The sequence below is a fragment of the Trichosurus vulpecula genome, chromosome 5 (genome assembly GCF_011100635.1).
Source record: "Trichosurus vulpecula isolate mTriVul1 chromosome 5, mTriVul1.pri, whole genome shotgun sequence".
NCBI classification, from domain to species: Eukaryota; Metazoa; Chordata; class Mammalia; order Diprotodontia; family Phalangeridae; genus Trichosurus; species Trichosurus vulpecula.
The window spans coordinates 263,154,626-263,298,804 of NC_050577.1; the positions used below are offsets into that span (position 1 = coordinate 263,154,626).

Here is a 144,179-nt window from a genome sequence, read left to right on the forward strand (position 1 = left end):
GCTATTTGTTTGTAGACTTTTCTTTAAAATATCTATATTCTTTTTCCAAGGACCAAAGCAACACTTGCCAGACTTTTCAGAGAAAAAAGAACAAAAACAGAATAATTTTATAAATTAACTTGTGATCACAGACAAATCATTTAAGCATTCTCACACTTCCTCTTCTGTACCACAAAGGGGCTGTGTATAAGCAGCAATAGGAAAAAGGAGTACAAGTATGTATTTCTAGCAAAGTAGCATATTTTCATGAAAATTATTTCTTATCCCAATAAAAGACAAATTCTGAAGCTTGAAGTCAACATAGAGATAAGATGGTCCAGCCCCTTCAAAGTCATTAGGGTAACACAGTTATTGGAAATGATATCTCAGCTATGAGTATTTATGTTGGTGGTGACAACAGTATTCTATTGTATTCATACCCCATCGTTTCCCGCCTCCTCTCCACTCCCATGGGATCTATCCATCATAGGCAACTCATCTCCTCTTTTCTGTACAATTACAGAAGGCCTTCTAATTGTGTCAGTTTTTGCATTTCCTTGCAAATATCCCAGTTAAACTGTTACCTGGAGGGGTGGCTTGCAAATAGATTTATGCCAATGAATGGGGTTGGAGTGTCTTCACTAGATAACTTATCAAAGTAAAGCCCTAAGATTTTTATGGGATTGAGAAGTGTCTGAAACGTGTGTGTGTGTGTGTGTGTGTGTGTGTGTGTGTGTGTGTGTAAAAGATGGTCTCCTGAAAGAGGAAACATGATGATACTGGAACTTAGCAAAGGGCATTGAGGGAGTAAGTGGAGGTGGCACCTGTAAGGGTAGGGACATATTTAATTCTATAGTTTTTCTCAGTGACTGTTCTAGTAGTTAGTTATAAATGCCTCTTCCTGCTTACAAAGCCCTTTACATCTCATTTGAACCTTAGAACACCTTTGAGAAGCAGGTAGTAAAAGTATCATAATCCTGTAATAAAAGTATTACTATACTGTAAGCAGCTAGGTGGCCAGTAGACAAAAAGACATGAGTTCCAATGTGGCCTCAGATACTTACTAAACTGAATGACCTTAAATCACTTAACCCCTGTTTGCCTCAATTTCCTCAAGTGTAAAATGGGGATAATAGCATCTACCACCTAGGATCTAATGCAAGGGTGGGGAACCTTGCAGCCTCCAGGCCCCATATGGCCTTCAAGGTCCTCAAGTGAGGCCCTTAGTCACTTTAGGACCTATAAGATCACATGTGGCCTCAACCCCACAGGTTCCCCAACCCTAAATGAGATAATATTTGTAAAGTGCTTAGCACAGTGCCTACCACATAGTAGAGGCTATATAAATGTTAGCCATTATCATTATCATTATTATTATTAATCACATTTTACATATAATGAAGCTGAGACTCATAGAAACCTTGTAGTTAATAAGTAGTGTTCTTTCTATTGCCCAGAGGTGTCAAACCCATAGGTCACAGACTTGCCTACAAAATTCCCCCTTGCTGTTGTTTAGCCGTGCCTGACTCTTCATGACCACATTTGGGGTTTTCTTGGCAAAGCTACTAGAGTGGTTTGCTGTTTCCTTCTCCAGCTCATTTTACAGATGAGGAACTGGGGCAAACAGGATTAAGTGACTTGCCCTGGGTCACACAGCTGAGGCCAGATTTGCACTCAAGAGGATGAATCTTCCTGATTCCAGGCATGGCATTCTATCCACTAAACTGTCTAGCTGCCCCTAGTGCAGCCCTAATCATACTGAAATGTAATTGGGAAATCTTTAGCAAAATAAATAAAAAACATAATACAACACAGAAAATGTTAATTTGTGGTTTTCTAAGTCAATATTTCAGTCTTCAGAGATCCCTTTGTATTTGAGTTTGATAGTTCTGCGACTATATAAAAATAGAAATTTATATCCCCAGCATCTAGCCTACTGCTTGACAGATAGGCGGTACTTAAGAAATTCCTTATTAATTGATAGATAGAATAATTATCGTAAGGAGTTTACATTTCAATATTTAAAAAAAATATCAAGTTTTGCTTCTCTTTGAGTTAAGAAAAAACTGATGAATAATGGTAAAAATGAGTAAGAAAGGAAGAAACAGGAAAACCACAGAGAGGACTATATTAATTTTTTAATACACTCTCCAGTAGCTACTTCCCTTAATTTCCTCTACCCTCATTTGTACTTATAAGTTGTAGGTTGGGTCCTCATGAAGGACTTATCTTGAGTTCAAAAGTTCTCTGAGCTCTCATTTCTAAAACTACAATTCTCAAGCCTCTACCAGTGTACTTACCTTTAATAGTGAACTAGAAGGCACAGTAAGAACGACAGCTATAAAATACCTCCTCTTCCCTTCCACCCCATAAACCTGGGCACACACAACACATTCACACAGCCCAAGTGGGGACAGAAGGCACAGAGTACACTCCTAGTAAGATAAACCCATAAGAAAAACACGTAGCCAAGGCAATTCAGGTCTCTAATGTTGTATTTCTTACATTGCTCCAGAGTGCAGCATTTCTGCAAAGTAACTCCTATTGGTTCATTCTCTCTTGAATCCATAGTTGATTTTTCTTCTCTGTTGCCAGGGGTCACCCCCTCCAAAGCTACTTCCACTATGTGGTTCCTTGACTTCCTAGGTCTGCTCCCTGCTGGATTCAGTGTCTCCTACTGGACAGTATCTTCACTGCAAGACATCAGGGGCAAGAGAGTAAGGCATGAGAGAGAAATCATCTACCCCATCACTAACCTATAGCAGGGCTGCAAGGCAACGATTTAACATCCTCTTAAGAGCTAGGTTTTTCTTCCATAACCATTGGCTCTTCTCTAGACTGTTAGGGGTCACATTCCGCAAAAGCCTGCCTCAACTCTATCCAGAGCTGGCAAGATTTTTAAAGGTCATTAGGGACATGGCCAATCTTCATCTAGACAATAGCAAGTTGCCTTACAGTTAATTCAGAGAAAAAGTTGTCATACTTCATAAACTAATAACAGGGCATAGATTCATCTTTGTACCTTGTTTCCTTGTTTACAGCATTAACACCTTGTTATCCTTCTTAACTGCCTCATCTGTGATTTCATTATCTAGGCTGGGGAGAGAGACAGAGAGAGAGAGAGAGGGAGGGAGAGAGAGAGAGAGCGAGAGAGAGAGAGAGAGAGAGAGAGAGAGAGAGAGAGGGAGGGAGAGATACAGAAAGAGATACAGAGAGAGAGACAGAGACAGAGAGACAGAGACAGAGACAGACAGAGAGAGAGAGAGAGACAGAGAGACAGAGAGAGAGAGAGAGAGAGAGAGAGAGAGGGAGGGAGGGAGAGATACAGAAAGAGATACAGAGAGAGAGACAGAGAGAGACAGAAAGAGACAGAGACAGAGAGAGAGAGAGAGAGAGAGAGAGAGAGAGAGAGAGAGAGAGAGAGAGGGAGGGAGAGAGAGAATTTGTGTAAATCAATTGATCAGGGGTATACCAACCAATACTCCCACACTCTTATAAAAGATGTGAGGGAATGTGGGGTAGAAAAACTTAAAAGATGAAAAAAAAGTAATAATCAAGTCAACAACCTGTTGTTCATCTTTCATTTTCCAAGAGGGCCAATGACACCACGGGTGATGACTTGACAGCCAACAAGCATTTATTAAGTGCTTATTATGTGCCAGAGACGGTGCTAAGTGCTAGGAATACAAATACAAGAAAGATTGTTACTGGTCTCAAGGAGTTTATGTTCAAGACAATACATAAAAGGAAACAAAAAAGGGAGGGGATAGAAGGAGACAGTACTAACAAAAGGGGCTATTTGGAGAAATTCGAAGAGTGAGAAGCAGACCCCCAGAAAGGAATAAAGCTACAACTGGCCCGGGGAACTTTTCTTAAAATGAGGGTTCTAAGAAGAACCAATTAACCAAAGGAAGGAGCCCAGCAGGCAGAATGAACTTCTATGATGAAGAAAAGGAACAGAAGAGGAGGAATAATTAAATAACCAACGAATGAATTAATTAATAAAGGAGAAAAGGAACAAAAGAGAAGGAAACAGCAAGTGGCAAAAACTGTTTTGGACAAATTGAGCAAAAATACTTTTCAGACATAAAATGACTGGTTCCTGGGTCCTACTACTCCTGCCTTTCGAAAGACTAGAAAGTGAAAGTTTATGTAAAAATCATAAGGAAAAGAGAAAAAATGGAGATGAAATAAATGTTTTAAAAGCATGTTTTCTGCCTTTATTTTAATAGTAATCTCTTTAAGGAAATGGAAGTACATTTCTCCCTGCCTCTGAGTGTGTGGCTACAGCAACTTTTCTCCTAAGAGTTTTTTCCTCTAATTTAAAAACCGGGAATGATTCCAGCTTTTTCCATTGACTCAATATCCTTTTTCACAAAAGCTGTCTTCTCTAACTTTAAGTGAGATATAACTCCTTTATTTCACAGTCCTACATAAAAATACAAAACAGTGTCTACATTTCAACCTGTAAGTGAAGCTTGCCAAATGCATAGAAAGCATTTTTTGGGACTGCTTTTTTAGAGCACCCAAGGAGAGATCCCAAGAATTGTGACAAATAAAAAGATAAGTGAACGAGTGAATGAATAATGCTTTACATTAATGCCTCTCATCTAAGAATCTGCAGATGCTTTCCAAACATCAGCCTAATTCCTTCACTTGCTGCCTACCCCTGCTGAGCTGTTCTGAGAACTGGTCTTATTCAAAAATGAATGGGAGCACCATGTCTGGATTATCTCCAGGGGTTTCATACAAAGATAAGACAGTGGCCTATTAATTAGCAAAGGTCATGCTGGTGAGGGAAAAATGGTCTCCCCATTGCTTAGGCTCCTGCCTTCTCTCATCACATCATAAAAGCCTCTTAAAAATGAAAGTACATTCATTAATGAACTTTTAAATAGGATGGAGGGTGGGAGGGTGTTTTACGGATGTTGTGTGGAGAGTTCTTTCTCCCAATGTGAAATACATTTAGAATTAGAAGAATATAAGGCTGAAATTTCTTAAGAACAGCCTTCAAATGTTTAACTTAGAATGATAATGCCCAAGTATAAATTCCAGCTATGATGTCCACTAGACATAATAAGAAAAATATGACACAGGGTGAACTTTTAACACACTGATTGTATCTGATAAAATCTTCTTAAAAAGACATGGGTTTCCTCAACTGCTGAGCCATAATTTAAACCTATTTTGCCCATGTAATTGATTAAATCAGAATAACATCAGTCCTAATTGTTGCACTTTATTTATGTCTTGCCTTTGAGGGAACACTCGCTTATTCAGTGTGGTAGGCAATGAGCATTAAACATCAATAAAAATGGAATATGAAGATCCACAAGACTTCCAATGTTGGAAGCAAACACATTTCTTCCCTACTAATAGGCAGGTTTATCACCCAGAAAAGGAAAGCGGGAAGGGAAAACCTTGACAGGACTTAAATGCCTCTACTGAAACATCTTAATCTGTTTTACAAGCTGCCAGCCTTCCCAGTCAGTGTAAATAAGATTCTGATACTCTACAAGCTTTCTGAATCACCAATTTATTTGTCCCTTCAGTTCAAGCCCCTGGCACTCTCTAAAGAAGTCAAATTCATACCATGTGAATTGTATCCTGCTTGATTCAAAGGACATAAACTCCTCTCTTCTAAGACAACTTTAAAGATTTGATGTCGAATGAATTTTTTATTTGTCACTTTTAAATCTATACAACACTCACCAATCAGCATCTGAAATAAATAATAGATCATTTGCAAGGATTGGTTTGTTTAGCTTTGTTTTCTTAATACTTATGCATTACCTGGCACATTGGGTATTGCACCAGGCAGATGCTCAAGCTAGACAGGGATTTTAATTTTTTAAAAATCCTAATCTTCTTCACAAAAGGGATAATTACAAAATAATCTTCTTTGATACTGCTTTTTTGAAAATCACACTAAGGCAGGCTGGAACTGTAAGTATCCACACGTAAACACACATACAACATCTTCATTTATTCAGCAGCCAGCTAATCTCCCCTATGCATTTACCAAATCTTTTCACATGCATAAATAAGATCATCCTCAGCAAAAAGGAAATAATCTTTTCTACAAGGTCAAAATCGAGCAAAGTACATCTTTTTAAAAATTAAAGTGGAAAATCCACAAAAATTTCAAGGTCAAATAATTGTAATATTTGGAAGTCTGTGGGTTGTAAGAGAAAGAGGACTGGACAGTCAGAAAATCTGGGTTCTAATTCCATGTCTGCTTGAGGTAAGAAAATTAACTTATATGGACTAAAGTTTCCCCATTTGTAAAATGAAGAGATTTGGCTTAAACAAAAACTTGGTTTTCTCTGGACAACTTGGCATTCCTAACTTCCCTTTCTAGTACTGGTTCCTGCACAAATGTCCCCTGACACACTGGGTGAGGAAGCATAAATAGCTTTCCACATACATCGACCTCTCAAATAGGAGTCCCTGAAAAAAAATCATGCTAACCATCTTTAAAGGGTTGCAAGCTTGAAGTAATTCATGCTGCATATGGCCTCTTTCCACTCTCAGCTGTAACGAATTTATAGAGATGAGGTGGGGAAAAAGGGAGGCCAAAAAGGCAATTGGAGACCTGAGGGTTGTAGAAAGTATGAGGACAGCCTTAGCTGCCTGCCTCCATAGTCGTTCCCACTTAATAAATAATGACATTTATATAGCACTCAAGGGTTACAAAACAACTTGTCTTATTTAAGTCACGCAACCCTGTGAGGTGTGTATTAGAGAGATTACTATCTTCATTTGCAAAGATGAAGGAATTGAATCTCATAAAGGGAAAGTGATTTATCCCTGGTCTCATAGCAAGTGAGTGTCAGAGGCAGGATTTGAACCCAGAATTTCCCAAATCCAAGTGCTAGGCCACCTGACTTTCCTAACTCCTAGCTGACATGCTACATACCACCCCAGAATCTGGGATCAAACAGTACCCTCATTAAGGGAATCAAGACTCATGAAACCATTGGCCAAGTGACTTGGCATCAAGGTAGTTGGCTTTACTTTTGTTTTGGTATGAAATTATACTAGTAGCTAGCATGTATAAGTAGCAGGCTTTTACTCTGTGACTTGTCCCCAATCCTCCCAAATTGTGCTCCAGTAACCGGATCTCCCAGTTTGTTCATTCCCCTCCCCACCCCCAAGCTCCTTATGTTGAAGTCTTTGTCTTGTTGTGATGTGCCCTGTATCCCACCTCCCTGATTTGTTGTCTCCAGTCCTTCTCGAGACTGGAGCTCCAACCCTACTGCCAAATGTTCGACTGAGTCCTTGCTACTTGGCATCTGATCCTTCCACTGGTGGATGTCTGGACTTCTGTGTTGTGTTTGCCACAAGATTATCCAAATGCCATGTACTACTCATTGGGCTGGATAATCTCTGCTGCTGTCTCTATGATAACAAATGCCTGAATCTCTGCCTATTAGCTCGTTGCTGTGTTCTTTTCCACATGTCTAGCTAGACTCCTTCCTATCAATTACTTTTGGAATTTTCCTGGATGGCCTGTCATATCTACAGAGGTCTCTCTGGTTTAGGGGTCCCAGATCTGTCCATTGACCACAAAGCCCTGGTATTGACATAAGGGATGCATTGTTTACCAGTAGCCAATCGTAACCCCCCACCCCCACTTTACAACCATAGAACTATTTTTTATTACTATTTAGGGGAATACAAAGGCTATTTGCCCATATTTTGTTATGAAAACATTGCCTATTTTTATATATAATAATTGAGGCTAAAAATGGAATGTGGGCTAAGGTCAAGAACAGAGCTGAATGAATTTTGATGATAATCAAAATATAAACTAGTCTTCTGTTTACACTTAAATCCCTAAGGCTAATTTGTGGGTTTAGCTAAGTGATTGTGTCCTGATTATAAGTCATTTGTGGCCCTTAATAAATGAAATTGTGTTTAGAGTTCACATGTGTGTTTAAATTATACACATCCTGTATTTCACATCAGAAGCTAAACTCAGTCAGCATTTTCATATGGTTAAACTAAAAAACCTTTAGCTGTAACATATAAAGCCTCAAAACACTGAACAGCTGCTTTATAATAGTGCTGGGGGACAGGGCTAACACCTATATTATAGACTATCTTATACTTGGCTTTTGTAAAAAGCAGTTGTTATTTCAAAGACATTATTTGCCAGACTTTTACTGCCAATGGAACAACAAGCTACTTTATAAGAGGGTCCTAGTGTATCTGCCTGTTCACTAAAACTGGATAACAAACAGTTCTACCACCTCTTACAAAGCAAAAGAAATTAAATCAGCTCTCTATTCTCTAGTCATAGAAAATTACTCAATCTAGACTGCCAGACTAATAAAAATGCATTTTGATGGATGTGTATTGGAATGCCTGATATGATCTCCCTCCCCTCCAATGGGATTTTGAGGATTTTCCATCTAGATAGTTCTAATTAAAAGTGAAAACAGCAACTGTCTTCATCATAGCAAAATGAGCAATTGAGGGAAGCAATCTATTGGTGCCTATGACCACAGATGGCCCTTTGCTTGACAACACGGAAGCCTGTGCAATACTAAAAATATTTCATTAATATATTTCGAGTCACCATGTTATACTGTTCACTGTAACTTTTTTTTCCTCCTAGGTATTTTCAGAAATGGGTGGGTGAAGGGCCTAGGTATCTTACTTAACTTGGCAGAAATATCAACAGCTCACATGTGGCAGCTACAGTCTATGTAGTAGAGATAGTGCCAAGTCCCCAGCAGTAGCAATACTCAGTGCATGGTTTGGCACAGGTGGGCAGTGGCACTCTACTAGAAGACAAAAAAACACTGAAGGATGGAGCTCAGGTTCCAGCACAGGGAGGCAGTGGCAGTAGAAAGGTCCCAGAATAAGGGGACGATTCTTAAGGTCTGCCATATGAGGTAATGAGAAAGGCTATCACACTCACATTCTGTGGGGAAGGAGCAGTATGGCCCTGGCAAAGGGGGGTGGTGGGGAAGGGATGTGGCCACTGTGTATAGCCACACAGCAACATTGACCCCAGACCCTAGCAGAAGAAGAACAGGTAGCAGTTAGGCCCTCACTGCAGTAGAACAGTCAATGCAATAGGAATGAGCATTGAAGAGGGCCAAAGTAACAGTTCAATGGACAACAGGGCAAATTCCAATGGCAATGAACGGTGGCTAAGGAGCCGGCAGCAGTGGGCAGCAGAGTGGACAGGAATGCAGACCCCAGCAGAGTAGACACTGACAGGGACAGTGATAAAGGAGGCACCAGCATAACCCTTCATTTTTTTTTTATTAATTGGAACTGATGGGGCTGTTTTCCATTGCTACTAGTCATTGGAAAACTTCATTTTGAAGTCTCAAAAGATGCATTGTTGGGAGATGGCTTGCTTTCTGGAGACAAAGTGAGATGAAACTGTTTACCCAGCTCCCATGTAAGGACAAGGGTAGTTCCTCAGCATAGAACTTCAAAGGGATGGGACGAAGATCTTATATCATCTTTCCATAGGGCCCTCAGGGAAGAGGAAATCCTGGCTGGTGGGATGGGGACCACTGAGTGGTCAGTCATACAGAATATTTATCAGCACTGACCTTGACACTTCTACAGGTTACATGCAAGAATATGATGACCTTGCAGCTCCCTTAGAACAGATACCCCCAAACCATAATGAGAATAAGTGATGCTGAAAAAGTTATCATCTTCACTGTGGCCCTGAAAATCCTGCTGTTGTCCCTGTTCTTTGTCACTGTTTTACACAGGGGACTTACAGTATATTAAGGGTTGTTGTTAGCTTCCAGTGAGGTAATGAATATAAATCACTTGATAAAATTTAGAGAGCTCTCTAAATGCCAATTATAGTCATATCTCTTCTCATATCTCATATCTTCTAGCTCTAACTCTATGATGCTCAGGAAATATGACTTCTTACCTGCTGTCACATTGAAAATAGGAAAGACCATTCTAAATACGTTTGTAAGTTGATAAGAGTAGCTTGTTATCATTATTATTATTATTATCATCATTATTATTGGCAATGGCAGGTCTCTCCTTGAGAAAGACAGGAAAAATTTTAGGGTGTTTTTTCCTTGTTAATAAAAAAGAAGCAATATGGTTGTTAATATCCTTATTTTGTCTTAAAACATTACCGAATTTTATTCTTTTAGTAATTTTTTTTTGGTTAAAGCCCCAAGCTTAAAAATTCTAATTCTAAAGTCATCACATCAAATTAACTTCTGCATGCAATGTGATTAATAATTGAAAAGCAATATTTCACATTTCACCTTGAAAGGTGTATGTGTTTTTCTCTTTAGGCAATACATATTTAGGAAACGCTTAAGTAATTTTCCATCTCCATAGCTAAAATATGCCTTTACGGCTTTTACCACGAGGGCAGCTTAGCTGATGTGATAGGTAGAATGTTGGACCTGGAGTCAGGAAGATATGTGTTCAAATCCAGCCTCAGGCCCTTACAGGCTGTGTGACATTGGGGAAGGCTTTCTGCCTTGGTTTCATCATCTAGAAAATAGAAATGGTAATAATAGAACTTGCCTCACAGGGTTGTTTTGAGTATCAAATGAACTAATATAAATTTAAAGTTCTTTGCAAGCTTAATGGTGTTATATAAGTGTCAACTATTATCATTAAATTATAATGATGCTTTTAGGCTGAACCATTGAAAGCCTGACACTTGTACTAAGCAAAGAAGGATGATTCAGAAATTATTCATTCAATCCACCTGAATGGTTGGATTGTATCTAGATAGATTATCTATCTAGATCAGGGATTCTTAACCTGGGGTCCATGGATGGAAAGGGTCTGTGGATAGATTGCAAGCAATCTGTAAATCTGGATAAGAAAAGCAATTGTCATTGTGTCACTATAATTGGTTTATTTTGTAATCTAGTGTATTTTCCTTTATGCATTTGAAAACATTACTCTAAGAAGAGGAGTTCATAGGACTGACTAGTCTGCAAAAGGGAGGCACTACATACAAAAAATTATGAAACCCTCATCTGGATATACAAGACCGAGGGCCCAACCTTTCCACTCCCTCCTTCTCCCTTCATGGCAAAGGGTTTTTTGTTTGTTTTTTTATTTGTTTCTACTTCACTCTCTCTTTTAGATTCATCATCTGGTATCCTCTATCTAGGCATCCACTTTCCCACAGGAAAAGGGAAGCTTTTGAGACTTGAGACTCCCAACATTTAAATAGACATAAACCCCAGGTTTGGCTCTTTCCTCCCCTTGTCTGGGAGAAAAACAGATGTCCAGGAATGAGCTGTGTGCATTTGGACCTTTCTCTCTCCCTTTCTCCCCCTCTAATGATGTTCCTACAATGGGAGGAATGCTGGCCAAGGCAGTGTGAAATCTTAACTGGCTTAATGAAGTGTTCTCTCTTTTCAAATGGAAACTTAGAGAAAAAGCAAGCGGTGAGTACAATCTAAAGGTAATGAATGAGGGCCTCCGCTAACACTTCAGTGACAAAGGACAAAGAATATCAGGAACACAGAATGTCATTTGATTGATGGCCTATGTCTAAAAATACAACCAGATGACTAAGATGCCTTTTGCGAAAACAGCCCCATTTCCAGATGTATTTTCCTCCAGTGATCATGTCACTTGCTGCATTATGAGGAAAGAATGTGAATGTACTAGGGGTGATCCCTGGAGTTGGACAAGCCTCTCGTCCAGGGATGTAAGGCATGCTTTGCTGAGATGGTGCAAAAGTTCCTTACTGGTCCCTGTAACTGAGGATTGCATCAAAATGGACTCCTGTGGAGAAATGCCCTCTCCTCAAACCCCTTTGTTGGATGTCACTATAGTGTAGTAAATAGAGCAGTGGCCCTGTAGTTAAAGGAACTGTGTTCAAATCCTACCTCTGACACTTACTACCTAGGTGACCTTGGGCCTCAGTTTCCTTATCTATAAAAATGAGGGGAGGGTTGAATTAGATGACCTCTGAAGTCACAGCTCTAGACCTATTATAACACATTAATATTATCTGAATATATCTTATATAACATATCTAATACATGTAATCTATCTAATAATACCAAGTATATCATATATTGTATGCAATACATAATATGTATATATGTAATATAAATATATATATATATATATATAATATAGAATTATATTCTAAAGAAGAGTCATAAGGAGATCATCCCCAAAAGTACTGGTTCTCTTCAGATCCACCTATAGTCTGTGAAGAGGAAAGAATTCCTTCACCACAGTTCATCACCCATGACTCTCAGTGGCCAATCCTCTTTGACGTGACCTCCAGTCATGGAGACCACTAAAATGTTGCTATAAGATCTTAACAGAGAGGATTAGAACTCCAGTGATTACCAGTTGTGAAAACATTCCTGTAAGCTACATCATGAATTTCACTATTGGTAATCTAGTATAATTGTCTTTCTGATATGGAGGACTGGATGATCTACAAAATTCCTTTCAACTCTAAAAGCCTACACATCTACATGTAATTATTTTACATCTCTACATTAAGATATTTGTTCCAGACCACCTCAATATTCCCTTGAAATGGCTGCCATTTGGCATTTTTCCTCCATTATACTTTTTATTAGATTAATTAGAAGAACAGAAGATAGAATGTTTGGCTTCAAGTCAGAAAGAACCAAGTTCAAATGCTACCTGACACTTATTAGCTCAGGGTCCCTAAGCAAGTCCTTCATCATTTAAGTGTCTCTGAAACACCTTAAGATTTAGATCTATTAAGTCTCAAGTTGTGATCTGTCTTGCTTAGGCACTGCCAAACTCTTCAAGGATTAAATTAATCAATTTAGGCTTTCTGAAGAAAAAATTAGGTGAGTTCACTCACAAGGTATACTTGATAATGTTTACTTTTCTTCTCATACCTGGTTTGTTAAACATAGGACTGCAGGTAGAGAGCTGAATGATACCTTAGTAATTATCTACCTCAACCCCCTTGTTTTACAGAGGAAGAAACTGAGGCTGGCCAAGATAGAGGAATTAGCTGGTACAAATTCTTTTTTAAAAACTCTTTTTATTTATTTCATTAAGCATTTCCTAATTACATGTAAAACATTTTTTTAATTGGAGCTCCAAATTCTCTCTCTCCCTCCTGCCCCACCCACTTCCTTGATAAAGCAAGCAATTTGATATCGATTATAAATGTAAATATTGGACACATTGCAAAAGAAAACACAAACAAAATAAAACAATAACAATAAAGAGAGTGTAAAAAAGTATGCTTCAATCTTCATTCAGAGTTCATCAGTTCTCTCTCTGGAGGTAGATGCATTTTTTATTATGGGTCCTTTGGAATTGTCTTGGAACATTGTCTTAATGAGAGTAGCTAAGTCTTTCACAGTTGATCATCCTTACAATATTGCTATTACTGTGTACAGTATTCCCCTGGTTCTGCTCACTTCACTTTGTATGAGTTCACACAAGGCTTCCCAAGTTTTTCTGAAACTATTCTGCTCATTATTTCTTATAGCACAATAGTATTCCATCACAATCATATACCACAACCTGCTCAGCCATTTCACAACTGATATGAACCCCCTCGATTTCCAATTCTTTACCACCACAAAAAGAGCTGCTAAAATATTTGCATACAATTAGGTCCTTTCCTCTTTTCTCTGATCTCTTTGGGATGCAGACCTAAATAGTGGTATTTCTGGGTCAAACGGTATTCACCTTTGGACATAGCTGGTGCAAGTACTTACAGATATTAAATAACAGAACCAAAAAGCAACCCCATGTCCTCTGATGCCATACCTAGTGCTGTGTCTACACCATACTACCATGTGTTAAAGAAGTGACCTACATGGAAAGCATGAATTAATACAGTTTCTTCTGCCCTATTCCTTTCTTCTCCTTTATTTTCTGTCCCAAAATCCTTACTTCTCCGTCTTTGAAAGGTCACTCAGGTCTATCATTCTCCCAGCCATGATCTTCACCACCTTGTCCAACAGTCTCTTAATTGGCTTCTCTGATTCTAATCTTCCTCCTCTCATATTTTCCTGTATATCACAACCAGACTAATCTTTCCAAAAACACTCTTTTCATCACCCAGTTCCCCCTTTCCAGGAAGTTACAATGGCTCTCTTTTGAAACTGATCAGATTGGATTCAAACCACTTTCTCACTCATAACTCAGATAATCCACCCAACTCTGGAATAATAGAATCTTGGAGACAGAAGAAATGTTAAAAGTCACCAAGTACATCTCTTATCTGAATCACAGTTCCTCTTTACATTATCATCTTCACCACCACTGGTATAAAACTTTAAAGTGTTTTCTTCCCAAACATAGGCAGTACAAGTATTATAATCCAATTTTATGGATTAGGATTTGAGACTCAAAGAAATAAAGCTATCTGCTTATGTTCTTACTATACTACACCAGTAACAGCCACAACAAGAGGTTACCCTACCCCACTCCCTTTCTCTTAAAGCTTTGCCTATGGTATAGATTAAGAGACCAGAGGTTTGTTAACTCTGGTGACAATTTTTTCTTAAACTGTCTTAAATTTATTTCATTAAAATATTCCTTGCTTTACCAAGTCAGTTTCCAACACCAGAACAAAGGCTACTTCCTGAAACCTCTAGGGAGGTACATGAAAATATCCATGAAATCACTGGAAACTGGGTAGCCTTATAGCCTTGGGAACACAGCCAATTGCCAATTCCCAGAATTCTGCCTATAGAAAGGTGAGATTAAAATTAGGTATGGTCATTCAATCCATCCAAATTCACTTGACTCTAATCTAGTGACAGATTTTTCCATGTTTTTTTTCACAAGGATATTATGCAATGTTTTGCCAAATGCCTTGCTCAAAGTCTAGGTATGCTCTATTTATGGTATTCCTCTGTTCTAGTAACTTTATGTTACTTCTCCTTTACTTGCTCCTGGTGACTGCACTCTGGCTCATTGTGATCACCATACCCTTTCTAAATGGTTACAAACCATCCATTGAATAATGAATTTTAGAATTTTGCCAGGAATTGATGTTTAAAGACTTCACCATTTCCCTCATTTTGAAAAACTGAAACAATATTATTGTGTCCCTAGTCTTATGGTTCTCTCATTCTCCTGGACAGACAGTAACTAATTCACGTAAATTCAGTGAAGCCAGATAGAGAATCACTTAAAAATTCTTCTCGCTTATTTAAGATTTCATTTCCCTATTTGTTCTGTTTAGTTTAGATAGTGTGAAGAACTAGGAAGAGTGGTTGAATTAAAATAAAGAGACCTTATTACGAATCCTTGGTTCCAGGGGACGATAACAGTCATAAATGGCTTGATACGATGAAAAGGACATTGACTATGAAGTCAGTGAACCCATGTTCAAATCCCTCCTCATCACACTCTCTTTGTGATACTAGCTAGTTAGTTAATCCTTCTGGTCCTCAGTATTTCCTTGTCTGTATATAGTGGATTGATTAAAGCACTGTCATCATGACATGCAAAGGAAATGAAATGCCTTGGAGTGATGAGCATGTGTGGATATGTACTGGTTAATCTTGACTAACCATGTGGTTGAGACTTCTCTGATTGCCCCAACTGTTGCTATCTTCAAAAAAGTGTCAGAAAGCTTTAGCCTCCTCTGTGTTCCATTCACATCTGGGACAGTTCAGTGATTCTTTCTCTTAGAGAATACAGGGAGAGACCACGTAGTAAGTCAGAAAGGCCTTCCTTTTTCTTCTCAGGTCATACTGTCCTTGAGAAATGGTCCTTGGAGTTTTTGTTTGTTCTTTTCCACTTTAGGTTCAGGGAATGTAGTGGAATCTGAAAGTCACAATCCATGCTGGGTTTTGCAGCCAGCCTAGCCTCAAGGAGCAAGAAATGATCCTAGGGAATCACCTTTGGGATCATAGCCGAGCAAAAGGACTCATCCAAAAATTGTGCCACACATCTGGATACGAACTGCTATCTAGTAACTGTATTATATTTTGAGCCTACTCTCCCAAAGACCAGAGTGATGTAGGAGAGATGTTAGGTGGTTAAGTAGAACTAGGGTGTTAGTCCCCAGCCACCTGACAATAGGGGGGAGGCTCAAGCTAATGTTAGTAGAGGAAAAAACTTCACAAACCATTCAGGGTACTTGAACCCCTTAAGGATATGAAGCCTGCCTGGCTCTGGTAGTGAAAGTCAGAGCAGTACTATACAAAATCAGTGCTGGGGCTTGAGGAACCCACAGGGAGGAATGCTGGACTTCACATAAATGGAATTAGACTCTGAAGAGCATCTCTTTATAGAGAGTCAACATGGAACATGTCCCTTGCAGAGAAAGTCTCCTCGGCACATAGCTCTCATCTGAATGGCCCAGTCTGAGTCTAGTGTTGGTAATGATAGGAGTATGACTGACTCCAACCCACGAGTGACCTGAAAGTAAAAACTTATCTGAGTCATGCCTTTGACTCAGGCTATTTATCTTCAAAGAGTTAAAATCTGAAAGGACTGTGTGCCTATGCTTTTATTCTGAAGAATAAATTAACATTTTCTGGTTTTGATCTTTCCCTTATTTTAATATTTGAAGCCTTTTGTCATTTAAATGAAGCATATGCAGTTCTTTGGAGAGGCAACATGAGCCAGCAATGTAGAGCTGACCTCAGAGTGAGGAAGACCTGGGTTCTAGTTACATCTTATATACAGACTAGTAGTAGCAGTGTGACATGGACAATGTCCTTGGACAAGTCCATAAGTTGCTTTATGACACACTAGGACTGTAAGTTGCAAAATAGTTATTGATCTGCATTGGTACAGGGAGTTTCTTCTTTGAAATGTTTTTATACCAAAGAAATCACAGTTTTGTACACATGTCAAAAAAGGAATATTTTATTCTCCGATATTAAGCAAATCTAAATAATTGGAGGGGTTTGTTTCAAATATTATGAAATTCAAAAATCTCTAAGTTTGCTGGCTAATATCTAGATTGATATGATGAGATAATGATAAGAGGTAGCACGACATACTAAGTAGCAAATCGGCCAAGAATGGAGAAAGATGTGGTTCAAGACCCATATTTGTTGTGTGACCACACAACCACATGCAAGTGGCAAATCACCACTTGTCAGTATCCTAGATGGTTTTCTAACATTCCAAAATGCAGAATAGGTGCCCATCTGCCTTGGGAGAGACAGTTTCTTCACCAAGGAGTTCCCTATAATCCCTATTTTACACCTAGAGATGCAAGACTGAGGTTTTCATGTAGCTCTTTGTAGAATTATATCACTCTTTGTAGGCCACATTGTCCAAAATTTCAGGAAAACATCTATCATTAAAACTCATAGCTGTTTTAATTCCACATCAGTGACATCACTGGGAATAAGTGAAATGTTCTTCACATATGGGAAACAGTTGCTTATGTAAGTGAATTTATCAATTTTACGGCTCAAAGAAAAACTATAGCTAAAAAACTAAAGGGTTAGCTTTTAGCTATCACAAACACTTCATTTTTCTAAAACAAATTGAATAAGATTTTCAGATGCCAAAGTCCTCTTCCTTCACTAGCAGAAGACTGCTATTTTCTTGAGATATTTGGAAGACATAAACATTCTAAACAGACTAGTAAACCTCAGGGAGATTTCTTCAGCTATTGGCTAATTTTTTCCACTTATAAAATCCAATAGGTTTTGCTTCAATTTAATATTTTGCACTCTGGCAGTGAAGCAGGCAATAGTTAGGATCTAATTCAGTGCTCTCTGGGAATTCTGCAAGAAATCTGAAATTGGAGCTGGGAAAGGGTATAACAGTCACAGTCAAAAGCTGGCTCACTGGTGGAAGCAATTATACTCAGGTATTCAGAGGGGAAGAGGAGAGTAGAGATGGACATAGTGAGAAAAGTACAGAAGGGCCTAGTATATTCTGATAGCAATAACTTGAATATCTGAATATCATCATACACTGTATAATTCCTTTTGTCCAAATAAATTTTGTGATTTTTCAGCAGTATCTAATAAGTCAAATACCTCCTGCTGGTTAATGTATGCAGTCCAACTCCTTTCCTTCCTTCATCCATATAGCATCACAAAAATGAGAGAGATGGAAGAGACTATCACTAAGGTTCCTTCCAGACTTGAATCTTATACCTTTTTCCCAAGAAGTCTCTGATGAAGCCCATTCAGAGGTGCAGTGAGAGCTATGTCAGGACTCTAGCATGAAGGGAAAATGGATACAATTAGAAAATCATAGCTACTTCTTGACCTAGGAATTTGCTGCACCTTCTCACTTTAAAGGGTTCCCTCCAGTGTGCCCTTATCCTAAAAATAAAAATGCACTGGAGTCAGGTTGACAAATGGATCATCTTGTATTTAGTGTTTGTGCCATCTTTTCAATTTATGTAGACTGATTAGTTTTATAAGTTACCTTATATGGCAGCAACTGACTTGTCCTTCTCCCATAGACTTATACTTCAATTTCACAACCCAGTTTGGTGACATGGAAAGAGCGCTAGACTTGAAATCAGAAAATATGGATTTAAGTCCTAGTTTCGCTACTTCACAGCCTAAGAAAATCACTTGAAAATAAAATCACTTAAACATAACTGATTTTGTATTTTTGTTATTCAGTCATGTCAACTCTTCATGACCCCATTTTTTAGAAGAGATACTAGCATCATTTATCATTTCCTTCTCCAGCTCATTTTATAGACGAGGAACTGAGGCAAACAGGGTGAGGTGACTTGCACAGCTAGTTAAGTGTCTGAGGCCAGATTTGAACTCATTAAGATGAGTCTTTCTGATTCCAAGCCCCATGCTCTGGCCACTGTGCCACCTAGCTGCCCGATATTATATAGAGGGTGAATCACAGAATTTGAGAGGACCAAGATGCCTCCGTGGTCATCTATCCCAACCCATACATGAAAAGATTTCCCATTATAACATATTCATGGAGTCTCATGGCTAGGAATTGCCAGAGCCAAGATTCATACCCAAATCTTCTTTATTTCAAGTTCAAAACTCTATCCACTATATTATGTTGCTTCTCCTCTAAACCTCAATTTCCTCATCTCTAACCATCTCAATGATGTCTGTGTGTTTGTGCCATCCTTTCCAGCTTTGGTATTCTATGATTAAGGTTCAAGGATACAAGTTTTTTTTTTCCATTTTGATACTTCCTCCACTCTGTAGAAGCAAAGCTATAAGTATAATTTGGCAAATATAGCTTTACCTAAGGGCACTGATCTCTGGAAATACAATATATGACTAGAATCAAAACAATTGAACTTAGTACTTAGTAATAACAACTAGTTAAAATTAGAAATTATCAGTATTCATTAGTCCCATATTCTGACCTCTCACACATGAATTGATCTCAAGGTTGATTTTAGGGTTCATGGCATGCTACTTGACATTGTATTACAATTGCTAGTTAGGGTTTTGCTGGTATATATATTTTTAAGTTGAGTTCAAATGGATTTGTGGTCTTATTGAGCTGGGAATTCCAACCAACAGTACAGTTCACAACTCATTCATCCTTGCTTATCCTGTATAGCTCACAAGAGTTCTCCACAGAGAGTTACCCACTGTTCAGGAGGGCATCCTTGCTTTCTTCTAACATCATGAGAGTAATAATGGAGCACTCTGGCTATTCTCCATTTTTGCCACACAACCGGACCATCATCTCTTCCTGTCATACAATTCTTTGATTACTTGATTTACTACTATTCTTCTTTGCACCAGATCATTTCCAGTTTTCTTCTGTTTGTAGTACTCCTTCCACATTCACCCTTGAATGCCCTTTGAATAACTTTACTTACTTGAATATCTTGCCAGGCTGTCTTTAAACTGGTTCTCTCTGCTTTATGAGATGATAAAGCACATAACCATCCATCATACTTCTTTGTAAGCGTTTACAGATAAGCTAATATTCTAATCCAGCATTGCCTTTTATGAATTTATATTCTATATCATGAATTGCTATGACCAAAAAAAATCATCACATGATAATCAGACCTCTGGTGATAAGTTTCTACAAACTTAGTTTAGCTAGACTCCCAACAAAAGACCTACAGTCCATCAAATTATCCGTATTGCAAGTCTGTACAGTTTGTGAAGACTGTGTATCTAGGTAGTTATATACACACATATAATATGTATCTATACATATATCTACATGTACACATATATATATATGCATGCATATATGTATAAAATTATGTACACATATATAATATTTTCATCAAGAACCTAGTACCATCCTATTTCATGATATAGAGTAATATATTATACAAAATAAATTCAGACAATTGGCCACAGAGTTCCCGAAGATAGCTAAAAGTAGAAATCTTATTTTCTATGTTAATTCATGCAAAGATGTTGCTCCATTTTATAGGAATGGTTGTGTCAGAAAATAATAACTAATACATGTGGCACGCTTTTCGGTTTTGTTTCACATTCATCTTGATTCTTTGATCTAAAGGTCGGGTTACCCTAGATAGGCATATACTTCAGAAGGTTTACACACACACATACACACATACACACACATGCAAGCACACACACACACACACACACACACACACACTCACAGCACACATACAGGAAGGCTGGTAATCCCATTTCCTTCCACAGACCAACCATGTGACTAAGAGAAAACTTTTCTCTCTTCCATGATTCTAAAAAGAAGAAAAAATAAGCCTGGATTGTTCCACTTCATGGGATTATAGTAGATACCAACAAATAGAGTTGAATTCTATTTTGAAGATCTCCAGAATTTAATTTGCTCTCAGTCTTTGAACTTTCTGAGTTCTAAAGGCTGATTGTTCCCATTAACTTACTTCATAACTTAGACTTTTATGTAGAGGATGTTGTGAAGATGTTAGCAATAGTTACCAAATATGGATTGCCTGAGGATATTTAAGTTTATTTGTAATGGAGGTAAACATTCTGCATTTGAAAGATTTCTATAAAATTCGAGCATTTTTTCTGCCTTAGGCAAAACTTCAGTAAACTGTTTGTGTATCTGCAATCAACGTACTTAAATTATACATAATTTTGTTTCTATATTCTGGGTAATGGATCACAAGAAGCCAAGTATAATTAGTTTCAAAACAGGGAATTTGACATCCACCTTGGGATGTATACCATGTATTTGTTAACACACTAATTGAGACATCAAAAGATATCATGAGATTCTTTAAGTACATATTATTGCTTCTTGCAAATCTCCTGATATTAAAAACCTAAACTAAAATCCACTTTGGGCAGGAGAGAACAGAGAGGACTGACCCATTGATGGTGGATGTAATTATTAATGATTCCTTAAACTTGCTGAAGAGCATTTTCATTGAGTAAACTAGAAGTGTATCTTGAAGATACATGTTGGTTTTTAAAATATTTGTACTACATTAAATAATTAAGTAATGTTCTTAAGAAAACTGACCAGATAAGCTTTATTTATTTAATAATATGTTTAATATTTATAACTATAAAAATGAGTAAGGACTTTGATCTGAATCATTTATGCACATAGCATCTTATAATGAGAAATGGAAACACTTGGTATTGATGTTAGCATTGAGTGAAAACTAAATCCACAGGATTTCTAGTAAAGACAATGTTATGAATTATTCCAAACAAGCCCATTTCCCTCAGAAAACACCTCAATGAAGATTAAAAGGGGTTCCAGAAGAAGTAAAGATTCAATAAAATCAGATAGGAACTCCAGTAAGCTCATCCATCTGGTCCAGGACAGCAGAAAAAGAAGACCAGAAACTTTCAGGTATTCTCATCAGGTGTATGATAGGGAGGCCTGAAGTTGGCATGATCTTCAGTAAATAGAGACTTAGGCTATAAGGATTGTAATCACAGCCTGTTGGAGTTGCAGCTGGGTAAAAGTCAGATCTTAGTAGATGCCTGCTCAAGGAGAGGGATGTGAGGCAGAGGCACTTTTGCAGCATGCACCTTAAGGGCCCCTTGCCCTGAGGAGGTCTAAGATCACAGTGATTTCTGTTAGGGGTATATCAGGAAACAAAGCCAGATGCCAGGAAGGTGAATTGCAAGAAGGAGAAGATGATGGTGGGCAAAGGGTGACTGATGTGCCTCAGGACATTCCCAAGGAATAAGAAAATAGAAGAAAACTCCAAATATGGTTATAAAATACTATGGGTTAAGAGAAGCCTGTAACTTCACAATAAGCTACAGGAAAAGACTAAGAAAAAAAGAATGGTGTGCCCAAAAGTCCTTCAAGGGTAGGTGGAAGAAAAAAAAAGCAAGAGATAAAAAATAAAATTAAGAGTTCTTAGGAAAAAAATTTGGAATGAGGCTACTGCAGAACAGAAAGTAGAAAAACTTACACAGGTAGTGGCCACCGTGGGAAAAAAAACAGTATGAAATAGGGGGCGGAGCCAAGATGGCAGCTGGAAAGCAGGGACTTGCCTAAAGCTCTCCCCCAGGACCCATCAAACACCTATAAAAATGGCTCTGAATAAATTCTAGAACTGCAGAACCCACAAAATAGCAGAGGGAAGCAGGACTCCAGCCCAGGACAGCCTGGATGGTCACTGGGTAAGGTCTATTGCACAGAGCTGGGAGCGGGAGCAGAGCAGAGCCCAGCATGGGCTGCGCCCAGACCAACCAGATGAAGAACCGGGCTGAACAGGCCCTAGTGCCCTGAATCAGTGAGCTGCAGCAGTTACCAGACTTCTCAACCCACAAACAACAAAGACAACAGAGAAGGTTAGTGGGAAAAAACTGCGGGGGCAGAAGTGAAAGGCATTTGCTGTTTGGCCACCTCGCTGGGGTAATGGAGGTGGTGCAGCTACAGAACTATGGCTGCAGTTGCTTCAGGCCCCAGGCCCACCTGGTAGGAGGAATTAAGTGGCGGATCTGAGAGGGAGTGTAGAACCTCCTCAGATCTGAGTTGTGATCTGGGTTGGTGGTTCTGAGGGGAGGAGAAGCACTGGTGTGGCACAGCTTGCTGTGTAGAAAAAGCTCTGAAAACAACAGCGCAGCCCCTCAAGCTTGGGACAAAGTACTCTATACTCTAAAAGCAGTCATACCCCGACGAAAAACTCAAGGGTCAAACAGTTGGCTGGGAACATGGCCAGGCAGTGAAAATGAACTCAGATTCAGACTCAGACTTTGGAATCTTTCTTTGGTGACAAGGAAGACCAAAACATACAGCCAGAAGAAGTCAACAAAGTCAAAGAGCCTATATCAAAAGCCTCCAAGAAAAACATGAACTGGTGTCAGGCCATGAAAGAGCTCAAAAAGGATTTGGAAAAGCATGTTAGAGAAATAGAGGAAAAATTGGGAAGAGAAATGACAGTGATGCAGGAAAACCATGAAAAACAAGCCAATGACTTGTTAAAGGAGACCCAAAAATACTGAAGAAAATAACATGTTAAAAAATAGACTAACCCAAATGGCAAAAGAGCTCCAAAAAGCCAATGAGTAGAAGGATGCATTGAAAGGCAGAATTAGCCAAATGGAAAAGGAGGTCCAAAAGACCACTGAAGAAAATATTACCTTAAAAATTAGATTGGAGCAAGTGGACGCTAGTGACCTTATGAGAAATCAAGATATTATAAAACAGAGCCAAAGGAATGAAAAAATGGAAGAAAATATCAAATATCTCATTGAAAAAAACCACTCACCTGGAAAATAGATCAAGGAGAGATAATTTAAAAATTATTGGACTACCTGAAAGCCACGATCAAAAAAAGAGCCTAGATACCATCTTTCAGGAAATTATCAAGGAGAACTGCCCTGATATTCTAGAGCCACAGGGCAAAATAGAAATTGAAAGAATCCACAGATCACCTCCTGAAAAAGATCCCAAAAAGAAGACGCCTAGGAACATTGTTGCCAAATTCCAGGGCTCCCACATCAAGAAGAAAGTACTGCAAGCAGCCAAAAAGAAACAACTTGAGTATTGTGGAAACACAATCAGGATAACACAAGAACTAGCAGCTTCTACATTAAGAGATTGGAGGGCTTAGAATATGATATTCTGGAGGTCAATGAAGCTAGGATTAAAATCAAGAATTGCCTACCCAGCAAAACTGAGTATCATGTTCCAAGGCAAAATATTGATTTTCAATAAAGTAGAGGATTTTCAAGATTTCTCAGTGAAAAGACCAGAGCTGAATAGAAAATCTGACTTTCAAACACAAGAATCAAGAGAAGCATGAAAAGGTAATCAAGAAAAAGAAGGTGCAAGGGACTTACTAAAGTTGAACGTTTTGTTTACATTCCTACATGGAAAGATGATGTGTATAATTCATGAGACCTCAGTATTAGGGTAGCTGAAGGGAATACATATATATATGTATATATATATATATATGTGTGTGTGTGTGTGTGTGTATGTATATATGTATATGTATACATATACATACATGTATATATGTATACGTATGTATACATATATGTATACATATACATATACATACACATACACATACACATACACATACATATACATATACATATATAGACAGAGGGCACAGGGTAAGTTGAATATGAAGGGATGATATCTAAAAAAATAAAATCAAATTAAGGGATGAGAGAGGAATATATTGAGAGAGGGAAAAAGGGAGAGATAGAATGGGGTAAATTATCTCACATAAACATGGCAAGAAAAAGCAGTTCTGTTGGAAGGGAAGAGGGGGCACATGAGGGAGAATGAGTGAATCTTGCTCTCATTGGATTTGACCTGAGGAGGGAATAACATACACTCTCAATTGGGAATCTTACCCCACAGGAAAGAAGGAGGAAGAGGATAAAAAAGGAAGGACAATAGAAGGGAGGACAGATGGGGGAGGAGGTAATCAAAAGCAAACACTTTCGAAAAGGGACAGGGTCAAGGGAGAAAACTGAACAAAGGGGGATAGGATAGGAAGGAGCAAAATATAGTTAGTTTTTCACAACATGAGTACACATGTGGCCTATGTTGAATTGCTTACCTTCTTAGGGAGGGTGGGTGGGGAGGGAAGAGGGGAGATAATTTGGAACTCAAAGTTTTAAAAGCAGATGCTCAAGAAAAAGGTTTTGCATGCAACTAGAAAATAAGATACACAGGCAATGGGGCACAGAAATCTATCTTGCCCTACAACAAAGTAAGGGAAAAAGGGATGGGCAGGGGGAGTGGGGTGACAGAAGGGATGGCCGACTGAGGAATGGGGCAATCAGAATATATGCCATCTTGGAGTTGGGGGAAGGGTAGAAATGGGGAGAAAATTTGTAATTCAAACTCTTGTGAAAATCAATGCTGAAAACTAAAAATATTTAATAAACAAACAAATAAAGAAGAAAAAAAAGATTTGGAAAAAATAGTATAAAATAGAGTGCGATGGTTACATAAGATAATAAAAACATATTAGATCAAAGTCAAAAAGACTGAAAAAAATAAAGTATGTGTAGTATCTGCAATCCAAATCAATTGACCTGGTGAGTTCTGGTTAAGATAATAATAAAAAGGTCAAAACAGAGAAGAATTCCTCTACATAAACACAGCAAATACATGAAAAGGATCCCAGAAAGAACAATGACAAAGAAAAACAGAGAGAAGTAAATGTAAGCCTCTCCACACAGTCTAGAACTGCAAACAAAGAGGGCCCAAAGCTGAAAGAGGCTGATAGAGAGGTTACCACAGAAAAGCGCCTCCTGGACCAGGCAAATGAATCAGAAATTTGTGGAAGTGGGGAGAAAGGTTGTCCTATAGCAACAACATAAAATCGAAAAAATGAGGCAGAAGTCAGTGGAGGTGGGGGAGAAGAGATGCACCAGGGAAACCAGTTTTAGCTCCTGTGAACAGTAATTTGAGGCTTTAAGTCCGATCCCAGACACTGGTATGCCAGAAAAAACGTGACCCTATATATAGGTCATTGAGTAGACAGACAGAACCTGTCTGGGGAGCCCCAATGGGATACATGATCGACTCAGCACAGATGGAGGCCTAAGGCAATTGTGACGTCCAATATCCCACTGGTACTTTGCAGGACCATAGCAGGGAATGGAAGCAACTTCTAATTGGGGAACATGCAAGGAGGAGACAGAGATATCAGCCAAAGCTGTATCTTGCAGTGTACCATCAGGAGCCAGAGGCAAAAGCTAGGGATTGAGGCAGAAGGTGGGCTAGTACCAGCCACCCATTCAAAGTGGGAACAGCAGCAGCCAGACCACTGAAGGGAAAGGCTCAAATGAGGCCTATCCAACCCATTCAAGAGTACTTGAGGGGACTGGCTTAAATCTCAAATCTGAACCCAAGAATAGAAGATATTAGTAAACAGAAGAAAATGTCCAACACTATGAATAAAAACTATGGGCTAAGAGAAGCACAGAAAAGAATTCAACACAAGAGGCTGGAAGAAATTAGTTAAGGGAGAAATAATCTAATAATCAATAAAATGAGAATTTAGGAGGAAAAATGTTTTAAAAGAGCAAATAGCTTAGATTTGGATGTTAGAAAACCCAACCCAAGTAGTGTACTCAAGTAAAAAAAAAGAAAAAAAGGAATGGCACAAACAAAATTCAATGACAAAAGACAAGTTGCAGCAAAATCAAATGATTCTTTCCCCATTTACTTTTTCAAGGTTAAAATAAAGAGTTGGAGAAAAGGGAGGAAATATTCAGATGGGAAGGATGCTTCCCAGCTTTTGGCAGAGAGGTGATGGAATGCATGTGCAGAAATGGTAAACATTTTCAGATATAATGTGTGAATATTTTTCTTAGCAATTTGCTATAAAGGAAGGCTTTTACAAAGGAAGGGAACTGTAAAAGGAAAGTAGGGAGAGTGACAGTGATGAAAAATAAAAGAATATAAAATAAAAGAAAATACAAGAAAGAAAAGACTATCGATGAAACATTTACAGTTTTTAAAAAAATAAGCAAAAGAGAACAAAGGGATATTCAGAAAGGAGACACATGAATTGGGAATGAAATTAAAAAAAAAAACTTAAAAACTTAAGTTTGAAACTTAAAAAGGCATGAACAACAGTGAACACAGTGACAACAAAAATCATTAAAATGTAAATAAACCTAGGAGTTGAATTTTTAAAAAATCAATACAACAGCTAAACTGTTAGCTAATTTGTTTTAAGAGAGAAGACAATGAATCACCAAAACCAATAATTAAACAGAATTCAAAATAAAGATGCAATGAAATTGTTAGAAACTATCTTGCCCAATTTTATTCCAACAGACCACAAAATAGTCAATAAAATGAATGTAGACTTATGAAAACAATGTTCTAGACCAAGGGTAGGGAACCTGCAGCCTTGAGGCCACAGGTGGCCCTCTAGGTCCTCAAGCACAGCCTGTTGACTGCATCCAAACTTCACAGAACAAATCTCCTTAATAAAAGGATTTGTTCTGTAAAACTTGGACTCAAATTAATCTAAGAAGAAATAGGCAATTTAAATAAACCAATTTCAGAAAAAAGTGAACAATTAATAAATTAACTCGTAAAGGGAAGAAAAAAAATCCACAAGTCTAGATTGATTTAGACATGAATTTTAGCAAATGTTTAAAGAACAATGACTTTTAATATCATATAAATTGTTTGAAAAAAAATCAGTATCCTACCAAATTCCTTACATAAGACAAATATGATCTAGATAAAAAACATAGGAGAAGTAAACCAGAAAAATAAACTTCTTAGAAAATGCTATAATGATAATAATAATAATAATAATATTAGCCAACATTCATATAGAGCTTCCTGTGTGTCTGACACTGTGCTAAATTCTTTACAATTATTATCTTGTTTGATCCTCACAACATCTGTGGGAGGTAGATGCTATTATTTACATTTTACAACTGAGGAAACTGAGGCAGACAGAAGTTAAATTAACTGAATTACCCAGGGTCACACAGTTAGTAAGTGTCTGAGGCCAAATCTGAACTCAGGTCTTCCTGATTCTATGTCTAACACTCAATACATTTCGTAACCTAGTGGCCTCTATTAATATATCTTTTATGAAGAGTTATTATGGAGAATATAAATGATGACTATCTACTATCTCTTTCTTCCATTGGCCAGAGGAGTTCTGGGGGAAAATACCTTTAATTGAAAGAAGAGAAGAAAAGGATGCCTGTCAGTTGGGAAATGTGTAAACACACTATGGTGTGTGCTGTGATGGAATATTACTCTGCTATACTATAAGAAAAGATAAGCTCGATGATCTTAGAAAAACATGGACAGACTTGCATGAAAAAATGAATAACAAAATGAGTAGAACCAAGAAAACACTGTATACAGTAATAGCAATATGGTTTCAAGAACAACTTCAAGTGACCAAGTCATCCTATTATAAATACTCGAAGGTTATATTATATTACATTTATATATTCATATATAATATATAATATTTATGGTATAAATACCCTACAAAGGCCCAGTGAAGGAAGATGCTATTTTTATGCACACACACACACACACACACACACACACATGTAATTATTTGTATCTAATGGTAGCCATCTCTGGGGCAGGAGTGGGGGGAGAGAGGGAAATAAAAAGAAAATTGCATGCTAACTTTGTTGTATATTTAAAAGGAATAACAAGTTATACATAATAGATCTGCAGTTTCAGGTGCAATCATCTTTCTGTCTTTTCTATTTTGTTATGGAAATGCTTGTTTTATTTCTTAAGTTCAGAATAAAAATAAAGAAATAAATGAGATGACAAAAAAAAGAAAGAGGAGGAAGTTACTTTTGCCAATAGGGAAGTTTACCAGTGAAGAAATAAAATGCTAGATTGGAGAGTAGCTGTAGAAAGAGATGAAAATCAGTGCCTCCTCACTTTAAATGTTGCTTCTGTATGGGGATGAGGAAGGTGATCTTCCAAAGACTTCTTCTCTGCTCCCCCAAACCCCAAAGGAATGCTACTGAGTTTGAGTGGAAGACATTTGGGAAACTTGGTAAGAAACCAAGGATTCTAATTTTAAGAATGACTGCAATACATTCACTATGACAAAGTGGAAGTCTCACACTGAAAATGTTTCCATGCCTCCAAAAATCTTTTTTCATTTTCTATTTGTTTTTTCTAATGATAAGTCTGAAAAGCATAGCCTGGTAGCAGTCAGAAGATTTAGGAGTATGAGCAGAGTTGCTTACACAGTGAATCTGACCACAAGTATTTTACTAAATCAGCTACCTTACTAATTTGGTATTAAAATTCTACAACATGGAAAAATGTACATATGTATATATGTATGTATATATATATCATTAAATAGGACCCACACAATAGCAATAAATAACTTTGGGGCGGGGTTAGAAATACAAAATCGTTATTAGACAAGAGTTTTGCTCAACTGTTCATTCAAGAAGTCCAGAGAAAAACATTCCACTGGAAAGTCCTCAGCAGGGACATGATTCCCCTGGGTAAATAGGCCTGGTGATTCTTTTTGACCTCATGACATAAATCCTAACAGACTAAGCCACACTAGAGGTAATGTAATAAAAATTCCTTTAAAGAAATTTGAAGCAAGGATTATCATTGGAAATATATGTCATGGTGACATAATACTTAGATTTGAAAACTGTACTCACTTGTTTAAAATTTTGCTGAATTTTGTCTAAAATAGTAGTTCTACACTATAGCAAAAAAAATGTTATAAAACTGAGTAATCCTTGGTTAGATGTACAGAACAGTATTATAATACTATTGGTTCCTAACAAATAGGGATTGTTTTATTGATTGCATAGGCATCCCTAATGCCTAGCACAGTGCCGAGCACATGGTAGGTGCTTAATAAATGCTTAGTCATTGATTCATTTCATTTCCCTGAACAATGGAAAGAAAATAGCTTTCGTACAAACAGATGCTTATCATATAGAATTAGTATTTCTTTTTTTTTTTGAGGGGAGAAGGCAAGGCAATTGAGGTTAAGTAACTTGCCCAAGAACACACAGCTAGTAAGTGTGTCAAGTATCTGAGGCCGGATTTGAATTCAGGTCCTCCTGACTCCAGGGCCAGTACTCTACTCACTGAGACACCTAGCTGTCCCTAGAATTTGTATTTCTGCATTCCCCACAAAGTGATATGATTATTGAGGGCTTTATACTTAGGCAAAGAGGCACCATTAGTCCATTGGATAACCAGTAAATTCTATAATGAATCCATTGATGCTAACTGAAAAAAGGACATTTAGGGTATTGGAAGATCATTCTCAACAGCCATCAAAGGGTAGAAGAATTAGAGAAAGCTCAGGGAATCTGTAGCAAAGAAGCGTTAAAAAAGAAACAGATTGGCCCCTATCAAATAAATGAGTGTAAGGTACATTGCTCTATCACATTCCTGAAAAGCTTCTAGGCCATCCTGAGGACATCCCAGGCATCCTACTTTGGCCCAAGGTGCCATCTTCCTTAGGTGTATGCCCTTATGTGACTTAAGCATTGGGAGATGATAACTGACATTTATTAAGTGTTTTAAATTTTGCAAATCACCATTTCTATGTATCTATTTGTGTCTATATATATATGTATATGTATGTGTATATATCTATACATATAGGTATGTATATCTATATGCATACAGAGAGATGGAGCATAAAGAGGAGAGAGGAGGAGAGGAGAGAAAAGAGGAGAGGAGAGAAAAGAGGAGAGGAGAGAAAAGAGGAGAGGAGAGAAAAGAGAAGAGAAGAGGAGAGGAGAGGAGAGGAGAGGAGAGGAGAGGAGAGGAGAGGAGAGGAGAGGAGAGGAGAGGAGAGGAGATGAGGGGAGGGGAGTGGAGGGGAGTGGAGAGGAGAGAAGAGGAGACGAGAGGATAGATGCACAGAGAGAGAGAATCTAATCTGAATGTCACAATAACTGTGAGTCAGAGACTATAGCTCTTATTATCCCCAATTTATACACGAAGAAACTGTCAGAGATTTTGTGTGACTTGTTCATGGTCACACAGCTAGGTAAGAGCCAGCACCAGGATTTAAACCCAGATCTTCCCACTTAAATCTAGTAGTCTATTATGCCAAGATCACTATATGCTTAATTCATGTTTAAGTGAAAATTCAGATAACTGTGTTTGTTTTTCTTTCGAGTAATATCACAGTTGTACAGCTTCAAGAAAACAGAAGGATGGTTGTCTTAATCTATCTTTGCTTTCTTTATGTTGCTTACATTTTCTAATTTTCTGAAGACCAGTATTTTTCATGGCAAAAGTTTTGTATGGTGGTTTTCTCTTCTTTTTCCTACCTCCCTTTCTAACTCTGCTTTTTCCCCATGCAAGTATGTGCACACGCGCGCGCGTGCGCGCACACACACACACACACACAAATACTTTACATTGCAGTTCAGGGGGCTGTTTTGAAATGCTTTCATAAACCAGTAATGCTATGGTTAAGGTTACATGGTCCAGCAGCTTTGCAATTGGCAACATTATCTGGGGTTTTTTGTGCTTTTCTTCCTCTTGCCTTATCACCGTTTCCCTTTTCACAGTTCACACTTTATACAAACTATGGCATTTGTAGCAATGTTCTAATGACAAAAGCAAGTACTGAATGTTTTGCTTTATTCGTTTCCTTAGATGTTGAAACTGACAGCTTAACACTTCTATTACGTTTTATCTGTGAGTCATTGCCCTTGCCAACACTCAAGATAAGAAAGGATCACTCATGCCAGAAGAAAGAAAGGCAGACTAGACTGGGAAGGGCAACAGAGGCTGTATTAATGAAATTCTGTTTTGAAAATGAATGTGATATGTCACTCATGAAGCCAAAGATATAAGTGAGAAATGTCTTAGTTATCTGGGTTACTTCTATTGAAAATTAATATTTAACTTCTAGTTAACCATTGGAATGCTCAAAAAGATTCTGTGTAGATTGTGGAAATTGTCAAAGCACTCCTTCAATCCAATTGAATATATACATTTAGTAAGTGCCTACTGTCACTATGTCTGCCGTCACCCCTGTCTCACATGAAGAAGTGACCCTTGCACTTACCAAGGCAAACCCCTCTACATGCCCAAGTAATTCTATTCCATCCTGTATTCTCCAGCAGCTCATCCCCTCTATCATCCTCACTCTTTCACATACCTTCAATCTCTCCTTTTCTGCTGTTTCCTTACTGCCTACAAGTACTCCCATATTTCCTATGTCCTCAAAAATCCTCACTTGATCTGCCCATCCCTGCTACTTATCCTCCTGTATCTCTCCTCCCTTACATGCCTAAATTACCTGTGAAAGCCATCTAAAATTGATTCCTCTATTTCCTTTCCTTTTACTCTCTTCTGAACTCTGTGTAATCTGGCTTGTGACCTCATTGTTCAATTGAAACTACCCTTTCCAAGGTTACTAGTGATCTCTTAACTGCCAACTCTAATGGCCTCTTCTCAATCCCCAGCCTTATTCATCTTTCTGAAGCATTTGACCCAATAGATCATCTTAACACCCTCTTCTCTCTAGGTTTTTACATACTACTCTCTGTTGGTTTCCCTTCTATCTATATGGATGTTTCCTTTCAGTCTCCTTTACTAGATCTTCATCCAGATTATGCTCAGTAACAATGCCTCCATGGCTCTATCCTGGGCTCTCTTTTTTATCTCTCTATATTCCCTTTCTTCTTCATCTCATCACCTCCCATGTATTCAGTTATCATCTCCACATAGGTGTTTCTCTGATTTATTTATCCATCCCTAATCTATATCATGACCTGGCATCTCTAATTACCTACTGATATCTGGAGCTAATTGTCTTATAGATATCTTAAACTCAACAGATCCAAAATGGAAATTGTTGTCTTTCTGCCCAAACTCTCCCTTCTTCCTTATGTCCCTATTACTGTCAAGGATACCAAAATCCTCCATGTCACCCATGTTTGAAACCTAGATGTGATCCTCAGCTCTTTATTCACACTCACCACACATATACAATCTGTGGCAAGTGCTGTCATTTTGATTTTCTCATCTCTCATATATGTCCCTTTTTCTCCACTCATATAGTCACCAGCCTTCTGCAGGTTTTTACTATTTCACTATTATAATTGATTTCTGGTTGTTCTCCCTGCCCCAAATTTCTCCCCTCTCCAGTCAGTTTTCCATTCAGTTGCCAGAATGATCATCTTAAGGTGCAGGTCTGACTACACCATTCCCCTATTCAATAAATTCCCGTGGTTCCCAATTGCTTCCAAGATCAAATGTAAATTTCTCTGGCATTCAAAACCCATTATAACCTGCCCCCTATTTCTTTTCCAGTATTATATTTTTTTATGATTCACTATTTCCTTTATTTGTACAAAACAGTGAATAATCATACCCTGGCTAGGAAAAAATGGTGGTTTAGGGTTTAAACAAGTCCTTCTGTACTGAAGCATCTATTTCAAAGGCTTGGGACTAGCAGCTTTATCCCCAGCATCTTTGGGTTTGGACTCGGCAGCCTTAGGGTCAGTAGGCTTAGCAGCCTTGGAATCACTGGGCTTTGTGGCCTTAGAATCAGACTTGGCTACCTTGGGACTGGACTTGGAGGCCTTAGCGTCAGATTTGGTGGCCTTGGGGCCAGATTTGGTAGCCTTGGGATCAGACTTACTGACCTTGGCGGCAGACTTGGTGGCCTTGGGGTCAGTGAGAGAGAGAGAGCCTTTTCCAGTACTCTTAGATCATACTCCCCTCTTTACTATTGACTAAAGAGCAACAGTATCTCTCCTGACTCTGTCTTTTCACTTGCTGTCCCCCATGGCTAGAATGCTTTCCTTTCTCCAAATTCTGGCTTCTTTGTTTCTTTTCAAATCTCACCTTCTCCAAAAAGCCTTTCTCAGTCACCATTAATGGTAGTGTCTTCCCTCTACTTATTGTTTTCAGTTTATTATCTATCTTGTTTGTATATAGCTGCATTTATATTATCTTCCATATTAGACTGTGTGCTGTTTTAGAGCAGCGGTTGATTTTGCCTTTCTTTGTATCCTCAGTGCTTATTATGTCTGGCACATAGTAGGAGTTTAATAAATGCTGGTTGAGTTGACTTGACATCATTTCCTGAATGCCAGGCACTGGGCTAGTAGGTAACAATATAAAGACAAAAACAAAACTGCCCCTGCCCTTCAAAGAGTTTGCATTTGACTGAACATATTGCTTAATTTCAACCCATATATTAAAGTATATTCGGTTTAAAAATATGTCTATATGTATATCTATTATAGTAAATTGAGAAATTTGATGAGTTCACTTACCTTGGCAGCATACTTTTCAGCGATTCCCACATAGATGATCAGATAGATGCACAAATTGCCAGAACTAGCTCAGTGTTTAGAAGGCTCCAAAGGAAAGTGTGTGAGAGAAGAGACATTAGGCTGCCTACCAAACTGAAGGTCCACAGAGTCATTGAGCTGACCTCACTGTTGTATGCCTGTGAAGCCTGGACAGTGTACCAGAGCCATGCCAGAAAACGGAACTGCTTCCATTTGAATTGTCTTAGGAAGAGTCTTAGGTTCACCTGACAAGATAAGGTATCAGACACTGAGGTCCTTTTTTGAGCTGAACTGCCAAGCATTCAAACTCTACAGCAGAGAGTGTAACTTCAATGGGCTGGCCACGTTTTTCAAACGCCAAAAATATGTTTGCTTAAAAGACTTATGGAGAACTCACATGAGGCAAGTGCTCACACAGAGGTCAGAAGAGATACAAGGATCCTCTCAAGGTCTCTCTGAAGAACTTTGGAATTGATTGTGAGATGTGGGAGACACTGGAACAGGATGGTTCAGCATGGTGTGCCCACATTACGGAAGGTGCTATAAGAGCAACGCAGAATTATAGTAGTTCAAAACAAAAGTGAGATGCACACATTTAGATGTCTCCACTCCAAATATTCATATGGACTATTTGTGCCTGACCTGTGGTAGAGCCTTCTGAGCTCATATTGGTCTGATTAGCCCAGTCAGATACACCGTACATTGACCCGACATCGTGATGTTATTTTGGTCCTCTTCAAGCATGAAGGATAACAGCCAACTAACCAACTATGGCTGATTGGGAGGAGGTAAGAGAGAAATATACTCCCCACCCAACAGCTATCCTCTGAAAGAGGCACAAGGGGGATAACAAAAAGTAATCCCCTCCTCAAGAACTAGGTTCTTCTTCTGTTTGTGGCCCTCCTCTAGACTGTCAACAGTCATACTCCAAAGAGTTCTCCTACTCTTTGGCTATGTCTTAGACCTGGTAAGCTTGTTTTTTATAGGACACAATGGGTGTGGCTCATCTTTGACCAATCAATAGCAAGGTGTTCCTTTAATTTCACCAAAGAGAATTTCTTCAAACCTCCTAAAGAGGTTGTAAAGCAAAGCCCTTTGTCTCTGTGACCTAACCCTTGGCAGAGTTTGGAGGAAATAAATGGATTATAGGTATCCTGACCAACTTCCAACTATGCGTACATGAAATTCACCTAAAAGGAAATATCTCAGGACTAGAAATAGCCACAAGCACACTTACCTTCCATGGATGTAACTATCATTTCTACACACATGAGTTCCAGATCTATACATCTAGCCCAATTCTTGTTGCTACACTATAACCACACATCTCTAAATGCTTCTTGGACATAGCAATCTGGATGCCTCATACACACCTTAAATTCAACATGCTAAAAACAATCTCAATGAGTTGGCATTGAGATGTGGCAGCCAAAAAATCTGACAGATCTTGGGCTGTATTAAGAGGACTATAGCTTCCAGACACAGCCTCAATGTACTGCTCTCATCAGACTAAATCTGGAATACTTTGTTCAGTTTTGAGCACCAAGGCTTAAAGAAGATGTTGCACTGTCCAAAGGAGAGAAAAGAGGATGCACCCATGAAGGGCCTTGAATCTGTGACATGTGAGGATCATTGAGAAGAATAGGGCATGTTTCTCCTAGAGAAAACTCAAGAGGGACATGAGAGCTATCTTCAAGGATCTAAATGGCTTCCATAAGGGAGAGACATTAGACTTATTCTGTTTGCCCCTAGAGTAGAGCACGTAGAAATCGCAGAGATGCAAGTTTAGGCCTGATGCTAGAACAAACTTCCTAACAATTAGAACTGTCCAAAAAGGAAATGAACTCTCTCAAGAAGTGATTGGTTTTCCCTCCTTGGAGGTCCAAGAAGAGGCTGAATGACCATTTGATGGGAATTTTATATTGAAGATTGATTCCATTTTTGTATGGGTTGGAAAAGATGGACAGCTGAGGTTACTTTCCAACTTTCAAATTCTCTGATTCTGTGGTTCTGTGGTTAGATAATATCAATAAAGCAGGTCAAGCTAATTCCCATAGTGTCCAAGCATTACAGAAGGAAATTTCCAAAGGCAGCATATAATTACTGGTCCCTGACCCCTTTTCTCCATACAAATCTAGCAGTTCAAAGGATGAAGGGCACTGAACAAATGCCCTGTTTCCTTTTGGGGTATGTTGGAGTACTGAAAGTATGCCATCTTAACCCATAACAATAGTTGAGCTCACATCTGCTAACATCTATAATTGATTGTGAATAGGGGACTTTGGTAACTATAGCAAACAACATAGTTTAAATATAAGGCTTCCATTAAGTTCCTATCAGAGGATTAAAACTCTTCTCTACCACTCCAAGAATGAGCCATCATGCACTCCAGGGGGCCCTCTCTCCCCAATGTCAGCATTCATTACAGCTCTCTGAATGCTCTCCACCTCCCACCAACTTTGGACGCTATCCCTTGTCCCTCTCCAGGTTTCTTTGGATCTTTCTTCAACCAGAAATGCTAATATATCTATTTAAAATTTCCAATTATATGTAATTTTTCACAATTTTCTTTTAAAATTTGGGGTTCCAAACTATCTCCTTCCCTCCTACCCTTCCTCCTTTCCTGAGAAGGCAAGTAATTTGATACTGATTATACATATGAAGTCATATAAAGTATTTCCACATGAGCCACATTGCAAAAGAAAGCATAAACAAAAGAAAACAATAAAAGATAAGGAAAGTAAAAAGAAGTATGTTTCAATCTGCATTCAGAGTTTATCAGTTCTCTCTCTGGAGGTGGAGAGCACTTTTAATCATGTGTCCTTTGGAATTGTCTTGGATCATTGTCTTTATCAGAGTACCTAAGTCTTTAACAGTTGACCATCCTTATAATATTGCTGTTACTATGTACAATATTTTCTTGATTCTACTCACTTCACTTTGCATCAGTTCATGTAAGTCTTCTTAAGTTTTCTCAAATCGTTCTGTTCATTATTTCTTATAGCACAATAGTATCCAATCATAATCATATGACAAAACTTTCTCAGCCATTCCCCAATTGATGGGGATCCCCTTGATTTCCAATTCTTTGACACCATAAAAAGAACTGCTAGAACTAGTTTTCTACAAATAGGTCCTCTCCCCTTTTCTTTGATATCTTTGGGATACAGATCCAGTAGTGATATTGCTGGGTCAAAGGGTATGTACAGTTTTATAGCCCTCTGGACATAGTTCCAAATTGTTCTCCAGCAAGCTTGGACTAGTTCACAACTCCATCAACACTGCATTAATGTCCTGATTTTTCCATGTCCCCTCCAGCATTTGTCATTTTCCTTTTCTGTCATGATAGCCAATCTGAGAGGTGCCCGGGGAGTACTGACTTCATATGCTGGGCTTTTTACAGCTCAGGTGACCAGGAAAGCATGTCAGTAGCCAAAGAGCCAGTCTCCCTGAAGCCACAAAGGCATAAAAGATTGTTTCTGTACCCATTTTAGAAGCTAGACAAACCTATATTAAACAAAAGTTGTTCCTACCACATTCAACCCCTTCATGGCAAGGTCCTAAAAACCTATATGTGAGCTTCCATCACTTAATGGCCTTAAGGTCATTACAAAGTAATTCTGACCTCAGGGATATGTCTGTCTGACATAGACTATGCTGAAGGAGGAGCTTAGAGCAAATAACACGAAAAAATAGAGAATGGTAACGATCTAACAACATCATAAATAAAAGCAATATATTTCATGCACACTTCACAGTAGATATCATGACAAAAGAAGATAACAATGATGAGAAAAGCAGCAGGGCCGTTGTGCAAATGCTACCACCTCAGGTACAATAACCAATCCCTATTTTGCTTTGGGGTTATCTGGAGAAGGGCAGAGAAGAGGTCATAGCCCTCACGCACATGATCTATTCCAGCGTTTTAGTTGAAACCAAGAATCCACCCCATACTATCATTTATGTGGGCCTCCATCGACCTGACAAAGCCTCTTTCTCCCTACAATCACCATTTGAACATGACACAAAGTTTTTGCCCCTTTAGAGACCTTTGCTTCCTTTTTCTCCTGAGACACCTTTCTTCTATTGAGCAAAAGACCAAGGTAATCAATTTGCCAGTTGTGATGCCAATGAGTGATTAAAGATCCCCCCCACCCCCATTCAATAGGCCTCAGGTGGGGCTAGTTAAGGGAGGCTTGATTAGAGTCAGGTCTATACCCTTTACTTACTAAGTGTTAAGCCCCAAGGTCTGCACCCTTTCGCTGATTGGGCGTGAGGCCTTTGGGCCCTAAGAAGAGTGTATATACCCAGAAGGTAGCCATTAAGGTCAGAATTCAGCCCAAGGAGAAGTAAGAACTCTGAGACAACAGAGCTGAGAATCTGCAGACTAGTGAGCTACAGAACTCAGAGAGCTCTGGAGAGAAGAGAGAGAGCTGCAGAGAGAGTGTAGAGTAGAGAGTAGAGACCAGAGAGCTGTGGAGACCAGAGAACTGAGGGGGAGAGAATGCAGGTAAGCAGACAGAAGGGATTCATGAGTATCTATGGGAAGGCCCCAGTGGGGCCTTGTTGTTACATTGAGGTGGCCTTACAGCCTTTGGGATGCAACTGTTGCTCTGTTGGGTTGGAGCTATTGGTTTTGGGATTTAATCTTCTGGTATCTAAATAAATATTATACTTCTCTTGCCTCCTACCTAGAGAATCTCTTATACTTTGAGATTCCAAACTATATAGGCATGTTCATGGTCATCTTCAAGGTCATGAATCTCGCCTTACTGATATACCAGTCAAAAAGGCAGGTGGGAAACCATGTAGTATCATCCCGTATTTATCTTTCAAAGAGACTCCAAATGGCACAATAAGCACTTTTTTAACAAAAAAATCATTTGCTTGATTGTAAATTAAACTGATCATGCTATATCCCTTGTTCAATGAAACATGAGATCACAGAAGAGGGAACATTCAATAGAGGATGTAGGATGTTGCTGATATCTGATATGTTCCACAAACAACTGTATGGAATGAGAGCCATCAGAAAAGCTCCTCCATTGGTCCTGTAAACAAAGGGAAATGCCTTTAACTGCTTGTTCTTGTTCTCTTCAGGTGCCAGACCACTAAGCCAGACCTAGAGTCACTATTCAAGCTCTCTCATACATGTTACTTACAGGTCAGTCCATAGGGATGAATTACTAGGATCCCCATCAAGCAAGGCATTTCCTTTTAATAGATTAATGGTTTTTTAGGTCCAATTGCAAATGTTTCTCACCTAGTAGGAAAAATGGCATTCTCTAAGAGCCACATTACTATAGGCAGGGGTTTATTGGCTAGTAGGGAAGGCAAGGCAACAAGGCTGGGACTTGAGGTCTCAGATCTCAGTAAAACAGCAACTTCTTCATGAAGGGCACTTGGCCCCACTATTGTCTTGAAAGGGGACCATCTTTCCTACCATTACTCTGCAAGCTTCTTGGGCCCTCAAGTCCTATTTTAGCCATAAGCACAAATCCTCTTCATTATGTTTTCTCCCCCAGTTAGTAAATGGAGACCAGGACATTTATGTGGGGAACATGGATTCTCCATAATGATTCCATAAGCTTTCCAATTTACTCCTTTGACTTCAGTAGAATAATGTTAGTAGCTTATTAGGGACAATATTTACATCATCTGGATTCTCTCCATCCACTATATTCTCCCAAACTTGTCTGAGCGGGCTGAATCCTAGGTTTTTTTAGGGTTCATCTCACTTCTTTTATCTCTCATATGAACCACTATCTAAACTAGGGCCTTGGTCACCATAGCCTCATCTGGCTGGTCAACATTTTCTCATGAGTGCCATAGTAGTAGTTGTCAATGTCCTTAGGAAGTAGGGGACTCTCTCAGGTTGCTGCCCACCAATCTAGCAGTAGGAGGGAAAGTTCAAGATGGTTAAGACATCCTTAACTCCTCCCCAGGTGAGAACAAACTGTTCCTCACTAGTCTTAGCTACAGGAAAAGAGAAAGGTATTAATAAAATTGATAACCCCCTGCTATTCACTAAGGCCTCAGCTACCTGGCCCACAACATCAATGAGGTCAGGAAGGGATACAACAATCAGTCTAACAAATATATTTAGCTCCTTGTAATCCACTGTGAACTGCCAGGTACCATTAGCCTTCTTCACTCACTTAAGGAGGGTTAGCAGAGCTTAGTACTGCAGCCATCTTGCCATCATTAAGGAGGAAATAGTTTGATGGGATAGCCAAGGCACTTCTAACTGTTTCTAATTGGTCCTGATCACAATAGCCAGCACAGAGGTTGCTATTAAGTGCCCATACTCATTCTCAAGAGCTTATGCTGCTCATGCCCAATCTACATTTACTCTGATTAGCACTGATTATTGAAATTGTAATCCAGACAGAGGGGTCTTTCATTCAGCTCCACCTGACTAAAAGTTTCCCTTCCTTTGGTAGTTTGTTCCTCCAAATCCCCAATAGAAACTGGGGTGCCCCTATGGATCCATCGAGGGTTGATTGGTATAACAATATCCAGAAGGAGATATGTGCGTGTGTTTATACATACATATACATACATATTTACATATATATGCATAGGTATGTATGTATATGTCCTTCTGGATATATATGTGTGTGTATCCTTTCGGATATATGATGTATATATGTATACACACATGCACATACACACAGATCTGGTCAGGCCATCATGATTCCCTTCTATGGCCTGAGTTCCTTTCATGGGGCTACAATTAGGATAAATTGAGCCTTGGTGGAAAGTCATCCTTTTCCCCAGGGCAAGAATTCTTGTAACCTGGGTTCTGTGAATATATATGTTTATATATACACACATGTATGTATACATATATGTGTGTATATGTACGTATTGTATGTTATCAATATATATTGATAACTATACTTTGTTATAATTGATTTCCTTTGTAATCCTATGTATTTTATCTTAGGCCTTTAAAACATTCTGAACTCCCCATGGGCTACACTAGACTGCCAAGTAAATTTATATAATAATAAATAATTATATGCATGTTTGTTGTAAGGGGTCTATGGCACAAAAAAGTTAACAATCCCTGCCCTAGAGACGCTCATCTCATAAGTCTTCAGTGGCTTAGGACTGCATAGTGGGATCAGGGCTTTCTGGGATGCTCTAGGCCAAACTTAGGAGGGGCAGCAGGGCCCTTAATACTCTCTACTTTTCTATTCCCCCCCACCCCCCACAGAGAAAGCCTCAACAGGAGCCAAAAGCTAAGCTTTTTAAAGTATTTTACCCAGGCCTCCAGGGTGTGTCATGCAAAGTCAAAATGCCAGAGTGTGGGAGGCCAGGTTCCCCTAAGACTGAATCTAGTCCAAGCCGGAACATGGGGTCCAGAGAAGATAGAAGGCTTGGTGGAGAGGGAGACGCTGCAGTGGACCATTCCCTGTGAGCCCAGCACCAGTTTACTGTTACACGTTACTTTATTGTTACATAGAATACATTTACTGTGTGAAAACTAACCTCGAATTTTCTCTAAGTTGGAAATGGTTGGTAAAAAGCAGAACTGATTTCGGAATACATCTCTCTCTCAAACTTACTGGGCAAAGTTTGGTACATTTTGTTTTTGTTTTTTTTTTTTTAACTAACTCACTTTAGTCGATTCTACAGAGTGTCCCGTCTCCTCGTTCTTTTGGGTAGCGTGACATTCCACGGACTAAGGAATAGAAGCAATTCCCCGATCAAACTGGGGACTAGTCCAGGAGGCTAGCAAGCATCGCTTGGAATTTCCTACAATCTCAGCTCCACTTTATCCTTTGTCCCCTCCCTTTCAGCCTTGTTTTTGTCACGTGGGGGCTCTCTCTGGCCAATAGGAAGAGGCGCCTTGGTTCCTTTGGCTCCCCATCTTAGCTGCTCAGGTTTCTCACGTTGCTGTGGTGTAGGGAGGGGGAAAAAGTTTTCTGGGGGAGGGAGAGAGCTTTGGAGCGCGTAGAAGCTCGGAGTGCAACTTTGTAGCCCTCCTTCGGAGGCTCCGTCTTCTCTTTCGTGCCTGTAGTCCAGCGGCATGAACGGAGTTCGTTGTTTGGAATAAAAGAAGAAAGTGTGAGTGAGTAGGGTGCGTGTGTGTGGGCTCTCGCGGGCGCAGGAGTTATTGCTGAGTCCGTGGCGTGAGAGTAAGTGTGTGTGTGTGTGTGTGTGTGTGTGTGTGTGTGTGTGTGTGTTTGTGTGTGTGTGTACTAGTGTGACTGTGGGACAGGGACTGCTGAAGCTCCGGGCCAAGCGGCACAGGGAGCCCCTGCGATGGGCCACTCGAGGCTCCGCGCCGCCGCCGCGCTGGGAATGGGGCTGCTGCTCCCCACTCTGTTGGGCTTTGTGGGTTCGGCCGCGGGGCAGAGCAGCAGCAAGAAAGGTGGTGGGCACCCACCCGCTGGTGCCTCCACCTCCCCGCGGTGTCCTGCTCCCTGCCGATGTCTACGGGACCTGCTGGACTGCAGCCGCAAGAGACTGACCGGGCTCCCAGAGCCTCTCCCGCCCTGGGTAGTGCAGCTGTAAGTACTCATTCTTCCGGGACTCGTCCCTCATCCCTTACCCTGGAATGCGGCTCCAGCCCAGGTCCTCGCTGGGACAGTGCCCGGGAAGGCGCCTAGGTCTGGGCTCAGTTTCCATCCGCCGCCACTGGCTGTCTGCTGGATGCTTTTACTGGTGCCCTCTGGCTGGGAGGTGCTGCGGTTGGGGAAGGAACCCCTTCTCTTGGGCTCCTAATACTAATCCTCGAACTAGATACTCAGCCAAGAGGGACTGGGTCCAGAGGCAACCTGCCGCCTCCCCAGAGTTGCTGTTTGATCCCAGGTTGGGATCTTGTGGCTAAAGTTGAATTTCTGACTAATATCGCGCCCTTCCTGGCCTCCCCATTTGCCCAAGTGGGCTCCACGTTGCAGTTGGCAATTTGCGCAGGCACTACGTGATCCTTTCTTAATAGCCTTAGTGCAACAAAGGGATCTGTTTGTTCTTTGCCCCCTGTTTACCGTGCTGTTCCTTCGGAATTCTACATAAGGAGGCCTTTCGGCTTCTCTCCTTTCCTATGGGTATTAGTTCCTGGTTCGTTCACGTACGGGGTGGTGAAAAATGGGATGAAATTACGCGGGGCCTGTTGCTTAAGTAGGTGAATTGCTCTCCTTAGCAAGGAGTGTTTGGAGGAGACCGTGGGTTTAAAAAAAGAGGGGGGGGCAAAAGCAATGCGAACTGATCTACAACTTAGGGATTTGACATGTGAAGATAGCATGCCTAATACTATTCCACATGAGGTGCAGAAAAAGATAGAAAATGTTAGTTATTTGCACATCTCTCCCAATTCTTCCCTCCGAGTTTTTGGGAATTTAGGGACCTACTTTTTTTTAATGGCACATTATATTTTAAAGTAGTTTTCCACGCTAAAAGGAAAAAAAAGTACTTTGTAGGATTGAAATTAGGCCTACTAGAGCCTTGTGTGGTTATCCAGAAAGAAATTAGCTTTAGGTTAGATAACTTAAAATATCCTTTTAATTTTAAGAAATTACAATAAAGTACCACACTTTTGTCGGTCCTATTTGTTCCATAGTCTTCTGGCAACTAAAAATCTAGTCTGGTAGTTTAAAAAACAACAACTTATTTTAAAGATAACGCATTGTGTTTATCAAAATCTTAGTCAATAGAGATTTGGTGTCCATTGGTATAACTATAAGAAAAAAAAATATTAGAAACCTTAGTGGAAATCTGGGCTTTTGGAAAGGTAACGCTGGAGGCCTGGATTTATTTTTCATCGTTGTCATCAAGATGACTAGACTAGCAGTTTTATTAATTTTAATTCAGTCTTGCCATGTGCAAGGTGCTTTCCTAGGCAGTGGCCATCAAAGACAAAAATGAAGACAGCACCTGCCCTCCAGGAGCGTTCATTTTATTGTTGGAGAACAAGAGATAAGGTCTTTAAAAACAGGAAGACTTCCAATTAGCTGTGGCTAATTCTGTTCATTTGCCTCATCTGGAGGTCATGCTGCCGCCTTCATGAAAAGTGAATGGCTCTATTGACCGACATATGGAACTGAACATTGAAATGGCTGGAGGTGGGCACCAATGAATAATCCAGGCCTGAGAAAAAGAAAATGAACTTTTCTTTTTCACAGGTAGGATGGAAATGCTTTTCTCACCCTCTGAATCTAATTAACATTGAAGAATTTCTTATAGCCCAACTTAATTGAAGCTTCTAGATATAATCCACTTTTTTTTCCTGGGGGAGGGTGGGAGGTGGGGAGGGGAAGGGTAAGTGTAGAAAATCTTTAAAAAGCAGCTGTGTCCCTTGGTTGTAAGTTGTTAAACCAAAGGGGGTTCAATAACAATTTAAGGATTGTCTTAAAAGTGCCCTGACCTAATTAGGATTTTGTTTTGCAGATAATTTGGTGGTGCACTAAAAACAAATTGCAATTTATTTGGTTAGTGCAGTCTTTAATTACATTTCCGGCCTGTAGTAAATTGTCTTTCTTCAAGTTCACATTCCTGAAACTTATGTGAAAATAAGTCCCACTTGTATAAATAAGCGCAGGGTCTGTTGTCAGAAACCCCGCTGTGATCACTCATTGGCCAGCTGTGTCATTCTTGTACTTCTGTGACTTTTAACCATCTTTGTAGGTGTCACCAACCGTGTGGTCCAAATTCTTTCATGTAAATGCTTCTTTTGTTTGTGGAGAAAGCTTTAGGGGGCCCCTCTCTGCACTTTATAAAGGAAGGGAGTGGGACAACATGTGGAATTGGGTGTTGCAAAACCTAGGCTATTTTCTCATTTGAAAATCTTTGTCAGGGTGTGGGGGAAGACACCTACTGCTTATATTTTGCATAATTAGAAAAGCTTGGAGGGGGTATATGGAGATAAATGTTTTGCTTCTAAGTCTGAGAGTAAGCAAAGAATTTCGTACTGTTTCTCTGTGTCTTATACTTGGTGTGAACAAATTAACACCTTTTTCCCTTAAGGGAAAGAAGTAGTGAAAGTTTGTCTCTTCTGGGTTTTTTTTTTTTTTAGGAGACTTACAAAATAACTTTGATAGTTGCCTTTTGTTTAGAAAGTTAGTGTTTAGTGAATTTGCAGTTGTTTGTACCTGCTGACATTTTTTTTTTAAAGCTGCTCAATAGTAGTTTTGACCTGTGATTAGTATTACTTAGAAGCATCCTATGGAAAGTGAGGGAGCAGTTGAAAGGAGACTCTACACAAGAGTATTCTACTTAGCCTAACTAACAGAAAGTAAAATTAATATTTGAATGAAAGTGGTTCTTTGGGAATTAAAAACTGATAAATATTTGGGAAAACTTTGTTTACAACTGCCTTTAAAGTTGGACTTGAGCTTACTTCTGGAGTATGTGCTTACAAAGGGCTCTGAATCTTGTTAGAATGAAAGTTTCATAGCCAGGAGGGGGAAAAGTTGTACTCTTGCCAATCTCAAGTATTATTAAATTCTCCCTGGAATTTTAGAATTATTTACCTTATCACCTAGGAATTTTTGAGGCTGAAGTGAATGTCCATAAGGTAGTCTCTGCTAATGTTACATCTTCTTTCTTGGCCTCTTTCTACATCCTTTCAGTCTTTACCAGGATTGTCAGGGGGAAAATGGCCTTTATGGTTTTCACAGCTGTTTTTCTGTATTTTCCAGACTAAAACTTGAACATAGCAGGCTGATTTATGAGTCACTTTGGATCACTGTCTTAAAACAGCTACAGCCTGGTTTTTTGTTTTTTAGCCTTACAGATTTCTGCTGAATTAGCAGCTCTACAGGCCCCAGTGGGATTGATTAAGAAGCTGTTGCTGGATTTGCATTTTAAAATTTGACTTGGGAGTCAGGTTTCTGAATGCTAAAAGGAAGAAAAGTCTAGCTCTAACAAAATGTTGCAAATGAAATATTTTCGTCTTGTTCACTTTCTTATAAAGTGTGGGGAGAGGGAGACTCCTGAAGAGGCTCTTCTCTGAGAGGTCTTAATTTCAAATATTTTGCTCTTCAAGATTTTTGTAAATATTTAAACGCTCTTTCCACCTGTTGTTCTCCCCCCCTCACTTCCCCCTTACAAACACACACACACACACACACACACACACACACACCCCTCTCTTCAACTTTATCACATCTCTTGTGTATTAAAGAAAAAAAGTAGACATAAAGATGAAGTCTTTTTTTTGCCTTTTTGAGAGGGAATTGAAAGATTAAAAAAATATAGAAATTTTGTATCTTAAAACTGTTTTTGAGTATACCCTACATATAGTATGAACTTACATCTAGAAGAATGTGGCATATTAGTTATGAAATAAGAGTTTCTTAATCTAAGCTATAAGAAAGCTAAATTTAGCTACTTAAAAGTTTCACAGCTTTAAGTCTTTAGTAGTAGAAACAACTTTAGGAGAGAATCTGTCTTCTCTCTCTTCCTGCTTCCCCCTCCCCCCACAATATGGTTTTCATAGTAGAGAAACCTCAGGAATGAAAGTATGGGACAAGCATTTCCATCTTATGCACCTGGATTAGAGAAAGTATTATCACTTGCATGTGCCTGAGTCCAAAAGAGTGGCTTTCCACTTGAAAGGCCTATTGTTGGGGATCTCAGTGATTTATTGATTGTCACTTTAAAGTGACCCTTATTCCTCATTGGTTGTGCAACATTAGTTAATGTGAGAAGATTAAATGATATTTAAAAGTTTTTCTTCTTTGGCCACCCTCCTCACTCCCCTCCCCTTTAAAAAGGAAAAAAAAATGCTTATATTTTTTAAAGGAACTTAGTGCACTCAGACCCATGCTTATAAATTATGGTTCCTCCAGTTCTGCACCCCTCTCCACCAATGTAAAACTTTGAGAAATAATACAGATTTATAATCTGATCATAACTATAGCTATTCATTTTGACAAGCATTTTTCAACCCCTACTACGTGCACGTTGACATTTATGGATTCGTGACTATACAAACACTCTTAAATGGTCTTAGGGTGTATATTGACTTTAATTGACCTTGTAGGTAAAGCACTGATTTCTTTGATGTACTTTTTTTTGAAAATGCATGGGAAATCAGTGAACATCCATGGTGCTAAAAACGAGCACAATTTTTGCTCCAAACATAATGTGAATTGTTCTGCTCACAGTTCCCTTGATCGACTCCAGATGGATGTGTGCTTGAGCTGTAAGTGAAAGTGTCTGGCTCCACTATGGTGATCATGCACAGCAGTGGTTGTAATTGCAGGATTTTTATAGTTTAAATACTCTGCCAGATTTTTTTTCATGTTATAACCCTAGCAGAACAAATCTACTCATGTCTGTTACTGTCTGGTAGGTCCTTAGGCAAAAATGTTTTGAATAAAACCTTAGTGGAATTTTTGAGGTGAAGTTAGAAATCCAGGTTTACACTAATATTGCTAATTCTGGATGGGTGGGATTGCTGATAGTGAACTTGACATCCTTCTTAGGACTTTGCATATTTCTCATATGCCCACCTTAAATGAGTTGTATCTTCTACAACAAATTTTGGTTATCTACATGGTTAATTAACATTTTAAACATTGAAAGAATTAATCCTTTAAAAACTGGTTAACCTAAATTGGAGGGGAACCCCTAGCCAGACTAATTTCTAGCCTGAATGTTGTGGCTTTCATAATCTGTTCAGTGGTTCCATTTTCTTTACACCATGTTGAAGACAACCGGTTCAGCATGTATTCCTTAGAGCTCCATGGTCCTTAAATGTGATATGTGTCACCTTAAGGTGACATCCTGCAAAACTATTGAGTTTTATATCAAAAGTGACTATCCCTCCTTGTCTTTTAACTGTGTTATAGAAATAGATGCTACCAGGAATCTTGAAGTTTTCAGTAGGGAATTTTTTTTTCCTACTTGAAAAACCCACATTTTCTTTAACAGGATTTTTACAAATCATTTGTCTTGTTCAGTGGGTAATGCAGTAGTTTTTTTTTCATGCTCAATCTGTGTTTAAATTATGTGGTTTAAAAACATATAAGAAGATTGGATTGAGTGATCCTAAGGAAGTAAGGACTAAAGTTTTGTTTTGTTTTTTTACACAAATGCTGAGACTGTCAATAATGAAATAAATGAACCCAAGCAAACAAACATGTTTGAAAAGCAATGTCTATTTTGTTTGGCTCAACTAAGTGCTTTAATACTTAATTTTATGGTAATAAGATTTCTTCAGAGGCTGCAGTTTCAGCAACCTGCCTAATTAGCCACTTTTTGCATGGCATGACTTCATCATATCAAGGGAGAGGACCAACCGGTTCACAAAGGGCCTGTTCACCAGGTGCCAAGAGCCATCTTTTAAAAAGTTTGTGGGTTAAAAGCATTTGAAATTGCCAACCTCCTAGACTCATTTTGTTCTCAAAGTTGGTATTTTTGTTGTGAAGTAGTTCATGGAAAATATGTGAGCAAGTTTTATATACCCTATCTAATGTTGATGGAGACACCCATAATCTCAATGCAGATAGTTAAGCACTATTAAATATGGCTGGGTTTATTTATACTAACTTTATTTTTGTTACCTCACAGGGACTTAAGTCACAACAAATTGTCTTTAATCAAAGCAAGTTCTCTGAGTCACCTCCAGAGACTTCAAGAAGTGTAAGTAATGTTAAATTCTAGGCTATTTTAAACTTGGTTGTTTAGATAAAGTAATATGGCACACATATGTGTGTACGTGCCTATATCTGTGTGTATGTGTGTATACATATCTCTATGTGTATGTATATGTACGTGTGCATATGTATGAATATAGGCATGTCTGTTTCTGTAATATGCAATTAAATAATATTACTTGAAATTTGGGAGGCCAGGGTAAAATTTTCAAAAGTTTAGATAATCTTCACCATCGGACTGATTTGCTCTTTTTGGAATTCTTAGGAAACTGAACAACAATGAATTCGAGACCATACCTAATCTGGGACCAGCAGCAGCAAATATCACCCTTCTGTCCCTGTAAGTCAATATCACTGCTCTTTGATGTAGTGGAGCAATGACCTTCTACCAGTGCATAAAGTTGTGGAAAACAGTCCTGTGCAGTAGTTCAGCATATTTGATGTATTGCGTAATGAAGACAGGTGCAAGTAGTTGATACATACTGCCTTTAAATCAGATCATTGTGTTTTAGAGCCTGTGATTGCATAGCAGCTTAAAGTTAGATAAGGTTATCACCATACAGCCATATTCTTGTTCTGGTCTCCAGGATTCATGCAAATCACCTTCAGCCTTTATGGATACATTTGATGATGTATATACAAACCAAAAGCTTAATTCCAGTGGTGTTTAATGCTTGGCATCTTGCCTGGGGACTATGGATTACGTATTTCCTCATGGAGAAAGATCAGCACTGTTTTTTGAAGAGTAATAGGAGTTAGTAATAAGCCATCATATGTCTCCCAAAGTGGCGCCAGTAATGAAAGTCAGGATTTTGTGTATAGATTTGGGAACACTGACCCAAAATTTCAAGTTATCAAGTTAAAATTGAGTGTGTGGTTCAGAACATAAATGCTTTTGGCTACTATATTTTCTGTATAAGTTTTTCATTAAAATTAAGACTGTTTTTCAGTTTCCAAACATCTAGGCCAGATTAAGTGTTTATAGTTGTTCTTTTAAGATTGGGTTTGGTATAGCCTTCACTTTTAAAGGTATTTTAAATGAGAACTTTTCAAATGCACACATTTTGGTTTTTATGTAAATTCGGGATGTGAAAGTCAGCAAACAAACATAGGAAACTTGAATCACTTTAGGTTGTCTTTTAAACCAGTGAAATCAGAAAAAAAAATAGAATTCCTTTTCTACATATCTTAGGAATAAAAAGACATTCCTACTTGTTGTTCCTGGGAAGGGTGCTAGAAAAGTTGAAGTAATGCAGTAAGTTTCAAGGAAGCGGTTCAATTAATTAAAATGATCACTCTTCAATTGCTTACATCTGGTGATTTGTAGAGGTTTGTTTTTACTCTGCGCCTAGGTCAGCTAAGTCCCTGGTGCAGCCACTATGTCTGCACTCTTCTGTTTGAATAAGAACTAAATGACATCTGATACTGAGGTGGTTTTTCCACAGATCCGAATCAGAAAAGAATGAAAGAAAAAGCAGATGGTATTTGACCAAAAACTACTAAATTTTAAAAGGAACTTCTGTGTGTGGGGGATGTGTGTGTATGTGTGCATGAATGTATGTGTATGTATGTGTGTGTGTTGCATGCTAATTTTTGTTCACCAATTTTCTGTCTCACAATAAGCTGAGATGTCTTAGAACTTTGTGAAGTTTCAGTTTTTGTCTTTTACATATCTTCAGGCAAATTTAACTCCTGGGAAGCTGCCATTTGACTGTGAAATCCTTGCCAAGACATTGGGTGATTCTTTTAGATACTCCTTGAGGTCACTAGATAGCTTATGAATGTTGTTAGAGGAACAAATCCAAAAGGACTGGCTGTGGAGGACAGAAATGGAATATTGTCATCCACATGGCAGTGAAGGAAAATCTTTTTTTTCCCAGAAATTAACTAGGGAACCTAATGTTGTAGGGGGATACAGACCAATGCTTTGGGGTTTTGAAGATATAATTAGTAATCAGAAAAATAAGGGTGGAATATGAAAAGTTAGATGCATAGATTATTTTGAACTTTTGAAGTCTTTCCCCCATACATAAAATAAATTGAATTAATCACTCTCTCTCACCTTTGTTTTGCTATCTCATGGTCTCATTAATGATTTCAATGATTATTTGACAAAGTTCAGATAAAGAATTAGGAAATACCTCCACAGAAGCCAAGGATAATTTTCCCTCACATGTTAACTTAATGTAATAAAATTGTCCAAATAACTTTATCCTCTCCCCCCAGATATGAAAGATTCTGAAAAATCTCCTTGTCTGACCTATTTTATTTCTTTCTTCTGTAGCTATTCTCTTTGTCCATAGACTTCATTAAGTAATATGAAACACATGTATATTTAAAAAAAATTCATGAAGTATCCCAAAAGATAGATGAGGCACTTCTTTAGAGGGAAACACCTTTTCTTTAAAAGAAAAAAAATTGTAGCTGGAAAATCCAAAGGCATATTTATTTCAGTTGATCACCTATTTTGACAAAATAAAGTGTGATCAATACATAAGAGGAATGAGGTGCTTTTTAAGAATTCATAGGGTTGCTTTCAGTTTTTCCTTTCTCTACTCTATCCTCTACATACTTGTCCAAACAATCTTTGTAAAATACATATCTGTGTGTCATTCCCCTGCTCAAAGACCTTTGGTGGCTCCCCATTGCTGTAGAATGAAATACTAACTTTTTAGCCTATCATTTATGGCTCTTCCACTACTAGGGCCCCTAAATTTTCACTCCAGCATTATCTATTCCCATTTACAAACTTGATCCTCTGAAAACATTTGGCTACCAGTAGATTATATCCCATGTGTGGGAATGGCTTTCACAGAGACTGAAGGGTTGAATTTGAGAAACAGCTAAGAAAGGGCCCAGAATAAGGAGTTAGTATTTAATACTGGAGGCATTAGAAAGCCAATGACAGTTTTTGAGCTGAAAAGTGACAGGAGTAGGAGTTGTGCCTTTAGAAGATGACTTTGACAGGTCTTTAGAAAAGATAGATTGGAGAGGGTAGACTAGAATTAAGGAAATCAAATAGGCTATCTTAGGAGTTTGGGGTAGGGCAACTGGAGCACTGGGCCTGGAGTCAGGAAGACCTGAGTTCAAATCCAGCTTCATATACTTACTAGCTTTGTGACCCTGGGTAAGTTACTTATCCATCTTGTTCTCAGTTTCCTTATTTGTAAAATGAGCTGGAGAAGGAAATGGTAAACCACTTGAATATCTTTGCCAAGAATACTCCAAATGGGCTAAGGAAGAGTTGTACATAACTGAAAGACAACTGAACAACAATTGTAGGAGTTTAGGTATGAGCTAGTGAAGGCTACTGTTTGTATAGAAGTAGGGAGGAGATGTGAAAAAGGTGTGTAGAGCATGGTGGACTCCATGTTGCATTTGAAATTAGAGGATCTGACTGCCAACACTCTGCCATTCACCTGGGTGACCTTTATTAGTACATGACTTAAATTCTCCTGGCCCTAGTTTCTTCTGTGAAACAAGGGCACTGATCTATGATCCCATGATATTGTGAGGTAGAATCAATAAGACTTAAGAATTAATTGGACATGAGGGTGGGGTGGAGGTGGTGAAGGTAAGGAATACTCTGTTACAAATCTCAGTAACTAGGAAGAGAATGATGCCAGTGATAGAAATAGCTATGTTTGGAGGAGAAATAGATAGTGATACACGGGACTTCTAAGGAGAAATGTCAAGCAGGCAGTTGACCAACTGGAACTAAAGTTCAGGAGAGAGAATAGACTAAACATTTCAGACAATTGTTTGACAAAATATTTTCTTTTAATTTTGTGATGACTGTGCCAATTGCATTGGTTTTCAGTGGCATGAAAATTGCCGCAGTGGGAAATTACCACCAAGTCATTAGTAAAGATGATGTCATATACAGTAAATCGCTTTTGTCTGTTTCACTGAAAATTCAGGGACACACAGTATAATAGTTGATGAAATGCAATTTAAGTAATATTCAGATACATTTATACATCCACTCCCTTATTAACCATTGTTTGTATTCGGCTGCTCACTTTCATCCTGTGAGCATCTTCTGATCCACTTATATGCTTAATGTCTAACTTTAGCAATCAAGTTATTTTTGAACACCTGCTTTGGGCCCAGCAATAAGTGTAGATATTGTGATAGTAGAAGGAGGCATAGGTATTTCTCTTGAGGAGCTTATTCTGCATTTGGCATAACAAGACATATATAATAGTAATTTGAGACAAATCAGTAAAGTAGAGAAGGCATGATCCTCCCAGGTTTGCATGCTTTTACCCTATTTTTAAAATAAATTTTTATTGGTATCTTAGATATCTTACATATCTGAATGTCTGTCCCTCCCTTCCAGAGAGCCATCTTTTCTAATAATGGATTTTTAAAAGGAGGTTCGGAGGAGGTCAGCATATCTAACAAACATAGCAAAAAACTTTGACCTCATTTAGTGTTTCACACTTACACTTCTACATGGATGCATAGAGTTGGGGAAAGAGACAATGCTTTCTCATCAGTCTTCTTTGGGGACTAGCTTGGTATTTATAATTCATTTTATAGCATTCAGCTTTGATTTGTTTTGAGCTCTTTGAGGGCAGGGACTTTGTTTTGCCTTTCTTTGCATCCCCAGCACTTAGCATAGTGCCTGGCTCTTAGTAGGTGATTAATAAATGCTTATTGACTGTTCTTTCCAATTTCATTATTGTAATAATATGTATCATTATGTATATTTCCTTGGTTCTGTTTCATTTTGAATCAGTTCCCATAAGTATTCACATGTATCAGCATTTCTTATAGTGCAATAATAATTCATTATAATACTGTAACCCATTTAGTTATTCCCCCATTAACGGGCATTGACTTTGTTTCCAGTTATGTGCTCTTACCAAACAACAGCAACAACAACAAAAACCCACTACAAATACTTTGGTATATATGGAGCTTTTCTTTATGCTGTCCTTGGATCATGGGCATAACAGTAGAATATCTAGATATAGGCATTTTAATAATTTCCTTTTTATCATTGCAAATTGCTTTCCAGAATTGTTAGACCAGTTCACAGCTCCACCAACAATGTATTAGTATTCCCTTCTTTCCACAGCTCCTCCATCAATGAATATTCTCATTTTTCATCACATTTGTCAGTTTGGCTGGGTGTGAGGTGAAATTTGTATTTCTTTTATTAGTGCTGATTTGGAATATTCTTTTATATGGTTTTTAATGGCTTATAATTCTATTGAGAACTGTTTATTCATATCCTCTGATCACTTGTCAATTGAGGGTTTTCTCTTTTATGAAATTACTTTGATGACTTTATACTTTGATTCTGCTTCTCAGAGTATATGTTGTGTCATGACACCTCCCCACCCCCCGCTTCCACACCCCATACCCATTGTAGAATGTAAGACTCTTGATTGTTTCAAGTTTTGTCTTTGTATCCCTGGGGATTGCCTTGTATATAAAACATTATGGGAGCTTACTAAGGAATTTAAACAAATAATGAAGTAGGAAATTGTATAGTGCATGCAGTAGGTAGTAGATCAGTTCAAAAAAAGGAGATATCATTATGGCAAGAGTAGATGAATAAAGCCCTACGTAGGAGGAAGTAGGATGAGAGATAGATGGGCACTGAAGTGTGGATGAGTAGGCTTTGGATAAGTAGAAGGAAAAGGAGAGGGCTTTCCAGTAGGAAGAAAAGTATGAGCTAGTTCCCTGACTACAGCAAAACTCATCATGGCATGTACTGAGGATGCTGAGAAATCTGACTTGACTGAAGCACATGATTTGTGGTTGTGAGTGGGATCTAAAGTCTAATATGAGGATGAGTCCAGAAGTCTATCTTACAGGATTATTTTGAGGGGGAAAATGCCTCGTAAACCTTAAATCGTGGGTTATTAATCATTTTTATAAGTCACTGTCCCCTTTTGTGGTCTGGTAAACATGAAGACCCTGTCTCAGAATGTTTTTTAAATGCTTAAAATCAAGAAACATAATATATCAAGGAAAACCAATTATACCGAAATACAATTGAAATACAAGAAGTTCTGTAAAGCATCATAAAAATTTGAACTTCCACTATTGGCTTATAAGATAAAGAGACATTGTAGTATGTACTAAAGAACACAGAACTAGGGTTTGGGAGAACCAAGTATTCTGTTTATCCCTCTGACCTTATACATGTCACATGACCATTCTGAGGCTAAGTCTCAAGAAAAAGAACAGTGGATTTAGGCTTAGGAGACCTCGCTCATTTCCTGTCCAACCTTGAACTTATCACCCTCTCTGACCTTCATAGTCATCACCTGTATAATGAGGGATTGGACTAGAATGGCATCTTGCTCTAGAACCCTTTCAGCTTTCAATTATGTAATCCCATGAAAATAAGAGTCAAACTATCCTCCCTGTCAGCCTTCCCAAGATTATTGAGAGGAACACATGAGATAACCTGGGTAAATTATAAACTTGAGTGTATATAAATGTTAGAGAGTATTCTTTTCATTTGTTTGTTCGTTCATTTATTCATGTCTGTATTATCTACAGAGTTTCTTTAGTGTAGGACAAAGTAGGGAACTTGGAAGCTGAGGCTATGGATAATGTGGAACTATTGTGGTTTCCTGAGGATGACACAATGAAAGCATGTTTTAGGGAAATTACTCAGAAGTCATCATGGACATAGATTGAGGAGGGGAAACATTGCAATCCCAGGGACCAGTTAAACTGTTCAGTTATATAGATGGGATGTGATGAGAGACACTAGACTTTGAAGATATGGATGGAAAAGAGGAAAAAAGTGACAGTTTAGTGACAAGCTATAGAAGACAAAAGAGAATTGACTCTAAAATGACCAAAGTAGCTCCTTTTTGAGACAGATGTAAAGGTATGCCAAGGGCAGAAAGGAGAAAGATCAAAAAAGAGATGGTATGCAAGGGAAATTGTCGAGAGATCCGATGGCAGAATTTGTAGTCAAGAATTCCTGGGTTCTAGACCTGTCTAAGGCACACTGGCAGTGTGACTCTGGACAAGGAGCTTAATCTCTCACTATTTTGTGGGCAACTTTAAGCCTAAAAGTTGAAAAGAATGTACAGACCTGCATTGGAGGAGGAATTTTCCTCATCCAGGAGTTCCCTATATCAATGAAATCCCTATCCTTGTGAGGAAAGGTGTGAATGAACCTGAAATTCTGAGGTAAATAGAATGCTGCCTACATTTGAGCGATGGAAAAAGTCAGACTCGTTAAAAATACTGATTATAAGTGTCTCATGTAAGAAAATTCAGAATGTGAAATTTTGCCCTAGTGTAGTTTGTAAAAATCCAACGCTGTGACTTCATCAGTGTAGGGAACTCCTTCCATTAATGCAGATGAGTAATTCATTTATAACTTAGTCTTTGAATTGCCTAGGGGCACTGAGAGGTCATGTGATTTACCCATGGTCACCCAGCTAAGATGACTGCCCTAGGTAAGGTTTTCTAATGCCAAGACTGATCTTCTATCCACTTGGCTAGGCTGTTACTTATAGGATAATTTATAACATAGGAAACTGATTATCTGAAACTTTGAAATAACAAAATACTCAGATACTTTCTGCCTCTGATTTCCCTGTTGACTACATTTTTGACTTGGTTGATTCAGGTATGAACTGAGCCAAAGATAGGTGCTAATACAGGGGCACTTTTAGCCTGGGCACATTCTTCTTATGCTAGAGTGCATTTTGAAACAGAAATAAAAAGGGAAAAGGGGGAGGTTGGGACAGGGGGCCAAGGATACTAGCCCTGTGTAGTCAGAGGACCTGATTTCATATTCAGCTTCTGACATTTGGTACTTGTATGACCTTGGGCACATCTGTACGATGAGAAGTTTGGACTAGGTGGCTTCTGAGTTTTCTTCCTCCTGTAGATGACCTTTGATCCACTGATCCTTTTGCCCTCTGTCCCTGCCTAGGGGTGGCACATGATCAACTTTTCTTAGTGTGTATTGGTTATTTTGTTCCCCAAGAACAGCTTCCTTCTCATATACTGTAAGTCAAAAAATGAGGTTATAGACGTTAACTTATAGAATATTGCTTTCCAGTCAAGTTTTCCAGATAATATCCATTTTATCTGTTACCTATATTTCTTTAGCACTTCAAAGGTCAGTATGGGTAAGGAGAAGTGTTTTGAGATAAGACGCATTAGACAAATAGAATCTATTTCTCTTCTTGATGATAACTAAACTTTTATGATTAAAATAGTGTATTTTCAAAGGAAAAGGACCTTTATGTACAAAAATATTTATAGCAGCTCTTTTTGTGGTGGCAAAGAATTTGGACATTGATGGGATCCCCATCAATTGAGGAATGGCTGAACAAGTTGTGGTACAATTGTGATGGAATACTATAGTGCTATAAGAAATGAAGGACAGAATGCTTTCAGAAAAACCTGGGAAGATTTACATGAACTGATAGAAAGAGAGAGCAGAATCAAGAGTACAACGTATACAGTAACAGCAATATTGTTTAATCATCGACTATGAATGACATAGTTATTTTGAACAATACAATTATCAAAGACAATTATCAAATTTTATCAAATTGTCAAATTATCAAATGAATTATCAAAGTTCTGAAGGACTTAGGAAAAATGCTATCCATCTCCAGAGAAAGAACTGATGGACTCTTAATGGAGATTGAAATATAATTTTTTCACTTTATTTTTCTTGCTTTTTTTTTGCAATGTGACTAATATGGAAATATGTGTTGCATGATTTTGCATGTATAATTGTTATCACATGTATTGCCTTCTCGATGGGTGGAAGAAAGGTGGGAAGGAGAGAATTCAAAATTCATTTTTTAAAAAAGGATATTAAAAATAAAAAAGAATAGTGAATTTTGATCAAATTTAATTAAACTGCAATGGTAATTGTATAGTTGATAATGATAGTTTTCCTTTAGCTGAAAAAAATTGCTAAATAAGAGTTAATTTTAAAGCTTAAAAAGGAAGGATTTTTGGTGGTTGCCAGCCATTCCCTTACACTGGGAGTTAGGTCCCCTACTGTGGTTCCAATGTAAGTCAAAGCTACAGCTCTTTTCCCCATTAGTGGGGAAACTTGCCAATGGGGATAGAGCAAGAGTTGACTGGTTGTGGATGAAGCCTGGAAATGGATCAGGGAGCTGAAATCAGAAGTATCAATGTTCTGCTATCTCTACATTGGACTATACAGGTGTTTTCAAGTGAATTTTATTAATTAACATGTATTTCTGATATTGTTCCAACATAACCAGTTGTTTAAAAAGTAGTTTGAGATCTCAGAGAGTGATTCAAATGAGTGAAATATATGTAGTTTGACAGAGGGATGGATTTTATTTTAATAACTTGGTAAGAGGACTCAGTTTATATTCTCTGTAATTTAATAAAATTAAAATAATTTTTGTTGTTGGATACTTTATATTGATGAATCCTCATTTCTTCAGTAGGGGTGCTTCTTCTGCCAAGCAAATCACAGTCTCCCCATTGCCTTAATATATCTTCTTCATAGCTCAGAGATAAGTATATCATGATTAGAAGGTAAACATGCATTTTATTTTTAATTAAATTTTTATTTTCAGTTCCAAATTATCTTCCTCCCCCCTCCCCTCCCTTGCCCCTGTTCATTGAGAAGGCAAGAAAAATAAAGCCTATTAAAAATATCTATAGTCAATGCAAAATAAATTCCTGTATTAGTCATTCCTTCCCCTTCCCCCCCAAAAAAAGAAAGAAGGAAAAGAAAATAAAACGTGTGGTTTTAAAACGAAGGTATGTTTTGAGATAATATTGTAGCCATCTCATAAAATTGCATGATATTTACTTTATTTAGTTTTTAAAAAAGTAAGCAGATATGTGTGAAGGCAGTGGTAGTGGTAAGGAACTGTGGCCATTTTTAGAGTTAACAGTGACTTTTTCATGATGGCACCTTCCAAAGGCATGAATCCTGGCCACAGGCAGGGTCACTAACCTTGGTCAACAGTCTCTCCACTCCTAGTAAAGGTTAGAATGAAGATGAACTAGTGTGAAAACATCACCACTGATGGAAATCCAATTTGAAAACTGAGATACTACTAATCATTAGTGTCATCTGTAAATGCAGCCAGCAGTATTAGATTTAGGAATACAGCAGTCCTTCAGTTAAAAACAACAGGCATTGTTTTATTTAGTTAAAACAAATATATTCTGAATATTTTCGATAACGAACATAAGTACTTCAAATAAGCAAGTATTTTAAAATTTTAATTATTCAAAAGTGTGATTTAAAAAAATCCAAAAGTAGTCAAATTCAGATTGATTGGTATAATAAACTAACAAACTTTTCTTTAATCATAGACTGGGGAAAAAGATAAACTTTGTAGATTTTTTATTTCTCTAACAATCTCTCAACTTAAAATGAATCAGTACACTGTAGGTATATTTTATATACCTACAGCAGAAACTACTTTGTCCAGATCTCTGTGTCTTAAGTTGACATGAGTGATTAATTTCCTGAGGATGTGTGTATATGTTTGCGTGTGATTGTGTGTATGATTTCACAAGATCTTCTAGGGAAAACATATCATGGCCCAATTTAAAGAATACTGAGTCTAATCTTGGAAAATCTGAATTTGAAAGCCTGCATTGCTACTTTTACTACTTTTTTAACCTTTGACAGGTCACTTAATGCCTCTAAGATTCAGTTTGTAAAGTGGAAAACTGAGGAGATGATCTATGATTGTTCCTTAAGTTGTTGTTCGGTCATTTTTCAGTCATGTCTGACTCTTCCTGACCACATTTGAAGTTTTTTTGGCAGAGATACTTGAGTGGTTTCATGTTTCCTTCTCCAGCTCATTTTAAAAGATGAAGAACTGAGGCAAATAGCATTAAGTGATTTGCCCAGGGTCACACAGCTAATATGTGTCTGAGGCTAGATTTGAACTCAGGAAGATGAGTCTTCCTGACTCCAGACCTATCTCTATCCACTGCACCACCTTCCTGCCCCTGATTATTCCTTACAACTCTAAAACTTATGATCATGTAACTAAGCTGTTTGACTTTGAAAAAAATCACTTTTATTTCTTGAATCTCAGTTTGCTTACTTATAAAATGGAGACACTAGTAGCAGTATTATCCACTCTACAGTATTATTGAGGTCAAATGAGATACAGCATGAAAGATCTGTAAACCGTAAGACCCCCCTAGACCTGTCCGTCATCAATAGATAAAGTGCTATACTTTCTAAAGATCCAGTTGAAGAGCCTTTTGGAAGTCCATAAGATTAGCTACACGATATAATTCATCATCTGATGGAACTTTTCAGACAGTTTGTATTATTGTATTATAAATCAGCTGCCATATTTAGGAGTGTGTTTTATTTGTTTTAAATACTCCTTTCCTCAAGCCATAATACACAGTATGCAGGGGAAATTTTTCCTGTCTTTTTCCTCTTCAATTCTTGCTAATTCCTCCTTTCCCCCTACTTGAAATAGCAACTTTTCCTGGCAAAGAATATTCTTTAAATAGGCTAGGCTTTCTTATAACTGAGACCTTTATTTATCACCTACCCTTTTAATGCTGACCCCTCTACAATTCACATACAATCTTTACAATGAAGAATTGCTTTAGGAAATGGATACCTGTTAGGACTTTAGATTCCAAGTTAGCTTTGACACTAATTACTTTGAAACTTTGAACAGGTCACAGTTCTTGGGAATCTTGAAGATTAATGGAGGTGGTCAGTGTGGATAGTGGAAAAGTCTAGACTAGAATTGGTTCTTGCATAATTCTCTTCCATTTTAGGAAATATTAAGTGAGTGAGAGGGAAAATGTAAGAAAATAGGTCATTATTTTTGTCTTTCTATTTTCCTGTGTTTGTGTATAAATACAGATCTGTGTTTACACATGAGTGGATGGGGTGGCCAACCATGCTGCAGTGCTTCAAACTTTTCATACAAGGGATATGGATACCTTACTCACTGTTTGGACTGACTTACTTTCTCCAACCTGCCCCTGCACTGACAGAACTAGGTTTCCAGCGAAGTCCCTCTACCACACAGCTACATTTCAAACTCTCAGAATCCTAGTCTTAAGCATGTTGTGAGGGAAATACACTCATTCTGCTTACCACTTTAATTCTTTAGCCTCCACCAGTGTGGTTCCATTTACACAAATGTTGCTACCGACAATGATGGCTCTTTTATATCTTAAACATAATCGTTTAATAGGTAAAAGAAATAATAATATCACAATTACTGATATATTAAAACAACTTCAGGAATAATAAACACATCATAGTTCACACATAGATTTGAGTCACATTGTTCCACTAGTATAGTCAGCGATTAAGGGGGCAAGTAACCCCACACACAAATCTGCTAAGCAAACATGTGAGTAAGGAAAACCCATTTGCTTGGGTAACTAACAACCCTGGAATTTTAAATTTCAGTGTCCTCTTTCTGTTTCAGCCACTGTCCAGAAATATTCTTTGATGAATATAGATTTGTGCTGACCAGATGCTTCCACTGCTAAGTTGATCAACATTGTTTTCAAATAACATGATATTTCAGCCACACTAGTTGATCTGCTAGGTGACTTCTCTGATTTTTCTCTTTCCAAGCTGGTTTTATGCTTGACTTATGGCTAGTAGCCAAATTTTCATCAACTTTCTGTAATCAGGTAAATTCCATTTATCCCATCCTATTAGAATCATCCTAGTGTCCATATTTCCTCAATTATTTTTGGAAAAGTTCTTTAATTCTTAATCGACAAATCACTGAAACATACTGTGTTCTCCATTTACTCCAGTATTCTCCAGCTGGTTACATTCAAGGTGACCAACTGCTGTCTCAGAACTCTGAGACTACTTTAGTACCTGCTTTTCTTAAAACACTGAGCGTCTATCTATGCCTCAGACAAACGAATTCTCAATTCAGACTTAATCAGCAGCTTCTTTCCCAGAAGCAGACTAGTGCCGCAGGATAGTGAATTGTTACTAGTTTACACGCACATACAAATGTATACATGCATAGGTACCGCATATGTGTTATTTATCCATATATTCATGCTATATAGGATACTATATGTAGCTAGAAGGTACAGTTTCTATTCTGTAATGATTCTTTTTGTTATAATCCAGAGCATCAAAGGATTTTAGAAGCTTAAGAAACCTTAGAAGTCAATTGGTATAGATTCTTTCCTCTGATGCAATATATTTCAATACACATTTATCAACTACCAACTGTGTACACTGCAATATACTAAGTGCTGGGAAGACAAAGATGAAACAAGATATATAGCTGTTCTCAGGTAGCTTACAATCTAGTAAACAGTAAGATAAAGACAGATAATTATATTAAAATTACAAAATTGAATCTAAACAGAATTGAATGAGAAATTCAGAAGGGAGGGATTGCTTATAACTGATGTGGGTGGTAGGGTATGGAACCATGGAAGGTAGTATCTGAACAGTGACTTTAAGAGGAGAATAGCTTTACCAGGTAGGAGAAGAAGATAAATCTAGTCACAGGGTTGAAGCTTGAGACAAGCTACCTGTTTATAGAGGCTTTCTTATACATTTTAATAGAATTTAGAATGAAAGCCAAATGACTAATTTAAAATTCCCCCTTTTACAAGTCAGTGGGTTGTACTAAAAAGGGACCTACATTAACAGTCTGAAGATGCCCAGCTGTTTAATTGGCAGATTTTTCCATTTGAAATACATACATCCCCACACACATATACAAACATATGGGGGGGGGAGAGGAGAGGGGAGACAGGGAGACAGAGACAGAGAGACTTCTTAGATATAGTTCTTAAATTAAATGGACCTCTTTGGCAGCGTCTGGTGAAGCCTATGAACCCTTCCTCAGAATAATTTCTTTAAATTCATAAAACATATAGGGTTATAAAGGAAACCAATTATATTGAAATACAGTTATCAAAGTTTAAAAAAATAAAACAAGTTCACAGACCCCAGGTTAACAACTCCTAGTCTAGAGAAGGTAAGTTTGGGCATCTCTCTGAGTCAGCTTCCTCATCGCTTCTTGCTCCTATGAAATGGAGCCAGTATTTGTCCTGCTCATTCCATCAGTAGAATGTTGTGAGAGAAGTGCTTTGTAAAATGTAAAGCTTCATATGAGTGCAAACTGCTCTTATTTCAGGTTCTGGAATTAATGTCATACTAACTTTGAGGTATTTCTAAAAATGCTAATGCTAGTTCTTTTATAGAGCTAGACAAAATATCTTTTAAATAATTATTCAAAATTATATGTCCTTCAGCAGTCTTATTCACTTGTGTCTTTATTTTATATAAAGGACTAACCATTTAATTTTACACTTCTGAATCAAAGAAGAGTAGGGTTTTTAGATGTACTTAGAATAGCCCTTTGCCCTTATCTTTTAAAGTGTGATTTGACTGACATGTGAAAACTCTTTTGATTGTCCCTAGAAGCTCAGTATCAAAACTGGGGATATCTTTATTGTGCGTATGGGTGCTACATGGTAATTATCTTTTGTGTTAACCTGGCTTCTAGTTGAAAGGAAGTAGAACTGACTTCTATTTTTACACGTCTCTTTTTAAAAAATACCCCTTGGAATAATTTAAATCCTAATCATGAATCTGGATCCTTTGCAGAGGTTTCCTCAGTTGGCAGCATTCTTTGATGCCACTGGGCCAGCCTAAACAAGTTTTCTTTTAATGAGCCTTCTTAATTGTCTTTAAAGTGTAGTAAAGGAGAGAGCTTATTTTTATCTTCATAAGAGAGGTCCTTTCCTTGACAAATCTCTGTGTTAAAGAAATTTCTTGCTACTTTGGAGACAAATAGCTCTTATTGTATATGAATTTATTTTTAAGGCAGAAATTTGCATATGCTATATAACATATATGCTCTGTAAAAACCACATACATGTGCACACATGTACACGTGTACATACATGTGTGCATACATGTACACGTGTGTATACATGTGTGTGCATACATGTGTCTGTATACACACAAAATCTAGAGTATGTATGTGCCAAGTTCATGAATTCTTAAACAAGATGGCTGTGAAGGAGAAAGTAAGGCTGGTGACTTTGCACAGCCCTTCCTCACTTAAATCCAATTTGCTTGCATGCCATGGCATCACCTGCTGTCATGGTCCTCTTTGAGAATGAAGAACAAACAGCAACAGCAATACTTTTATACGTAGTGCTTCCTGCTTGCAGTCTATAGAGAGAAAACAACATTTCCAAATAAGGAGGTGAACTTCACCAAATAATATGTCAATTGTATTTGCGTGGTATCAGTTTATAAAAAATGATCATTAACTTCACTAATTTATAATTTGCATTAATTACTGGACTTAAGGGATGTAGCTACATAATGGACTCTGAGAAGTGGGACACTGAATGATGTGAAAATACCTTAACAGGAACTTACTGTGAACACAGATACACACACACACACACACACCTTTTAGAAAGGGTGCTACTTGTATACACTTCCTTCCAAAAAACTAGGATTGCACATTTGGCATGTTACAGCTGAAAGGCCCAAGGCTGTGTCTTGTCTTGGGCAGTAGGTATGAGACAGTTGCCAGGTGTTGACAGTTATTTCTTATTCATATAGACGCTATAATTTGGTCGGTTGAGGAATGTCTTTGTGAAAGAACCTGACATTCTAGTTCTTTGGTAACAAGCAGATCCCTGGATTCTCTGCTTTCTTCCTAGGGTCCCCGTAAAATTGTTGATAATTCGTTTTCATCTGAATGCTTGACCTAACAAGGCTTGGAAGGCCTTAAACAAACAAACAAAAAAGCCACCTCATGCTTTCTGATATTTCATGATGAGTTGATGGAATGATTGCTTCTTCAGGCTTAATAACTGGTCAGGAAAACAGCTTCATGATGGCTCTTTTTAAAAAAAATAGGTAGTCATTTACCCCATATTTACAATCGCTATAGGTGCTGTTGAAATACCTGAACTATAAGTCTTATTCAGAACAACAAGAAAACATTTTACATATGAGAACAACACACTGATCCATTTTAGGCTGTGATTCACACAAGCATATCAGAAATTGACCTTTGATAATTGACAAGGCATCTCTTTCCTTCTTGCTTCTGTGACCTTGGATGAGTTCTCAGATTTCTCTGGGCTGTAGTTTCCCCATTTGTAACATGTAGGAGTTGGACTCTGAAGTTCCTTCCAAATCTAAAATTCTGTAGCTCTCTGGAATTGATTTGTTATTGCCAAAGGGTTTTTACAGAAACTGCTAAGTCATTGCTTTTGTCTAGCCCCCGGCTGCTCCTTAGTCAGGTTTTTCTCTGGTTGTTTGAATGTGACCTTAAAACACCATGTTTCCTTTGGGCTGCTCTTCATTTTGTAAAACCAGCATTGTGATTTATCCAGTGATACTTGTGTGAGAGTGGCATTTGTTTACCCAAATTGGTCTTGAAAATATGTGAGGCTTTTTTAAAAATAAACATTTGGATTTTTAGCAGGAGAATATTTGAGAAGTTTTGCAGAATGCATTTATAAAATTCAAACATGAAGATTCTTGACTGTTTTTAAAAGAGGCTATTAAACTATCACTGTCACATTTTCATAATGTTTGGTTTGTCATTTTTATGACTCTTTCATACAGTGTGTGTAAGTGTATGCTTGCTGTGTAGAATTTGGTATTCCAAGTGGCATCTTACCTAATATTGGGGGATGCAAATGAATTGGTGTTGTTTGCTAGGAAAAAAGTGTACTCATTTATGAATAGTGATATTAATAATTTAATGCCTTTCTCCTCCAGTAATGATATTTGTATATTGGAAATTTGTTCTCCTATTCCCTATAGAATATGAGCTAGAGTTCATATATAGAATCCCGAAGGGAAAAGTCATAAACACTTTCCTAAGGATTTTGATCTTTGCCCTTAAAGAACACCCCAAGGACATCCTCTTGGCATTTGCTGCACAATTCAGGGGTAGAATTATCTCTGAGGGCTTGTGCCCAAATTAACTGGCTCCTATTCTGTATCTCTATGTAGATTTAATTGCTTTTTTGCTTTCTTTTGCTTTTATTCCTGACACCAGCTGAGAAGAACTCATTTTTTTGGTTGTTGTTGTACTCTTTCCAATGATAACTTCATAGATGAGCATACGTACAGGCCAGCACCTGGAATCCTAGATGAGATTCTCCACATCCCCCCTTGTTAGCCAAACTGGAGAAAATTGGGAATCATCCCAGTCCCATACTCTCATCTCCCTAAATCTATTACTGCACTCAAGATCTGAAAGAGAGGTTGGTAGATGACACTTTGCTCCTCATCAGTCACCATCCAGGAATCTTGGAAAAGAAATGAGCATCTTATATACAGAAGAGAAAGTTGGAAAGCCATTTTGGAGAGAGTTGCCAAGTTATCACCCTAGTCTGGAGGCAGACATGGAGGACTGATTTACATCACCCTCCTGGCATCTCCCAAGGGAACTAAACAATGTGATTAATAAATGTCCTTTGGACATGTGAATTTCATGTGTAGATACTCTCCTTTTTCACCCTCTCTACTGAAGACGTGGGGTTTTCCTATAATGGCTCATTTGAAGACGAGCAAAAATGTAGCAGTCAGATGTAGGAAGTAAAATAGATAAGGAAAATTGATCTAAGCTCCTAATCATTCAAAAACCTCTAGGTCTCACATTTGCTTACAGTTGTTCCTATGGCTCCAGTGAATGGCCTTCATTTAAAGGAGTTGAAATCCTGGGAAAACTTACATTTTCATGGAGTACTTTAGTCGAGTTTGTTTTTGTCTCAGTATTTGAGAATGAATATACTTCAGAGGAAAGAAGGAACTAAAAGTTATTTTCAAAATTGCTTTGGGAAGCAAATTATTAGAACTTCTTCGCTTTATTATTAAAACTGCTTTCAACTCCAGGTGGTGGAACTTATCAGAATATCTTGCGGAATTTACTGGAAAGGTATATTCATCTAATATTTTTGGTTTTTTCCTAATAATATTTAATTTTTCTCTCAGTTACATGTTAAAAGTTTTTTTTAAAACATTTTTTAAAAGTTTTGAGTTCCAAATTCTATCCCCCTCCCACCCCGGATGGTAAACAATCAGATATCAGTTTATACATGTGCAGTCATGTAAAACATTTCCATATTAGTCATAGAGAAATTCCATTTAAAATAGTGGTAGACAATATAAAATATTTGGGAGTCTACCTGCCAAGACAAATTCAGGAACTATATGAATATAATTACAAAACACTTTTCATACAAATAAAGTCAGATCCAAACAATTGAAAAAATATTTATTGCTCACGGGTAGGCTGAGCCAATATAATAAAAATGACAATTCTACCTAAATTAATCTATTTGTTCAGTGTTATACCACCTAATTTTTTAAATAAGACATGGTTTTCTTCTGGTCTATAGGGAACATCTATATCAAGTAATTTTTCTGTTGTTTAGAGGTATTTGAGAGGTAGATTCTTCTCACTCTTTTTAATGTTAAGTCCCATGTTCTTGTCCCCAGAGAGAGTAAGCAAAATAGTGAACCGTTCTGCAGCATTCACATTAGAAGTATCCCTTGGCGAAGTTGGCCATGAAATGAATTTTTAAATAAAAGCCCCATCTGTACATTGATTCCATTGTGAAATAGGAAATAAAAGTTTATAGGTGTGAGGGCAGTCATTCCTTAATCTATCTTGCCAGGCCCAGAGTTGCCCTCCCTTTGACCACTTGAATTCACCTTATTCAGGGCTGTAGCAAAAGTATCCCCTGATCTGTTGGCTCTTTGTAATGAGCCAGTGTCCTCTTGGCACAATTTGTAAAATTTGTCTTTGTTTGTTTTCTGGCATTAAGTGTGAAAACTTGTTTTTGATTAGTGTCCATAAAATTTACTTCAGTCTAGGAGATTAAGATTCCATGTATTATTCAGTAGATATCTTTTTTATTAAAATAAGATTTCAATTGGCTTATTTTTTCCACTCCATCTGTCATTTCTCCATGTTAATTCTTTAATTTGTTCTCTCTGCTTTTCTGTGAATCAGGAAGAGCTTTTTTAAGTTTTGTTTTCCTATTGTGATTGTAGTTTTGAGCTTTTTTGTGACAGAGGTCTTGTCTTCTTATATATTCCTCACAGTGTCGACCTAAGTACTCAGCAAAAGTTTTCTGAATGAATGGATGAATTCTGTAGATAGATTTTTTTTTTAAATCTGCCTTTTAAGGACAGGGTATATCAGCTGACACAAATTTGCTTGGTCCTTCAAGGTATTCTTAGATTCTAGTCCTTCTTGCCTTTTAATCTAGGTGTTTTTAATCTGGCATCCACACATACTCCCCTCCCCGAGGGTTTCATGGAGAGATTTTAGTGGATCTGTAAAACTTTTAAAAAAACTATTTCAGTAATTTACTCAATAAAATTAATTTCCTTTGAAATCTTATGTATTTTATACATTTAAAAACATAATCTCAAAAATATGTGCCTAGATTTCATCAGACTGCTAACACGGTATATGATACGAGAAAGGTTAAGAATGCCTATTTTAGTCTATTTTTTATATCCTTTTGAAAACTTAATCTGTTTCAGAGAGTTGTCTTCAAGATATGGGTCTTTAATTCCTTATTTCAAGCTATTCTTTGGAAATCTAGGGGACTGAGTCAATAAAGAGACAACTAGCCATTTCTCAATTATTCAGGAACCAATTATCAATTACTGTCCATTGACTTATGTTTGGTCGTTACTCCAATTTTTTCTTCCACAAAAGTATGTCTATGAACTAAGCAGCAGAAGAGCAAAAATTCAGAACTGACTACATTTGTTGCTTGTAACCAGCACTGCTAGACGGAATAAGTTCAAATAATTGACTAAAAGAAGCCCCTTTGATGAGCTCTAGACTTTATGAACTATTTTATAGAGACCTGTGACTTAGCATATATAATTGAATTATTTGTAGAAAATAAGGGATATTTAATGGACATTTAAATGTAGCCCTCTAGCACTTTTCCTTGTTTATGGGCACCTTTCTCTTGCAGCAATATGATCAAATTGGGTGGTAGGCTGCACAGGGAGAGAGGACTTAGGATGGGAGATCCTAAAAGAACCAGGAATTTTTATTATTTCTTGTCCCATTAGGAAATAGGAACTTCTTGTCCTCCCTGGATATCCCTACCTATTCCCCACTTCCATCCCAAGCCTAGTATTTGGCCATCAGAGGATAATTATACTGTGTCTTAGGAATTAATTTGAACTTAATGTGCTTCATAAATTCAACATCCCCAAAATATTCTTACTGTTTATGCTAGAAGAATTGAAACATTTACCCAATCATGTCTTGAATAAAAATAAGAGAATTGTTTACATTTGGTATTAATATAGAAAAGTATAGAATATTAAGTATTAAAAATCAGTATAGTTACTGAGCTTTTTGAAAATGATGTTTCTAGCAATTTAGGATAAGGATTTAAGTGATCTTCTGGGAGAGGCAGTGTGGTACATAGAGTCAGGTTCAGGTCTCTTAACTCATACTTGTACCAGCAGTGTGAGGCTGCCAGGTGGCACATTGAATTGAGCTTGGACCAGGAGTCTTGGATCTAAATCTGGTCTTAGATTTGTACTGAGCTGTGTGACTCTGTTTCTTCAAATGTAAAATGGAGACCAAATTAGCACCTTAGAGTAGTTGTAGGGTCTGTAAAGAGCAAATGCTGTACAAATGTCTGTTGTTAAGTAGCTGGTGAGTCACATCATGAAATCATTGGAGCTCTTATTGCTTTGCACGTTGGGTATTTGAAAAACTTTGATCTTGTTGTCCTCTTTGCTTTCCTCTTGGACCCGTTAGTGTGAAGCAAGGCTCCCCCACACACACCCTTCAGCTGGTCCATGTCAAGTGGCATCTTGCCAGTTAGTTGGAGAACTAATTTGAAGCTGGTGTTTGGATTTTATTCCGTTCCATCAAGACAGACTAAAAATTTTGTGATACAGGGACCATTCTCCTGCCAGTTTTAAGGAATTTTTGTTTTATGGGGCAGAACTTGACACAAAGACGGCCCTGTGTAAGGCGCGTCTATAACTGAACACTTTCACACTGCAAATTAGGAGGCGTGCAGTTCAGGAAATTGTTGGCTTTGGCTGGAGCACACTTTTACTGCAAGGAAAATTTTATTCGTCATTCAAGTAATTGGCAGTTTTAATACCTTGTTAATAATTACCTTATAAACAAACTGATGTATAAACTAAGACTAGTGTGACCTGTTATCTACCTTGTAGCCTTTATTTGGCCAGTATGATAGACACCTGTGAGCTCTTTTTCTCTTTCTTTCCAAAATACTAATTTATTCCATTTGTCAATTGGGAAAAAATACTTTCAGCAAGACATTATTGTGTTTTTATTGTTGTTATGTATTGGTAACTATACCAGCCCAGCCCTGGGGGCCAAAATCTGCCTAGAACTTAAGAGAAGAGAGTGATTGGGAAGGGGGTCTTGGCCTGGATGTGATTAGAATTAGTGTTTTGCATGTTAGGACATTCTGGTAATCTAAGCATTTGCATTAGATATTTAAGAGAAAAAAAACTGGTCTCTTCCCCCAAGTCTGGTTAATTTTAACCAACACCTCCTGACCCCAAATACTGTGGCTTGTCTCTTGAACTGAGTCCTTTTCGCTGGCATCTAAATTCACTAATTGTATCAGTCCTCCTTCTCCATACCTCACAACTAGATCAAGGAGACTTGTTTCCTGGCAGAGCCAACACTGAGAAATAGGCAGAACTCAAGCAGGTCACAGCTGGCATTCATTTATCACTTGAATGTAAAGAAATATTTGTTTAGGGTTTGTCTAAATCTGGAGGTCTTGATAATATATGGCTTTCACTTAGTGCTGTGATTTAGTGAGAAATGGAAGAGTCATGGAATTCATGGAAAAGGTTTGTTTACGCCTTCTATTTTTATGTCACATTCGTTTCTGAATAGCTTCCTTCCTCTGCCTCCTCCTCAGAGAGCCCTCCTTTGTAACAAAGTTTGTAAAAAGAAGGAAAGAAGAAAGTTCAGTAAAACCAGCCATGACATTGGCTGTGTCTGGCAGTCTTGGGCCCTTCTATACCCATTGTTCCCAGCCTCTTGTTTCTGGGTTAGAGCTTTGTTTGTCATTAAATTTACACATTTGGTTCAGTTTTGTTTTATTATTCTTTCTGTTTACAGTGTTGTGCTTGTGTACATTGTTCTCCTGGTTCTATTTATGTACTTTTTAAAATGCATAGAATTCTAAGACTGTAAAGGATCATGAAAGACCATCTAGATAGACTTTTCAGCCTTTTCACCTATGGGTATGGCTTAGCAGCAAAACTGTAGCTGGATGAAAATTGATCCTAGGTTTAAAGGTCATCAGAGAAAATTCTGCCATCTTTGGCAGTATCTTTCACTGTAAATCCTCAGAAAGTTATTTCTGCATGTAGTGTATAATAATTGCTTATATTTGATTTTAAATCCATTTCTTCTTTTCACATTCCAATTCCAATTGTTTGTTTTAGGAGTCTTCAAACTTCTTTTGATCATACATCCTCTCTAAAAAAATTTTTTGAGCATGTACCCTTAAATGAATACACACACATACACATGTACACACGCATGCACACACACAAAATAGAAACTAAAAGGATGTGATACATATGAAAGCAATATTTTTAAAATATTTGTTATTTTAATGGTACAAAAATGCTTGACTCACTAAAAGATTTTTTTAAAAAAAAATATGAGCAGTGTGATTTTATATGGTTGACTATTATTGCAAATCCTTATATGAAAGTTTACGATACTTTGACAGTCTGATTTTAAGTTTAATTTATTTTGATGCATGTTTGTCATAATCAGAAAGTGATATCTCCCAGAGAATCTGAGATCCAGATAGAAGATGTGTTATCCTGGGTTGCACTGACTCAATCATGGTAATTATTTTTCAGACGCATCCACCAAACATGCAAAGGTTTTTGTTGAAATTCAGCTAGCAAATGTCCGTCTTCCCTAATATCATAGTTGTTGGGGAATAATAATTACAACAACAATAATAGTAATAACTAACTTTTTATAGCACTTACAATGTGTCAGGAACTGGGCTGAACACTTTACAATTATTGTCTCATTTAATTGTCACAACAACCCTGTGAGGTAGATGCTATCATCTCCATTTTACAGATGAGGAAACTGAGGCACACAGAAGTGACTTGTCCAGGGTCATATAGCTGCTAAGTATTTCAGATCAGATTTGAGCTCAGATCTTCCTGACTCCAGGCCTAGCATTCCATCCACTGTCCCACAGCTCTGGAGGTTAGATTCTGACAAGGCCAGGAGGGCAGGGTAGTCAGTCCCTGGTTTCCAGGTGGGAGATGCTAGTTGTATTTTAAACCTTCATTGAACAGAGAACAGAAAGAAAGAATTAAGATAGTAAAGAGATTTTAATCATTATCTAAGGCAGCTAGGTGGTACAGTGGATAGAGTGTCGGGCCTGGAGTTGGGAAAACTCATTTTCCTGGGTTCAAATCTGACCTCAGACACTGACTAGCTAGGCGACCCTGGGCAAGTTACTTAACCCTCTTTGACTTGGTTCTACATCTGTAAAATGAGCTGGTGAAGGAAATGGCAAACAGCTCCTTTGCCAAGAAAACCACAAATGGGGTCACAAAGATCCAGACACAACCAAAATGACTGAATGACAATAATAAAATTATTTAGAGTTGAACAATTTGGGAAGAATTTCCAGATAAGTGGAGTCAAATACCAGTATTTTAAAGGTTTGCAGTGCCTGTGGCAAGAGCATTGATTAAAACCAAAATATAATAAATAGTCATACATCACTATATTTTATTTATTATAGCTCTCATTATATATAATACAAAAAAGCATAAACATGAATAAGAAAATAAATCATATATAGTAACTAACATTTATTTAAACAGACAAATATGAGTAATATTACTGAATGGGAAAGGAAGTTTCAATGAAAAATTAATGTTTAATGACTGGAATGGGTTTTGTATTTAGCTAATGAGAAGAGGTTGCAAATTTATTAATAAGAAATAAATTATCCGTCATAATCCTAGATTGCTATAAAACTTGGTATTAGAAAATTATATAGCCATGAGCTTAAGGGCAGGCTGAGGAAGGATGAATGACCTCCTAGTGTGTGTAGTTACTCTACAGAACCATTTATACCTGCTACATGGGTGGTTTGGATGCCTAAAGTATAATACAAAAGGGTGGCTGGTGAGTGGGGTGAGGTGGGGGTGGAGGGGGCAAGGGGGAAAGGAAAACAAATATGCAGATAAAAAGTTCTAAAAAAAATTAGGAAAGGCTTCACAAAAATGAGGGTACCTGAGCTGATCCTTAAAGAAAAAGGTCCAAGGCAGAGATGAGGATGAAGTGAATTGTAGGCACAGGGGGAGTATAGAAATGTGTGGGGGTAGGAGAAAACAAGACAAATCTGGGGAAGACCTAAAAGGTCTAGTTAGAACATAGTTAAATAATGCTGGAAAGGTAGAAGGATGGAACAAAAAGGCTTTTTGAATAATGAGGTTGTGATGGCCACTCCAGACCCCCTCTATCCACTGTGCCACCTAATTAATGATGATTAAAATCTCTTTACCATTTTAATTCTTTCTTTCTGTTCTCTATTCAATGAACACAGGAAATAAATAGTCTTTCTAAAATAGGCTGTCCCTCTATACTTCCCACAGAACCTTCTTAAAGTACACTTTGTAACACCACTGTTAAAATTGAAGTTCCAACAGGGAATTCTCCTCATTTGTTTTCCTCTCTTCACTACAGAGTCATGTCAATCCAGTTTTTAACTGTTAGTTCTCCCTGCCACACCGTACTGTTGTCCCATCATTCTGTCTGCTCTTGAAGTTACATTAACAATAACTGAACCCTTAGCTGGCTCTAATATAGACAATAATAGTCTCCCTGAGACATCATTGAAAGGAGGAAATACGCTTACTTGTGTTCCATGTTGTCATCTCTGCAGAAGATGAAGATAGGAATTAATTGTTTTCTTTGTATCCTCAGAGCATTACATATAGTAGGTGCTTAATAAATATTTAATTAAATCGAAGCAACAGTCTCTATTTGATGTCAAGTAATATTAGACACTAAGGGCAGCCAGGTAGTGCAGTAGATAGTGTGGGGCCTGGAGTCAGGAACACTGATCTTCCTGAGTTAAAGGTGTGTGACCCTGTGCAAGTCACTTAACTCTGTTTGCCTCAGTTTCCTCATCTGTAAAATGAGCTGGAGAAGGAAATGGCAAATCACCCCAGAATCTTTGCCAAGAAAACCCCAAATGGGGTCACGAAGAGTCGGACATGACTGAAAGGACTGTACAACAAAAAAATTAGAAACTAAATATTTATAAGATTTTATATCCTTAATTTCAGATTTTTCTATTTGTCATCATCATAGAGTTTCTTCTACGGTGATTTGAAACAGACTAAACATAACTGTCATTTAGCTACATTTTATTTGTTGAAGGACAAAGCAAATGACGACTAGATGAGCTCATCTCATAAGTTATTTATATGCTTCAGATATGTTCTGGGATAGGGAGGGCTGGGAGGTCAATGCATATTCATTCCAATCTCCTGTACTATCTGCATGTACAGTTCTATACTGTACTTTGAGAAGAGATGCTGAGGATGATAACCATCAGGCATTGTAAGATTATGAGTTATTGAAGAATGATGATTCAGGGACATTCACTAGCCATAGGCGGTAGTATGGATTATTATATATACTTTAGAAGAACTTTCCAAATGGTTTCAAATAGTCTGTTCTCCTAAATTTCCTCCTCTTTGAATTATAGTATACTCCCAATTCCTTTACCTTTCATATATGAATATATGAGACATGTTTTCAGAATCGGTCATTTGTGTCAGTGTAACTCCTTCCATCCATGCAGATTGAAATTGTTTCTCCGGAGTTAATTGCTAGGGTGCTGCCTAAGACATAGGGAGGTTAGACGACTTGCTTAGTGTCCCTCCCTAGAGACACCAGAGTTTTTTGACTTCAAACCTAACACCTCTATCTACTGCAGTGTATAACTTCTTAATCTTTATATAATAAACGTTTTCCCCCTCTACTGTCTAGATAGACTCATTTTTCCTAAGTTATTCTGTTCCCGGTGAGTTACCTTTGTAAATATGTTGGATCTACTCCTATAAAATGACATTTTAGTTAATAGAACAAGCCCTTCCCCTATTTGAATTCAACCAGGCATGATAAGAATGAAACATAAATCAGCCTGATCCCCATGTTCTACTGGTTTTGTTTTTTTTTAAGCTGCTCCACTAAGGGACCTGGGTTAATAATGATTTTCTGAACATTCAGTCCACTGTATTTGCATACCTGGTCTAGTGTCTAAACCTTAATGACAGTTAATGCCATGAGTGATTGTGTTTGCCTGCTTATGCTTGGCAAGTTAGAAGACTGTGCCTTTCTGGAATGCCTTTTGAGCAGTTCCCACAGTATACCTGTTCTTTTGAAGATGATCTAAAATGACAAAGGAAGGGTGTGGGGGCAGTGGGATGCAGTAGACAGAGGATTAGAACTTGATCAGAAAACCTGGAATGGAGGGGTCCCAGCTCTGTCCTTTGGTGGCTGCAGGGCCTTGAGCGTATCACCTGAAACCTTTTGAACTTTACTTTTCCCAAATGTAAAATGAAGGTAATAATATTTTCACTACTTAGGTTGTTTTTTTTTTGGAGGGGAGATGCTTTTTAAAATTGAAAGCACTTTAGAAACATGAGTTATTAATACACTCAATATATCAGTGCTTCGTGATCTCATTTGGTACAGATTTCTACTTATGTTTGCCTTGTATAATTTTTTAAGGACTCATATCCTCCCACAATCATCTTCTGTAGATCATCCATCCATCAAGGTAGACTGCCTTCTATTTTAGATCATTTAGCATTCCCTTGGTACTAGTTTGTAGATTGTGTGCTGTCCATCTTTTATCCCTTGCTCTCTCTAGTGAGTGGCCTACCATCTTTTCCAATCATATAGTTCCTGGATAGTATAATTTAAACTGCTTCTCCCATAAAATCATCATCGCTAATGTTCTTCAGCCTTCTTTGGCCCACTATGCATCTCTTTATTGACATTTGAGTCATCAACAATTTGGCTCTTCAGAGATTATGCTGTCCCATGAGCAGCAGCCACTGAACATCATTGGAAGAAGAGACTTGCTTGGATAGATGAGTTTTATATCAGTGAGCAGCTCGAGATAATCAAAGACATTGTGCTATTTCCCCCATGTACAATCCGGTTTGCTTTCTTCTTCCTATTTAATTCTGGACTTAATTTGTCCATTTGCAGTATCTATCCAAGATATGTATTCTAGACTACATCAATGAGGTATCCAGCTAGCCAAATGTTATAGTCTGGACAGTAGAAATTCTTCATCCACTTGGTTCTTCCCATTTGGTTTGTTAGGCCAATCTCTTTTGAGTGTTCATGAGCTCTGTAATACTCCAATATTGTGAAAACAGGAAATTCATAATATCAGTAGCCACCATGATACCAGTTGGTTGATAATATGGTAATGATACAGTTAACCAGTTGGTTGATAATATGATAATAGTAATAAAGGTTACAATGTATGTAAAAAGTTTTGTTATCTATAAAGCACCATAAAAATGTGAGCAGTGGCATATGTTAATGATGTGATATATTAATCTTATATCATCAACTATGATATTTTTAAATTCTAGGGCCAATAATAAAATCACTGAAATTTTACCTGAACAACTAAAACCATTTCAATCACTAGAAACATTAGATCTCAGCAGCAACAATATTTCGGAGCTCAAAACTACATTTCCTTCTCTACAGCTCAAATATCTGTAAGTATTCCTTCAAAAATGTTTGATATAGTAATATCTAAAATATAAAATTTGTTATCATTTTGGTACGTCATCCTCTGCTATTATAAGTGATTTAACTTTGATTTATGTTACTGCAAAGGCAATCAATTGATTTAACTTTGAAACTGATAAATTTCCTATAGACATCCATACCCTTTTTGAATAATAGGAAGCAACAGGATTCAAGTAGATCTTATTTTGGGAGTGGGAAAAATCTTCACAAAAATTTCTTATGAATTAAATGAATTCACTCTGCCACACTTAGTTATATCAACTTCTGTATAATGTACTGATCAGTTTGTATTATTTTATGCCTTCCAAGGTGTCAAATTGCTCTTATTACAAAAGGTTGTTAATGTAAGACTCCTTCCTCACCTAGTTGTTTGCCACATACCGAGAATTAGGCTGGACCAGTGCTTCTCAAACTTTTTAGTCTCAGGATCCCTTCCTTAAAAGTTATTGAGGATCCCAAAGGGCTTTTATATGAGTTGCATCTGTTTATACTTGTGGTAGTAGAAATTAAAACATCTCAGTATCATAATGAAAATAGTTTAGACCAGTAGAAATCAGCAAATATCCATTGTGTCCAGTGGCAGTATGTTTAAACTCTACAGGAATTCTCCTTATCTGGAGAAGACTTTTTTTTTCCTTCACAGACAAAACCAAAAAAAAAAAAGGAAACTCATCTATTAAACTTACTTTCAACAGGTATATAAATAGCAACCCAATCAGATCCATGGAAGCTGGTTCCTTTGACAATTTGGCTAACACTCTTCAGGTGCTGAAACTGAATAGGAACAAAATCTCAACTATTCCCCCAAAGATGTTTAAACTGCCTCACCTGCAGCATCTGTAAGTATTCTCAGAGCTTCATGAGTAAATAGTAATACGTTGAAAATGTCTTAGATGCCAAGGGATGAACTACATTTCCTTCAAATTGTCTTATGATGCAAATGTTACTCTCTAACTTAAAGAATTATTGTCAGTACTGAACAAAGACAGAAAACAAATTTGAAGTCTTCTTGTTGAAGAAAACAAGGATGCTCACCAGTCCTATTAAAAAATAATGACATTTGATTAAGTAACTGAAAACATCTTTCTTATGTATGCTTATTGTTTTTAAATAGCATTTTTCAAAACTAGAGAGTAATCCGTGACATAAGATTTGACAGGATAATCTTGCTTGATCCACTGGGCTATATGAAATGATTACAGTGTTTTAATTTCAGACCCAATCCTGAATTGTTACAAATGGTTTTGAGTTTATTCTCAATGGACCAAAATTTAAAAATCAAGGAATAATTTCATTTCAATGGAATTTTGTTAGGATTTAATACATTTTATATGACTTGTGATTTCAAAAGAAAAATACCTTTTACAAATTCTTTCCAGTAGAAATGTTTGGGTAGTTAAATTGAAATCAAAGGATACAAATATTTTATATTTAGTTCCTCAAAAAATCCATGGTTTCATCATTATTGGCACCCTTTCCAACCAATTCACAGTCAAATATTTGGTCAGTGGTTCATGCTTGGCAGAAATGTTCATCACTTAATGATGTCTTTCTCCAGACTTCATGGACAGTCTAGATTGGTCCTTGTTTTGGGCCCATATCAAGATTTGTGGGACCTGTCAGAGCTTGTGGTTAATCAAGGCATCCTTTGAGAACCCAAGACCAAGGAACTGGAATTGACCTTTTGTGAAAGACAGCTCTTTCTTATTAGTGTCTATATAGTGAGGTAATACCCTCTGATTCTGATTGTGTAAACTAAATATGCAACTCTCATTTTCCTTACAGGGAGCTGAATCGCAATAAGATTAAAAAAGTGGATGGACTCACCTTCCAAGGACTGGGTGCTCTCAAATCACTGAAAATGCAAAGAAATGGAATAAACAGACTTATGGATGGAGCTTTCTGGGGACTTAGCAACATGGAGATCTTGTAAGTGTGAAAGATCACAGTTTCCTTTTAGAATTTCGAATCCTAGAATCATGGAAGATAATTATTGGAGCTGGAAGAAAACATAAGAGTTATGTCACAGGTCTCTTTCAGAGGTCATTATATTTACTGTCTCTTGATTATTTTGTTTTCAATAATGTTTCAAATACTAAACATAAGAATTTTTAAAAATGTTATTTTCCTCTCCTTTGATCTCTTGGTAACCAAAATTTTTTGTATCCTCAGGTCCCAAGTAACTCAAAACAACAAAAATATGTAATCTATTGTAATCAAATATGTCTCTAATATGTATATGACAAGACAGATAATAAAATGAATATTTGAGTCCTGTCTTTGCTTCTTGTTGTGGTTGTAGGCAGTTGGACCATAACAACCTAACAGAGATCACCAAAGGCTGGCTTTATGGCTTGCTGATGTTGCAGGAACTCCATCTCAGCCAAAATGCCATTCACAAGATCAGCTCTGATGCCTGGGAATTCTGCCAGAAACTCAGTGAGCTGTGAGTTGACTTTTATTCTCTTCACTACAGAGCTCATGCCAAAACAAGAGCTTCTTAACATTGATCTGTGAGCTTTTCCTAGCTAAGTTTCCACGGTGACAACACCCACCTTCCCTCCCCTCCCTCCTTCCCTTACTACCACTCTCCTTTCTTTGCTCCCTCCTTCCCCCAGTTGTATTGTGATAAGTTGAAGCCAAGTGTGTCTATTTAATTGTGGTGATACATGTGCTGAAATATTGCCATGGTCATTTTCAAATGAAAAGAATCTTATTTGTTTAATTTGCTCGGATCAGAAATCATGCACAAGCTCAGTATTATTAAGGATGATTTTGTGAGGATTATTGTTATAATAGCTTTTCTGCAAAAATAAAGCATTGTGTTGAATTGAATAAGGAACATGTTATTAACATTGACTCAATTATTTTGCCTTTGCAGGGACCTGACTTTCAATCACTTAGCAAGGTTAGATGATTCAAGTTTCGTGGGCTTAAGCTTACTAAATACTCTCCGCATTGGAAACAACAAAGTCAGCTACATTGCTGATTGTGCCTTCCGGGGGCTTTCCAGTTTACAGACATTGTAAGTTACACATTTTGCTTTCAGTACATGAACTTAATTGGTTCCTAAATGTGCCCACTTATTTTCAAGCAGCTTTTCTTTGTTGGGAAGGAAATGTGTACAACCTCAGAAATAGTGTCTTAATCTCTCCCAGATCAGTTTCATTAAAGCAGATCCACTGTATCCATATGTGTTTCTTGAAAAGATTAAAAAGGACAATGATGAGATTGTCCTTGGTGATTACAGAGTTGTCCTAATCTCAAAGAACTTGATGTAAACGTCTCAAGAGGAAAACAATTTTAAATCCACTAGTTTTTCCTTATAGGAATTACAGATTAAAAAATAACCAAAGGCATAAATTGTTATGGGACCACTAAAGGAATGTGGATGATACGATATTAGCAATCTATTTAAATTCACCTCTGTCTTTAGAGAGAAATGAAGGTAACTTTATTGACCGCTTTAAATATCTGAAGAGTTAATTTACCTTGTATAATTTACTTTTGTTCCTTACGCATTAGAAACATTTTGTTCTGTTCACTGTTTGAAACATTACCTAATTGAAAGATACTTTGTATGCTTTGGCATACTCTGGCTTGTGTGGTTGGAACAGTGGTTTTAATGTTTAACCAACTTTTTGGAACATCAAGGTTTTTAGTGTTCACCTAGTCATCTGGATTTGGGTTTAAGGCCTTCAAGGTCTTTAGGAAAGACCATGCCTTAAACCCAAATCCAGAGTAGGTGCTCTGCCCAAAGGAATATAAATTTTTGTCACTGAAACCTCACAAGATATCTTGGGATTTACCAGCTAGATTTCTTTCTTAAGGACCATGCCTTAAACCTAAATCACTGTGGGTCTCATTGATTGGCCAACAAGAGGTCCCCACCCCAGCCTCACTTGGTCATTGTTTGGGCCCTGAAGGCTCAGAGTGAGTGTAAATCACAATTATTCCTTTTTTGTGCCACAACTCCTAAGGGTCTTGCCCTTCCAGATTGATTTTTTTTTCTTTTGACTAGGTAAAAGAGGCCTTTCTTTGCCTCCTTTCTGACCTAGCTTTAATCACTGAATGGGCATTGCCTCAGTCAAACTGAGACCTGGGAAAGACCATACCTTAAAAAGGCCAAGATCTCGCACTGCATTAGGGGACATCACCAGTTGTCCTGATCTATATCTTGCCACTGGACCCAGATGGCTCCAGAGGAGAAAGTGAGGCTGGTGACGTTGCACAGCCCTCCTTCACTTAAATCTAATTCACTTGAAAGTCATGGCATCACCTTCCTGATGTCATGGTCCGCTTTGAGAACAAAGGACAAACAACAATCATCTGTATATATCCACATTGATAGGGAGCTAGGAAGCTCCTGACTTAATTTGCTGTAGTCAAAGGGTTTGGGAAATTTTTTAATGTTTATGGCTCTGACATAGTAGGTCGAGTTCTGGCCTTGCTTAACATCCCTATGATTCTGGGCATGTCATCTGATAGGTCTCCCTCATTTCTTTATCTATAATATGAAGATAATAATAGCTATCTCCTACGGTTCTGGCAAGACTCAAATGAGATACTATCTATAAATAATAATATCATTTACATAACACTTTAAGATTTGCAAAATGCTTTTCTATATGTTATCTCTTTTGATCCTCATGATAACCCTATGAGGTATGTGCTATAATACTCATTTTACAGATGAGAAAATGGAGGCAGAGAGAAATTAAGTGTCTGAGATGAGAATCAAAGCCAGGTCTTCCTGCCTCCCAAGTCCCACAATAAATCTACCATGCCAAAAAGTTATTATTATTATTCAAGTTTTATTCCTTTTTATGTACTAAATTCAACATGATACTAACCAGTAGAATGTAAGGTCCTTGAAGGCAAGGATTTTTTTTTTGTTTTTTTGTATCCCTTTACACTTAGTAGATACATTATAGATGTTTGTTGAATTAAATAGCCTTGACTGATGTTTAAATCTCCTAGGATCATAGCTGTTTCTTCATGAAGCACATACGTGGGTCAATTATTCCACTCTTCATTATAAAATGCTTTGTTTTCAACAGGGATCTAAAAAACAATGAAATCTCATGGACTATTGAAGATATGAATGGTGCTTTCTCAGGACTTGACAAACTTCGTAGGCTGTAAGTCTGATTTCTCTTCTGACTTGTCTCAGTCTTTCACCTTAAGAAATTTATTATTAAAGGAAATCAATACCATAATTAAACATCTAAAACTTAATTTGTAATTGATTACTTATTGTTTCCTTCCTTCTCCCCAGAACAATTCTATACACAATTAGGGGAGGTTATATATTCCTCCTTGTTAGGTTCAAAGCAAGACAGTATCCGTAGCATTTATGAAGCACTTCTCCCTAGTCATATATTCATATCTCTAAAATATAATTTGATTGGGAATATTATCCTACATGTTGCTACCAAAATAATCCTCCTAGTGTACTCCCTTCTCCAAAGCATTCAGTGACTTCCCTTTGTTTTATAAAATGTCCATTTTCTAGGCCCTGTCCTCTCTTCTTAGGCTTCTTCCTCATTCCGCCCATCACACACTGAGTTCAAACAAAACTGTATTGTAAGTTGTTCTCCCACCTTCTGGACGTTTGTACAGGTCCTTCCTTGTGACTGCAGTGCATACCTAACACATCTCCACAAATCAAAATCCTACTTTTTCAAGGCCCAACTCTGGTGCCATGGTGCCTCGTGAATCCTTTTCTAAGCCATCCTTATCTGTACTATCACCCCATGCCTCTCCCTGGCCCCTGAGGGCCCCATTGTAGCATATGCCTGTAGACCCTACTTCCTTCTTTTTAAAAAATACTTTTGCTGTGAGCTTAACATGTTAACATCAACCAACATGAATATTTCATATACAAATAATAAGAAAGAAGATTGTATAGGAAACTGAATTTCTGTTATCTGTTTTTTTTAAATACCTGTGTAAGTTTTTACATACATATACACAGAGTTAAATAGATCACCTCACACCCCCACCTCCTGTCCCACATCTGCGGGACCCTGGGCCAATTCTATGAACCACACAGCATCTGGCAATCTCTATTGCTGCCTGTCCCAAAGAAAGTTCCTTGCCACACATTCTGAAGAGAGGAAAGGAAAATAAAATTCAAGAAAATAAATTTTCTCTCTTTTTAAAGGCTGCTTCATGGGTGGCTCATCCTGACTCAGTGGTCAATAGCAGGATTGCTTTATTATCTCAAAGCACAAAGTACTTCAGGTGATGAGTCATAGTGTACTTAGCCCAAGGTTCTGCAGATCACTAGGTTCCATTACATACGTATACATGCACAGACACACACACATATGCATTCACACACTCACACAGTTAAGCTAAGTAGAAACAATTTCACACATGACTGCATCTTTTGTTTTTAAAGTTCATATACAATCAAATTGCTTACTGTCTCGGAGGAGGGAGGAAAAGAGGAAGAAAAATATGGAACTTAAAATCTTATAAAAATTAATGTTAAAAATGGTTTTTACATGTAATTGGAAAAAAAATAAAATGCCATTAAAAAATAAAGTTCGTATACTTTATCTTCCCACCCCCCCTCCCGCTTCATAAAGATTATAAACTCCACTGGGCTGTTTAGTGGTGCCTTTTATCCCTGTATCCTCAGTACTGAATAGTACTTTGCACAAAGCAGGTACCTAAAATTATCTATTGAAATGAATTCATTTAAAAGGTTATGAATTCAACATTTTACAACCTTTACCCATCATGTGATTACTCAGAAAATATCAAGGAGTTAATTGTCAGAGTGCAGAATTATGGTACCCCCAGCAAGGTTTTTAAAAAGCACTTCAGTAAAGGATCACAAGATGATTATATGATGCCTTTACATGAGGGAAAATTATATTCATGAAAGTTTTATCTTCCTAAACTGTTAAGCATTAATCATCTTGTTGGAGAGCCCACACCAAATTTATTAAAATATTTAATTTATTGTTTTATATTTATTATTTTATTTTTATTTATTATTTTACATTTATTAAAATGGATACAGTGGATGAAATGATGATGTTTATTTCATGTTGAAAAGGGAATTAGGGGAAAATTTTTGAGGCTCAGCTGCAATTTAAAAAGCATTTTGGTTAGGATTCTCAAAATGATTTTTATTGACTGTTATTCTATTTTGCCACATATTTGTTTTCAGGTTACTCCAAGGAAATCGGATTAGATCTATTACCAAAAAAGCATTTTCTGGCTTAGATGCATTGGAACACCTGTAAGTAAGAGGAATCTTGTTCATTTCTCTCTGTAGGGCATTTTTAAAGTCAATATTTCTGACTCATTGTTACAAAAAACCCCAGAAGGATAGAATTTTTCACAAATGATAAATTCATGACTGTAGGCAAATCTCCTCACCTCAAGGCTTCAGGTTTTTCTGTAAAATAAGGGTTTGGACTCAGTGGTCTATAAGTTTCTTTCAAGCTCTAAATCTTGGAACCATTTGCTCGTCTCAAGCTGTTTTTCAGGTTGTTGTAAGGGTATATGCTTTCCAGGAGTGGTAATGTAGATTCTTTTTTAAAGGGCACCTTTTGTGAATGTTGTGCAAAAGGTAAAATATATGAAAATAAGTGAAATATAGATTGTGACATTTATTTACTTGCCCTTATAGGACAGTTCTTCAGATTCACTTTACCATGCAAACAATATAATGTAGCAAGCAATATAATGTAGGAGGCAATTTAGGAAATAGAAAAGGGGGAGGGAGGCATTTGCAAAAAAGTAATTTACTCCTCTGTTTATTCTTCTGTGTTGTATAGCTATGTTCATGTAGCTACCTTCTTTTACTCCATCGCTCAGCAATTTAGTTGCAAATAAAATTGAGCCTGCTTAAAAACAAAATGCTGAAAGTAATAGGTCCGTCTCTCACAAACAAAGCCTAAAGTGCACAAAGAACTCTTTTTGGTTCAGCTTTAAGAAAAAAAAAAAAACAACTTTGTTCGCAACCCTTCCAAACTGGGAGCTACACCATTGTCGGAATTATATAGTAGTTCTGAAGAAAGTCCATTCCTCTTTTGTACAGCTCAGATTCTTAGGAAGTCTTTCCTTATCTTAAGCTACAATCTGCTTGCTTGTCATTTTCATCCATTGGTCCTTGTTTTGCTTTCGAAGACAAGCAGCACTGAATCTTTTTATACCCTCTTCTGCTTAGATCTCCAAGTATTATAAAGGTCCTTATTACACCCATTATCTCTTCTCTTCTCCCACTTAAATGTGCCCAGTTCCTTCACCTGGAGGGGTTCTAAGTTTCTTAATTCTGGTTGTGTTTCCCTGGAAACATATTGACTTGTCATTTTCTTTAAAATTTGGCGCCCACACTTGAGCACGTAGTGTTCTAGATGTGGTTTGAACAGGACAGTGGAACTAGTACCCTATTATCACCTTTCCTTTGGATGCTAAATTAATGAAATCCGAGATCACACCACCTTTTGACTGCCATATAACACCATTGACTCATGCTTAGATCGTAGTCTTGTTAAACTCTCTGAGTTGTATTTTTAAATATGATAGCTGACTAGCCATATCTCCCTCATATTCTCAGTAAAATTTTTGAAACCAAGTACAGGTAATTTAAATTTAGTCTTGTTTCTTTCAATTATTTTGTCCCACTATTCTAGCTTGTTGATTTCTTTTCGATAACAATTTTGTCATCGCTGAGTCATAGACAGTGCCTCACTTTGTGTTGGGGCAGCTAGGTGGCATGCTCGCCCTGAAGTCAGGAAGACTTATCTTCCTAAGTTCAAATCTATCCTCAAATGTGTTACCCTGAGCAAGTCAGTTAACCTTGTTTGCCTCAGTTTCATCATCCGTAAAGTGAGCTGGAGAAGAAAATGGCAAAGCACTCTAGTATCTTTGCCAAGAAAATTCCAGATTGTTTCACAAAAAGCCAAACATGAGTGTAAAAAGACTCAACAACAACTAATTTTGTGTTATCTGCAAATTTGAGAATCTGGCTTTTTCAATCTAAATAATTGTTAAAAGATATTGAATTGGGTGCAGAACAAATCTCCATGTTATTCTACTTGGGAATTCCCATACCGCCATCCATGTATTCAGTCCATCTCTATATTTTATCCATGAGGCAACATGATGGCACAGTGGAATGAGTACCAGACCTAAGCTAGAGGACATAGTCCTGTTCCTGGTTCTGTTCACTGTGCATAAGTCAAGTGAACTTTATGTGCCTCATTTTCCTCCTGGACTAGTTGACCTCAGATATCTTACCTGAGTTTCAAGCTGTGATTCCTTAATAGTGTGACAGAGACTCTGCTGAAGCCTAGATACACAATTATTGTGTCATTTCTGTGATAATGTCAGTTTGGAAACCTCATCCATAAAGGAAACTAGGTCTGGCCTGACTTGTTCGTAATGAACCCTTGCTTTCCCAGCGTCCTAACTGCTCAGAAACAGTGCCTGATCGGTTCTAGAATTTTACCAGGAATCAACTTTGATTCATCATATTTATTTTTTGTATTCCTTTTTTCAGAGACCTGAGCAACAATGCAATCATGTCCTTACAAGGAAACACATTTTCACAAATGAAGAAACTTCAAGAATTGTAAGCTTACATTTTCTTTTCAGATTGTTCTGAGTAGCACATAGAGTATAAGAAATGCCACTGGGTTCACATAATATCAAATGAAATAATATGTCTAAAGTGCATTGTAAAGCCTTAAAGAACTACTCAAATGTCAGCTGTTTTCTCCCCCCTCCCTGCCCCCTCTGCATAATACTGCTATCCAGGACCATAAGAAGCAACATGGCACAATGGAAAGAAAGCTGGCCTTGAAACCAGGAAGACTTGGGTTCAGGTCCTGCTTCTGACACATAAGTGACTCAGGAACCCTGGACAAGTCACTTTAGCCTCTCAGTGACCTAGACGACTCACTGCAACCACAAGTTGCAGAGAAGATGCTGACTTGCCAATATTGGAGAGGGGGTTTTCTCATCCAGTAGTTTCCCATACCAGGCAAATCACAGGTCTGATCTTTCTGCCTGTCACTGTTATTACAGATAGTTGACTAGACAGCCACATTCTTAATATTATTATTTCTATGGTATGTAGAAATACTTTGGCTAATCTGTTCTTCGTCACTGTAGCTACTCGCTCCAATGATAAGGGTCACTACTCAACCATTCCTGTATATCCTTTGAGACTTGATTGCATTATATAAGAAACAGAGATGAGGATTTGGGGGGAGGATGATTGAAAAGATTGGTGTAACTTGGCTACACTCCTGAGTTTAACTTTGTAGATTCTAATATATCAGCCAACACACAACTGTAGGCAGAAGTTTTCTGTAATGAGTTTTTGTAATATTAGTATTTACAACAAGTCAGGGGGCCGAAAAATGAATAACACATGTTATTGCATTGTAATAGAGATGACCTATAGAAAATGTCTAACTTGGGATATGCATTTTCAGCTTTAAAATGCATCTGATTGTTATTATTTATATGCATTTGGTTGGCTTACAGAGATGTGTGTTTCATAGAGAAAAACTCGAATTTAATTACTCTCCTCAGGCATTTAAATACATCGAGTCTCCTGTGTGATTGCCAGCTCAAGTGGCTTCCACAGTGGGTGGCAGAAAATAACTTTCAGAATTCAGTTAATGCCAGTTGTGCCCATCCTCAGCAGCTAAAAGGAAGAAGTATTTTTGCTGTGAGTCCAGATGGCTTTGTCTGTGGTGAGTATGACTGTTCTCCTCCTATCCTAGTTGTCAGTTCCCTGCACAATCTAAGAATGTTGTTTGTAAAGTGATCCTTTTGCTTTTATCACCTCATTTATTTTTCTTTTCCACTTTGAAATGCATGACTAGATTTTCATTTTATTTGTTCTACAGATGGGGAGGGAGGTTTTAAAAAGAATTTTAATGTCACTTATTCTGTCTTTACAAGGTATGATAATGATTATTAGCTTATGTCTTGTACAAAGCCATAACCCCTCCCCCCAAAAAAGAACCATACAATACTTATACAGAAACTTGTGCGAAGATGGTAATATGCATGAAATATTGAATTCATATATACATATATGTGCCTGTGTATGCATTCCTGTATATTTAAATGTATATGTGTATATACCTATGTGTATAGTTATATTGTTGAATATATTTACATGTGTGTATACCTATGGGTGTACATTTACATAATTAAATGCATATACGTGGTTGTATATACATACAGGCATACATTATTATGTATATATCAACATGCACATATACATAAAATATGTGCATACATATATAAGATATGTATATACACATATATTTTATCATTTTATGCATTTGAGGAAAGGCAGTAGAGATGGACAAAATGTTGTAGAAAATTTGTAAAATAACAGACTAGATTGCTTTTGGAGATTCTCTTTCCTATGCAATGACCTGAAGCTTTTCATGAAAGCAAAGGCCTACCACCTTTTTAACACAAAAATCTGTTGTTGCTATATGGCAAAAAAAACCCAAGGAATATGACAGTCTTTGAAGAATTAACGGTGAATATCAATTATACAGAGGACAGTGGAGGAAGGGATGTAGTGTTTGTTAAGAGGCTTCAACAACCAATGAGGAACTTCCAAAAAAAACAAAAACCAAAACCCAGAGAAACAGATGTCATTAAGGAATTGTATGACAGGAGGTGGTGATGTTGCCAAGTGTGAGGGGTGACAAATGTTCCACTGGTACCTTTGAAATACCAGCAGTCTGGTCTGTTACTTTACAACTTTTTGTCCATCTCTACTGCTTTTCCCCCAAATATATAGACAGACAAGTACTCTATGTCAGACATCTACATACATTTTATAATCAATAGGCATCTTTTATCCACTTTGTCTTTCCTATGTGGATGGTTAGGCCAAACTCCTTTGAATGATTCCATATCTCTTCCAGGAGATTCTGCACTATGCTGGGACTTGAATGCACTAGGCACAATGTCATCCATAAATAGAGCGTTTGTGGTACCTTGCCATTCACAAGATATCCCTCTTTAGCTTGGACTTTACACTGTATCTCCTCTATCACAGTGGAGAACACTATGCATCACTTAATGTTTAAGATCGGGGTCATTGAACAAGGTAGTTTCTGTTATGTCCTTCAAGGAATCTTGAAGGGTTTGAAAGTAGACATGGGCGTCACTTTGTTGAACAAGAACCTGCAAGGTGGCATGACATTTTGCTTTACTACAATTAAATACCTTTTTATTTTCATATTCAACAAATAGTGAACACAATGAGATCTTACATTTTCTACATTTTCCGGTCATTTATGAAATAAGAGCAATGCGGTTTATTGCTGATTATGGCTTTGTCAAGACTGCTTGTTCCATTTCTTCATTGAGATCATCCTCTTACAATTTTTTAATGGGAGTAAACATAGATCAGGGCAACTGGTGTCAGTATTGTTTTTTTCTGTTGCCTTTTATTTGTATTAATAAGCTCTGAGTTTGGTTTTTTCCTATGCCCTTGGTATCTTTCCCTCTAGTTACCTTGTTTTTCAATCCCACCATGCCCTCAGCTGTGTTGCCTCCAGAAAGGGTCTCTTCTGTCCACTTTGTTGTATCCAGTTACTTTCCCTATTTCTGTTCTCTTTAGTGACATTCCTACCTTCTCTACAAGCACAGAGAGGGCTATAATATTAGGGTCCTAGCATGGTGGTTTTACCTTCAATGATAGAAAAAAAAAAACAATTTGTTATTTTTTAAATAAATCTTTCCCATTTCATCTATTTATTGTACTCCTTCCATTTTTTTTATCCTTAAATCCCCTTGGATTGATTTGCTTAGTTGAATGTCTTGCCAAGCTTTCTTTAAACTGGTTTTACCCTCTACTTTCTTTTTTTATGAGATAGTATTGCTCATAACAATCCATCATCTTCCTTTATAAGATTTTGCAAACAAGTTTATGTTCTGAGTGTTGTCTTTGGCAGCCACTTATTTCCATTTGACATGTAAGTCACATGTTAACTTGCTAAGGCACTCTCTGGGTTTTTATTTTTATACTCCTGTTGATTGACTTACATGAGTTAAACTTGATTACAGAGTCAGTGTCTTTTCTGTTGTTAATTTGCCATGAGGCAAAAAAGAAAAAAAACAAGGGAAGCCAAAGACCATTAAACAGAAATGTCATGCTTCTACTAGATCATCAACACTTTCTTTAAAAAAAAAAACTTTGTTGGTAGCGAACATGACAATGTTATGCAAATAATATTATCCAAAAAATGAAACATTATATTTTAACAGAGATTGGATAAGACTTCTTGTTGATAACGGAGTTAGTTTTCAGTCAGCTGTCTGTGTCAAACCATCAACTTATCAGAGATAGGATTAGAATTTAGAAAATCAGGAAGAAAGCATAATAATGAGAAAGAGATATGCTTACAATGGACACAACTCAGTCCTGAACTACTTAATGAAGCAATTTGAAGTGAAAATCATGGCTAAATGAACTTTATATTAACATACAGTTATCAGGGGCATCTCCGATACTTCCTCATCGTATCTTTGAACATTGATTCCGGAATGAATAAGAGTGATCAAATCCCTATGTGTCAGGAAAAATTAATCTTGGTTACAACAAGCCATTTGTGAGACTTTAAATGCAACTGAGTTATTAGAGCCCCAGACTAGTTAAGCATAGGATGGGGATTTGGATTAATCAGAAGTATTCTCTTTAGGGTTTAGATGTTCCTGGGAAATTTAAGTTCCTAAAGTTAATTTGTGGGGAGGGAAGAAAAGCAAAAAACTAAGAATAGCTACTTATAATGAAGAGCTGCATGACTGTAATTATGGAGTTTCCCTGCTAGTACCTTGGAGTAGTATGTTTGATTCAGTTTTAAAACCTCACTGCCGAGATGACTTATTTGACTATTGTTAGAATGTTTTTTACAGCAGGCTGCTTGTTGTATAAGTGGTGGTATACCTAAATGACTGGATATGGTGTCAGTTCTGTTTTTGTAAAATGTGGAACCAGTTGCTAACACACCAGACAAATTATCTGTTTTTATTTGCCTAACTCCATGTAATGGAGATCATAATAGTGATTATGGCTCTAGGAGACTGGAGACACTAGGAATGGTGACCATGACTTTAGTGTAGTTTTTAGCTAGTTTCTTCCTAAAAATTACATAAAGTAAAATTATTTGCATCAAGGGGCTGACTGCATATTTTCTGATAGCCATAAAGTTGCATCCTCTTACCATGTACTGTCAGAGAAGGGTGGTACAGTGGCCTAGAATCTTAGGCTCTAAGTAGTTAGACAGGGAATTGGTTCCTGCCTCAGTCATTGACTGGCTGTGTGACTGTGTCTCAGGGCATATAGCACCATGCCTGGCACATAAGATGTGCTCCTGAGATGCTTGTTGATTGATGGATTGATAATGCCTGCCTCCTGAGGCTATTACAAGGGTCAAATGATATTTTATATATATATATATATATATATATATATATATATATATATATATATATATATATATATATATATATATATATATATAAAAAGAATTATGTAAGTATAACTTAAGTCACTTGGTCAGGGCCACATAGCTAGTAAGTATCTGAGGTCAGATTTGAACTCTGGAAGATGAGTCTTTCTGACTCCAGACCTGGCATTCTATCCACTACACCAACTAGATGCCTTCTAAAAACAACAACCAAAAGGCTATTGCAAGGGTCAAAAGAGATTGTATATGTAAAAGCATTTTATAAATGTAAATTATCATTACTGGTTGATTTTTTTTAAAGGCCTGATCTCTTCTGCCTCCAAGTGAACTCAGTTAGCAGACACTGTAGCCCATCATTTACTTCTTGCTGCTAGTTCCTCGCTAAGCTGTTTAATGGCTGTCCTCATTGGCTCAAACACTCTCCCTCCTCAATTCTACCTACTGACCTTGCTGGCTTCCTTTAAGTCCCAGTTAAAATTCCATCTTTTACAGGAAGCCTTTCCTGACCCCTCTTAATTCTAGTGCCTTCCCTCTCTTAATTATTTTCAGGTTATCCTGTACATAGCTTACTTTGTGCGTGTGTGTGCATATACATATATTTGTTTGCACGTTGTCTCCCCCCATTAGATTGTAAGCTCCTTGAGGCTAGGGACAGCCTTTTGCCTCTTTTTGTATCCTTAGTGCTTAACAGGGTGCCTGGCACATAGTAGGTACTTACAAATGTTGATTCGTTGATTGAATTCAAAGACATAGAAGCAAAAACCTACTCCATAGATATTTCATTGGTATACATATTTGAATAGTTCATGGTCTTTGGACACTTAAGTTCTTGATTTTTACATTTCTTCTTTGTTTATTTTGATAGATGATTTTCCTAAACCCCAGATAACAGTCCAGCCAGAGACCCAGTCAGCAATAAAAGGGTCCAACTTGAGTTTTATCTGCTCTGCTGCTAGCAGCAGTGACTCCCCAATGACATTCGCCTGGAAAAAAGATAATGAACTACTCCATGATGCTGAAATGGAAAATTATGCACACCTCCGGGCCCAGGGAGGTGAAGTGATGGAGTACACCACCATTCTTCGGCTGCGCAATGTCCAGTTTACCACTGAAGGGAAATACCAGTGTGTCATTTCTAATCACTTTGGTTCATCATACTCTGTCAAAGCCAAGCTAACTGTAAATAGTATGTGATTCTTTTCTTCCTTTTGCATTTAAAGAGACTTAATTGTTTTAGAAAAGTATGCCTGTCTCCCTTTTTCTAACCCTTGTCATTCTTACTCTCGACTTGGAGTGCTTTGATCTGATTTGAATGGCTAATGTTGCTGTTTTGCTGTCCCATTCTCACAGGTCATGATGTTCCCATTAATGTTAGCCTTGTTACGTAGATCTTTGTAGCAAACTATATAGAAAACAGGGGTGTGAATTTAAGCGAAGAAAAATAAATCCAACTTAGAATCATGACATTCTGGGTCTGAAAGGGTCCTTAACGATCAGATGACAGAATCACGGATTTGGACAGGCCTTCAGGGGTCATATAATCCAACTTATATACTCAACTGAGAATCCTTTCTTCATGAGCATCCCCAGCAAGGGCTTCTCCAAACTTCTTTTGAAGATCTCTTGCAATGGGAAACATCTTAAGGCCACCCATTCCAGTTTTTGGTAGCTCAAATTGTTAGGAAGTGTTTCCTTATATTGAGTCTAAATCTTTTTTCTTTGCAGCCTCCACTCATGGCTCTTAGAATATCCTCTGGGCCAAACAAACAACTCAGGTGTCCTTAAAATGCAAAAGAAATATCTAAAAGAATTCTAAATGGGAAAGTTGGAAGACTGGATTTTACTTCCTAGCTTTTACTAGGCCATATAGCTTTGGATCAATTGCTTAACCTTGCTGGGCATACTTTTTTAATCTATAAAATGGAGATAATTTTTATCTATATCACAGGCCTATATTGAGAACCAAAGGAAATAAACTATGTAAAATTGCTTTAAAACTAGGCAAACAATATCAGAATGTAAGGTGAAATGATTACAAGGACGGCTGAGGTACTAACATATGTCTTTCTGATTTTAGTGCTTCCTTCATTTACAAAGATACCCATGGACCTTACCGTCCGGGCCGGAGCAATGGCCCGTTTAGAATGTGCTGCTGTTGGCCACCCAGCACCACAGATTGCCTGGCAGAAAGATGGCGGCACAGACTTTCCAGCAGCTCGGGAAAGACGTATGCATGTTATGCCAGAGGACGACGTGTTCTTTATTGTGGATGTAAAAATAGAGGACGTTGGTGTTTATAGCTGTACTGCCCAAAACAGTGCCGGGAGTATATCAGCAAATGCAACACTGACTGTCTTGGGTGAGTTGAACCTTAAAGATTCTGAATCCAGGTGGCTGTGGGACTGAGTTAGTAGTTAGTTGGTTAGTAGTAGTTGGCTAATAACTAACATGGAGGGCAGCTAGTTAACACAATAGATAGAGCACCAGGCCTGAAGTCAGGAAGAGTCATCTTCATGAGTTTAAACCTGGCCTCAAACACTTAACTAAGTGTATGACCCTGGGCAAGTTACTTAACTCTGTTTGCCTCAGTTTTCCTCATCTATAAAATGAGCTGGAGAAGGCAGTGGCAAACCACTCCAGTATCTTTGCCATGAAAACCCCGAATGGAGCCATGAAGAGCTGGACATGACTGAAGTGACTGAACAAATAAAAGCAAATTATTAAGAACTCTGGTTACTCATTTCTGTCTCCACATACTGTTGTGAAAACTAGTATTGAATTAAGTGATCCTTTTATCTCTTTTTAAAGCAGAGTGCTCTATGAACATTAAAGAACTATGCAAATGTCAGTTGCTTTTATTAATAATATTATTCTAGCTCATAAGAGGCAGTATGGATAGAGAGCTGGTCTGAGAAGGAGGAAAACCTGGATCCAAGGCCCACTTCCAACACATACTGGCTGTGAGAAATAGAATTGTGAAGTACGAACAAAAGATGATCGTCTAGACGCTCTAGTGTGGCTCTAGAAGTAACTAAAGGAGCACCCAATTAGATAATTGGCTTTAAGAAATTATTTTCAGTACTATGAAAAATCATTATGAGTGTTTCCTTATAAGACCTACCCAGCAGAACATTTCCATTTTAAATCTGACCACTTAGATTAAATCAACAGGCAGATCTAATCTTAACTTATTTTTATACATTTTAACTCAAATATTAATAAGATTTTACTTCATCTTGGTTGCCATTTCCCTTGCTCTGGAGTAAAAAGAAAACAAAATACAACAAAATGAGTTGGAACATATATTAATATTCCACCTTAATATACATTAGCTTGGTTAGGGTACACTAGTGAATGATGAAAGGACAATGAATGTAACAACAAATACCATTTACTTTTAGGCAGAAATAAGCATTTAAAAGAAAATACTTCAGTTGTTGAATGTTAGAAATTTCAAATTTTAGTTTAAAATAAATTTTCTTACTGGACCTAGTGATATAGAAAACTTACATGTATGAGAAACTGGGAAAAAAAAAACAACAAACCAACCCATTATCATTTCAGAAACTCCATCATTTTTGCGACCACTATTGGATCGAACTGTGACCAAAGGGGAGACGGCTGTCTTACAGTGTATTGCTGGTGGTAGCCCCCCACCCAAGCTGAACTGGACTAAAGATGACAGTCCTCTAATTGTCACAGAACGGCATTTTTTTGCTGCGGGAAATCAGCTGCTGATCATCGTGGACACAGATATGGAGGATGCTGGGAAGTACACTTGTGAAATGTCTAACACACTTGGAACTGAAAGAGGGAATGTTCGTCTCAGTGTAATTCCCACTCCCACCTGTGATTCTCCCCAGAATGCTGCCCCATCATTAGATGATGATGGATGGGCCACCGTGGGAGTTGTGATCATAGCAGTGGTTTGCTGTGTGGTGGGCACTTCCTTAGTGTGGGTGGTCATCATATACCACACAAGGAGGAGAAATGAAGATTGCAGCATTACAAACACAGGTGCGTAAATAGAAGCTTGGCACCAGGTACAGCAGTCATGTGTGTTTGTGGTTCAGGAGTAATTTTCTTCTCCCAGAATATTTGTGTATCTCTATGTCTCCTTCAGTCAGAAGGATGACTCATTTGTTTCAGTCTGTAGAAATATGATCAGTGAAAAATAACATCACTCCCATTATCCTTTGCCCTGCCCCCAGCCCAAAATGTATTTGTGTTTGACTTTCATGTACATTTCAAAGCACACATCGAAATACAGCATAATAATTTTTTACTAGGGCTATCAGAAAATAGGAGGGTTTCTACCTAAGTTATAAAGACTTAGTCTTTTATCACTCTTACTATGTGGTCTTTGCTTGGGGGGATTTAATTTTGGCTTATTATACATCTCCGTCCTGTAATGTTAGTTTATGTTGTGTGGAAAGGAAACTCTTCATTTGATTTAGCATTTTTTTCAGGAAGAGGACTATAAGATTAAGTGAAATAATCTAAGGTTAACTTTTAAATCAGATTCTATTCTTTAAATAATCATAGCCCCTTAGCTCGCTCAAGAGAGAATTACTTGATCCAAACCAGTTTTCTTAGAAAAACTCAGTCCTCATTTCATTAAACCTATATTTAAAACTTTAGAAATCATCATAATATTGACTATTGTTCAGATGGAGATTAACAGGCTTTTGTAGCCATATTTGGTATTTTAGATATTATGTTATTTATAATATATATAATTATACACTAATTATGTATATTATATATAACATGATATCATATTGTATTATAATTATGTCATATAAAATATGTATTTTTAATCCGTGCTGCACTTTTTTTTATCACAGATGAAACAAATCTACCAGCTGATATCCCAAGTTATTTGTCATCCCAGGGAACATTAGCTGAAAGACAGGATGGGTACGGCTCATCAGAAAATGGGAGCCATCACCAATTTATCACATCTTCAGGGGGTGGCTATCTTTTACAACGTGACAGCAGTGGTAGGTATTTGAAATAAAAATGGATGTCAGACTAAATGCTTTACCAAGCACAGAAATTTAGTACCCAGCCCAAGGTCACTGGTGTGAAGCTGAGTTACGTAATCTTGCTCCTTCCTCTATTAGGAAATCTTTCATTGTGTCCACCTACACCAAGACAGACTAAATGAACTTGATTTCCTTCATGCAACACTGAGAGTCCCTACTTTTATAATCTTAAATCTTTTTTAGGCTATGACCACATGCTATTGCTTGTTTAAATGAGGGTATCAGTTACTAAACATGTATTAAGCACCTATTCTGTGGTAAACGCTGGAAATAAAAAGTGATTCAGTCCCATCCCTCAAGGAGCTACTATCCTTTAGAAGAAGACAGTATGTACACATATGAAGAAATATGGAAAATATAATCCCAAATGCAAGTTAATTTCAGAAAAGAGGTGGCATTAGTAGCTGTGGGTATTCCAAAAGGTGCCATGTTGGAGGTTACTCTTCAGCTGAACTCTCAAGGAAATGAGGGATGATAAAAGACAGAGGCAAGTTGGCAGTGAATTTGAAATTTAAGAGACAAGCTGCACACAGACGCAGAGACAGGAGATGTAATATTGTGTGACAGGGATGGAAAATTGCTCAGTTTGGATAGACACAGAATGTGTGAAGGGGGCTAATGAGTAATAGGTCTGGAGAGGTAGGCTGGGGCCAGACTGGGAAGGGTTATATGTGCCAAACCCAGGACTTCATATATTTTATCTTAGAGGAAGTGCTGATATGTATCAAACCCCATACTAACTCCCTGGATTCATATCATTATTTTAGTAAGAAAAAAACAATTCTGACTTGGCTTTTAACAGAGGAAACAGGGTGGTACAGTGGCCCTGGAGTAAGGAGATCTGGGTTCAAATCCCACCACTGAACCACCTTGGACAAATCCCTTAATTGAGGATTGTGCTAGGTGGGCTTGTGAGGGCTCATCCAGCTCTAAATCTGTAGTCACTGCTAACTTCCTTAACAACCCCATTCTATCCTTCTTCTTTGACTTCAAGAAGCGGTTATAAATTTGCCCCAGTGATATACAACAGAGGTGTTATTTATGATGACCTAACCAAAAATGTTATCTTCTTATCTGGGGGGAAAATCCACAAATAGGAAAATATTTATTTGCAGGTAGGTGACTGATTTAGGTGGTGCAGTGGATAGAATGCCGGGGCTGGAGTTGGGAAAATCTGATGAGTTCACACCTGGCCTCAGACACTTACTAGCTGTGTGACCCTAGGCAAGTCACTTAAAAAAGTACAACCCTCTGTTTGCCTCAGTCTCCTTATCTGTAAAATGGAGATAATAGCACCTACATCACAGGGTTTTTTGAGGATCAAATAAGATAATTGCAAAGGTCGTAAATCACGTATGATGCCTAGCACGTATTAGGCACTATATAAATGTTAGCTATGATGATGATCTATCTTTCTGATTTCAAGGCACTTGTCCTATGGATAATAGCAGTGAGACAGACATGGAAGGTGTCACAGATCCGTTCTTATGCCACTACCTTGGAACAACAGGCACTGGGTATCTGAAGGGGACTGTCTATGGCTCTGATTCTTTTGATAACTACCGCCCAGGTATGTAGATTTATAGCTCAAGTCGAGACTGATGTCATCACTCTCCATGGAATCTCTAGCAGTGCTAATTCTCAGAACTGAAATTTCTCTTGTGTTTTTATTTTTTTTTCTTAACATGTAAAAAGGTTGCAGCCAGGACCCAAGAACTACTTGCTTGGATCATTATGAGTCCACTTATATAAAGAAAAAAGAGTGTTACCCATGTTCACATCCATCAGAGGAATCCTGTGACCAGAATATGAGTAGTGTTGGAAGGCCTTCTCCCATGAATAAATTAGTCAACACTATCTACATTCAAAATGAAGGATCTGGGATCAAAAGCTTGTCTCAAAACAAAAATGCTGTGGATTTTCATGCAGTCCAAGAACCATCATCTACAGCACCCAGTAATCCTTATATGGGTGAGTTTCTCAGCTGAATTAAGCCATCAAGGTAGTAATGCCCTTAGCTTACGTTCCAGGAATACAGCAGAAAACTTAAATGCCAGACTTGTGAAAAAGGACGATATATTTAGAATTGGAATATACTTTAGAGGGCATCTAATTCCAACTGTTCATTTGACAGCTAAGGATACTGAGGTCCCAGGAGTCTAAATGACTTCTCCAAGGTTATAAAGGTAGTATGAGGAAGAGCCAGGATTTTAATAGTAAATCTAGCATGTCTTTTGCCTCATCATGATTTTCCTTATGGAGAAATAAATTCATTTATGATAGTGTAAATATTTTTTTAGGCAGATTCAGAGGAGAGAAATCTTTTTTTTTACTGTGTTATACACTTAATCTAGATTTGAGAGACCGCTTTTAAGAACTTTCTGGGAAGCACTGTGTGTGGTATCCCCAAAGAGATGAGAGTTCAGGGAGTGGCTTAGGAGCTCAGCCCTTCAGCCATGTGGAAAAAGTGGTTTTGGGCTACAAAGTGCTTTGGGGAGGAGCCGAGTGTACAGCATGACTGTGGTTTGGGATGTCTAGTAGCTAATAACTGAACCCACAGAAGAAGGGTGGAAAACAACGTCTACCTAGCAAGAACTGCAAGCAAGACAAGTTTGGGTCCCTTCTGGCAGAAAAGACCATCAGAGCTGAATGCCAGCAACTGGGAGGCAGTGATATGTAGGTTTTAGTGTTTTTAGTTTAGTCAAATATTAATGAAAGATGAGAAAAGATAAAATATGCATTCATTTACTAAGTGGGTGGGAGTAAAGAGGGATGGAAAACACATCTAATTTCTTAAATTCCAGGATGTAGGTATCCCACCCATATTGTCTGTCTACTGGGGGATAATCACACCAGCGGGAGAGTCCTTGAAAATTCTTATTTAAGAGATTTGGGACATTAAAAAATTCAAATCTTTGATTGTTTAAACCTTAAAGGTCTATGTAAATGTGAGCTGTGTAGATGGATCTAGGATTTCATTGGTTAAATACTTCTTTCACCAGTCCAGATCCCAAGCACTCCAGGCTTCCTCACCCTGTCCTTCCATTTCTCTTCCAGGAAGGTTCCCAATATGCTGGAGGCCTTCTGCTCACCCTTTTTCATTTATTAAAGATACTAGTCTAGCACTTGGGCTTGCTATCTTTTGAGTTTCCTTCTTGATACTTAACGACCCAACCTCCTTGTCCTTGAAATTACCATTCATGGCACTTTTTGCGCGCGCGCGCGTGCACACACACACACACACACACACACACACACACACACACATATCTTTTCATTCCCCTTTAAGTCACCCACAATTTTGATCCTTCTGAGATCATGGAGTTCCATGATCCAGAGCCATATTGCATCAGCAGGAGAATTTATTATCGTAATCATTTTTGTTTATATGTGTTCTTCACTACAGGAACATTTGGAAAGCCTCTTGGGAAGCCTCAACTGGATGCTTTTTCAAGCTGCGGACAGCCAAAAACTTTACATATGAACTCTCATGACTCCCAAGACTTTTCCTCTGAATTAGAAGAAGATGGGAGAGAGAGGACAGTTTTTCAAGGAGAAAGTCACACACATACATACAAACAGGTCTTGGAAGGCTATAGGACTCCAACTTTTCAGTCTTACGACCTGGACACATAGCTGCACTGGTACTAACTATTGAATGGAACCAAAGAAATCTTCTAACATACTACCTCAAGCAGACTTTTATTTAAAAGAAAGAAAATCCTATGACTTTAAAGGAAACTGAATTTTTAAAGGATACACCAAAATGCCTATTTATACAAATTTTAAAAACTGCCAAAAATGTTATAAAATTTTATACAGGGAATAGCTTTCATATAAGAATATCATTTTAAACTATTTTATAGCTTTGTTTTATGCAAAATTGTATCTTTTGTAAATTAATGGTATAAATATCATGACTATTTTATGTATTTTTATAACGCCAGATTTCTTTTTTATTGAAAATGAGTACTAAAGCCTTTTAAAAAATAGCACAGTCTTATCCCTTCTTGGAATGGAGGTGGCTCAATCTTTTTTCCACACAGGACATGTAATTAAGTATGGGTCCATGTGGCCCCAAAGTCCATGCAGATAAAAAGAAATAGGAATTACTATACAAAATTTGCTTTTTAACTTAAATCTTTGGAATTCAACCTTACCAATTTTTATTCCAAATATTTTCCACCTCGCAAATGAATGCATATTATATTTGCTAAATTAATGAGTCTCTAAATGTACATGATAGAGGTTTGTTGATGAAGGGTATGTAGTAAGGCAGCAGAAATGACCAAAAGCACTTTGCTCTCCCACCAATGCATTTATGACACAGTTTAAGCTGCACGCCAACACCTTGTGTTGTGCAGGGTTTTTTTTTTTTACTTTTCCAAAAGCACTTTTACATTCATCATCTTATTACATCCAGATAGGGGACAGTGGTCATGTGTTGTATTTCTTTCTCTTTTATCACCGTTTTACAGATGAGGAAACCGAGGCAGACAAGTTAAGTGATTTGCCCAGGGTCACACTAGGAAGCATATGAAGCCAGATTGGAACTCAACTTTGCCTGATTCCAGGTCCAAAACGTTGTCAGTACTGTGCCACCTAATTCCCTCTTCTAAATGAATATGGTATTTCTTGAATGAGATGTCTTATCTGAATGATTCTACACTTGTACATCCACCATAGGGTTCTTCATGATTTCCTAGATTTCTGAAGTCAGGTTGTTGCTAATAGTATACTTGTGCTGAAGACCCAATACCAACTCTAGTACTTAAAACTATCAGAAGATTTAGTTAAATCAAGAATAAAGGTCCATTTAAAATACTTGGTTCCTATCGGTGGGACTGGAATCAGCAAGACTCAGCTTCTTGAGTTCAAATCTGGCCTCAGACACTTACTAGCTGTGTGACCCCAGACAAGTTGCTTAACCCTGTTTACCTCAGTTTCCTCATCTCTAAAATGAACCGAAGAAGGAAATGACAAACCACTCCAGTATCTTTGCCAAGAAAACCTCAAATGATGTCGCAAAGAGTCAGACATGGCTGAACAACAAGGATTTGGGTGTGGAAATGGGAAAAGGAAACGATGTGAAAAATGAATGTAATTCTGTGTTTTCCAAATAAGTTTCAGTAGGTGGAAGTGGTTAAAAGAAGCAACTCATTAAATTTGATAATTTCAAAAACCGTGATATTTGTTTTTTATTTGGTAAATTCTTGGTGATTTTTTAACGTTAAAAAATTAAGCCTGTTGCCAAAGAGCTATTAATATTAATACCAAAAAGTTACTAGTATAGCACATGCACATTTTTAAGCCTTAGTACTTTGAAGGTGCAAATTTATGTTCTTGTCAGACTTTGAAGCCAAATGGAAAGCACTTGCTGGCCTACTGCACATCATACACACGCTTTTCAGGGGAAAAGTTGGAAGCAAAAGGTTTCCCTCCTTAATGGAGCTGAGTTTTAGAATTTTGTTGTTTATAAGCCAGAAACCTGGCACCCAGATTGCAGTATAACCTTCCCCTTTTTATTTAGACACTGGAATAGTAAGACAGGAAGTTGATCCTTTCTTAAATCACCAGGGACTAAGTGCAGAGAATGGATTTTACATGCCTCAGCTTATCATATTTCCAGATTTTCCAAATATTGCTGCTAATTTGTCTTCATTATTGCCAGATGTGGTGACAGATATTGATAGGGGTATTATTCTGTGATTACGAATTTCACTGTGAAGGATTGTTCCCAGACTTAAACAAAAATTTTATTCCACAATGCATGAAATTTAGAAATCTGATTCATCCCCTAAATTAATATAATTCTTCCTCCTTGCTTACACATTTTTAAACTTTTGGGTCAATGATAAGACCAGGGATCTAGAATAAGATTAGGAAAATAAATTTTGCTTTGTTCTTTACAGAAGAGTTTTAATTTTAGGAGGTCAAATGGAATTATTAATCAAGATTTGTCATGTGGTCCATAGCTGAAAGAAGCTCCTTTTAAATTACCATGAGTTTTAACTGCAAACGTATACCAAGTCAATTGACCACTCAATTCAAACCTTATTGAGTGTACTAATTGGAGTATTCCCATTTTTAAAATTATGTGTCTTTAGACGTAAGACCAATTCAATTGTCTTGACAGATATGTACAAATATTTTACCTTCCTCTTCATGATATCATAAGTCATGCCGATGAAAATTTCTCTGTTAGGTGCCAATCCCATGCTCTAATCAGTGTCATTATAATAGGTAATCTTTCTGATTGTTTGATTCACGATCACCATGCCTGTCTTCCTGTGTGATCCTTGCCCATGTTTTCTTTTCAGTTCACCAGAGGGAATCTACCCAACATTTTGTGGCCTTCCTTGTTTTCCCATGACATCAAAAGATTACCAACAGGCAGTTTATCCATCTGTTATCTCTTGTTCTCAACACATGACCAGCCCAATTCTTCTGCCTGTGCATTTCTTTAACGAAATCCTTTCTACCATTTTTCAGATTAAATCCTCATTTGTAACTTGTTGCATGCAGCCGGCTGACACTCACCTTGAGCATCTCCATTGCCTTTTGAATGTGTCTCAATTAAAATTATTCGGAGACTATAGAGAGACCTATTTAGAGATGCATTACGTGAATTACAGTTAACGTAATACCAAAAGAATATTGGTATTTGAAAGAAGGGCCTTTGTTTGGTCATTAAAAGAACTTTTCTGTTTCCCAAAGCCCATTTCCCATATAGCCCATTCTCCTGCTTAGCTCCGGGCCCTACTTACTAACTATGTAGTTTTCTTTCCATGATATTCTTTCTACTGAACAGGAAAACAGCACAAAATACTAATTCTACTGGTGATAAATTAAGGTAGTTTTCTAATATGTTGGAGAAAAATAAGTTTTTAATTCTAATGTGATTTTAAAAAAAAGTAAATATCTGTATCTATTTATAGATTTCCCCAGCTATATTGCCACGGATGCACATTCAAACTTTCCTCTCAAAATAGCAATGTTTTATGCCCCCTATTTTTTTGAAGGTTGAAGTCAAAAAAGAAAACATGGCTGTTTCATTCTCACAGCCCTGGGGAGTATTGTCGTTATAATAGGGTTCTGTATGGAATGCTTTTTTGCTTATTTAGTGGTTGTGGTGCCTCTTGGATATATTGCCACCATTTACTAGTTCTGTGACCTTGGGCAAGTCATGTCCCATCTCTGGGCTCAGTTAAAGGAGGGGATTCAAAAAGATATTCTCTAACTTTCCTTTCAACCTTGACAACCTATGAGTCTAAATTCAGCTGTAAACTCTTTGTTCTCCCAATCCACATTCCTGTGATCAGCAGTGTGTGGAGTCCTATAATGGCATCATTTAGATCTCTAAGAATCATTTTAAGCAGCGTTCTGTTAGCTTAGCACATCGAGCTACACAGTGTTCTGCCAAAAAAAAAAAAAATTACAAGCTTCAAAGGGGTGTACAGTTCTTTAATTCATTAAATGATGGCAATATTCTTTTAAAATATCTCTCTATCAGTATTTACCTCTCCAAAAGTCAAATAAGCTGAAAAATACACCTGAAGCAGAATACAGATGGGTTTTTGTTTTGGCGTATTGATATATGGCCATTGACATGCATGGGTTTTACTCTTGGGTTATGTCTTTGTTTTCACACTGGGTCAGGAGGAGGGGGATTTTTTCATTGTCAGAAATTTCCAAAGAAGAAACTGCCTCTAACCAACCAGCACTTTTTGTATAACTTACAGTCTTGGTTCCTGGGGGCACTGAGAAGATAAAGTAATATGTCTATACTTTGTTGCAGAAAGGACTTGAACCCAGTTCTTTCTGATTATAAGGCCATCTCTCTATCCCAGGGGTGGGGCCACAAGGCCCCATGTGGCCCTTTAGGTCCTCAAGTGCGGCCCTTTCACTGAATCCAAACTTCACAGAATGAATCCCCTTAATAAAAGGATTTGTTCTGTAAAACTTGGACTGAGTCAAAAGGCTGCACCCAAGAACCTAGAAGAGTGCAGATTCCCCACCCCTTCTCTATCCATTTCACTACACTGCCTTTCACTCTTGAGGTTTTAAAACTTCTCAGGATTATATATTGTGATCTTTAATGTTACATGAATAACTCAGTATTTAGATTTTTTTCCTGAAGGATATCTATCCACATTTTATTAAATTGTCCTAATAGCAATTTTCTCTACTACTTAAAGCTCTCTGTCAATTTTGATATTTGAATAGCCATGCTAGTTTAGATTAAAAGGTTTGCTTTTGATTACATGAGAGTCTGTCTATTCTTTCCAAGCTAACATTTGACTTATGAAAGAATGGATTAAAGTGACATATTGTGGACAGGAATGTATCCAATTTCTGACAACCATATGCACTGTCAAGCCATAGATTATAAATACTGGTTTTTTATTTCCCTATTTTTTTTAAGTTTTAAGGACCTGAATATTGTGGTCTATGATGCCAAGAATGAACAATTTAATTCTGGGCTAATTTATTTCATTCAATAAGCATTTAATCAGTATCTACTATGTACCAGGTACCTTGCTTGACTCTGGTCATGCAAAAGGTAAAATGGAAAGTCTCTGCATTCAAGGAGCATGTGTTCTATAAGCTTTGTTTCAGTTCTTCACTACTTTGAAGTACATATAAGTACAAGTCTTAATCTTTGGGCCTTGATGTGTCCAATGCCTCATTTTAGCTTGACCACGGGCCTCACCTCTCTCAGTTATTTATTTATTTATGTTTATTTATGAGAGATGCAAATTAAAACAACTCTGAGGCACCATCCCACACCTATCAGATTTGCTAATATGACAAAAAAGAAAAATGGCAAATGTTGGAGGGGATGTGGGAAAATTGAGACACTAATGCATTATGGGTGGAGTTGTGAACTGATTTAACCAATCTAAAGAGCAATTCGGAACTATGCCCAAAGACCTATACAACCATGACACTTTGACCCAGCAATACTACTACTAGGTATGTATCCCAAAGAGATAAAACAGAACAAAACAGATCTTCTCTGTAATCATACTAACTTTCTGTGATCAGGTTCTTTTTTTTCTGTTTGCTCATTTTCCAGTCTATTTCTTGACTTTTAAATTTAGGTTAAAGATAGTCTCTGCTGAACTTCTCTCAGCTAGTTCTGGGGATCTGTAAGTTTTAGTTCTTCCAAGGTGGTTTGATCTAAGGAGAGGTGTATTTACTATTCTTCTGGCCTCTCCTCTGGTCTGTAAGTAACCGCAAGCATTCTTTTCCTCCATGGAATTTTGACCAGAGACCCTGACCTGAACAAACTCTGATGTGCTGGTGCTCCTCCTTGCTATGGGACTGCAACTCAGGACCGTGACCTCAATCCAAGTATGTGTAATGCGATGGAGTACAGGACCCAGTGCCAGCAAAAGGAATCCTATAATCTCCTTCTGACAGGCTGCCTAACCCATTTACTGTCTGTGGGGTAAAAGGTCTGGAAATTGATACTGCTACTGTTTCAGTTGCCCCCAAGGCCTGCTTCCGGTTTGCTGGTGCTGGTCCTGCCAGCCTGCACTGTACTGAGCTCCACTCTTACCCAGTGTGACAGACCTTTCCTGCTGACTTTTTAAGTTATGTTGGGCTGGAAAATTGTTTCACCCATCCTTTTGTGGGTTCTGCCACTCCAGAATTTGTTTTGAAGCATTATTTATAGTTGTTTGGAGGGAGTTGTTTGTGGGAGAGGTCAGGCAAGTCCCTACCTTTTTTCCACCGTCTTAACCCTGCCCCTCTCCTCCCCCTCACTAATAATTTTAAAAGAAGATGGGGGGGGGCGGGAAGAATACACGATGGAAGAAATGAGGCAAAAAGATATGGAACTAATTCTTTCTCATAACTTGGACGAACCAGAAGAAGAGTATACAAATACAATAAATGGAGGAGGGAATAGGTATAGTAGACATATCATGAACTTCACTTTTTTCTGAACCAATAAAAGGACATCTGGCTGTGTACACAAACATACACACAAAGCATTTGGAGTAGAAATATATTGAATTAAACTGGAAAACAGATGAGGGAGGCTAAACATGAAAGTGAAAGAAGGGATAGAGATGCAGAAGAAACACCTAAAAGCAAAATCATCATCAACTATGGAGGACAGCTTTTTAAAAGGCAGACGTTCAGGAAAGAAAGTGTAAGAATCACTAATTGCTATCTAGGATAAGTGAAGAAAGGAGGGGAATCAGATCACTTCAATTATATATTCCTAAAGTTTATTCCATTCTCCTTGTTTATTGCCTCCTCTCTCTTTGTGAAGATGGAGAAGAGGAGAAAGAGATGAAAAGTTATGGGAGTGTTATAGGGAAAAAAAGCACAATTAACACTCATAATTGAGGGTATGAATAGGATGAACTCAGACATTAAACAAAACAGGGTAACAGATGTAAAAAATAGAATCCAATAGCATATTGTTCAATAAAGACATTTGAAATAAAAAGATACACGCAACTTCAAAATAAGGGGATTGAGAGGGAATTTACTGTGAACCAAATTAACTCTTCAGAAAACATGGGTAGTGAAGCAGTTAGGTGGTGCAGTGGATAAAGCACTGGCCCAGTGTAACAACAAAGTTGCTTCCTGCCGCTACTGTGGCTGTGGAAGGCCAATAATACCAGCACACAGTAGGGCTACTAGCACAGGTTCTTTGATCTGCTTTTCTAATTAAACATAAATATATCATTCACTTAGTTCAGGGGGAAAAAACAGCACCTTGAACGTGAGAGACAATACAAACAGAAATTACAAGCAGAAATTATATAAACAAAGCAAACAAATACAAATCAACAGACTTGGGCTTCTGTTTGTTCAAGACATTATATACACAGTTACCAGAGAGAAGCACCAACATCTGGGTTTTCAAAGCCAGTGAGGAGGGCCTCCAATGGCTACTACCTAGAGTCTTGTCTGGCCAAATCACAGGAACAGTCTTCCAATGACTGAGCCCTAAGCAAATTGCTAACCTCAGAGTATATATATACTTCTTCAGGGTCATAGGGCATCACAACCATGCAACTCAAACTGTTATGACCTAAGCCTTCCCATGATTTACTCAAAGACTCTTGATTACCTTAGTGCTGAGAAGCACTCCAAAACAAAAGAAAACAAAAGGTCCCACTTTACTTGTTATTACATTTACAAAGGCAAGACTCAAAGGTACTTGATTGCCTTAGTGGTGAGAAGCACTCCAAAACAAAAGACAACAAAAAAGTCCCACCCAGCTTACCATCACACCCAGGAGCCAGGAGGATCTGAGTTCAAATTCAGCCTCTGACAGGATGCTCAGAATTATATGGCCTCAGAACTGGCTATGTAACCCTGCACAAGTCATTTAACCCTGATTACCTCAAAACAAAGAAAATATGGGGAATAATCATGATCTCAGACAAGGCAACAGGAAAAAAATAACAAAAAACAACATGGTTAAAAGAAAGAAATGGAGAAACTATATTTATCTTAAAGTCACCATAAAAATCAAATAATATAAATGCTTAATATATGTAAACCAAAGGTATGGCATGTATGTATGTAAAGGAAATGTTAATTCAATCATTGATGTGTGGGAAGATCAGTTATTGAAAATATTCAGTTGCTAGTTTCAAGGGACTAGATTCAATAAAGATACTTGAAATATCTGGTCTGTAAGTAACCACAAGCATTCTTTTCATCCGTGGAACTTTGATCAGGGGCCCTGACCCAAACAAACTCTGATGTGCTAGTGCTCCTCCTTGCTATGGGACTGCAACTCAGGACTGTGACCTCAATCCAAGCATGTGTAATGCAATAGAGTCCAGGACCCAGTGCCAGCAAAAGGACTCCATGAATTCAGATAGGTCTCATGATTTTATGATCCTTTTTTAATATCCACCAAAGGGGCCTAGCCCAGTGCATTACACATAGTAGGCACCTCCCAAATATAGTGTTTTCTGTTGAGTACAGACATAAATTTGTATTACAGTAGGATTGATTAGTGTTAGTTATAAAAAGGAACATTATTAAGTTAGCTAAGTCAGCTAAAACTAAGAATTAGTTTTCCTAAGGGGGGACCGTGTATCTGTGGAATATCCTAGCATGGTGGAATAAGCTCTGAATTTCTACACAGAGAACAGGGCTCCAATCCCAGATCTGCCACTTACTTCCTCTGTGGCTTTGGACAAGTCAGTTGAAACTCTCTCTATTCTTAACTTTCCTCTGTCAAACGAGGGAGGTGGGGCTAGATAATTTCTAAGGAGCATTTCAGGTGAAAACCTATATGACCAACCTCTCTGAAGTGTAATCAGAAGGTAAGGTAATGGATTACATGATACTCAGGTGTGTACTGGGAAATGTTTAACAAACGGATCTCTGAAAAAAAAGGTATGCAGGCCACACTTTTAAGTTTAATCTACATTATTAAGACTGCCTTCATTACTTTATTAAAATTGGATGATCAACAAAATAATATCTCAAGCCCTGACCTGTAGCATTTGCCAAAATTTAACAATTGGCTCTCATGAGGAAATCTGAGCTTATGCCAGCAAAACCCTGATTATGCTTCAAGATCCTTCCTAGTGTTGCATTTTTAAGATTGCTACAACTATTTCAGGAAGAATGAAAGATTGGAAAAAGATTCAAAATTGACTTGGCTTTATTCCTACAAACCTCTAAAGTCCAGTTTAAATTCTTTTTCTTTATTTTTTGTGCTATAAGAAATGACAAGCAGAATGACCTTAGAAAAACCTGGAAAGACTTACGTGAACTGATGCATAGTGAAGTGAACAGTAACAGCAATATTTTTTGATGAAGAACTGTGAATGACCTAGTTATTCTCAGACTAAAGATGAAGAATACTATCCACTTCCAGAGAAAGAACTGATATTGATTGAATACAGACAAAGCATGCTATTTTTGACTTTCTTTCATGGTTTTCTTTTATTCAAGTCTTCTTGTACAGAATGACTGGTACGGAAATGTTTTACATAATTGCACATGTTTGACTTCTATCTGATTGCTTACCGTCTCAGGGAGGGGGAGGGGAGGTGGGAAGAAAGGGATAGACTTTTGAACTCAAAACTTTAAATAAAAATACTTTAAAAATTGGAAAACTATTTTTTTTCTTCCATGAAGCTTTCTATGACCCCTTCTTACATGTAAGTATCTTCCCTGAGGATCTCATATAGCACCTCTCTAATTCACTTAGCATGAAATATTTGTGTGTTACAGTAACCCGTTTCTGTCCTACCCCTCTTCCTAAATTCTCTGTAAAGACAAGGCTACAATTTTACGTAAACTTCATATCTCTGCCACCTTAGCACGGTACTTTGCCCATAATAGGAGCCTAATATATGTTTTTGAACTAATACATATTGTTAATAAACCAATAGAAGGTCAGTAAAGTGTATACAGAAGAGGTATATTTTTTTTCTTTCCATCTATACCATGCTTTCTTTCCTTTCCAGTGCCTTCTCCCAATTTGGACCTCTCTTTGGACCAGATGTTTCTAAATGGGCTGTACTGATTTATGTTTATACTCAGAGGGAGAGGGGTTGGAGAGGGGATGGTATATTTAGAAAGGAGACATTATGCCAACTTTGTGTTTATTTTAAGTGAAGTCTGTCACAAAGGAGACGTTTTTCCTCAGGAAAAAAAATTTGCCTCCTTGAGCCAGGTGTTCCTTATAGCTAAGTTAAAACATGTCTGTGAAAGTCTTAACATCCTTTACCCCACAACAAGCAATAAAAAGTTTCTGTTGGCATTCGTCAATTTATCTGTGATTTTAAACCTGTTGCTTATTTCTAGTTCTGTTTGTAAATCTCCTTCCTTCACATGTTGCTAAGTAATATAATTGCCCACTTCACTCCCCATAGCTTTCTATTTCTTCACAGATGCTAAAGTAAATCAATTAGGGGCCTGACAGGGTCTGCACCTTTCCACAAAGTGCCTTATTTGCTGTTGCTAGCTTTCTTGAATTTGTAGACAATTTTCCTTTCTGCTGCCAGAGGTCCTATTTCTTTAGGTTGCTTCCAGCCTCAAGTGACTATGTCTCTGTATCCATATTTCTCTTGAATGTATTTTATGTTTCTGTTCCCTTCAACTGTTCGTCACACTCTCAACCTCATTCCCCAACTGCTGGATGGGGAGTCTTCTGGATAAGTAGCTCTGTTGTTTAATGCCATGGCCAATGGGAGATGATGAAGAGGAGAGAAAAGTCTGATTCTCCCTCTCAAGCATGAGGAACTAGGTTTTCCCCTGATTCCTGGTTCTTGCCTCCACTGCCTCTGAGTTGTGACTTTTACAATTAACATGGAGAAAGCTCAATATGGTTTGTCCAAGGGGTTACATTTTCTGACTCACTTAAGGGACTTGTTTCAACCTTTATAAGGAATTACCTGCAATGGCTACATTTTTAATAGTTTAATTTCTCCTTATTAACTCCTTTGGGATAAATAGGTTCTAGGCTTTTGACGAGCAGCTCCTTTATGCCAAAAATATCTGTGAATTAATCTACCAAGGTATGCTGAAGACTTATATAAATACATATTTTAAAAACCTTCTAATAAAATAAAGAATGACAAATAAATGGAGGGATAAATGTTTTGGAACATATAGGTTCTTGAAAATTGCAGGGATGCCTGTCAATTAATGGTAGCCATCTCCAGAATGGGGTTGAGGTCGGGGAGTAAAAAAGGAAAAAAAGAAAGTTATGTGATAATTTTATTACATATTTAAAAGTAATAATGAGTTGTACATAATGGATTTGCAGTTTCATGTTGAATCATCTTTTTTCTATTCTGCTATGTTATGGAAATGCTTGTGTTTTTATTCCTCAAGTTCAGAATAGAATAAATACAAATTTTAAAAATTATGTAAATTAAGGGATTATGTTTATGACTGAACTCTGCCAATGAAAAAAGGATAATAATGCCACCAAAATTAATGCACAGATTTACTGCTTTACCAACCAGACTAACAAAGAACTCTTCGTGGAGCTAGACAACATAACACAATTTATTTAGAGGAACAAAGGATCTAGAATATTAAGCAAAGCATTTGGAAAGTGTAGGAATGAAGGGTGACTAATACTTCAAGACCTCAAATTATCTTATAACACATAAATTATTAAAAGTATCTTATGAGAGAGAGACAGGGAAACAGGTAGAGAGATAGTTAGTTCAGACTAGACAAAGAATAATTAGAAAAAAATGAACTCAATAACCTGAAAATGTGAAGTCACTTATGAAGGATTCCCTCTTGACAAGAATTGCTAGGAAAATTTGAAAGCACTTTAGCAGAAATTAGGTTTGGACTACCATCTATTCCACGTATCACATAAATTGAAAATGGATCCATGATCTGAATAGGAAATGTCATAGCATTTTAAAAAACAGAAAAGAATCAGATTGTTATCTTGCACAATTAAGTTTTGGCAGATAATAAAAGATAGAGGTGACCCCAAAAAATGAAATAGATAATTTTGATTACATGTGTAATGCCACCTTTAATTTAACTACCCAAGAATACTTTGGATTTTAAGGGTGGTACTTGTAGTGCTATAGTTCATGAGCCCCCACCAGTGTGATTTCAATTAATACTCAGATAATAGATACAATTGGCTCAAAACCAAAGTATGATGCAAGGCAAAAGCAGTAGCTACAAACATTTCCTCTATAAATTTGACCCATACACTCTCACAAGTACACATGGTGTCCATAGTAAAAATGAGAAGAAACTTAGAGTATAATGTCAACAAGGCACACATGCAAGGACCACAAGTGGTTAAGGTTACTCATTACTCCAAAATGTCAGAGATTCAATGTGCCCTCTTTCCTGTGGATACTTCCCAAAGCTATCCCCTGGGCATAAAATTTCTGTTGGGAAGACTGCTTTGCTGGATTTCCAGGGTTGGCTCCTTAAAAGGTACAGTGCTTCTCATGAGTAAATAGCTAGGTTTCTTCTCTGCCAGGGGTCACACACCTTGAAGCTGCTTCAAGCTCAGAATAATTGCTTCCCTATATCTGTTTCTGAATGGAATGTGTCTCTCTGACCCATCAACTGTGTCTCTAACTCTCTCAAACTTATTCTTCAACTGCTTCATGGGGTATCACCTTTCAGGCAAGTAACTATAGCGCTAGAAACCATAGCTTATGGAGAGAAAAATTCCCTTTCCCACTCCCCAAAGAGTTTCTTCCCCATCTGCTGGCTCATACCTGAAATGACTGAAACTCAATGAACTGTGTCTTTTAACGTTCATCCGTGGATGTAGTCAATCATTCTTACTCCCTTTTATATCAGAGAGAGACAGAGACAGAGACACAGAGAGAGACAGAGACAGAGAGAGAGAGAGACAGAGACAGAAAGAGAGAGAGAAAAAGAAAAAAGAGAGAGACAGAGAGGGAGACAGAGAGACACAGAGACACAGAGAGAGACAGTGACAGAGAGACACACAGACAGAGAAAGGGGGGGGAATTGGGTATTTCACTCAACAAGAAAACAAGAGAAAGGGGAGTAGGGAAATTGGGGAATGAGAGAGAAGGTAGATTAAAGGAAGCATTAGTCATAAGTTCAGAGGAGCTTAGAAGAGAAGAAAAGACTCATGATGAAACATGCTACCTTCCTCCAGATAGAGAGGTTATGGACTTAGGATGTACAATGAGACTTTTTTGGACATGCTTCCTGCAAGATAAAATCATCACCAGAAATCTCATCATCAGGAAAATTACCCCAGCTTTGGTACTCAACACCTCCTCAGTACCCTTGGAAAACCTGAACAGGCCTTAGCCTAAAAGGGCCCGGGTCTTCCATTACATCCTGGGTCATCTCTAGTTATCTTGATGAATATCTGGCCACTGGACCCAGATGGCTCTGGAGGAGAAAGTGAGGCTGGTGATCTTGTCCAGCCCTCCCTCCCTCAAATCAAAGTCCACTGCAAGTCATGTCATCATCTCCCGGATGTCATGGTCCTCTTAGAGAATGAAGGGCAAACACAACCAACAGTACCCTCACTTGCCTCTTCCCCTCTGACTGGAGGGCTAGAGAGCAGAATAAGTTCCTCCCAAAACTACCCTTTTTAGAGGGCTCAGAATGTCCAACTTTTCATCTCCCACCAGTTTCTCTGCTTGTTTTGACTCTACACACATCATATCCTCTGGCAACCCTCTCCCTTTTATCTTCCCCCAAGAGGAAGTAAACTTCTTGAGGGCAGGGACTCTCTTTTTCTTATTTGTAACAACAGTGCTTAACATAGTTCCTGGCATGTAATAGGTGCTAAATAAGTGTTTATTGGCTATTAACTATTGGACATGACCAGTGAGGGAAATAATTTTGCTTGACTACGAAGACTTATTAAAAAGTATTTTGTTTATCTTTGTTGTAATGGAGTGGGAGTGGGAGAGAGAGAAAATAGATTTATGTTAATCAAAAAATTAAATAAAAAAACTAATGCATATTTTGACCTTGGCCCCAGAAGACTCAAAGATACTGTATGTCTTATTGCAACTAAAAGCCACCAATGCCCTAAAGAGTGAGATAGAGTCCTGTATCAGCAACCCAACTGTTATTCTTATTCCAAATGTCATGTTACCCATTACAGGTAATGCTCGGCAGGACACACATCATAGGCTACCATACACTCTCTCTCTTTTTTTCCTTAATGTTCTTTTCAAAATTGTGAACTTAATAATAATAACAGCCACAGTTAGCATTTATATAGTTCTTTAAAGTTTGTAAAGCGCTTTACAAATAATATCCCTTTTGATTCTCATAAGAACCCTGTGAAGTAGGTGCTATTATTAACCCCATTTTGCAGATAGAGAAACTGAGGTAAGCAGTTATTAAATGACTTGCCCAGGGTCACAGAATTAGTGAGTGTCTAGAGTCAAATTTAAACTCAGTTCTATCTGACTCCAGGTCCAGCACTCTACCCACTGTGCCACCTAGCTGCAAAGCACTTGACAAATATCTCATTTTATACTCATAACACCCCTGGAAGGTAGGTACTGTTATCATCTTTAATTTAACAATCATAAGCAAATAATAAAAACATTCCCATATACAAAGAACAAGAAAGGAGATTGCATAAGAAATGATAAGCTTCTGTTATATAGTTTTTTTAAAGAAATAAGTATAGAATAATTTTAAATATATACCTTTTGTGTCTAATGATAGCCATCTCTAGGGTGGGGAGTGGGGAGGAAGAAAGAAAATAGAGGAAAAGAGAAAAAAAAGAAATTGATATGATAACTATTATGCATTTAAAAGGAATAGCAAGTTTTACATAGCAGATTTGCAGTTTCATGTGCAATCATCTTTTTTATTTTACTATATTATGGAAATGCTTGTTGTATTCATATAAATTAACAATAAAATAAATAAATGTGAAAAAGAAATGTATGAGATATGTATGTATGTATCTCTCTCTCTATATATATATAACATGCATATGTACATATATACATATATAACATGCATTTGTACATATATACATTTATATGTGTATATATATATATATATATATTTAACAAATAACAAAATAAATCTCTTTGGTTGCGTCCTCTTCTGTACTTCCTTTTGTTTTATTCTATGTTAAAGATATTTTATCAATTCTCTTTTCTAGCTTATGTATTGTGACAATGTACCATCTCTAATAGAAATGCTCCATTGTGACAAGTATGAATACTCAAAGCAAAAAAAAAAACCAGTCCATTAGTCACGTCTGAGAATTAATTTTATTCTTCACATCTACTTTTTTTAGCTTCTTTTAATCCCAAGAGATCTTGGCCCTTAAGGAACCACAGCATCAGAAATCTAGTTAGAAAGGACCTTACAAGTAATTTAATCCAAACTCCCCTCCTCCCCCCCCATTTTACTGGTGCCCTGGGGAAGTTAAGTTACTAGTCCAAGGTAACTTAGTAAGAGCTAGAATCCAAACCCACTCCTTTGACTGCATAACCAACACCCTTTCACAGCACCACTTCAATCCCTCCTCAATTCTCTCTCCATTCTGGCCACTATCCACCAGACACTCTTTAGATTTTTAATATCCTTCCAAAAATTTGTCACTCAGAAGTGGACACAATATTCCAGAAGAGATTGAGTTCTGACCAAGAAAGAGTACACAGCAGACTATCACCTCTCTTGTTCTAAATATAGCCTCTTTAGCCCATTTTGAATTTGTAGTCCACTAACCCCTCCACCTTTAAAAAATGTCTAACTATACCTCTCTAACGTTCCTCCCACCACCACCCCCTTAGGAAACAGACTTTTTAACCCAAGTGTGTGACTTTTCATTTAACTGCATGAAATTGCTTATATTAAATTAGATTCATTATTCTAAATCTTCCTTAGACTTTTTATCATTGGTTCAAGCCTTCCCTATGGACAATCTTTGAAACAGCCTGAATCATAGTCTTAACTAAGATGGGGCAATTAGATCTTTGGCCCAGGATGTAATATTTTTAGTACACCGTCAACATTTGCAGTATTTCAAGAACATAGAAACAACAGAGTTTAGCACCTAGTTTGCAATAATTATTAGTTAAAATGCAATTTCTCTAGATGTCAGTTAGTGGTTGTCATCTCCTTCCAATTTCTGCACCACCCCGCCCAGGTCTTTACATCCTTTCCTCAGTACTAATGCATCACATTGGTATCTTGGAGATTTCCCTCCCATATAAGGATTGGTAAATTTCCCCCTCAAATGAGTTCATGTTTCATGCTGCTTGCCCCTGGTACTTGGTCTGGACTTAAACATTTTGCCTAAAATGCAATAAACATGGTATCAGGGCTTCCCTGAGTCTCAAATTAGATATTATCTATGAAGATGGCTAATAGGCAAAGCATCCTTTCTAACCTTGTGAGGCAGACAAAGTAAGGTGCTAATATGTACACTTAGACTGAAAGATTTGCTAATAAGCATGTAACATAATATAGGGGGAAACCAAAAATAGGGCTTTTGAGTCAGTTCTGGAAAGAAACAACTGGACTTAGGGCTCTATTTTAGAGAAAAAGTCACCTTACGATGTTCTGTAGTTTTACATGTTAATTAAGTACCTGCCATATTCAAAGTACTGCATTAGGAATTGGGGAGAGTCAAAGACTAACCTACTGATCACCCCTTTGCTCATAGAGCTGAAAAACTACTGGAGGAGATCAAGATACAAATAACTGTGATATAAAGTATAATGTGAAAGTGCATTAAGAGAAATATGAAATGCTGTGTTCATACTGACCATCTGGCTGAGCAAAATAGGAGAAAGGTATATGGGAAAGCTGGGCCTTAAAGAATGACCAGGATTTGGACAGGATTTCAGTGGGATGTGGATTTCAGGTGAAGGAAATATCACAGAAATTCCCTATTGCCTCAGGAAAAAATTCAAAATCTCCATCCTGGCATTTTCCACAATGTGGCTTCCATCCTTTTTTTTCCAGTTATTTCGTTTTCTTCCCCTTCACATGCTTCCCATTTCAGTGAAACTGGTCTAATCGCTGTTACCCTTATATGATATCTCATCTCTAGCCTTGATCGCTTTACAGAGACCTTTGGACATATAGTCTATGTTTGTAATGGCCCACTGTTGCCTCCCCTTCATCAGCCTCATAGAAGCCTTAAAAATATTGCTCAGGTGCAAAGTCCTACATGAGCTCTTTCCTAATTCCCCCATTTCTCCTTTGAAATTAATTTATTTTACTTTATATGTATATATATGTATATATATGTATATATATAAAACTTCTATTTACTTTTCTTACAAGTTATCATGTTGTCCCCACCCCTACTCCCCAATAAAAGTAAATTCTTGGAGAGCAGGGATTTTCTATTTTTGTTTTTCCCTAGAATCTGGCACAAATCCTCATGCTGTGCTAGTGTCTCTCATGTCTCACAATTGATTTCAAAGTTCTTCAGAGAGCCTTGAGAATACTCTTGTATCACTTCTTCTGAAGTGTGAGCACTTGCCTTGTATGAGTTCTCCATAAAATAGTCTTTTAGGCAAATGCATGTGGCTAGACCTTTAGAATTGGGCTCTCTGCAATAGAATTTGAATGCTTAGAAGCTCAGCTCAAGAAAAGTCCTCAGTGTCCAGTACCCTATCTTGCCAGGTGATCTTCAGAATCTTCCTAAGACAATTAAACCGGAAGCAATTCAGTTTCCTGGCGTGGTACTGGCATACTGTCCAGGTTTCACAGGCATACAGTAATGAGGTCAATAATGGTTCTGTAAACCTTCAGTTTTGTAGGCAGCCCAATTCATGTTTTCTCCCATGCTTTCCTTTGGAGCCTTCCAAACACTGAGCTGGCTCTGGCAATGTGTGTATCAGTCTCATCATTTATGGAAGTTAGGTGATGCAGCAGATAGAGCACCAGGCTTAGAATATAGAAAACTCATCTTCCTGAGTTCAAATCTGGGCTTAGACACTTACCAGCCATGTGACCCTGGGCAAGTCACTTAACTCTGTTTGCCTCAGTTCTTCATTTGTAAAACGAAGTGGAGAAGAAAATGGAAAACCACATTTAAGTGCTTAACCAATGTTAGTTATTGTTGCCTTGAGTAGAGAATATAAGTAGATCACCAGGATAGATCATAGAGTCGACAGAGGGGTTAAAATCATAAGACGGGAAAGGTAGCTTGGGGTCAGATTTTTGAAGGTTATATGCATTGCCCTCATTAGCTTACTTGAGTAAAGGAATGAGGATAAGTATCCTAATAACAGAACCATCTTCTATAAGCCAGCTTTCTCCACTGACATCTACCGTACTCTTTATCTACTCACTTCTCCAACCCAGGTGCAACATTTCTCTTCTGGTCTAGAAAGGCAAGACACAGGGATGGCACAGACTTGCCTTTCCCTCACCATGTCGTTCCGTATATTCTCACTTGGCAAGTGGCAGGCAGTGTCATTTTAAGATATCACAGATGACACCAGAGAAATCATTCATTCAAATTAGCTTTATCAAGAAGGAGCTACAGTTGACGCTGACTTCATTGATTCACATTTGGTTTCATAAATATATTTGGCAAACCAGATGAAACAATTTTCCCAGGATGGAAGGGAAACAGACTCTCTTCCCAGACAGTAAGTAGAGAGATAATATTTCCCTGGTGCACATATGTTCTTTCTCCCTCATCTCAATAACAAACGTTTTCCTTGAAATCATAAATGGCTTGTATGCTGATGAGGAGACCATACATGGAATTATTTCCAAACAAACCAATAGGACCTGAACAGGTCACTGGGCTAGCGACCAGACTTACAAGGTCCCAGAGACTTTGTGCAGCTTGTAAAAGGGAGCCAAAGACCAAAGGTCATCCACAAAGCAAGAATCTCAGAGAGGAGGATGACTTGGCAAGTGACAAGTTCACTCAAATCATTTTTCCCTCTGCGTCTTTGCACAGGCTTCCCTTCTGTACCTGGGATACTCTTTCCACTTATTTTCCCATCTTGGAATTCTTAACTCCTTTCAAGGCTCAGCTCAATTGCTATCTTTTACGCAAGGTCTTTTGGGATGCACTTAGCTGTTAGTGCTTCTTTCTCCACACCCAAATTATTTTTTACTTAGTTTATATATAGCTTGTATCTGTATTCGTATTTCTTGTATCCTTTAGAATATAAATTCTCTCTTGGCAGGGACCATTTCAGTTTTTATTTAGTATCTCCTGGTTCATAGTAGGTAATAAATGTTCGTTAAATTGCACTGAATCCAATCCTAGCTTGCATTTATTGTTCAGCCTTGTCCAACACTTCAGGACCCCATGGACCATAGCATACCAACACTGTCTGTGGAGTTTTCTTCAGCAAAGATAACAGGAATGGTTTGCAATTTCTTCCGCCAATGAATTAAGGTAAACAGGTTAAGTAACTTGCCCAGGGTTACCCAGCTAATAAGTGTCTGAGGCTAGATTTGAACTCAGATCTTCCTAACTGTAGGCCCAGCATTCTATCCACCTAGCTGCCTCTCTAGCTTGCATAGTGTCCTATAATTTCATAGGATCACAGATTTAAAACTGGAAGAAACCTTAGAACCTTTAGAACCAAGGCCCAGAAAGGTTAAACGATTTGCCCACACTTACACAGGTAGTAAAAGGCAAAAACGCTGTCTCCAATTTCAATCTATTTTCCTGCACACCTGATTTAGAACTAAAGAGGCTTCAGAGACCACCCAATCCAACCCCTATTCATTTCATAAATGAAGGAAACTAAGACCTACTATGTACTGAACACCAGTAGCAGGGGGCAGACTAAAGAGGAAATAACTTTACATGTGCTAGTAGGAATTTCTAGCATGATAATTGTTGTTCAATCGTTTTTTCAGTTGTGCTCTACTTTTGTGACCCCATTTGGGGTTTTCTTGGCAAAGGTTCTAGAGTGGTTTGCCATTTCTTCTCCAGCTCATTTTACAGATGAGGAAACTGAGGCAAAAGGGGTTAAGTGACTTGCCCAGGGTCACACAGATAGATAATAAACGTCTGAGGCCAGATTTGGACTCACAAAGAGGAGCCTTCCTGACTCCAGGCTTAACACTCTCTCCACTGTGCCATCCAGTTGCCTCAGCATGACAATAGTAACTTAAATTCCCAGAAACTGGCAAAGCACTTTCTTCACAACACTCCTGTGAGGTTCATCATTTCAAAAAAAGGCATATGAGGATCGCAGAGACAGGCAGAGTAGGTCTTGTCTCTTCTATTTTACAGATGGTGGAACTGCCTACAAGGACTTTGCTTTGAAGTGAAGAGTCAGAGCTCTCCCTGAAGTAAGAATTTCAGATTGTTGTTGACTCTAGCTGCCAGGGCTCCCAGTAGATGTGCTTCCCTGGAGGCTCTAAGCTGGCAGAATTGCCAGGGATGGGGTCTGTGAGCAGCACAAGTACAATTCAGCTAGGAGCAGCGTGTGGGTGGCATGGCACAGTCATGAAAAGATGTCCTCTCGAATGGAGCTGTTCAATGAAACAAATTGTGATCGGCTGATGCCCTGGCATGATCCCTCCTGCTGATACCTTAATAATGTTTCCTGATTTAATCCTCGACAACCAGCGCCTGGTTTAGGACTACTGGTTTGGCCTTTGTCTCATGCCTCCTCATTCGTTTACCCCAGGGGCCCCTCAGGCTTGAGTCCAGCACAGCATTCTGTTACCTTTTCAGAACATAGCATGAACCATGCCCTTTCCCAGCCAGGTGGGTTCCTTTTGAGGAAAGTGAGGCGTGAGCTGGGAGCAAAGCATGCTATGCCCCAGCGGACGAGGTAAAGACTCAACCTTCAGTATGTTTAGAAAGGGTTTTATTCTGGTATTTAGGCTCACCACTGCCTTGGCCCCACTTTTAAAAATTTTTGTTAGGATATTTACTTCTTCCCTGTGTGCTACGCTGACAGAGTAGGTCTAGGGGTTACCTCAGACATGCGTGTTCCAACGGGAGTCTAACCAGCCTAATCTCAAGTTGTTTTCTCATTAATGACAACTTTTGCTTGTAATGTGGCAAACTACTGCCCTCTCCCCAGCTCTGGTGTGTTAGATGTAATACAGGAAGACACAAATTGAGTCATTGTCATGAATCCCTGATCTCATCGAATCACAGATGAGATACTTGTTCCCAGACCCAGATATAAATGGGCAGGTACAAAATGGGGTAAAATAGCTCATGTACACACTAAGTGAGGAATTTTTGGAACTGTGGTTTCCTGGAGGTTTCTGACCGGTGTGGTCCTTGGGGAATGTCTACTAAGGAGTCTAATGATATCTTTCCCAACCCCCCCCCACATTTATTTATTTTACTTTTTATTTATAGAATAAAACAAGAATTAATATAACAGTATAATAAAAATATGATTGCAAATGAAATTGCAAATCTATTATGTACAACTAGCTATTCCTTTTAAATACATAATAAAGTAAGTAAATTTCTTTTTTTCTTCCCTTCGTACCACCCCCCCCCACTCCCTGCCACCCTAGAAGTGGTTCTATACAAACCTCCATTTATCAGTTTGTTCTCTGTACTTGGATAACATCTTCATTCATATGTCCTTTATTGTTAATTTCGGTATTTATAATAGTCAGGATGCCTTATTTGCTCAGTTATTCTTAAAACAATATTGCTGTTACTATATACAGTTTTCTCTTGGTTCTGCTCATTTCATGCTTCATTATTTTGTGCAAGTCTTCATATTTTTCTAAGATCACTGAGCTCATCATTTCTTGTAGCACAGACTCAAGAACAATATCTTTTAATGATAACTTTCCTCAAAAACAGTTCATATCACTAGTGTTCAGTTATGCCTTATAGTCTAGGGGACTGTTTTGAACAAGGTGCAAAATGAAAGAATGCATGAATGAAAATTTTAAAAAATCATTGAAGAATTACTTTGTACTAAGCTTTGTGTTAAGCACTGAGAAGAGAAAAGAGAAAAGCAAAACAGTCCCTGTTTTCAAGGAATTTGCATTCTAACGAGGGATGCAACACATCAAAGGAAGCTAGAAAAGGTGTATATGGTAGTCGGGAATACCTGTGGGGTCAAAGCATTTAGGGAAGAAGCGGAAAAGTCTGGAAAGTGATCTGAAGTTCACCTCCAGTAAGCATGGCCTAGCAACTCATGGAATGGAGGTTGGAGCATAGGTTAGTTTTAGTAGTGTCAAGGAAGATGGGCCTTTCTTCACAAGATGGTGCCCTTCATTCATGGTTGTGGGGCCAAGCTGGAAGCAGGAATAGTAGTTTTGGTTATTCCTAGGTCTCATAGACTCTTGAGTTGTTTCCATTGGCATAAGAGGGAATATGGTTGTAGGAATGGTGGCTATAGTTTGATTCACTGGGCAAATGCTCCCTCCTGTCTCACCCTCAAGGTGACTTGCTTCCTCAGTTAAATAGGCTTAACTGTCCTGTGGATGATAGTTGATTGTTAGTGAAGCATTTTAGTAGAGGAGAAGCCATTTCAGCTGTGGTACTATTACAGCCTCTGTGAGTCTTTGCTTTCTCTTGAAAAGTTCTGGCAATCATTTCCTCTTTGAATCAAGAAGTGTACCTATTCTAGATACTGTTTGTTAACTTCCCCAACATCTGCCTTTTTTTGAGAATATTTTTTTGTTGCACTGGATTCAATTATGGTCTCTATGTTGATGATTCTTAAATCTATTTATCCAACTCTAACTTTAAGACTTGCATCTCTAATCGCCTATTAGACATCAAAAACGGATGTCCCAAAAATATCTTAAAATCGGTACGTCCAAATCTGTGTTTGTTATCTTTCTCTTAATTTCTGAACTTCCCTATTACTGTGAAGGATACAACCATCCTTCTAGTCACTCAGGCTTGTAACCTAAGGGTCACCTTCAACTCCTTACTCCATCTCACCTCACTGCTATAAGCAGTTTCTTGCCAAATCTTGTCAATTTTACCTTTATTATCTCTTGTATACATCCTTTTGTCTCCTCTGATGGACACCAAACTGGTGCAAGCCTTCATCTCCTCATGCGTAGATATTGTAATAGCCTTGTGAATGTCCTTGACATAAGTCTCTCTCCATTTCAATTCAAGATACGCTTAATTATGAAACTGATTTACCTAAAGATCAACCATGTTACCTTCTCCCCTGATTCGATAAACTCCAGTGGTTTCCTATTACCTCCAAGATCAAATATAAAATCCTCTGTTTGGCATTCAAAACCATTTATAACATAGTCCTTACCTATCTTTCCAGTTTTCTTTTACATTACGCACTCACCCTCAACATACTCTTTAATCCAGTGATACAGATCTCCTTGCTAATCTTTGAATAAGACAATCCATGTCTCTACTCCATGAATTATCACTAGCTGTTCTCCATTCCTAGAATTCTCTTCCTCTTCATCTCTCCTCCTGGTTTTCCACAAGTCCCAGCTCAAATCCCACCTTCTACAAGAAATCTTTCTCAATATCCCTTAATGTTAGCACCTTCCTTGTGTCAATTATGTCCAATTTATACTGTATATAACTTGTTTGTTCATAGTTTGCATGCTGTTTCTCTCATTTGACTGTGAACACGTTGAGATCAGGGACTATCGTTTACCTTTCTTTGTAGCCCAAGTGATTACCCCAGTATCTGGCACATAGTGGGTGCTTAATAAATGATTGTTGACTTATTGAGGGCACAGTATTTAAAATGTTTGAAAGAATTCATTTGTAAACTTTTCTGGTCTGGGGATTTTCCCCTCCCCATTTTGGTCATTCATTTATGTTTTGTTTGATTTCTTTTTCTGAAATTGGGTTGTTTAAGATTTCTATTTCAAAACCTATATTTTTTCTTACATAAATGTTCTCGCAGTTTTACTACAAGATCATGGATCATGGAATATTACAGTATTTAAATAAAGAAAATCATGGGGTACACACGGTGAAAGTACATGGTGAATGTAGGCTGTAGCATATTACAAATGATTTCTTCAATGTGTCACAAGAAATGACTCAGTGACATTGTCAAAGTGATTTCTACCTAATAAAGGAGGTGGACCAGTCATGCTATACAAATAAGGGATAACTTTATATCCATCAGAGTGGCAAAGATTACAAAAGCCCCAAATAGCAATCATTAGTGTATCTGTAGGAGAAAGGCCACACTAATGGAATGCTGGTAGAGCTGTGATATGATCTAACTACTCTGAAAATCAATTTGGAAATATCCCCTCAAATTCTACATGTGAGACAACATGTGAGGTCTATATAAGCATATAAGTACAAGTAGGATATTTAAATAGACTGTATATGTATACATGAACAGAGTTGGTAAAGGAATAAACTTTGAGGGGTCAGGCAAGAAAAAAAAATGTAGGATGTAGTATTTATACCGTGTAGTGAAAGAAGTTAAGGATATATGAGACAGAACTGAAGAGGGAGTACATACCATCCATGAGAGGCAGAAAAAGTCATGGAAATTGGAAATGAAGTGGCAGTTAGTCTAACTTGATTGGACTATAGAATACACATAGGGGAAAAATATTTAAGAAGACTTGAGAAGCAGTAAGGGTTTAAAGGTTTTTCTTTAAATGTCAAACAGAGGAGTTTATCTTTTATCCTAGAGGTAATAAAGAGCCACTGAAATTAATTGAGTAGGGAAATGGCATGATCAGAGCTGCACTTTAGGAAAATCACTTAGGAAGCTATATGGATGATGGATTGGAGTGGGGAAGATCTTGAAGGAGGGAAACCAATCAGAAGATAATCAGAACCATCAAGGGGAGAAAGCTAATGTAGTACTTATATGAGTGGAAAGAAGGGGATGTAAATTAGATATTGTGGAGGGAGGTAGGAATTATAACATTTGGCAACTCATTGGCTATGCAAGGACAGTGAGAATGTGGATTTGAGGAAAACACCAAGACTGCAGATTATGGGATTAAAAGGATGGTGGTGGTGCTCTTGGTAGTGATAGGAAAGTCTGGAAGAGGTGAAGGTTTTAGGGGAATGATAATGAATTCTGTTGAATTTGTGATACCTACTAGGTATCTGGCTCCTTGATTATATTTATTTCTATTTCAAAACCTACATTTTTACATGAATGTTCTTCAGTTTTACTATAAGATCATGAATCTTGGAAAACTTTAGTATTTAAAGATGCAAAATCAAGGGGTACCCACAGTGGAAAGGCAAATAGTGAACATAGGCTACAATATCTTACAAATGATGAGTTGATCACAAGAAGTGACACAGTGACATTGTAAAAGTGACTTCTGACCACTAAACGGGGAGTTTGTTACAAGGGAAGACATATGTTGGGGAGAGGAAAGTTAAAAAAAAGGAAGAAAGAAAAATGTGTCAACATGAGAGTAAAAAATACATTGAATAAATGAAAAATTCACAAAGGATTTTGGACATTTGGAAAATTTTGAAATGTTACATTTAATACATGTTAATTTACTAAAAATGCAACTTACTAAACTTAATAAAATACAACTAACAGTACGTAAGTTCATGATTTTCCATATAATACTCTTTTTGTTCTTTGTATATTGAAATGTTCATGTTTGTTCATAAGTTGCTAAGTTCATGTTTGAATGTGTGCGTGTATATAATGTTCTATAATGTATACATAATATAAAGGGTAAAGGATCATTAACCATTAGATAGCCCATGTGGGGCAATGGTACCCTCATAATGTGAAGAACTCTGGAAGAGTGTTTCTAGTTTATCCTACTCCTCTAGAGGGTTTATGGGAGGATACAGACAAAAGTCCTACCACATGAGAATGCACAGATAGATTGTGATCTTTGCCAACATCGGTGAGATCACAGATCCATTAAAATACACTTCTTGGTATGACCAATTATCGTTTATCTTATACAGTCTATGATACAATATGGCACAGTAGATAGAAGGCCTACCTCAAACAGAAAGTTCTTTGAACAAGGACAAGTCACTTAATCTGTCAGTGCCTCCAGACATTCTCTAAGACTATTAATTAAACAAAAGTTTCCATTCTGAATCTATGGAGAAAATTTACACACTAGGAGAGTTCAGGAGAGTATACCCACAACTAATGAGAGTTGGGGGTGGGGGCCAGGAATTTGTACCTGTGATTTCATTGGTATAAGAATCTCCTATCAAAGTGTCCATTGTCATCTATCTTCTCTGAAACTTAGTCCTAGAGAGTTGTCTTAATGAGGGAAGAGGAGGGAGGGAGGTGAGTTAGAATTAGAGTAGAAGAAAGCTCTTCTTGAATCTGAGGTTGATTCCCTACCACTATGTCGCATTGCCTTTTATAAAGACTCACTTATACACCATATGTGTATGCACACACATGCATACGTGCATACTATATTCTCAGCCAACATAGAGGTTGCATGACTCAGTGGATAGAGTCCTAGGCTTTGAGTCAGGAAGTCCTGGGTTCAAATCCTACCTTTGACACTTTTATATTAGCTCTGCAACTGTAGATGAGTTATTTAATTTCTTTAAAGACAATTCCAAGTACTTTGCAAACTCTTTGAGTTATGGGAAGAATCATGTCTTAATTTGTAGATTTATAGACTAGTATAGTGCCATGCTCAGTAGATGGGCTAAATAAATATCTCTTGACTGATTCATTTCCTAGTACCATCTTTCTAACTGAAGAGTTACTTTATGTTTGAAGAGATTTTCAGTTTGATGCTGCAGAGCTGTACTATATCTGATCTTATCTTTGTCATTCATTTCTCCTTCCTTTCCTCACCTTTGATTCCATTTAGCCCTGTGCTACCAGGTGGGGAAATAAATCTTAATTAATGATAATGAACTTTTCAACCAGTAATTTTAAAATGAACTTTTCAACCAGTAATTTTAAAAGGAAATGATATTGTTTTAAATCACAGGGGAGACATTATTTCCTGTTGCAACCAGTGAAAAATTTTACTTATGGAGAAAATTATACACGAAGTAGATAGTGATAAAGCTAATCTCTATAGTTATACCAAGCAAAAAAATGGCCTAGATTCAAGTAGAAGAGAGACCCCTATTGTATGTGAATTGCACTTTAAACTTTCTTATCTTGTTTCCCTTGCTTTTTAAGCTGACTTATGTGAGGCTGTCACTAATTCTCCCCACCCCAATATCAACAGGTATTTTGAGGATCAGTGAGAGTGAGAGAGGGCAATGCAGAAAGTGACATCTGCTTACAGCTGCAGTGAAGGTTCATCAGAATTATTAGCAATCTTTTTGTGGCAGCAGAGCTTGAACTAAAGAGGGTGTCCATCTAATTGAAGAAATTGCGGTATATGATGAATGCAATGGTATATTACTGTACCATGAGAGATGATATTACCTATCTCAATTAAATCAGATGTCTAATGCACTCCTCTCCAAGGAAGGAAGTAAGGAAAGGAAGGAAGGAAGGAAGGAAAGAAGGAAGGAAGGAAAGAAGGAACAAAGGTAAAAAGAATGAAAGGAAGGAAGGATGATAGGAAGAAAGAGAGAAAGAAAGAAAGAAAGAAAGAAAGAGAGAGAGAAAGAAAGAAAGAGAGAAAGAAAGAAAGAAAGAGGCAGGGAGAGAGGGAGGAACATTGAAAAGAAAAAAATGATTAATATGTAAAATTCAAGAAACTTGGAAAGACTTCCATGAATTGATACAGTGAAACATATCTTTCACCTCTTGGTAGAAAATTTGTGGATTATAGTTGGCCAATGAGGTTTACATTTTCATTGCCAGTGTTTTAACTTGTTTTGCTTAAGTGTATTTCTTTGTTATGAAGTTCCCTGGTGAGTAGAATAATCGAAAAGTGACAATGTAGAAGAAGAAGAAGAAGAAGAAGAAGAAGAAGAAGAAGAAGAAGAAGAAGAAGAAGAAGAAGAAGAAGAAGAAGAAGAAGAAGAAGAAGAAGAAGAAGAAGAAGAAGAAGAAAAGGAGAAGAAGAAGAAGAAGAAGAAGAAGAAGAAGAACAAGAAGAAGAAGAAGCATTATTTGTACCATAAAGTTGCTAAACAGTTGGGAAGAGCTGCTTCCAAACAACAGAGGCTCTGTGGAAGTAGATATTCCTCATCTATTAAGAGTAACTATGAATTATGAATTAATAATTTCATTAAAGGATCCAAGTGAAAGCCGACATCTTCAGATGAAATTATAGCCCTGTAATTCACCAGAAAAAATGAAAGCTCCAAGTTTTATGCAATGTGTGACCTATATAAAAAGTAACTTCGCCTTAAAGGTCACCATCAACAGGAGAAAAAAATCTTCCTTTTTACATGGTCACTCTATATTTTTTGAAGAGTATTTCCAGGTAATGGGTAGAAATAGATGAGAGAGACAGGTGAAACCTGTAGTCATTTTATTTATATTTCTGTGAGGAAGCTGAACAAAGCAACCTATATTTACAGGAATTTCCAGAAGTATGAGAATGTAGTACTTCCCTGAGAAGCCAGGCCAACTCATTACACCTTTACTTCCTATCCATCAGCACTCACACATTCAGCTTTCATTCATTTCCATTTCACGTTAATATGTTCCTTTCCTAGGGCTCCTCATACTTTTCTGTTTTCATTATATCTTGTTCAACTCTTTCCATTATAAACTCTGAATATAGCAAGCAGAGATTAAGCGAATAGAGCAAGTGAAAAACTAAGAAGTAGGAATCTTGGGTGCTAGTATCAACACTGCCACTTGTTAGCTATGTGACCTTGAGAAGGTTGCCTCTTGTCTTGGGCCTGCAATTTCACAGTTAGAGCCAGAAGGAACCTTATAAATCATCTAGTAATAGTGATTCTCAAAGGGCGTGCCCTAGTACTTTTGGATGCTCTTATTTTGGATAGCTCCCTTCCACTCTAAAAGAAGAAAAATTGTACGGAAATTATACTTGTAATAATATATGAATGTGTGACTCTCCTACCAATTCCTCATGGCAAAGAATGTTACTGTTCCATGAGCAAAAAGAAGGCAGCAAACCGCTTAACTAGTCTAACCCACTCATTTTGCAAAATGCAATTAAGAATTTAGGAAAGCATTTATTAAGTGCCTACTATATTCCAGGCACTAGGCTAAGCACTTTACAAATATTATCTTATTTTACACTCACAACAACTTTGGGAGGTAAGAGCTATAATTATTCTTCTCATTTTACAAATGAGAAAACTGAGGCAGATAGAAGTTAAGTGACTTGCCCAGGATCATTCAGCTAATAAGTATCTGAGGCTGGATTTAAAGATAGGTCTTCATGACTCCAGATTCAATGTTCTATCCATTCTGCAACCTATTTGCCTTCAAAAAGGACAGAACTCAGGACCAAAAACTTAAAGTGACTTATTTAACTAAAGTCATGAGATAGCAAATGGTAGAGCCAAGGTTGGAACTCAGGTCACCTGATTCCAAGTCCAGAGCTCTTCCTACTGTGCCACATTCCTTGGCCATAAAATGGTGGCATTAGTGATGCTCTCCAAGATTTCATTCAGCTCCAGATGTGTGTGATGGGGACTGTGACACCTGGCTGAGTTTCTGGGCCCCTCTGTATCTTGGACAACTCTCTGTACTGCATTATTAAGAATTGTTGACTAATATCAGAATACTTTGGCAAATCTTGCTTTAGTCATAAATATATGCAAGAGGATCCTAGTTTTAATTATTTTTATTATATGACATATCCTAGAGAAAAAAAGACATAGAAACAATTTGTGGAGGATTATATGTATATAATATATCAGTTCTTGTCCCCAGGGTCAACATTTCAGAAATGGTCAGTAGTTTAATGTTCCTAATTCCAAGATTTTGGTGGTGAGGGACTCTGTTCCCTGGTAGAGACTGCAGACTTCCCATGTCTTGGATACTGTTCATGAGTTCCCAGGAAGAAAATAATTCATTACTCAGTGGGCAACGTTCTGTTGATGAACTCTGAATCTAGACTGGCATAGTCTTGCTCGGCCTGTACTAAAAGATCATGTCGGTCAATTCTGTTGACACTTGTGTCCCACTGGCATAGCCTCAAGAACCCAGGACCCCTTCCAATCCAAGATGAGTTATCAGAAGAAGGAATTAATGGGAGAATTAACAAATAAAAATCAACTAATCAACAAGTAAATATTAAGTGTTTATTATGTATCAGGTCCTGTGCTAAGAAATGGGGATATAGAGAAAAAAAGCAAGCAAAATCCTTGTTCTCCAGGACTAGTAGGAGAGACAGCAGGTTTAAAAATAGGTATATGCAAAATGTATACAGAATAAATGGAAAATGACTTGAAACATGAGTCTTTTTTAATTGATTCTATTGATAATTAATTCATTTTGTCCTGTTACTGCCCAAGTTATGGTTCTTTATCTCTGAACTTAGTTCAGAAATTCAGCTGGATTGTAATGAATTAAGTTTGGAATCCAGTTCTTCTACTAATCACTGTTCTCTTCTTGAGGGGTGTGGGGTGGACACCAGGGAGTCTGGCCTAGTGTCTTTGCATAACTAAGCTATTCTTTAGGGATGTCTTGTTTATTATCCAAAGAAGTCTGATCCATCATCTCCAACCTTGCAAGGGGATTCAAACAATGAACATTTCTTAGTCACAGCAGGAAAGGAGGAGATTGTTGCCAGCCCCTAATTACCAATTTCCAACCAATCATTTGTCCTGTACACCTCAACTCTGCAACCAGTCATATTGATTTCACCATTCATGATGCTGAACTTTCTTAACCAATCACAGCCCTGCCCCCTGCCTATAAAGTCTTGTTCTTTGTTCTATGCTCCCCAAAACTATGAAAGAAAGCTATCCCCCTCAAGTGAGGTCTTACTTTGCTGGGGAAGCAGAAACCCTATTTATTGGTAAATTCAAGCTTTGCTAATAAATTAATCATGCTTGGAACTTTGGGCCTTAGCTTACTGTATTTTGAATATAATACTATATAGTAAGCACTAGGCATACAAATAAAAAAGCAAGACAGTCCTTGCTCTCCAGGAGCTCACAGCTCAGGAAGACCCAACTTTAAATCCAGCTGTATACGTATATGTGTATGCATGTGTGCATGTATGCATAGTTTTTACCTGAAGATCATTGTCCACGTTATCCCTAGGGTGGTATGGCAAAGCAGATAGTAATGCATCTTATTTAATTTCTACTGATAAGAATATTCATTTCTCAGGCTCTGCATGGCTTCTCATGAATAATCAATATATTGTTTGCCTTCTCAAGGAGTGGTGGAGGGGCTAGAGGGAAAGAGAGAATTTGGAACTGAACGTTTTGAAAAATGAATGTTAAACAGTTTTAAAAGCATAATTGTGAAATATTTAACAAAATACATAAACAGGTATTTTAAAAGAAAAATATCCTTTTCTGATGCTGAATCATTTGCCAATGCTAACAACTATGTAGTATCCTTAGAATGAGCTCACTGAGCCTTAATTATTTTTGTCCTTTGCAAAATGGAAGTGTTATAATAGGTAATCAGTTAGGTTCTATCTAGGGTTAATGCTCAAAGGGTCTATGAGTAGGTTAGTCAGACATCAACACCTGTCTCTAAATATGAAGGAAGCCCCAGAAAAAAGTTGAGCAGAAAAGGAAGAGTTAATTCATTTTGTATAATATGGAAGATTTGTTTAGGGATGGCCCAGTGAGAGGCTAAGTTTGGCATTAATTTGGGCTTTAAGTCATTTGCATGGAAGCATCATTTAAATAGAATATGGGCCACTTGTGACATTTTCACTAAACTAAAATCAAACTATAATTAAATATAGACAAAAAGCTACAATCTCATGGAATTCCCCATGCTTACTAAAGGAGAGTTTATAGGCCATGGCTATGAGATATTAATATCAATACCTCACCTAATATTAAGAATTACTCATTCCTTTGTGGGAAGTTCTATTCTTTTCTTTAACTGGAAAATCCTACAATTTATCAATGTCTACAGAAGTCTAACTCAGAAATCCCCTATCAGCTTGTGGGTAATTTTGAATAAAAGCCAGTCTTGAAGAATCTTCAAGCCCAATTGATACACTTCTTCTACCAATCTTCCTCTTCAATAGTGTACGAGAATTCCTAGTGGGCAGGAAAAAAAACTGGCCAGAGCACCCAGACCAGTCCACTTAATAATTGTTAACATTTACACAGTTCTTTGAGGTTTACAAACAATTCGTATAACTTAACTTATTTGATATTCATAACAAACCTATGAAATAGGTGTTACTACTATGCCATTTTTCAGATGAGAGAAGTGATAATGAGAGAGAGATTCAATGATTTGCCCAGGATCAACCAACGACTAAAGATCTGAGGTCAAACTCACTTTCTAACACCAAGTCCAGCATTCAATCTCCCGCATCAGTTAGCTGCTTAACATATAGGAAATTTCTAATAATCACTTTCTTTCCTTAACCTCTGCACCAAGATGTCAAGGCTTAGCATCAATGAAAAGTAATTACTTCTCACAAAAGACAGAGAAATTGATATTAGGCAATAAGCATCTTCAAGAAAATTTCATGAAGAAAAATCAGATTTGTTATACTCTATAGCACAAACCTATGAGCAATGGAGGAAAGCTTAAAAGGGGGGCAAAATTTGTTTATTGGAAGAAAGAAGCTTCTTTACAATGTGAGGTACCTAGCCTAGAACAGGCCACTTGAGGAAGTAATTTCTCTACACAGAGACCTTCAAGGAAAGGTATGATGAATACTTGGGGCGTGGAAGGAATTTTCAGTCAAGGTATAAGTTGGGATACATGACCTCTGAAGTCTTTTCCAACTCCCTCCTGTAATTCTATAAAATTCTAGAAACTAAACTTTCATAAAAAACAAAAAGCTATGCTTCTTTATTTAAAACTTAAACACCAAAAAAGCATTTTCAAATGCATAGAAAACTAAAAGAGGATTGCATTTGGAACTATGAATCTGGAAGCTATCCTTACAAAAAATGATCATTATTCCTTTCATTTGGACAACCAGAAGGTCTTGTTACAACCTGCCATTCAGAAGCATCATTTCCTACATTATGCTGAGCTTAGTGGAATTGTTAGGAATTATTATATAAGAAAACTGATTTTTTCAGTAAACTGGGTTGCTGTTTTTTTGTGTCGCTGCAGCAAACTATAAAGAGTAAAAGTACTTATTCTCCTGTTCTGAAAAGGAGGTAAAATGATGAAGTTAAATGAAACATGCCTATATAAATTGAACACAACAGAGGTTTGATCTTTAAATTTACCTGAACAAAATCAATCGCAGCATCTTTTATACCATAGCAAAAATTAATTGGTGTTTACCTTCAGAGGAAGGGATAAATGATAAATGACATCTCTTTTCCTTTTTTTCTTACGTTAGAGTTTCTCTTTTTTGGTGTTAGATTTAGTTCAACTATCTTATACCATTGGCATTTTTCTAGATAAAATAATTTCATTCATCTAAAGTGTTTTCCCATAGTCCACAGAATTTCGGCTCATAATTTCCATGTTGCAATAGCAGAGCTCTGCAGACGCAGTACATATCAGTGGTCTAAGGAAGGCCAAGTAGATCCTGACATAAATATCCTCGGGTATAGTTTTATTTTTACTGAAATTCCTGTTTTCACATAAACTGGGAGAGTGGTTAGGATGATATTATGGAAGGACTCCTGAATCAGGAGGTCTAAGTTCTAATCCCAACAGTGCCAGTACATAATTATGAGACTTTGGGCAAGTCATTTACCCTAGGTCTCATCTACAAAATGAATGCGTTAGACCAGACAATTTCTAAGAGATTTTATGCCTTTTAAGAACGTCCAGACTCATTTTGTGGATCTCTGTTATTTTGTGATTATTTTATGAACATGCATTAGAAAATGACCCCAATCTTCTACCTATAACAAAGACCCATGTTTTTATACCAATATTCATCTAGTGCTCTTGTATAGTTTTGCGTCGTCATGGCATATATCAGTTCTTCACCAGTCAAAGGAGTAGCGGAAGAGACTAAGACCAAGACCAAGGCCTGGGGCTGCCCACTGCTTTCCAAGTCAATTCCTTTTTGGGGTTATTGTTGGAATGCCCTTTATTCTCTGTTTGAATCTCTCAGATTCTGAACTTGGTCCTACTCGTTCTTCGGTTTTATACAGGTTCCACAGCCAATCCAAATAATTGCCCTGTTCAATGTTGATCAATATTGCAGTTGATTGAGGATTATAATTAATTTACTGAGACTAAATGCTATGATTTGAAGTTATTGATCTATTGCTTTTACCTGATTAATTGTACCAAGGCATAGCATTTTATCACTTACTTTAGGTGACTTTGGGGGGGAGGGGGAGGGGGGAGATGAGGACCAATTTATTCAATCAATCCCCTCCCTTAGAAAGAAAGTCTGAATGCTCCGATGGTACTATCATAATATCGAGAAAAATTGAGAAAGCCTCCGGATGATTAGGTAGATCCTGATGGGAAATTTAAGGGAACACATGGAAAGGCATTTTTACCAGAATGGTCAACCTTGTATCAGTTGCTATCTGCATCATTGAAGGGACTATGCACTTTATTGAGAGGAATGTGCACTTCACTGAGATAACAGATCCATTTGAGTATTTTAAATATTTACCTTGTATCACTGGGCCAGGGCTAGGTCTCCCAGAATAAACTTAGAAGTTGGAGAGTTTCAATGTTGCTCAGTCATTTTCAGTCATATCCAACTCTTCTTGACCCCATTTGGGGATTTCTTGGCAAAGATACTGGTTTACTGTTTTTCTTCTCTAGTTCCTTTTACATATGAGGAAACTGAAGCAAACAGGGTTAAATGACTTGACCAGGGTCACCCAGCTAGTGTCTGAGATCAGATTTGAGTTCAAAAAGTTGAGTCTTACTGACTCCAAGTCTGGCATTCCAACCACTGTGCTACCTAGTTACCCCATGTTGGAGAGTGGGTAGCAAACAAACTCAGCTTTTGGGCTCATCCCTACTCTTGTACATTTTTAAAGTAGCATTTATGACAATAGATGGCTCATATGTAACTACTTATTAAATAAGTGATAATCAGATATTACCTTTTTTGCAGGTTGAGTGTGAAATAAGATATTTCTGTTTTAATTTTAAAATCATGTGGGGCAACTTGGCTTAGTGGATAGAGAGCTGGAATTGAAACCAGGAGGACTTGGGTTTGAGACTAACTTCATGACACCTGGCAAGTTGCTTAACCTCTCTAGGCACCTCTCTAAGATTATAAATTGCTTGGGAAATGCCAAGTTAGATCAGTAGAGGGAATTTTCTCTTCCAGAAGATCCTTATATCAAGAAAAACATAAATCAATTCCCCCTTCTTGATACCAAAAGTAGGCTAAGAAATGGATAGAGTGAAGAAAACTTGGAATAATGAAATGGATTAAATACTCATTCCAATCTAATGTGATCCAACCTAGTCCAGTACAATACAATGAGCAGTTATTAAATACTATGTAAATGTCAGTCACTGTAGCAGATTCCAGAGATAAAGAAAGAGAAAATTGAAAAGTAGCCTTGGAGCTTACATCCAACTAGAGGAATAAAACCTTTAGCTAGAGGAATAAAACATTCAACTAGAGGAAGTAAACAGAAGGGTAAATAGAAAATAATTTGAGGGGAGAGCACTAATATTTTCGTGTAAGACCACTTCACTTTTGTTAAAAGGGCAATTGGATTACATTTGAAGTATTTTACAACATCCATTTGAAAAGCGTTTCTCTTTGCCTTTCTCAAAAGAAAGAAAACATTGTGAAAGTTTAAACACAGAAAGCAAAGCCATATTAATAATTAGACAGAACTTTTGTGGCCCACATTAGGAATTCTACTTTTTGTTTTTTATACCTGGTGGCCTGAACACTTCACCCTTAAGAGAGTTAAAAGTGCTTTCAGGAATGTCAAAATTACATACCGGGAGAGTTTGCTGAACTAGAATTTCATTACCAAGCAGGCAATGAGGCCTGAACTATAAACCAAGCATGGCCAAAATACTTGTTTAAACTACACATGAGAAAATAGCTTCACTTACTTCACTGAAGAGCTCTGAATTATGTAGATTGAGAGGTGAATCAAAAGAATGTGAGTTCCTGGATTTACTCAATTTAATTTGAGGCACTATTTTGGGATATTTTAATAAATATTTCATCCAGTACATATTGATTAGTTAGGTAAAATGTCACAACCGCTTTATGCTTCTGGAAATTGTTATGACTTTATGCTGATCACCCAGAGAAATAAAGAAAAGATAAAGTCTTTCTAATACCTAGATTGAATTGAAATCAGTAACTGGTTTGGACCCTGAAGGAGTGCTTTTGCTAAAATGATGATGGAAATGGCAACGACTCACATTTACCTAACATTCTAAGTTTCGTGAAGTGCTGACATCCTGATTTTTTCTTTTTAATATTTAGCTGCTAATATTAAAGATCTTTGCAAAGACAGTATGTTATTGTGACTAAAGAGCTGGGCTTGGAGTGAGGAAGATCTGGCTTTAAATCTTACCTCTGATATTTACTAACTGCAACCCTTGGCAAATTCTCCCTCTTGGACAACAATAATATGGTACCAGTTAAACTTGTTAATCTTCCCTTCCACTTCTAAAATTCAGGAACTTTATGACTCCATGCCATACACAACTGTACAGGGCTTTTCTAAGTCATTCATAGATTATGACCTGAATTGGTAGAAGGAATTTTGATGCTAGGAGTTACTTTACAAAATCTCACATGGGTGTAAACTTCTGTTTATCAAAGTGCTACAGTTTTCTTGGAAATTCGTACACTGGATTCTCATTATTCCTTTGTCCTCTGAGCCCTTGCTCTGGGACTACCTTATAAGTGAGCTAGCCATGTAATAGTTTTTTCGGCACTTATTTGGACATGATTCATAACAAACTCACCTTCATCCAGAATTGACTTCCAGGAAATAATATAATAGTAAACATACAGAGCTGTAGATTTTTGTTTACAGCAAAGAAAAATTCCTAACAATTAGACCTGTCTAAAAATAAGACTTGCTTTAGGAAAAAAAGTCACTAGAAATCTTGTTCAGTGTTTCCAACTCTTAGTGACCCCATTTGATGTTTTCTTGGCAAAGATACTGGAGTGGTTTGTCATTTCCTTCTCTAGTCCATTTTACAAATGGGGAAATTGAGGCAAACAGGGTTAAGTGGCTTTCCCAGGGTCACACAGCTAGGAAAGTATCTGAGTCCAGATTTGAACTTAGAAAGATGACTCTTCCTGACTCCAGGCTCAGCACTCTATTTACTGTACAACCTAACTTCCCCTAGAGGTCTTTCTATTATAGGAGGTTAAATAACCACTTTTCAGTGTTGTTACAGAGGGCACTTGTATTTTGTGTGACTATTGTTTAATGGTGATTATTAGAGGCTTTTTCCCCCTCTAATATAAAGTATACATTCATATTTACCTCTTGTCAATTTTCCATGCTCCTAGTTGTGGCCTCCATGGCCAAGCAGAAAAATTCTAACCTCTCTCCCACTTAAAGACAGCTGTCGCATCCACTCTAAGTCTTCTTTTCTCTATTCTAAATTCCCCAGTTGGACTTGAGAAGACTTGGGTTCGAAACCCATTCCTGACACTTGTTAGCTTTGAAACTGTTCAAGTCACTCAACACCTCTAATCCTCAGTTTCTGGATCTATAAAATAAGGATGATAATAATAATACCATAGCATCTACTTCACAGGGTTGTTTTAAGGATCAAATGAAACAATGGATGTAAATGCTTAATATATTATGTAGATCGAATGTGACTCCCAAGCCTTGTCTCTCTTATTTAGTAGCTGTGGGACCACAGGCAGATCACTTAACCTTATCAAGCTTTCATTTCTGCATCTATAAAAGATAATGGATCACAGGGCTATTTAGAGGCTAAATGAGATTTTTATCTTTATTTTTATTTGTAAAGTGCTTTGAAAACTTAAAAAAGAACTTCACATAGTCTAAGGTCTCATTAGCTGTTTTGGTTGCAATATTGCACTGTTGACACATTAATAATTAATTCCATTGAAACTCCAAGATCATTTGTAGACAAACTGCCCTTTAGCATGCTTGCAAAGTTGATTGTTTTAAATTAAAGTGTAACACTTTCTAGATATCCCTAATCAACCTCAGATTATTAAATTTAGTCCAATATTTTAGACTGTCACATTTTGGGGGGAACTTGAGTTTGTTATCCAAACATTTATTTGTAAAGATTCATTATTTATTTATTATTGTTTATTTGTAAAGATTTTCTCCCAATTTTTTGCTTCTCTCCTAATATTTGTTGCATTGGCTTTTTTTATACAAAAACTTTTCAATTTAACATAATCAAAATTATCCATTTTACATTTTGTAATGCACTCTGTCTCTTGTTGTGTCATGAATTCTTTCCTTTTCCATAGATCTGATAGGTAAACTATTCCTTGCTCTCCCAAATTGCTTATAGTATCAGCCTTTATTGCTAAATCATGAATGCATTTTGACTTTATTTTGGTATAAGGTGTAAGATATTGGTCTATGCCCAGTTTCTGTCCTACCATTTTCCAATTTTCCCAGCAGTTTTTGTGAAATAGTGAATTATTAGTCCAGAAGCTGGATTCTTTGGGTTTATCAAAGAGTAGATTGCTATAGTCATTGACTACTGTGTCTTGTGTACCTAACCTATTCCACTGATGCACAACTCTGTTTCTTAGCCAGTACCAGGTAGTTTTGATGACTGCTGCTTTATAGTGCAGTTTAATATCTGGTATGGCTAGGCCACCTTCCCTAGCATTTCTTTTCATTAATTCCTCAGATATTCTAGACCTCTTGTTCTTCCAGATGAATTTTGTTATTATTTTATCCAGCTCTGTAAAATAATTTTTTGGTAGTTCAATGGATATGGCACTGAATAAATAAATTAATTTAGGTAAAATTGTCATTTTTATTGTATTAGCTTGGCCTAACCATGAGCAACTGATATTTTTCCATTTATTTAGATCTGACTTTATTCGTGTGAAAAATGTTTCATAATTAAGTTCATATAGGCCCTGGGTTTGTCTTGGCAGATAGACTCCCAAATATTTTATAGTGTCTACCTTAACTTTAAATGGAATTTCTCTTTCTATCTCTTGCTTTTGGGCTTTGTTAGTAATGTATAGGATTGCCGAGGATTTCTGTGGGTTTATTTTATATATGACAACTTTGATAAAGTTGTTTATTATTTCAAGTAGTTTTTTACTTGATTCTCTAGGATTCTCTAAGTAAATCATCATGTCATCTGCAAAAAGTGATAATTTAGTTTCTTCTTCGCCTATTCTAATTCCTTCAATTTCTTTTTCTTCTCTTATTGCTTCAGCTAACGTTTCTAGTACCAAATTGAATGGTAGGGGTGATAATGGACATCTTTGTTTCACCCCTGATCTTATTGGGAATACATCTAGCTTATCCCCATTACAAATAATGCTTGTTGATTGTTTTAGGTAGATGCTATTTATAATTTTAAGGAAGGCTCCATTTATTCCTATGCTTTCTGGTGTTTTTAATAGGAATGGGTGTTGTATTTTGTCAAAGGCTTTTTCTGCATCTATTGAGATGATCATACGGTGTCTGCTAGTTTTGTTGTTGATATGGTCAATTATGCTAATAGTTTTCCTAATATTGAAGCAGCCTTGCATTTCTGGAATAAATCCTACCTGGCTATAGTGTATTATTCTAGTGATAAGTTGCTGCAATCTTTTTGTTAATATTTTATTTAAAATTTTTGCATCAATATTCATTAGGGAAATTGGTCTATTATTTTCTTTCTCTGTTTTGACTCCTCCTGGTTTGGGTATTAGTACCATATTTGTTTCATAAAAAGAATTTTGTAGGACTCCTTCTTCACCTATTTTCCCAAATAGCCTATAAAGTATTGGAATTAATTGTTCTTTAAATGTTTGATAAAATTCATATGTACAACCATCTGGTCCCAGAGATTTTTCCCTAGGGAGTTCACTGATGGCTTGCTCAATTTCTTTTTCTGAGATGGTGTTATTTAGGAATTTTACTTCCTCTTCCGTTAACCTGGGCAATTTATATTTTTGTAGATATTCATCCACATCCCTAAGGTTGTCAAATTTATGGGCATACAATTGGGCAAAATAATTCCTGATTATTGTTTTAATTTCCTCTTCATTGGAGGTGAATTCACCCTTTTCTTTTTTGATACTGGTAACTGGGTTTTCTTCTTTCTTTTTTTTAATCAAATTGATGAAAGGTTTACCAATTTTATTGGTTTTTTCATAAAATCAGCTCTTTGTTTTATTTATTAATTCAAGAGTTTCCTTGATTTCAATTTTATTCATCTCTCCTTTGATTTTTAGTATTTCTAATTTGGTATTTAATTGGGTATTTTCAATTTGTTCTTTTTCTAGCTTTTTCAGTTGCATGCCCAATTCGTTGATCTCCTTTTTCTCTATTTTATTCATTTAAGCACTTAGAGATATAAAACTTCCCCTAAAAACTGTTTTTGATGCATCCCATAAGTTTTGGTATGTTGTCTCATTATTTTCATTCTCTTGAATCAGGTTATTAATTGTTTCTATGATTTTTTCTTTGGCCCACTCATTCTTTACGATTAGGTTATTTAGTTTCCAATTAATTTTTAGCTTATTTTTCCATGGTTCTTTATTACAAATAATTTTTATTGCATCATGATCTGAAAAGTATGATTTTACTACTTCTGCTTTTCTGCACTGGATTGTGAGGTTTTTATGCCCTAGTATATGGTCAGTTTTTGAGTATGTGCCATGTACCACTAAGAAAAAAGTATATTCCTTTCTATCCCCATTCATTTTTCTTTAGAGATCTATCATGTCTACCTTTGCTAAAATTCTGTTCACCTCCTTAACTTGTTTCTTGTTCTTGTCCTTCTCAGTCTACTAGTGGCTTCTAACTCTCTCAAATCTGCTTAGACTCACTTTTTTAGATGTAACTGACAGAATTTGTGAGAGAGCTCCAGTAGTTCCTTCTTTTCACAGCGCCATCTTGGCTCCACCTCCACCTTAAGGGATTCTTACTAAGTGAAGTCTTTCTTGAGTTCTTCAGTTGTTAGTGTTCTCTCCCTCAAGAAAACATCACTTTCCATTTCTTTTGTATATATGTTATATTTACTTATCTACATACATGCTATTTTCTTTCAGTAGAACATAAGCTCCTTGAGGGCAAAGGCTGTTCCTTTTTTATTTTTTTAGACCTAGATTTTTGTCCCATAACTGGTACTTAGAAGGAGCTTAATAAATGTTAGTTGAATTAAATGAAATCCTCAGGTTTTTGAGGAGCACTTCATGACATGGCTACTATGTGAGGTGGATAGCATTTCATAAAATGTTTAGTTTCTTTTCAGTCTTTCAGAGAAAGGTTTTCATATGGGGATAGTGTAATAGGTTGTGCTCTTCCAGAATTGTTTCAAGACATTAGCAAGAAAATAATAATGCTTCTCATATCTCCATTATTCTTTGCATTGTTTTTTTTAGCTTGTTGGCAGGGCCCTGGCTAATTTAGGAGATAATGATGAAAAATGCAGTAGGAAGACCTTAGAACACTGAATTATGATACCATTAATATTTTACATCCCTTCCCTCTTTTCTGCTGATCTTTTGTAAAAATGAATGGTCTTGGCATCCCTTCAGAGGCTCAGCAAACGACCTAAGGGAATGGAATTCTTTTAAAGGCTATTTTGTTTTATTTTTATGTAATTGAAGAGTTTGGTGCCTGACTTAGATAGGCACAAGTAATCTACAGAGTTTGCATTCAGTTAAAGTGAAGCCACTTAGCTTAGGCCTAGTTTGAACTGCCAATTGTCGGCTATTTGCATTAATTTATTCTCCCTTTCAATCCCTTTTATACCTTAAGTGCAGAGTAGAAATTGTCCTTTCTTCCAAGTTTTACCATGGGCCAGTTAAAATCTGCAATACCTTGGCAGCAGGATACCCCTAGAGGGCTAATTTTATGTAACCCATTCACTCTTTAAACTAATTAAATCTGTATGACGCCGCCCTCCTCCCACACATAAAACAGGTTTCTGTGCAGCCTCCTCCCCTCTTGTTGAGGTTAGTCTATCCTCATAATTTATCTGGGCCAAGGCAGATCTAAACTCAGATATCCTTGTTCTCTGCTTCATGGTTCTTTTTTTTTGTTCCCCCAAAATACTAATGGGAGACTATTTCAAAATGTGTCTCTGTATCAGAATGTGGCGCACTCAATTCTGGTCTTTCCGAAGAAAGATTGCATTTTAAAGCCTTGGTCTTCTTAAATCTAGCAAACGTATGTGAAATTATAGTATCTCCCAAGTGGAGTCTTCCTGAGAAGACTATCAGTCAGAAAGGATTTTGCAAATGTGTAGCATAAGTCTAGGACAGGTTAGGCTGCCTTGGAAGATGCCAGTATCCGCCTGAAGTTAAGAAATAAAGATAATTGCTATGTGGAAAAGTACCAGGTGGAGAGATATCTCTTTCAGATACTTTATAGATGAAGAAATAGCATTTCTGTGTAGTGTTACTTTCTCAGCATCTATCTCCCAGATTCCTTTCATTATGGCCCTGGTCATCTTATTTTTCTTTTATCCCTCTGAACTTTATACCTAGTTCACATCTCTGCTATGTGATTCTAATACATCAAAAGTGCCTATATTACTGGGTCATTTGAGGAATCATCTGTTAACCACAGGAAGAAAAAAACCAAGCTTATTGTATTGTTTTGAGATGCTACAGATTTTTACATGTGAACCTCAAGAGTAAAAAGAAATGAATGTTGGAATTCTTTTTAATTCCATACCATATGAGGCTAGCTTTACCTAGAACACTCTATTAATTGCTGGAATCAGGTAGATTCATTGGTGGTATTTTAGCCCTTTTTAATAGCCCCTCATTTACTTTGCCATTTTCATGGTTTTCTTTAGCACTCTCTAAAGGGTACTATTCTTCTTCTATGACAGATGGATATTACTTTTACAGCAAATGATTTAAACAGGAACACACATGTATGCAGACATTTCTGGCTGAGGAAATACCTCAAGTGGGAAATAAACCAAACTGCTTTACCTTTCAAGGAAACCACAACAGATTAACAAATAGATTAGATAATAATAAAAGATAAATGGATATAGTTAAGAATTTTTTTTTAGCAGAAAAAGAGAAATGGTTAGGGGTCAAGTCGTTAAGTATTTTTTAAGTACCTACTATGTGACAGGCATTGTGCTACATGCCGAGGTGGTATTTAAGGAGTCATTTTTATCTTTAATCCCACAAAATTCATTGGATAAACATTTGTTAAGTGCCTACTCTGTGTATAGCACTGTTTTAGGTACTGGGGATACAATGAAGGCACACAACCCCTGTCCTTAAGCACTTTAGAATCTAATGGGGAAATAGCATACATACAATTAAATGTAGGATAAAGTAGTTGTCAAAAGAGCAAACTGAGATTCAGGTCCAGTGCCCCAAGAAAAATTAAGATGGAGGAGGTTACACTTCACTTGGGGGAGAGGAAGAGTCAGGGTAGACTTCTTGGAGGTAGTGGAGCCTAAGGTGGGCTTTGGAGGAAAAAAACTATAAATAGTGATGTGCAGGTAATGCTTTTTCAAGCATGGGTGGGGGATTGCCCCCCATGAATGCCAGGAAGTAAGAGAGGGCATCATGAGAACATAGAACAGCATGTAGTCTGCTTGGCTGGAATGTGGAGTTTATAAAGAGAGTTACTGCAAAACAAGTCTGGAAAGGCAGGTCAGAACCTGCTTATGAATGGTTTAAAATGCCAAGCCAAGGAGTCTGTATTTTATCCCAGAGGAAATAGGGATCCACTGAAGGTTCTCAAGAAGGAGACTATGCCCAGGCGTGGACCTATGACCTGCCTATTTCTGCAGAGGAATCCTACTCAGATCACTCCATGACACAGTCCCTGGTGAGCCTTTTCCAAAATGGTGCCAGGTGTTAACATAAACAAAACTGGAAGGACAGAATTTCAGGGGCTATGGCTGGGGGAAGGAAAAAGAGGAAGGAGGAAGGACTTTTGGAATCCAGGACCTATATGAATTTGGCTAAGCTTTTATATGGATCATCTCCTTCTGCCTATAACTCAAACATTATACTTCCTTTCTTTGGTGGCAGCTAAAAATCTCACCTCTTTCAAGAAACCTGCTGGGATGATGATCACACCTCTCATTTCTACAGCATTTTCCCTTTTGATCCTCACAACAACCCTGTGGGGATAAGCAGGGAATAGACTATTAAGTCCATTTTACAGATGAGAAAAGTGATGCCCTGAGAGACATGATCACTTGCCCTAGTGGCTTTGTACCTTTATTACCCTACCCAATCTTAGAACTATTTTTTAAAATTATTTTTATTATTATTTGCCAGGGCTTACTCCACTGGCATTTTAAGAGTTATTTCTTTGAATCACAAAGCAAGCAAGAAATATAAAAGCTCAAACAGATTCTCATGTAGTGGAGACATTTCGGTTCTATCTTAAGGTGGGTTGCTTACCGTGTGCCCTTAACCAACTTGTTTCTTCTTTCTGTGCTTCAGTTTCCCCAAGTGTTAAATAAGAGCACTGAATAGGATGCCCATAAGGTACCTTCCAGCTGTAACCTTCTGGGACTCCATGACTACATGTGTATTTATGCTTATTTGAACACCAGTGGAGATTCAGGTGGAGTCTCTCATCTTTTTTTTATTTTAATGAAAAAGCATTTATTGAATTCGTATTCCTACTAAGTTCCAA

At 37.5% G+C, this 144,179-nt stretch overlaps 1 protein-coding gene across 1 annotated transcript; it reads left to right on the forward strand.

Annotated features, from left to right (window-relative positions):
- Nucleotides 1–42,043: 42,043 nt before the first annotated feature.
- On the forward strand, nt 42,044–101,271 carry LRIG3 (leucine rich repeats and immunoglobulin like domains 3). Its single transcript, XM_036759911.1, has 19 exons — nt 42,044–42,613; nt 48,618–48,689; nt 48,969–49,043; nt 76,395–76,526; nt 77,256–77,399; nt 78,346–78,489; nt 78,863–79,006; nt 79,442–79,585; nt 81,621–81,701; nt 83,747–83,818; nt 86,087–86,158; nt 87,127–87,290; nt 91,906–92,226; nt 93,118–93,399; nt 94,605–95,057; nt 95,888–96,043; nt 97,515–97,658; nt 97,784–98,059; nt 99,495–101,271. The coding sequence occupies exons 1-19, from the start codon at nt 42,366–42,368 to the stop codon at nt 99,722–99,724; spliced, it is 3,354 nt and encodes a 1,117-aa protein (XP_036615806.1). The 5' UTR covers nt 42,044–42,365; the 3' UTR covers nt 99,725–101,271.
- The last annotated feature ends 42,908 nt before the right edge of the window (nt 101,272–144,179 follow it).

What these genes read in the sequence shown, in the direction of transcription:
- LRIG3 (XM_036759911.1), top strand. Translation starts at nt 42,366, where the DNA reads ATGGGCCACTCGAGGCTCCGCGCCGCCGCCGCGCTGGGAATGGGGCTG. An exon ending in CTTAGCAACATGGAGATCTT is followed by an intron (nt 78,490 to 78,862) that starts GTAAGTGTGAAA and finishes TTGTGGTTGTAG; the next exon opens with GCAGTTGGACCATAACAACC. An exon ending in TTTTGATAACTACCGCCCAG is followed by an intron (nt 97,659 to 97,783) that starts GTATGTAGATTT and finishes ACATGTAAAAAG; the next exon opens with GTTGCAGCCAGGACCCAAGA.